This window comes from Chironomus tepperi, unplaced genomic scaffold, assembly GCF_022539635.2.
Source record: "Chironomus tepperi strain 1889 unplaced genomic scaffold, CSIRO-AGI_Ctep_v1 contig_163, whole genome shotgun sequence".
Classification (NCBI taxonomy): Eukaryota; Metazoa; Arthropoda; class Insecta; order Diptera; family Chironomidae; genus Chironomus; species Chironomus tepperi.
In genome coordinates this window covers 1,408,474-1,532,711 of record NW_027226285.1, presented here as the reverse complement: position 1 = coordinate 1,532,711, position 124,238 = coordinate 1,408,474, and the positions used below count along the sequence as shown (strand labels likewise).

General features: G+C 32.6%; 13 protein-coding genes across 16 annotated transcripts in view; 5 read left to right on the top strand and 8 right to left on the bottom strand.

The window, feature by feature from the left end:
- The window catches only part of jdp (DnaJ domain-containing protein), a 19,572-nt gene extending 5,720 nt beyond the window's left edge, over nucleotides 1-13,852 (top strand). Inside the window, exons 2-5 of the mRNA XM_070637824.1 lie at nucleotides 4,914-4,940; nucleotides 6,142-6,327; nucleotides 6,402-6,538; nucleotides 10,831-13,852. Of these exons, the coding sequence (XP_070493925.1) occupies nucleotides 4,914-4,940; nucleotides 6,142-6,327; nucleotides 6,402-6,538; nucleotides 10,831-10,900 (420 nt within the window). The 3' untranslated portion in view covers nucleotides 10,901-13,852. The remainder of the gene's footprint in view (nucleotides 1-4,913; nucleotides 4,941-6,141; nucleotides 6,328-6,401; nucleotides 6,539-10,830) is intronic.
- A 7,244-nt stretch (nucleotides 13,853-21,096) lies between these two features.
- On the bottom strand, nucleotides 21,097-28,008 carry LOC139088475 (prolyl 4-hydroxylase subunit alpha-1-like). The gene is made up of 6 exons (XM_070637717.1): nucleotides 27,888-28,008; nucleotides 26,048-26,224; nucleotides 24,137-25,378; nucleotides 23,778-23,855; nucleotides 23,435-23,570; nucleotides 21,097-22,553 (listed from the first exon to the last, which is right to left on the bottom strand). Exons 2-6 carry the CDS (start codon nucleotides 26,114-26,116, stop codon nucleotides 22,441-22,443), a joined length of 1,638 nt encoding a protein of 545 aa, XP_070493818.1. The 5' UTR covers nucleotides 26,117-26,224; nucleotides 27,888-28,008; the 3' UTR covers nucleotides 21,097-22,440.
- A 33,043-nt stretch (nucleotides 28,009-61,051) lies between these two features.
- On the bottom strand, nucleotides 61,052-62,034 carry LOC139088498 (chymotrypsin-1-like). The gene is made up of 4 exons (XM_070637749.1): nucleotides 61,980-62,034; nucleotides 61,636-61,921; nucleotides 61,223-61,577; nucleotides 61,052-61,161 (listed from the first exon to the last, which is right to left on the bottom strand). Exons 1-4 carry the CDS (start codon nucleotides 62,032-62,034, stop codon nucleotides 61,108-61,110), a joined length of 750 nt encoding a protein of 249 aa, XP_070493850.1. The 3' UTR covers nucleotides 61,052-61,107.
- A 2,057-nt stretch (nucleotides 62,035-64,091) lies between these two features.
- On the bottom strand, nucleotides 64,092-65,124 carry LOC139088507 (chymotrypsin-1-like). Its single transcript, XM_070637761.1, has 4 exons — nucleotides 65,036-65,124; nucleotides 64,691-64,976; nucleotides 64,279-64,630; nucleotides 64,092-64,216 (listed from the first exon to the last, which is right to left on the bottom strand). The coding sequence occupies exons 1-4, from the start codon at nucleotides 65,088-65,090 to the stop codon at nucleotides 64,163-64,165; spliced, it is 747 nt and encodes a 248-aa protein (XP_070493862.1). The 5' UTR covers nucleotides 65,091-65,124; the 3' UTR covers nucleotides 64,092-64,162.
- Nucleotides 65,125-70,040: 4,916 nt separating this feature from the next.
- ash2 (Set1/Ash2 histone methyltransferase complex subunit ash2) lies at nucleotides 70,041-72,707 on the bottom strand. The gene is made up of 7 exons (XM_070637641.1): nucleotides 72,532-72,707; nucleotides 72,395-72,471; nucleotides 71,927-72,334; nucleotides 70,892-71,281; nucleotides 70,657-70,835; nucleotides 70,237-70,599; nucleotides 70,041-70,179 (listed from the first exon to the last, which is right to left on the bottom strand). Exons 1-7 carry the CDS (start codon nucleotides 72,594-72,596, stop codon nucleotides 70,090-70,092), a joined length of 1,572 nt encoding a protein of 523 aa, XP_070493742.1. The 5' UTR covers nucleotides 72,597-72,707; the 3' UTR covers nucleotides 70,041-70,089.
- Nucleotides 72,708-72,839: 132 nt separating this feature from the next.
- On the bottom strand, nucleotides 72,840-74,986 carry LOC139088526 (coiled-coil domain-containing protein 186-like). The gene is made up of 3 exons (XM_070637784.1): nucleotides 74,740-74,986; nucleotides 74,486-74,677; nucleotides 72,840-74,374 (listed from the first exon to the last, which is right to left on the bottom strand). Exons 1-3 carry the CDS (start codon nucleotides 74,968-74,970, stop codon nucleotides 72,914-72,916), a joined length of 1,884 nt encoding a protein of 627 aa, XP_070493885.1. The 5' UTR covers nucleotides 74,971-74,986; the 3' UTR covers nucleotides 72,840-72,913.
- Nucleotides 74,987-75,008: 22 nt separating this feature from the next.
- Nucleotides 75,009-75,843, top strand: mRpL11 (mitochondrial ribosomal protein L11). The gene is made up of 3 exons (XM_070637787.1): nucleotides 75,009-75,170; nucleotides 75,239-75,354; nucleotides 75,411-75,843. The coding sequence occupies exons 1-3, from the start codon at nucleotides 75,074-75,076 to the stop codon at nucleotides 75,780-75,782; spliced, it is 585 nt and encodes a 194-aa protein (XP_070493888.1). The 5' UTR covers nucleotides 75,009-75,073; the 3' UTR covers nucleotides 75,783-75,843.
- LOC139088527 (ribosomal RNA processing protein 36 homolog) lies at nucleotides 75,780-76,558 on the bottom strand. Its single transcript, XM_070637785.1, has one exon. The coding sequence runs from the start codon at nucleotides 76,486-76,488 to the stop codon at nucleotides 75,841-75,843; it is 648 nt and encodes a 215-aa protein (XP_070493886.1). The 5' UTR covers nucleotides 76,489-76,558; the 3' UTR covers nucleotides 75,780-75,840.
- A 112-nt stretch (nucleotides 76,559-76,670) lies between these two features.
- LOC139088398 (splicing regulator SDE2) lies at nucleotides 76,671-77,878 on the top strand. The gene is made up of 2 exons (XM_070637613.1): nucleotides 76,671-76,857; nucleotides 76,990-77,878. Exons 1-2 carry the CDS (start codon nucleotides 76,765-76,767, stop codon nucleotides 77,635-77,637), a joined length of 741 nt encoding a protein of 246 aa, XP_070493714.1. The 5' UTR covers nucleotides 76,671-76,764; the 3' UTR covers nucleotides 77,638-77,878.
- Nucleotides 77,879-80,637: 2,759 nt separating this feature from the next.
- On the top strand, nucleotides 80,638-81,191 carry Ctr1B (Copper transporter 1B). The gene is made up of 2 exons (XM_070637855.1): nucleotides 80,638-80,925; nucleotides 80,988-81,191. The coding sequence occupies exons 1-2, from the start codon at nucleotides 80,638-80,640 to the stop codon at nucleotides 81,189-81,191; spliced, it is 492 nt and encodes a 163-aa protein (XP_070493956.1).
- A 1,504-nt stretch (nucleotides 81,192-82,695) lies between these two features.
- Poxm (Pox meso) lies at nucleotides 82,696-99,934 on the bottom strand. The gene is made up of 5 exons (XM_070637670.1): nucleotides 98,877-99,934; nucleotides 84,927-84,988; nucleotides 84,721-84,859; nucleotides 84,529-84,624; nucleotides 82,696-84,469 (listed from the first exon to the last, which is right to left on the bottom strand). The coding sequence occupies exons 1-5, from the start codon at nucleotides 98,887-98,889 to the stop codon at nucleotides 83,934-83,936; spliced, it is 846 nt and encodes a 281-aa protein (XP_070493771.1). The 5' UTR covers nucleotides 98,890-99,934; the 3' UTR covers nucleotides 82,696-83,933.
- A 3,766-nt stretch (nucleotides 99,935-103,700) lies between these two features.
- Nucleotides 103,701-104,925, bottom strand: Arl2 (ADP ribosylation factor-like 2). Its single transcript, XM_070637751.1, has 4 exons — nucleotides 104,785-104,925; nucleotides 104,609-104,718; nucleotides 104,299-104,543; nucleotides 103,701-104,082 (listed from the first exon to the last, which is right to left on the bottom strand). The coding sequence occupies exons 1-4, from the start codon at nucleotides 104,847-104,849 to the stop codon at nucleotides 103,948-103,950; spliced, it is 555 nt and encodes a 184-aa protein (XP_070493852.1). The 5' UTR covers nucleotides 104,850-104,925; the 3' UTR covers nucleotides 103,701-103,947.
- A 291-nt stretch (nucleotides 104,926-105,216) lies between these two features.
- yem (yemanuclein) lies at nucleotides 105,217-111,297 on the top strand. Of its 4 annotated transcripts, none has more exons than XM_070637653.1 (8): nucleotides 105,217-105,641; nucleotides 105,953-106,066; nucleotides 106,363-106,458; nucleotides 106,578-108,548; nucleotides 108,813-108,897; nucleotides 109,055-109,208; nucleotides 109,320-109,489; nucleotides 110,689-111,297. In XM_070637653.1, the coding sequence occupies exons 1-7, from the start codon at nucleotides 105,450-105,452 to the stop codon at nucleotides 109,471-109,473; spliced, it is 2,766 nt and encodes a 921-aa protein (XP_070493754.1). In that variant the 5' UTR covers nucleotides 105,217-105,449; the 3' UTR covers nucleotides 109,474-109,489; nucleotides 110,689-111,297. The 4 variants fall into 4 exon arrangements, 3 of the variants coding, with proteins under 3 accessions (XP_070493754.1, XP_070493755.1, XP_070493756.1); XM_070637654.1 differs by lacking the exon at nucleotides 110,689-111,297 and adding an exon at nucleotides 110,061-110,198; XR_011544224.1 differs by lacking the exons at nucleotides 109,055-109,208; nucleotides 109,320-109,489 and adding an exon at nucleotides 110,061-110,250.
- Nucleotides 111,298-124,238: the final 12,941 nt, after the last annotated feature.

Sequence of the window (124,238 nt, the reverse complement as noted above, 5' to 3'; positions counted from 1 at the left end):
TGTTTAATTGGATTTTAGAAGCCTCAATTTCGGAAAACATCCTTCGGCATCATTAACGTGAGACTTTAATTATAGGCAATTGTGTGTTCTGAAAAACTAGAAGCAATTAGGCAAATCCGATAAAATTTGATACTGTATAGTCGTTTATGTAAAGGTCAGCTGATATTTGAGACGAAAACTAGCAAAATGGTATTTTATATTTCTATAGGAATCTATATACCTCACAGCTATTCAGCGAGGTTGTGCTGAAAAAAATTTCAAGACTCATCGTGAACTTTTGACATGCTTTTCGCATTCTGCAATTCAATAAGCATCGCTGCAGCTTCAGCATTGTTCCTATTGAAAAGAAAGAGAAAAATCATCCACAATGCCTGGGAAAAAAAGTTTTATTGATTTAAAGCTCAGAACACGCCAACATAATTTTTATTGTGTCATTGCTGCGGATATTTTTCTTGAAATGTGCAGCATAACAAAGTTGTACTAACTAGGACAATGATACATAGTATTAAGGATAGAACGAAAAGTCTTATAATCATTTCTGTGACTATATGTTTGTTAAATCCACCCATAAAGCTATCGCAGATTAAAATATAGAGAAGAATGATGATGATGCTTTGATGCGTCGGAAATTGCTGCCTAAGTATATATAGATGCATAAATCAAACGTTATATATTAAAACGATTCCTTTTGATCTTTTATGCATGCGAAGCAATTATTGTGAAGGAGTAATGAACTTTATAATCACTTGGAATAGAAAGAATTTATAATATCTGGTAGGATGCTGGGTAAATTGCATGATGGTGGGATATGAATAATCAGTTCTCCTGTTTGGTAGTCAGAGGCGTAGATAAATTTGAGTTTTGGGGGAGGGGGATCCATATACCCTCGTATTTGAGATCGAAGTCCAAGGATCATTTCTAGCTAAATCTGTACTAAATCTAAACTAACTTACTTACCTACTTCGATGGCCGTACAGATCAACTGTGATCCATTGCCTCCCTCAGATGTCGCCTAAAGTTAGTTCTATCGCCGGTTTCCTCCTCGAACAGCACAAATCGATTAATTGATCAAAAATCCCGTTCGAGACCAGAATAACTCTTACTTGAGACAGGGTATGCAAGCAGAGTCACATCTCACTGGTGCCGGATCTTCTATCGATTAACCAACATGTGCTATTCGGGTTGCTTCGTTGATTTGACAATTAAATTTGATCAATAGCATTTCCTGGTCATTTGTAGTCAAGTTGTCCACTCGGATTTTGATTGCTAGAAATTGAATTTCTATTCCAGCAGCTATATATATCAACGTTTATCTGCCATACCCTCTTAACTACGCCAATGACTACGCCTATCTCCTTAGCTACATCTCTGCGATATTCAGTTGAATAAACTAGAATAAACATCCAATTTTAGTACCACCAGATATATTTATCCATTCTTATCATTAAAGCTGGAGATAAAATTATCAATAAATTTCCGTAAACTTCAAAAACATGAATTGAACATTTCGCAAAACCTAATTAAATTAAATTGCAACCTCCAACTGAGTAAACAAAAGATAAATCAATGAAAATTAAGCAACTAAGTTCTGCAAAACTCGTACTCAGCGTAAAATTTCCAATAGATTCCTCCATGTGCAAGTTTTATTTCATTAAAAACTTTTTTTTTTCCTTCAACTTGTTCCTCTTTCAAGCTTCTCATATTCGAGAATATCTGCTAATAATTCACATTTTCAACTCGCAATGTGAATGGAATTTTTTTATATTTTTATTAATAATTTATTGTATTATTTGCAACAGAATGCATTTAATTCATAATACCTCGGATATAAATCCTTCAATGATATTGGATTCAAGTGTTGAAACTGAAACTAGAGCACACAACTCGTGCATGTCATGATTTATATTTAACTTGTCATACATTATCGTAATAAGGGAGAAGAAATATGACAAGTGAAACTGCAAAATGCCAATAATCTTATTGGAACTGAGCTTACTACTATGTAAGTTCATTCAGGTATGATTTGCTGTAACGAATAGCATGTTGAGAATCATGATCTGAACATTTTATGTCATTTCACTGTAAGCTTGCTTAAGTTGATTGAATTTGTTGGAATTCATTAATGAACATCCAGAACTTAAGGATCTAAGGCAGTGGTGAGCAACCTTTGTGCCTTGGCACATATTAGTACAGATGTGGGCAACTTGTGTGCTGCGACACACTTCGGTATCCCTTACCACACTAGTGTTCCGAATCACGCAGGTTGCCCACCACTGACTCTAAGAACCACATTGATGCTCATATTCCTAAGGAAACAATTATCTAAAAATTAAAGACTAAGCATGAGATATTATAAGAGTCATATGAGAATATAATATGAAAGATTAATGTCTATTACATTATTAATGTCTATATCAGTATCATTTGGTACGCAAAACTTTGAGTGCTTAAGGGAATCCGCGTGTATACCGTAAATAAAGATAAGGAAAAGGAAAAAAGTGTGACTGACATTTGTGTAAACAAACATTCGTACACACGCAAAGCTCCTTCTTAAATTCACCACAGAATGGATCATTAACTATACCCATAAATTGGCTCGGAGGAGATTTTCTTTATCATATTGGTATGCTCAAGATCGATTGTTGTATTAAATATAATTGAATTTTTATGCTCAAGAGACGATGCTATCAGCTTTTTAATCTATAGATTCAAGTGTGCTGTACAATTTTATTCCAATTGTGTGCTTCTCGCATACAATTTAAATCCTTATGGATGTGAGAAAATGGATAAAAATTGTATCATTTCATACAGTTACGAGTAAGGGGAGTTGCGAAATGAGGAAATAAAGGAAATAAGTGACGATGAGAAATTCTTTTTTGATGATGTAGATGAAGTTATGTGAATGAGTATGTTGGATATATGCTTAATAAAAATGTCATAAATTTACTTGTGGGAAGATTGCTGGATGACTTTGATTTGATGATAATATTGCTTTTCTGGATGTTTGTTTGAGTTTGCATAAGGAACAGGTAGATCAGTTTAGTTATGTTTACAGTCAAACTGAGTTTGTGCTGTGGGCTATAGCAACGTTAATAGCTGTGTAATGAGCATTGGATAGAGAAAGAAAGTTTAAGTGTGCTTTGTGTCATGCTCCATAATAACCCCCGGTAGCTCATTGGTAGGAGCATGTGAACGGAAATCAAAGGATGTGGGTTCGAGTCTCATACGGTCTATGTTGTGTGGGAGTGAGCTTGTGTCATTTTAAAACCTTAGAAGTTGTAAGGGACCGAACTGATCTATGCTCATCAATATTATAACTATCACGTCCAAAGCTATGTTCAAAGCTATGTCTAAGGCTAGTCTCAATCATCAAATATTGATGAACCTGACTTCTAACACATACACTACCTGTTTAAACACCACAAAGGCGACTCGAGTAAACAAAAACAGTATTGACTTCGTGTTCTGTCTATTCTATTTCATAAAGGATTACAGCATTAAGTAACTTCCTTCCAGAAGCATCTGTTCTAGCAAAAAACAAAGCCTTTTCGAACTAGTTTCACCCCAAAGCATTTTATTCTTTTCCATTTACTTTCTGCTACTTGAGCACTTTGTTATTATTCATTTACATTTTGTATTTTTGTATTTTCCTAAAGCATCTTGTAGATGTAGACTTTTATATCATCATCATTATTTTTATTTCTTGTTACCTTCAAGGATATGACAACATGGTTATTATGATGATAATATTTTTCTGAATGAAAATACGTGTCCTATGAAACTAGGCTGTTGAATAATTAAAAAATGTACATGCTGCTCTCATGTATGACTCCTATCCAATATTTACTAGCATTTTTAACATCCAATGGCTTATAGCCATGCCATATTTTATGTTAAATGATACATAGAGTTGAGAACTTGTTATGTACATATACATAGATAATCCTGCAGTCATTCTATGATGTGCAGGGTGCTTCATCTTTTTACATAAAGCACCATGGGAAACATAAAATGCGAAATAGATGAAAAAAAGGCAACAAAAAATCGATAAAATGTTACATATTAAAAGCTATATTTAAATCCAATTCGCAAGATGATTCTATGTGCCATAATGATTTATCAATTGATGAATATTTTGCAGACTGGACATAAAAATGAAAAATGTAATTTCCTCGTTCATTGACAGACAATCGACCCAAAAAAAAAGTATCTGTATATGTATTTGATAAATTCATTGAATATTGAGCATTGTGCCAACATAATCTCAATTCAATTAATCAATCGATACTTTTTTTTGATGTTGATGTTGAGGGATTATTCAATTGGATAATTGTGCGGCAGCTCTAATTTTGAGAGGGGTTGTAAAATCAATATATGTAAATTAGATAGAAATTTTGGGATATGAAATGATTTTAATGAGCTTTAAGAGGGTTTAAAGCACTTTCAATTGGTCGTTCAATTGTGACAGTGATGGGCAACCTCTCGTTCAATTGTGACAGTGATGGGTGCCGCGGTACATTTTGGTAATTAGTCAAAATCGAAACTGCTCTTGACATGCGATTCATAGCATTTCTAAGTAGCGCACAGGTTGCCCACCACTGACTTTTGACATCAACCAAAAATGCGCTTTATGTCCATGCAACAGATTGTGACTTTCCAACTTGCGAATATTTTTGTGTCCGCATTCAAATTCTAGCATTCAAATTGGAGTTGTTAATCATTTGTTCGGTCCGCAGTTCCGCACATCAATATCATTCGATGCCAGCTTGCTTATTTGCTAATACATTTTTCAACTTATGACATTCATCAGCAGCAGCAGCATCTCATATTTTTTCATATATATTCTTTTTTTGTCAGCTCTGTACATTTTTAATTTATTTTTATCTCCTTGTTTCTCTCAATTTTTTTTGTAGGTCGATCAAATTAATGCAGAGTATAAGGTAAGTTGGATGGAAGAGCATGGGCTGACAATACAGCAAATAAAAGGGACATAAATTTGATTCTCACGTTTCAATTGTCGTCCTAAAATAGAACTTCATTTTCCTTCAATTTACGACCAAAAACTTTTGATGACGAATTTTAATCATAAAATAGCAAAACCGGATGGAATAATTGGGTTTTTGATGAGATTTCTCGCGGAATTTTATTACTGTTGGGCGAATTACGATGAATCTTGTGTTAAGGGTTGGCAATTAACAGTCTTTTTATTAAAATAATTAACTTCATCGTCATATTTATAGACTGTTGGTAACTGTTGAGAATTAAGAGCTGTCATAAAAATATTTTGATTACTTAGATCAGTGGTGGACAACTTCTGTGTCACGACACATAAGTCTGCTGCATGTCATGTACCGCATGTCATTTGAAGGTTTGGTCGTGGCTTACCAGCAAGTTGTGTCGAGGCACACAGATTGGACAACACTGAATTAGATTATCATAACATTTTGATAGATACAGGCTTGATTATCGAGTAGAATTTGAGATTTGTCTCGAGGGGAAATTAGAACAATTCAAAGAATTTACAGAAAAATTCATTCAATTGAGGGGTGGTTCATCTATTACGTAACGCTCTTATAGGTAGGGTTGTGGGTTGTGGTTGAGATTTTTTTTAGGGAAGAGGAAGATGAAAAGAAAAATCGATTTTTGGCTTACGTCATAAGTGAATGAACCCCCAAAGCAGCATGTCAATAATGATAATAAAGAATCAATACCCCTCAAGGTTTTAAAGAATTTTCTGTAAATGACAAAACAAATGTGATAAACAAAGTTACCTTTGAGATTTTAATTGAAATAAAATCCGATTGTTTTTGAGTATCAACAATTGTCTGTTGATTGAAACTTTTTGAACTGATTTTGCTTGATCCCACGCGTGAAATCTTCAATATCATTTGAACATTCTCGAATATCTGAAAGTTCAAGATGAAAAAAAAAACAATAAATCAGAAAAATATTAAAAAAAATTTGCGCATTTCCAAAAAAATTCCGAGTAGCACAAAAGTAAGTGAATACTTTGAATTCCACTTGGCTTCTTAATTGCTGTCAAGTAGACCAACTCGGTTCATTCTAGATACTTATCTCAAATTACATATCAGTACTTCTACTTACTGGATCCCACACATACTTTTCATCCATTCTCGAAAGGTATTGGCCATGAAATATCATCCTGACAAGAATGCCGGTGACAAAGATGCTGAAAAATATTTCCAACAACTTCAAGAGGCAAAAGAAATTCTTTGCAATCCTGAAAAGCGACAGATGTATGACAAATGGAGAAATTCGGGCCTACAAATCAGCTATAAAAATTGGATTGGAATGAAGGAGCATGTTGTAAGTTGATACTTTATTATTTCGACTAAGCCAAGAAATTGGATAAAATATTTTATTGTATTTTATGTCTATAGCAACAATCAATGCATTGGGCAAATCCAAAGACCAAAGATCGAATGTTACCCGAGACTGGTGGATCAAGTTTACAACCACAAGGGGCCAACCCGGCAATGAGACGAGCGAGTGAAGGCGGTGCTGCTTTATATTATGGGTAAATATTGTTCTAAATTCTATTTGAAGTTTTCCTTTTTCATTCTTATTATTCATGAAGTCAAAAAAAAGTATCAAAGTCTTCTTTATTGAGGCATGACTTTGCTCTTATTACTGTGGTTGTATGTTGATTAAATTTTGGCATGAATAAAATGCTAAATTGGTTCAATTTTGAGGTAAATGAGTATTAACATTGTAAATTGAATGAATATTTTGACAATGGACGTAGGCATATCTGTAGCTTGATGCTTCATTTAATTGGATATAAGATTCTAATCCAGTGGTGGGCAACCTTTGTGCCGCGGCCCGAGGTACATCTTGGTGAGAAGCTTCGACTGAAACCGGCCTCGGCATGTAGTTCATTGCGGCATATTAAAGTGCCGCAGAACAAAGGTTGTCCACCACTGTTCAAAACTCAATGATATTGAGATAAAAATCAAATTTTCTTGGTTGCTATAATGGCTTATAAGACTCATCATTATAATGGAATTTTGAGGGAATTCCGAAAATTCTATATCCAAGTACCGACATGTTAACACATTTGCTATATTGCCTTATTAAACAAAACATAAATTTCTTCAGAAATTCATAAATATTTGAAAAACTTTTGCTTACAACATTGTAAGCCATAATTTTTTTGTGTTATTATTGCGATGCACACGTTAAGAGTTCTATTTTTATAATGGCAAACTCAATGTATACAAATACCTACACTGTACTGTAAATCTAATAATTTGCAGAGCAAAGAAATCGCACAAACAATTTTTTATTTCATTTCCAACTTCAAAAATTTCTGAGTTTTTGTGAAATTTGTGAAAACATAAAAGTTTTATTTCCAAAAAAATTTTCAAACTTTTCTTTTCATTTTTGATTAATTTACTCAAACAAATTTCCAAAAATTAATTTTCTAAAAAATTTCTCATTCTATTGCTTTTCCTGGGAAAATTTGCATTCGTTTTTATTGAAGACAGCTTAAAACTTGTTGAAAACATTTCAACGGTTTTTTAAAATTCAAATTTTAGTTGCGACTGCAATTGAGTAGTTGATTTTCCCCACTTTATGGTTGATAGTCCCCTTTTTATAATTTTTAAGTCCCCTCTATTCATAGTTGTAAGTCTTCTCCCTTCGTAGTTCTTAGTCTCCTGGCTTCATGGTTGGTAGTCCCCTCTTTATAGCTGTTAGTCCCCTCTTTTTATAATTGTTAGTTCCCTCACTTCATGTTTGTTAGTCCCCTCTCTTCATAGTTGTTAGTTCCCTTTCTCTATAGTTGTTAGTTCCTCCCATTATTGCCATTAGTCCCACTTTTTTACAGTTGTTAGCCCCCTATTTATGGTTGATTTTCCCCTCTTTACAGTTGTTAGCCCCTCCCTCTTGTTCTTATAAAGCCTTCTAAGATCTTACAATTATGCATTAGTGATAGAAGTGGTTCCAACAATATTAAATTGATCAAAAAGATTAAGCAGCACTCTAAAAATTGCGTTGGCAATTCTCGCATCTTAATTAAAATTAACAATGCAACATTGCGGTCTTTCTGTTGTCACAAGAAGAATAGACAAACTTACTCAGAATTTCATTATTTAAAGTTGATGAAAAAAGCTTCAGGCAAACAACAAAGACCAATGATATTGTTGTCATTTCTCGAGACTCGTCTAACTATTGTACATTATAAAATTTAATTAAGCTTTTTTCATTATATATCTTCCATCTCTAACCCAGTTTCCCACTACTACCTCATTTTGTTATCATAATCCCTTCCTGTTTCTATTAGAAACATAAAGTTTTTTCTAGTTTGTGTATTTAAAAAAGCAGAAATAAATTGAATGTGAGTTAATTAGTTATCGTAGGTGGGTGAGTTAAGAGCATTTATGTTGGAATCTCATGCCTTATTCATGTAGAATCAACTGGCCAATTATAAATCGAGTAATACTGGGCAATGATAATGCTGTAGAGAGGAAAACACATTTATTTTTATGCTATATAAAATAAATTTTTATTCAGTCAGCCCGAGTGAGGTATGTTGAGGGTGCTTGGTCGCTGTTTATAGCAGTGATGGGCAACCTGTGGGTCGTGGCACTCTAGTGTGTCTTCAAAAATTGTTGGAAATGCCATGAACCGCATGTAGTATGCGGTTTCGGTCTAGGCTTACCACCACAGCGTGCCGCGTCATTCAGGTTGTCCAACACTGGCTTAGACAATGCTATGTCACTGAATTGCACAGTACCAACTGTCACAGAGAAGATTGAAATTTCCTTCCATCTACTGCTCGGGCCAACTGCTTTATGAAGGATAAAAAAGCATTCTAGAATGAAAAAAAAAGGGAACATCATCAAGCTACATAAAACTATCAAGTCATTGAAGCTTTATTTTGTTATTCTAAATATTTTTTTTTGTACTTGCTCTTATTTCCAAATTAAATTTTCATAGTCTTAATATTTTATTTAGAACGAATGAATTCATGTACGAGAAATTGAATTTAACTTTTGAACATTTTCAGCACAGATGAAGGCATACGTGATGAATGTAAACGTGAATAATTAAAGAAAATAATTTTTTGGCAGTAATTTAAAGAGTTACTTTATATGGTTTCAGTAAATTGTGAGCATTTAAATGGGAAATTGTGTCACATGCTGGGTGAGGTGATGGGGTGTATGTGTTCAGGCATCAGGGGGATATTCAGAAGGTAGATTTTGGTTTCTGGTTACGACTTGTCAGGCATTATCCTGAAGATGCATACCAAATGTCAAGTGCATATCCTCTCGGAGTATTCGATTAAAATATTAAAGACACCAAGCCATGAACCAAATTTCGACATCCTCAATTTCCCAAACCCTGCAATTTACCCAATTACAATGCATGTGCGCAAGATTTGACAAATGTTGCACAAAATACAGCACGACATTTCATTTGAAACAGTTTAAAAATATCCATTCCAACAATGTTGTTTCTGAGTATTAACATGAACTTTTGTCATATCCATCCATAATAGCATTGGAACTAAATACCTATCAGATTTAAAATATGTATCAAAATCCTTTTTTGATTTAGTAATCATTTGCGTACGTTGGCACGAATTTTCATTCAGCATTAATTCACTTTGATCCACAAACAAAACTTTTTTTTTTTCTCCTGTTAAAATGCTGTGACAAACTTTTTCTGTGCTAAAACACTTTTCAGCATTTTTCCGGGAAAAACTCACGCAGCTTTTAAAAGCTTTTATGTCATTCTTTTCAAATGTTTTTTGTGTGTATCAAAGGCAAACATGCGTAGGACTTTAATTTTAAAGATCTAAACGTGCTTTATAGAGATATTTATGGAATTTATTCAAAATTGGATAATAAAGTGGAAAAGTTGGTGTTTAGAGAGGGTTGATGGATGTGTTGGTTGACTAAGGTTATGCTGGAGTCAATCACTAGTTTCTGATCTTGAGTTATACAGCCAAGTTCAAGGAGAGAGTTTGGGGATCCTTCCTAACACCCTCACCTGAATACACCCCTGTACACATGTGTGATATCTTCATCAAACAGATTGCATTGTACGAAGACTTCAGCCACCTTTAAGAGTGCTGGTTCAATGACTAAATTTCATGATAATATTCATTTAAAATGAAGCAATAACAAGAATTTACAAACATAAATATTATTTTTAGCAGAAAAAAGAGAAAAATTCTTAGTATTCAAACTCAGTGCTGTCCAAACTATGCTTCACGACACTCTAGTGTAGTTTTGAGCAATCTTTTGTTTTGTAGATACACCTTGGTGGTCAGCTGACACCATAAAGGGATACGACGTTGCAAACTAATAAAATGTGCCGCGACACACAGGCTGCCCGCCACTGCACTAGCTTGTACCAATTTTTTTTTTGGAAATGCCATAAACCCTATGTCGTGGGCTTATTTGATAATGGCTTACCATTAAAGTGTGCCGCAGCACAAAGTTTGAGCAGCACTGTCTTTAATTGAATGATTTCTCATCTTTGAACAACATTAAAAAAAGACGAGAAAATTCAAAGGAAAATATATAAAAAGATGTGACAGAATTCTCATCTCTTGAGAAATCATCAGTAAAAGGAAGCAAAAAAGCTCTTTAAATGTGAAGAAAAAAGAAATTAATTAAAATAAGAGCAAAGCCAGAAAAAGAAATTCTTTGTGTGGTTGGAAAGGTCTTTATGAGATAACTAAGCCCTCAACAATTTCAAAAAAAAAGAAGTGAATTTCTCATAATTCTTTTATCTCAAACATTAAAATCACATCCTTTGATCAGTAATTTACCTTTTTTTTATTCTTATTCTTTACAGCTCTAGAAAGGAATGGGGAGCTGAGAATCCGAGTGAGGTTGTTAACAAATTTAGAAATTATGAGATTTAAATATCTTGAAGATGTCATGTGCATGATGAAGATGAAGAAGGAGTATGTGGATAGAGACGGATAAAGGTTTTTGGTATGAAAAGGAATTCTTATTTACATTTTTTTTATGGCTTGGAATTTTTGCTTTTTGGTTAATTCTTCTTTTGTCAACCAAAATATTTCAAAAATTATTTAGAGTATCCAAGCAGAATCAGAGATAAAAAGTAGCTTAGTACCCGTCAGTAGCTTAGTGATGTAAATTAATCAGAACATTCTTTTTTAATCATTTGCTGCTGACTGGTTACCTCGGAAATTAAATTTTTGTTATTCGGGATTCTTTGCGGTTGTTTATAAATGACAGATATTAAGCATAGGATATTTGGTATCTGTTTGATCCTAAATTGTCATAAAATATCAGTTTCGATACTCAGATTTTGACTCAATTCTCGTTGGGTTCGTGGTTTGTTCACTTATTACAAAACGCACTTCATGTCCTTCCATTGATGTCGCCTGAAACTGGCTCTATCGCTGGCTTCCACTTGGCATCACTAGCCCATCCCCTCCTCCCCAAAAGAGCGTTACGTAACAAGTGAACAACTGTCTTAACTTAACATCACGAACCCCAACCTTCTCAAATCTTGTAATCTTGAATGTCATTTGTAAACAGCCTCTGTTCATCATAAAGTATTGTATTACTTTATTTTGTGTATTTAAATAAGCAAAATTGCTTCTTTTTTCCACACATTAAACAGTTCATGAAATATAAGAATATCTTTGAAATATTCTTCCAAAAATTCAGCACACGAGTTTTTTATATGATCGATATACAGCATAATGCTTAATTTATACGAGACACACAAAACCCAGTTTCATTCCTTCATTTTTTATTCTTCCTTAAACGAGAGAGCTCTTTGATATTAAATATGATTCCCAAAAATTAATAAAAATGATGATATATAACACATGCCCCTAACGACATAGTTCCATATGTGTAGAAGGAATTAAAAATAAAAAAAGTTTAATTTGATATCGTTCTGCAGCAGGATAGGTTGATAACATCAAAAAATGAAATGTTCTATTTTTAGAATGACAGTTGTTGTAGCTTGATGGAATGTGTCAGAAATGCACCAAATTTTGTGCTAGTTAGTTGCTACTCTGCAGAACAATTGTTGAATTTTAAAATGCTTCTGAATTTTCCTGATTTTCTTAGCGAGTGATGGGGTCGTTAATTTGTGGGGTTTGTCTAAAACTGCAGGACTGCAAACTAAAAATTCATGTCTGCAGCCTTGGACGAATTATAAGGTACAGCCGAAAATTGCAGGTCTGTGTATCTAGCAAGCTTGTGATTCTTGGCAGAGCCCTATTCATTTGTTACGTAACGCTATAAAGTGACTTCTTGAACCACCCTACCTCCCTCCCTTCCTGAATAGGGAACCGACTCCCTCTCATCAAATAGCGTTACGTCATAAACAAACGACCCTTACCTCAAAAACTGTCCTTTTACTTCAAATTGTCCTAATTTAAGGCTGACCTCAAGAAATAAAGAATATTATCCAAGATAGTCAGCCTGTCCCAATTGATATGAAATAATTTCCAAAAAAAGAAGCTTTTCCGCTTCTTTTACCATCTCTAAATTAATTGATGTTACGTAGTGGATTAATTATTAATTAGTGACACTCACAAGCTACATGTTATATTGATATAGAGGACATAAAATTCATTTTTAATGTTAAATGTGCAACAAATTAGAGCCAAAAAAATATATAAATATAGTTTAATAATGTTTATTGATTAAATGTTCAATAATTTTATGTGTGCAAAAAATTAAGCATGACTATGTACACACTTAATATGCGATAATCTATCAAATATTTGATTAAATGCGTCAATTTTCATAATAAAATCGTAGAACATGACAAAAAAAAGAGTAATAATTTTTCCATATGATGATGATGGACGCGCATTCACGTGAAATAATTAATATATTATATAAATAATTCGTGTATCATTGAGGATATAAAGCTACGGTGAATGTATATCTATTTGTTATCAGATATGTATTGCCAAAATTAATGTTTAATGACTACATAAGTACGTCCGCATATCCAATGATTTATTGAATATCCCCTTCCACACTATGAATGAGAATTCCTTAATATGAAGGATCATCATTTTTTTATCATTTCTTCTTGAGCTCTCCAATAATTAAATGAAGGATTTATACAAATTAATTATATAAATACATAAATAAATTTAATGGCATATAGAGTTTCATTTCAATATACGAGATAAAAAAATGTTGAAATAATATTAACATGTTGATGGTATTTGTAAAGTGATAGATATTAATCCTTAAGCATAACTTTATACTTTCTTAGATTTTTAATAATCCTTTTCTTATAAAGTGTCTCATGATGTCAACCACATTTCAAATTTCATCACATAAATCCATTCATACTTGATACCTTGTGATGCCAAAAAATCCGATCGATGCATGTTATTCATGGCTGTCAAGTTGCTGTCATGTAGCGTCCAAGTGATTGTCATGTGGCATCCAAGTGGCTGTCATATGGCATCCAAGTGGTTGTCATGTGACATCCAAGTGGTTGTCATGTGGCGTTCATGTGGCATCCAAGTGGTTGTCATGTGACATCCATGTGGCTGTCATGAAAAACTTGTGTCAATCGCAAATAAAAATTTAGACTTTTTGATCCTCAACAATGTTGTTACCTAGCATAGCCCATTATTTTTTGATAAAAAAATTCTTTTTACACACACAAAACAAAAAAAAATTAAAATTAGGACAGAAATGGCATATTGAGGAAATTTCAAATACATGAAACAGCATGAAATTTATCCTATGAACTGTGAACGATAAGCCTCTGGTAGAGATATTTCACCATGAATGGATATGAAGGCATGCAATGGTTTGAAAAATTTATGTTTGAAATAAAAACTGTTAAGGATAGGAAAGGAGAAAATATAAGGTAGTTGCATGCAGTAAGTAGAGCGTGAGTTTATTCAATTCATTCTCAAGAGGGTATGCTTTAATGTGGTTTTTAAAAACAAGCATGTTACGAAACTACCTACGTGAAATATTTGGAAATGTCAGAAAAATTGATTTAAAGTATTTCCAAATGTTATTTTAAAAATAGCATTTCCATGTGCATGCATGTTACGCAGTCATACAGTAGCGTAACGAGAAAGTATTCATCTAAGACTGTTGTTCTTAAAGCTTGTCGGCAGTCGTCATAATCTAATGAATTAAAAATGTTTCAATACACCGAATTCTTAGCAAAGTAGATGACATGCTGGATGTTTAGTGCCAAACTCTCAGATTTAGTCACATTAGGTAGCACATACCAGAACAGAAATTGAAGAACGTGGGTTCGAGCACCACTCGGGCTAAATTTCTAACAATTAGGCTGTCTTAAGCTCGAAAAGGCAGAGAAACAACAGAACCGCCGATGTTTGCTGGCATACTCTTAGAGAAATTTCAGCTCCACCACTGACATTCTCCCTGACAAAGCTAATATGCTCTAAATTTTCAATATTTTTCCATGTCATACCAAGACATTTCAATGAGCACACAGCAAAGACATCTCAATCTTATTGATTGAAGTCTAGAAAAATCAATAAAACTAAGAACTATAAAGGCACACACAGCATTGTCGTAAAAACAAATGTTTAGTCACATCTACTAGAAAAAAGAAGTATTGAAACTTTTCCACACCATTAATCATGAAATTAACACACGACTGCCGGAAGTTTTGCTACTGACAAAAATGATAAAATTTAATTTAATTTATCAACATCAAATGAACTTTGTATACCAATATAGGAACTATATATACACATAAATTGTCAGTAAGATCATTACAAAGAGCTTTTTTTTATGTATTTCTATCATGATAGAGAGAGACATGACAATCCTTGAGAAAAATTTTTGTAAGCTAAGTTAGTACATAAACTGATGTCATAGACTTTCATTCTCAGACATGCTAAATGACTAGGGTTGGATTGAAAAAACATGAAGAAAAATCTCTGATTTGAAAATAAATTTTTTTTTTCTTTCGCTTGTCATTCAATAAATTACAAGATTCAGTTGATAAGAAGATGATTCGCTTCCAGCAAGGCTGAAAAAATTTTCCACCAACTTTTTTTTATATTTTCGTACCGAAAATCAAAACAAGCGGAAGCTAACAATGATTTTAAATCAGGGGACGTTCACTTATTACGTAACGAGATGAATTGACATTTTGAACCTCAAACTCCAGACCCATTAGAGGGGTAGCCCAGGAGAGGGGTAATCAAATCTCAACATCCACCCCTTTCCTCCTTTCCATGTGGTACCATGTGTACCAGATGTATGAGGCGTACCCAAATCTCAACATCCTAACCTCCTCCCTCATACGGGGGAGAAGGAAGGGGGTTGATCTCGCTGGTGTAACGTAATAAGTGAATGACCCCACCATCCCGAATCTTAATTATATTCCTAAAATAAATAGTGAGTTACAAAGTTTTGTTGTAAAATTGTTGAGTGGAAGTGGAAAATTAGAGCAGAAAAGAGGATGAACTTGAGAAACTTATTTAACATTATTGACAGTTGCTTGTTGAGAATTGTAAAGAGCTTATTTAGAGTCTTCTGGGAATTTCGAATCATTTGTAATTAAGAAACAAAACTAATGAAAGCAAAATTTTTGTGCTCACTTTTTTGGATTGAGGAACTGCAGACTACGCAGTATGGGTTGTGAATTAAGCGATTAGATCAAAAATAATCTGAAGTAGATTTCCGAGAAGTTCCTAAAATAAATCATAAATCAAGGAAAACTTGTGAATGCTTATCAAAACGTTTCATTTATGAAGGAAGTAAAACAAGGCACAAGATGTTCATGAAAATATTTTATTGGAAATGTGAACGAACATAAATTTCATACTGACAGCTTACAATTGTGCTTTAAAATGTTGTTGCTGTATATAAATGAAATGAAAACAATTTTAAATACATAAAGCTCTTGTCAGGGGTGCAATAAAGGGATGATTGTGGACATCATCGTCAAGCACGTCCGATTGGTAAACATTGACATGTCTAGACTAAGAAAACAGGAAAGCAAACAAGTTCAAGATGAAAGATGCTGTCGTTAGGGCATCGCATTGATGACATTTGTTCCTTTTATCAGGAAGTTTACCGTATCATGATACTTGGAGAGCGGAGTCTGTTTCTAAATTGAACTCCGGAGGCTATCAATTAGCTGCTATTTCCAAGTGAATGTTACTTAATGATAATTATTGACTGAATATTTTGCTCTTGTGAAGTATATAATTTCAAGCAAAAATTTCAAAAATTATGTTTCTCACCCCTGGCATGCATATTCATCTCTTCATTGGAAGTTTCATGTTCCTTATCATAACAGAATTTTCAAAAAGGTATAAAAAGTTATGAAGAATTCCTTTTTTTTCAAAAAGGGTTTTCAAACCCATGTCCACTCAGTATGAATACATTGTAAGCTTTAACAGAGAGAGTAAATGTTCATTTACCCTTAAATTTATGCTAAAAACTCATTCATTTGTGAGTTAATTTGAATATTTCATCATCGATTTAAGCTTACAACTTCATTTCTAGTAATAATAATTGAAACGTATTTCCCAGGATACAAAAACAATTTTTTTGATGAATAGGAAAGCATTCTCAAGTGAGTCCTCTCAAGAACAATTATTGCTACATCCTGTGCTTGTGCTACAATCATTATTTTTGCACACCCACATCCAAACAATATTTTTATATATTGCTGGTTGAAATGTACAATTTTCCAAACAAAAGTCGAGGAGCTTAATAATTTCCAATGCTATTTATGGGATTTTCTCATGTTCTGCATTAATATTCAATTTACATAATATTTTGACAGGCTGGTGGGAGTCGTCACTTGTGAAATTCACATTAATACCAATAAATATGATTTGTGTAGGATGCTGAAAATTTGTTGATGTTTAAACATACATTTTTTGTGCCGAATACTTATCGGTAATATAGCAACATATTGACGATTCTAATGTTGAAAAATTTATGACAAGTGGAAGTAGCGATAACAGATTAAGCATTCATCATTTCCTATATATTTGTGTAACTCAATGGAACCTGTAACGATATGTGAGATATGAGTAGAATCGTGCTAAGGAAATGCTTCAAAATGAATAAAAGTTTTATGATTTCATCATATAAGTTGCATCATAAAAAGGAAATCCCACGAGATGGGTTCGTTCACTTATTACGGGACATAACGTAAAATCTACTTTTTGACCTAACCCCCAAAGGGGGCCCCATCTTAAGTTCTGTTTACATTCTGTTGCTTTCTTTGAACATGTTGTGCATGTTGGAGATAGGAGGTTGTAAACCTTGTGGGGCTGCCTTATTTCAGGCAGGGTTGGGATAAACAAAGAGCTCAAGCATTAACAGTTCATTTGGTGACAACAGGGAATTTCAGGACAAGGCAAAAACTTGTCATTTATTCAGCTTTGGAGTCAGACTTGAGCTACACCAACCCCCTTACCCGAGAAAGTAACATAATAAGCTAACGAACCCCGCAATATAAAATCTGAAATTTAATGCATATCTCGGTTACCAAGAGAATTAAAAGCTTTATCATTTCTACGAGTGATGCATGGCAAATTAAATTTCCCACCACAAAATAAAATTGCAGCATAAAAGTTGAAAGATAAAGAATAACACTTTTTTTGTTGTTGTTGTAATGTTGATGCAGCCACAACCTGAAAGCTTTTAGCATGATGAGTATTGAAATTCAATGACATTGTGAGAATATCAATCCATTTGACCTATATTTTGTATATGTATACTTTCTGAATATGAATGAAAAAAGCTATGGACTGGATTAAGATGAATTTATTGTAAGAATATAAGTGAAAAATAGAGCTTCAAAGCAGGAAGATATACCCTAATAGCAAAGAGCATGTTGTCAAGAGTTAAGCATGCTCGCGAGTGTGCTCACCCTGCTCTTGAGAACATGCTCTGTGCCTGTTACGGATTGTTAAGACCAGAGTTGTTGTTTGATATTGATAGGGCAGTGGTGGACAACTTAGAGGCTAACAACCAAGCTATTCCGCGAGAATAAAGTTGCCCACCACTGAGATAAGGGTTGACATCTCTTAAAAATTCAATTTTTAAGATCTATATCCTAGATTGTGGATTTTTTCTTTGATCCCACACGTCTATCGGCTTAGAGTTCATCCCCCAGGACACTCTGTGTTAGACACACAAAAATAGAATGAACAAAGAGAAAATTTATACACATCCAAAAGACTTTATAACCTTTTTGCGATCAATCAAGTACCTTACTCTTTCAAATCCCCCCCTTCCTCTTTATATACACACATACTTAATATATAGATATATATTTAAGAAGTTTTATTCTTTTGTTGTGTCTTGAAACTTTTTAACAATTGTATGTCTCCTTGTTTACTCGCTTGAAGAAGACGTGACCAAATGAAAAGAATGATAAAAAATGAGAATTTGATACCCTTGTTATTTCCATACACAAAAATCTTCTATATTTGATGATATAAAGGTATTATAAAAAAATTATATTCCATTTGTGAATTCCTATAATGATGTTAAAATACAAAAATAAATTTTCAATGAGCAGAACTCAATATTGTATTAATTAAAAATAATAATTTTATTGATGTATGTGATTGTAGTTGTTGTTTCAATGACTAAAAACTTATTATATTATTATACAAATTAATTAAAAAATGATGATTAAAAAATTTGACAAAATAAAGTGAAAGAGGAACACAAACAATATAAAATTTGAACTTTTTCTTTATGGACGTGGACTTTCAGGTGGATGGAAACTTAAAACTTTATATAATGTTGGGGGTCGTTCACTAATTACGTCATACGATAAATCGATTTTTGGATACCCCCCCCTACCATCCCCTCTACTTTGTGAAAAATCCGTATGGACATATCAAAATCACGACCACCCCTTCTACCTACCCCCAACAGCGTTACATAATAAGCAAACGGCCCCTTGACGTACTTGCTTCATATATTTACCATGACAATCTTTTTAACCGTATCCTTGTTGCACAGGTTCTATAAATATTACTATGTAAAGGTCGTATTTCTCCCTCAAGTGTTCGAATTGAATAAAGTTCAGGGACACGAAATAAGACACAAAATTTATTATTGCTTTTTGACTTTTAACAAAAAACTTTTGAATTCAACATGCTTCTACCTTTATCAAGGAATTTTATGAAATTGGAAATATTGTTTTATTATTGATAAGATGGCTTGTTGGTCCATTTGTTGGAGAAATATGTGGTTTGGGATAGATTCATGAGTTTGATACACCGGTTAATGACAACCAGGAATTCCAAAAGCTACTTGATACAGAAAATTGATGAAAGAACGTCAGCCTAGCATGTGGATAGACAGTTTCCACAAAATAGGGGACAGGTGCAGCAACAGAGTCAGATGGCTAAGCTCCTCGTTGAACATTGTTACAGTAAGTGATGTAAGTGATGTTATTGAAGATGTTCGTCAGTAATGATCATCAAAAAATTACTTAAATGCCATAAGACACATCCAAACTTCTTTAATTCCAAAAAGTGCTGAACATCACAAATGAACATTCCCGATTGAGTTCAATGATTGTCTTAATTTACTACGAAGGAAATGTCAGACAACCGCAAAACAAAAAAAGTGGTCAGATATTCCGAGAAAATTCATCCCTTCTTGAAACTTTTGTAATTTGATGAAGCATTAAAAGGATGGCAATTTCCTTTGTTAATTATTAATGATTCAAGGAATTCGAAGAGACTAAAAAGTGAAAAAGGAAACCCAGAAACGAAACTACTTACGTGTCCAGGAAGTAATTAGAGCCAATTTTGTGAATGAACTAAGGTATTTATGTCTGATAAAGCTATAAAAATTCTAGTAAGTACAGCAAGGAGACTATTTTTAACAATATATTTCCGACATTTGTTGACAAATAAATAAAGAATGTTCAGATAAATCGATCGGAATAAAGACCTGAGTTGTTGTTTCCCAAGAGCTCTCAACTGACACATGAAACTGCTTACAGCACAAGCTGTTTCTGAGAAAACCAAATTCAACATTTTTTCACATCAAATGTTTTTAAAATTTAATCAATTTCAGCATGCTATGGCAATAATGCGTCAACTTGTCTATTCAGTCAACCGTAACTCATAACTTGCTTCAAATTTGTTCCATCAAAATGTTCAAACAAGCACAAATTTTATGAAATTTTCATTACTCTTTCCGTTTCTCTATTTGATGGAAAATTAGACGAGCTGTGGAGGAAGCAGACACAAAATAAAAGAACGATTAATAAGGTAAAAGAAAATTTCCTTCTTCCTTGATATGAAATAAGTAAGGAAATTAAAAAATGTGAGTTTAAAAAGTCGTTGGAAGTCTTTTGTTGACATTAAGCTATGCTCAGTCTGACAAGGTTGAGATTGAATGTTGAAAATATCACAAAAAGTGAAAAACTCGTCAAAAGCATTGAAACAGAAAGAACTTTCATTTTTGTTCATCAGAAGTAATAAGAAGACTCAGCAATAAAACTTTTGCGTTTTCGGCATCAATAAACGAAAAACCTTGTAATTTCTTTTTTTTTTACAGAAATATGGTCTAGAAATTAGGAGTCGTTTGAGGGTGATGCTCATCAAAAAGGTGAGTTTCAGTTACTTACCTATTAGGAAGAAGAATATAGAATCAAATCTTGAAGATAAACGGAAAGCAGAAATGAATAAAATCCAGACTTGCCCAGTTGCACCTGGAAGTTCAGCAAAAAACTGTTTTTCCTGCATTCTAGATGCACAGCTTGTAAACCTCCCATTTTTTTCTAGCAGATCTGCAATTCTGGGCCCATTATTAACCCATTTCTATCCCGTCAAAGTCCTGAGCCTTGACCTTAGACCGGAGTGACTCTGATTTCGTGCCTGATTCGATTTAGGTCCGACACCATGCAGGAGTTACGCCGACTTGATGCTGGGATCTGGATTGATTAAGCAATTTGTGCTATTCGGGTCAGTTGCTCAAGTATTGCAACTCAATATCACTCTGCGTCATGAAATCAGTTATCATCCTTAAGTATACACTTCATCTGAAAATTCAAAGAATCGCCAGCACAAGGAAAAATTTTGAGTATATTTTTTCATAAAATCCTTTTATTATTTATTATATTATTTCTAGGGTTGTCAATTACAAATACCAATATTTGGGTATTTGGTCCATTTTGAAACTATTTGGGTCACCAAATAATTTGTAATTTCAAACCAAATAATTTGTATCTACCAATATAAGAGTTAAATGTAAAGCAAGTATGAAATTTTTCATGAAAATCTTCAAATATAAAATTTTTTTTAAAAAATTTATGTAATTTTTCAGAATTTTTGAGCATTGTTTTGATTAAATATCTAATAAATACATAAATTTAACTCATATTGTGGTTTTGAAAGTCAGGACGAAAAGATAGAAAATCGCATTTCATGTCCTTCATGATTAGAATGGCTGTATTCATGAATAGACTTAGATCAAGACATTAAATAATTCAAAAATACTAAAAGCAGGACTGAGAAGTTAGATGCGCTGTAATTTTCATTGAAGTCCATTCAAGCTACGTTAACAAGTGTTGAACGAACCTTCTCTGCATAGAATGTTTTAAGTCGAAATTTCCTAATCATATGACTGAAGAGAAGTTAATATTTTAGTTATTTTTCATTATTATTCTTTAGAAAACAATTAATTTCATTACTTTTAAGTTGATTGTTATTACTAATTATACAATAAGTGTGAATATACAGGCAAATTTTTGAAAATTCAGATGTTTTTAGGGTCATATCCATACTTTCGAAAATATTTGGTATTTGTACAATATTTGGGGGTCTCGATATTTGGGTATTTGGTATTTGTACAAATAGTAAAAACCCAAATAATTGACAACTCTAATTATTTCATCTTCTTATCAAATAAAATCAGTATCTTTTTGGTAATGTTACAAAAAATGTCACATGGCATATGAGACATTGGCATTGATTGCGCAAAATCTCATCCTGTATAAAATTCTTAAAATTATTAAAATTTCGAGTGACATAAAGTTTAATTTCTTAATATTCAGGCAGACTTTAGTATTTTTCTATTATCTATAGCAAGTTCAGGAACTGATTCAGCAAGTCATTACGTACATTTTAGTCTTAGTAGCTTGTTCTGACTATAACCTACTCATATGGCAATATTTTACTTTTTCTAAATTTTGACACAAATCAAGACTCATTTTTGAAGAATATCCAATAATCGATAAGATTACTGCCTCAAAATCTTACATCACTCGAAATTTGATCAACCTCAAATTATTTTGCTGATATCAAATATAAGAATTAAATTTTCTATCTATAATCTATTTATAAATCATCATCGTCAGTTGTGTTCAATCAGGTTGTTTTTATGGGGTTTATAGAAAAGTTTTACATCCCATCCCTCTTACCATACTTTCTTCTTTGAGTTGCTCTTTGCCTGTCTAAAATTCCATTTCATGGTCCGGCTCAAGAGCACATGGACGTAAAAATTCTTGGCCACGTTCGTGTATCCATTTATTTGATACCCATTTTGATCCAACAATAACAGGGCACGCTATCGAGTAATGTTGAGAAAGAAGGAAGAGAAGAAAGATAAATAAATAAAATAAATCGAGCATTTTTTTACGTTCCAGTTCCTTTATGGGAATTTTGGAAGATTTTTCTGAGCTAGAGTTGATTTCTCTGGTGGTATGATACTGTATAAAAAGGTATTATGCTATAGGGACACCACTGGTACGATACAATGGTTCACCTGCTATGGCAAAGTGACATACTTGTACCGTTCCAATTATGCACATGTAATGGACCAATTATACATCTATGGTACGGAAAGATAGCATGGGATGTGTTTTGACCCCCTTTGGGCCCTCCTAAGCTAAGCTTGTGATTCCTTCATTATACGAGTATACAGCATACCGAAATGTCTAATTCTCAAGTTCAACAATTCTGCCAAAATCATCTCAAGACAGAACATTCTTCACGTTTCATGAAATCATTTATTGGTGGGATGCGTTTCAATGACTTCAATAAGTTAGAAAAAGGTTCAGGTAGAAAATAAGAAGGATCACAAATTAGCTGTTGATTTGTAAAGAAGTTTGTAGTTCGCAAGTCATTTTCTAACTAAAAATAGTAACAACTTTCCAGTCAGTAGTAAATACCAAGTATTTCATGTTTGACTTGTAATTTAAGTTCAAAGTCATTTGTCAAAGGAGGTCCAACAAAGGCAAAGCAGCAACAATTTGTTTAGCGGAAGAATGTGTCGGAAATTATTTTCCCACTCTTATTGTGTGTATCAGATCCTTCACATCATACGCATACCTCACACTCATTCATCCGCAAGACCATATCTACTTCTAGCCCAAACAAATGTCTCATGATAAATTGATATTAATGGAACGTGAAGTATAAAAACATCAGATAAATCAATCTATTTACCTGCATGTCGTGTCTTATAATCTCCTTGCCCTGATCGTCGCAAATTATACCAAAAACCAGCTGCACCTTTCTCAGGCCATAATGATGTACGTAGTGCTGGAAAAACTGTTGCACCACCCAACGTAACGTCACTCATCTATGTAATTATGGAAATAAGTTCGAAAAAATATCCATTAATAATTCACGGGAGGATATAGAGCAGTGATGGACAACCTGTGTGCTGCGGTACACCTTGGTCATTCGCCTTGACTTTAACTACACATGGTATAAGGTTAATGGCATTTGGTACTAGTGTACCGCGTCACAAAGGTCGTCCACCACTGGCATAGACTGAATTACTTACGTAAAATATCACTGTTGCGATTCTGTTACCACCTTCATGATTTTTAAATGCATTTGTTTCCTCTTTTCGAGCAAAATCCTATAAAAAATAAATAATAAAAGTATGAGAGCATGTAAAATAGAATGACGAGCTAATGGAAGGAAAGGATTATGAAAGTTTAATGACTGCGACAGGTGTGTAAAATTGTACTTGTATATCGTTCATGCAGAACAAACTACATTGTCGCCATTGTGTCGATTTGATTAGAGACATGACATTTTATAGCCACAATGTGGTACTTTTGGGTACTGTATTAAATGAAAATATTCCAAAAGCGCTCAAGTCATCAATCCTTCTTGAAATTGTATATGTCTACTTACATAGTGTGGCTCATAATGCCCTCCAATGCCATAATTTACAACTTGAAGCTCTTCAGCTGTATCCATCGAGAGACCCGTCATGTCCTTTACTCGTTGTACTACAGTTGCAATAACTTTATGTTCAGAGTCTTTCAGCCATGCTGATTTACTGATACGATAATGGGCTGTTTCCAATTCACCTGTCTTGTGATTTTGTACTGTTGCTCGTCTAAATCTCGGCTTTGCCATCTGCTTAATCAACTCAATTTCACTGTCATACATGACTTGGTGATAGATGACGATGTATGGATCGAGGGAAATTTGTTCGAGTTTTAATGGAGCAATTTTTAAAAATGGAACTCCATTGTCTACATATCTACATGTGAGTTCCTTTATAACACTCTCGGATGGACGCAATTCACCACGGCAGGCAAGTTCATACATCTTTCGCTCAGGTATATCATAATTATATGGATTGTTGATGTAATGGAACTCGACAGAGTCATCAACTGGTACATCCTCAGTTCCATCATCACCTCGAAGCTCTGACTTCTGATTTAATTTCATCAATTCTTTCTCATAATAGAACTTATTTCCTTTAGCACGTCTATGGTCTGGCGCTAATTCAAGTAGCTCATTCGTCATCTCTAACGCATCTCTTACTTTACCCTCTCGAAAAGTTGAAAATGCTAGATACTCAAGTACATCAGCTTTATTTAGATTAGAATCATTATTGAGACGATTTAATGCTTCATTCATCCATAAAATCGTATGACGAAAATCACTATTAATGTACGATTGTCTGCCAATTTCAAAGCAATCTTCACTTGACATCTCTATGCTGAATTGAACTCCATTCAATTTACCACGAGCAATTTCTTCCGTTTTCATACCATATGTATCTTGAAGACGAATCAATGCACTTGCTGCACCTGCCAGATCCTCATCAGTTGGAAATTTCATTATGTTTCTATAGTCTGAGACATTTTGAACAAATTGAGATCCAACATCAAGTGTCATTACACGTTCTACTTCCCGCCAATCTGTTGTCAATCTTTTTGTTAATAAGTATGCATTGATTGGATTAAGTAGATATTCTGATACATCATTAGCTGCTGTATCATGCTCTCTTTGGTATTCTTGCATTTTCTTCCTTAAAAATTCTAATTTCTCTTCTTGAGCTTTAATGTAGCCTTCTAAATTATTTATCAATACACTTTCAGTCTCTAGTACTCCTTCCATATCAGTTACTGCTGTGAACATCTAAAATGATAAGTAATGAGTTAATTAATGACTAATGACTAATGATGGTAAGCATAAAGTTCAAATGGATGAGGTTAGTGTGAATTCATTGGCTATAAATTTATAATCTCAATCTGCTGCAGAGCTTCAAATTTACATCCCTTGGGAGCAATGAATCATGAGAGGAACTTTCTTATTTGACACCATACAATGATCGTTGTGTAGTTGTTTCCTCAAAAGTGGGTAGATAAGCATGAAATGTCCAATTGTGATTGTTGCTTCAATGCATAGTCTGGATGGGATTCGAACCCATGTCCTAGAATTTTTGGTTGCATGCTTTTACCACTGAGCTACCGGGGATCATTAAGGAGCTCGACACAAAGCACAATCGAACCGTCTTCCTATATCCACTGCTCATTATACAGCTCTTATCGTTGTATTGGACCACAACACAAATAGCATGCATAGTCTTGAATAAGAATATTCTTATGGAATTCATAAGCACTTGACATTAAAGCTAATCGCGATGAAGTGATCACAATGAACACACATTATGCGTTACTGTCTGCTATTTTTGCCGGTCTCACATGAAAAAATACTTCTTTCCTCATCATAAAGTGTCTCATATCAGTACATGACTGTGTGATTCACAAAAAAAAATCTTACATGCATGAATTTAAGATTACTTACTTCACATCCAACATTCCATGTTGTCGTTGTAATGATTATGAATATTGAGAGTATTTTCAAGTGCTTCATCTTTTTTATGTGAAATTTTAGCTATATCTTATGTCTAAATCTCTAAATTTTGATCTGACTATAATATTACGTCCTCACGGAGACTCCTATAGTTGCTGATTAAAAAATCTGCGAACGAAATAATGTAAGAAGAACGAGTGTAAGTTTGTCAATGAAAATGATTTCGAGTGAAACAAATATTATGTACAGATTGAATAAACAGATGCTGATAATTTAACTACCACATATGATCATTTCCATAGTAATAATTAATACAGTAGTGATCTTCTATCGACTTCCTCGTGCAGACGATTTGTTTTTGACATATTCTTTACAAATTTATTACAGTTTGAATTTCTTTTGTCTTTCTGTCCGGTCGTTTCTCTTTTTGTGCGAAATTTTATTAGCGGAAGGTCAGAAATCTGCGGATCTGACCACTGAATGTGTGACATTGAAACTCATTTGGCGTTATTTTGGCAATGAAATTTTGTTGATTTATAAAGGTTCAGTCGGATATGAATAACGGATATGAGAGATACATGGTGATAGGAAACGTATGTGGTAATTAGTGATGCAACAATGCCTTGCGACTAGATGACACAGGAAAAATATCACAAAATTGAAAACTTGTTGAAGAGAAATTGTTAAAGATGTTCCAATTGAGCTTATGCAGCAAAGAATTTGCAACGATACTATATCATATGTTCTAAAGGGCTGTATACAAAAGGTAATTTCGGGAGGCTGTCGATCAGATTCGGTTGTTCCACTAAGAACACCGATCAAAACCAAATCTGTGTCGGAGAAACACTTTCAGATTAAAAGCCTATTCAAAATCCACGTCTGTAGGTTGGCAGGCTACGTATACTAGGCTTTCAACCTGCTATATCCGAAATCAAATAATTAGGATATCCAGGCTAGTGTCAAACCCAATAATCCCTAAATTTGTGTTTACGTCTCTAGTGTGCAATTATCACGTTCATGCTTGACCCTTGATATCGAGATCTATGAAAAGAATACCAAAAGCGGACCAAACGTTTGCTGGCACATAGTCATGCATGGGTATGAAGGAATAAAAAAATACAAATTCCATCACAGACATCATTTATGTACATCCGATCATAAAAATCAAGTACAAAATTTCACTTCACTTTCTCAATTCACTGTATTACAGGAATCAGCGTCAATCATGCTAATAAAGTTCTTATCAGTAATATAGATAGATCTAGAATGATTCGCACATCTCGTCAATTTAGTAAAAAAATATTTAATCAACGCACTAAATATGCGCTCGTGTCAAAACTTTCTAGAACTAATTTAAATTTGCCGAAGATCTCATCTAATTTCAAGACATAAGGAATACATGAATGATTTAGTATTTAAAAATATGAAACAAAACTATAAACACCCGCATACATACATGTGTACGGCACTTGTTCCTTTTATATGTGTATGAAGTCACGTACTTTTAGAGCATAAGAACTTTTCACTTACTCGATATATGAGAGAATCAGATGTTATTTTTAATAAAATGCTGTATTTATTATATTTACATACATTTAACTGCGTTTGCTAAAGCATGTCAAAAACATTCCTCATTAACTGCTGATAAATGCAAAAAATGTCACCGAACTCAAAAATGTATTCCGAATCTATTATCTTGACTGTACACTGTATTAAATTACATTTTATTTATATGCTACGGAAATGAACAATTTTTAAATATTATTCTAATATATTTGAATTTTCCATTCATTAAGCACCAATTTTGACCGCAAAATTAGGAGCCACTTACCATTGATATTGTTTTATTTACAACTAGCACTCCTTTTTTGTTGTTCTTTCTCGTGTTGTTCAACTTGAAATGTTTATCATTTTTATTTTTGTTATTTTATACGCAATAATCGTCGATGTGCCGCGGATTTATACGAATCTGGTTCCTATGTAATTTTTCAAAAATACATCACTAACATGGATTGAGCTGTTAATTGTGTCTTGGCTTAAATGATATGTTTGTGTCTTGGATAGATTAGAGCTTTAAGTTTGTAAGCTTAATTATTGAGGGTGGACATGGATGAGCTTTAATTTGTCTACACTAAGTGGGGTGCTGTTGAAGCTTTTGCGAGAGGATGTCAACTGACAAGCTACTACTGCCATCTGTTGCCAAGAATAAACCCCTTATCCACCCATCATAAGGCGTCTGTGGGTGGCGTAAGGCGGATTTCATGCACAATTTTAGTTCACAACTCCCTCGAATATCGTCCATCTCTTTCACTCAATACTTTCCTACATAAAACGTGTATGAAGCGTTTCCAAAACCAATCTAAATTTCAAATTAGCTACGATGAAATAACCAGAAAATACAAAGTTATTACAACTTATTACCATGTACAGCAAAAAATTGGTGAAATTTACATGTTTAATCCTTTTCAATGCCTTCAACCTTTCACATTACAGTAACGCATGCAGCACATAGAAAAAAAAAATCCATCTTATATATGGTAAGTAAAAATGGGGATCAAATTGTTATAATAATTATATTCCTCAGGATGTTTGTTGGAAGTAGAAAAAAAAGTGAAAAGTTGAAAAGTCCCTATTTTATGGGAATTCTGACAAGTGTATTGAATAATTTATGCTTAATTATCAACAAATGAATCATAAAGTAAACTTTTGTTCATGTCGTCCTTGTGTCTGATGAAAATTTTATTTTTAGAGATTCCTTTCAAGGCAACAATTTATACAGATTTAGCAACAAAAAGTGATAAATTATTTTTGATAATGTGAAGCTTTGAAATTTTTTGAATGCTCTCGTGGGATGGAGGATTTTTGTGTAGAAAGTTTTTGGTACTTTTGGCTTTAATGCTGTTTAATAATTTAACTTAATGTTCAAATCTTTAGAAAATACTTGAGCAGTAAACTGTAAATTGTAGGTCACGAGTTACGACTGGTTTGCCGTACTTATAGTACTTTGACAGCTCGTGGAGGACTCTTGAAAGGAGCTGTTGATAGAGCTAGCTTATGGTGCATTCTATGGAAGGCCGCAGCCAAGTATAGTGACTGTGGATGCATTCTGAAGAGACTTCAATGCAAAATCATTTTGGCAGTAATGCATAGAATAGAGAGTCGGCCAAACGACTCTAAAGATCCGGATTTGATCCCATGGAATCTAGTTGCATCGGTATACTCTGGGTCAACATGAAACAAGTAGCTATCACAACTATGGTTTTAGGATTCCTTACTAACCCAATCAGCACAAATTATTCATAACAGCTAACTAGCTATCAAGTAGCGACCAAGGGGATGACATATGTCCAGCATCTGGCTGCCATATTTAGCTTATGCAAATTGATTTAGGATCCCCAATGCCTCGACTTCATCAAGTTTCTTTAAATCAAGTCTATCTCCAACATTTCTCATTCCCAATTCCATCATGAGTCATGACCCATCCTTACACCTCCATCCAAGTGTAACTCAACATATGGTCTCTCATAAACTCTCCTTAATTCACTAATCCCCCTAAAGCAACAAAACTGTAAATTCTCTCCCTACAACTAGTTGAACGTAAAGGTACTCAAAGGAAGTAAAATCAGAGCACAGAAATGTAAATTTTTCTTCAAGTTAATTTTTTTTGTATTCATTCAGTTCCACAACCAACCATCATCATGCATACGTACACCTTTTTGTGTACATTCTGTTCTTCTTTTCCGCATAATTGACTTTACTGTTGTTGATCATTGTAATTTATTTGCATGAAAAGAAAAGTTGCTGGCTGGTATTTTTTACTTCTGTTGCTGTTATGTACATGGGTAAGAGAAAGAGAGAGTGTTGAGGGCAAAAATTGTTCTTTATACAACAGCAGTAAGTTATTCATTCACATTCTCAACTCAACTGCTGGTTCTTCTTCTCTTATACTTTTTGCTATCATCATCCTTATTCTAGTTTAAATATGATGATATACTGTACATGTAAACCTCATACCTCGAGGGGTAAAAAAAAGCATGGCTTTTTCATTCAACATACGTATATACTTTTAATTTTATATTGTAGCTGAAAGGTATGTTGGAATTATTTTCTAGCACAACAGCAGCAGTAGCATACTCATACACGAAAAATATGTTTTTTTTTGTATACTTAATATTTACTCATCTTCTCGTTTTCTTTCGTCTTTTTCCCTTCCATGCAACTCTATAGGGAGCACTTTAAGCATGAAAGTAAGTAATAGAATATTTCTTCATTCATGACAATTTTTTGAGGTGAAGAATTTATGATTTTTTACTCACTTTGGGTTTGGTATATGAAATTGTTTATGGCACTCAGTAGCTTGATTTGATGGCTTTTGAAGACTGTCAAGTCTAGAGACATCGGGGAAATAATAAAGCGGGGGGATGCGGTATGACGGGAGGCGTTGAACTTCTTTGAAGCTGTTGAAAGTTGAGAAATTTTGGAGGAATTATACTGTTAAGGAGGATGCTTAACTCAAGTATCTAAAGTCGGTTCCAAAATCCGGCAACAAACCAGTGAAACTCTGCTATGACACATCGATGTCTGCCTTATGTCCAGATTTTAACCAATCAATTCAAACCATCTTCTAAAATGCTTTACATGCCCTCCCACATGAGAATACCTAACTCGTACCCAAATAAATACTAGAACCCAAAAAAACTTGAATATGAAAATTATACGGAAGATTTCATACATAACACTATGGGTAAGTAAATGGTGGATGTTATTATACTTTTTTTATGGCACTGTAAATACATAAATACAAGCATGAAAGGAAGTAAAAACCCTTCAAAACGTAATGATGCTCCACAGAAATAAACATTTACAATTGATTTTCTTTCCATCTCGACAAAATATACTTCTGCATGCCTTTGTACTTTTTTTCATCTTCATATGAAAGTATAGAGTATAGAGTATATATGTCATATCCATGAAAATACCATTAAAAATGATTTATATTTGGAAATCCATTAAACAATTCTCTTCTGTCGCTTTTTTGCCAGAAGGAATTTTTCTTTCAATGAATTTCTAATATTAAGTCTGCTGTTAGACTCCAAAAGTACCAAAGTGGTTGTCGCATATTTTTTTCATCCTTTCAACTGCTTATTTTACTGATTTTTTATGTTTTTTCAGCATCGAACGATTTTTTGACGACTAATTTTCCATTCCGAGTTCCATATGTGAACTTTTTGGTTATGAGTCGAACAGCATACGGATTGGTGAGGGAGTACGAGAAGTAAAAAATATGTTTCATGTGCGGTTCATAACCAAATCAGACCACATAAAATGAATTTTCTATATAGATATTTTCCGCAATATTTTCTACACATTTATGTTCAAGTGAATGGAATCCAAGAAGTCTTGGATGAGGAGAGGGGTGAGGAAAGTAAGGAATAAGGTTGATTGAGGAGAAACGCATTTTTGGATGGTCTTTAGGAATAAAATGGAATGAATTTTGTACTGACGGCATCATGATGGCTATTTCGACCTGTTATGGCAGTCAAAATTGAATTTGCCACAACATACTACTCGGGCTGACACTCTAACATGTACCAATCTCACCTTCTTGAAGTGGAGACAGTCAATCCAAGTTACATGATATCAAGGAGTCAAATGCGACTCTGGTTTATACAAGATTGGTTGGCCTATCAAGCCGCCATTCTTAAATACTAGGTATGAGGGATCAGCTGGAACTAAACTTAAGAAGTCATACCTTAAGAATCATTTAGGAGCAACACAGAGGTGATAATTGTGCATCCAGCATAAATTCCATCTAGTTTACTTCACCGACCTTATGTCACTCAGGTATTGACACCTCACATTTAAATCTCCTATAATTCCATGAGTAGACATAAGAAACTATAAAATTTCCAGCATTAAAATCTCTTGAGCATCAACAAATAATCCAGAAAAAGTGACTACATAATCTCATTTTCTCCATGCCAAAAAAAAAAGAAAGGAAAAAGTTTTTGGTGAAAATAAAAATGTTAATGCACAAAGCATAATTTGCTATACAGACTCATTTTTTATATACATTTTGCGTAGACAACAGAAATTTCAGAAGCGAATGGCAGTGCCTCTTGTGTTTGTTTCAAATATTCATATTCTCATCCTATCGTCTCCTCTTTTTTTCCATTTCCCTCTATATCTTTCTAGCTCTTTTTTCTCGGTTTTATGTTATTTCCATTTCCTAGCTTTGTGAATAGGAGAAAAAAAAAATATTTTACTCAGTGCACCAAGCACATACTCAACATCCAAAAAATACAAAAAAATATTCTTCCTCGTTTTTTATATGTGCTATACATATTGCCATTCAACTTTATGTATTGCTGTATTGCAATATATGCCACAGTGATCCCATTGCTGAAGTTATGAATAAATCATTCGACAACATTTGTGATTATTTTTTTATTCAATTTTTGTGATTTCCGCTTCAGTCAATTGTCGTTTTTTTATATCTATCGATATATACATTTCTAGAACACATTTCGGATCTCTCAATTTTTATGAGCTTAGTTTTTGGAGATGATGAGGCTCTGTTTCAGTTATGACTGAAAGTTTTGAAGGTATGAGAGTTTTTGGAGGTGATGTGATGGATGGTATGGACACAAGTCTGAAAAATGGTCATTAAGTCCCGTACACATATGAATACGTACCCGGGAAGGACATAGCGTCGAAATGATCGATAAACCGGGCCAAGGCTGACTTGACTTTAGCCTAAAGTCGAATTTCATCAAATCTGGCCTGTAGAAATAGAGACACACTGGCATGGTTCCGGATTTTTGGTCATTCTTCGCTGTTTGCTTTTCAGTACCAGATTACCAGTTAATTTCCATGACTTATTGGCATCTAGTCATCTAACGATGATGAACTCTCAAAATATGAAGCACCATACTGCACATAGTGCTACCTGCTAGCGTCGGAGGCCACTGAATCCGAACTAAATAAGAACTTGCCACTAAATAGGCATGATGCAGTCCAAGGCCGCACTTTTAGCATTTCTGGGTATCATGTTCCATTCAAATACCATCCAAAAAATGTCCATCTACACTGACTGTACAAGATTTCCAATATCCAACCCAACAATCAGCTTCCAGTGACTTCATTACTTATCATTTGTACGCTAAATAACTATCGTGAATTTGTGGCAGTGACAGTGGGTAACAAAAGTCAAAACGGAAAGGAAATTGAGCGAGATAGATGAAAAAAGAAATTGTTCCCGAATGTTGTCAATGGATGTTAAATGCTAATCATTCAGTTGTTCAATAAAAAAAAATGAAAATGAAAAAAATGTCAATTGAAATACATTAAAGATGAGCAAGGGAAAAGCAAGCGTGGGGTGTATAGATAGATAGGAAAATTGCTGCAAAAAAAGTATAAAATAATCAATTCAATGTTGGAAGTTTATGTCGCTGTTGGGACAAGTCGTAGAACAATGTTATCAAATTAATATTAATGAATTCTTAATTTACTTTAGGTCCTGCAGAGTTTTGAATTTTGATTGTAGTAAAAGATGCTGCGACTTTTTTAGGGTATTGAAATTGGAAATAGATTCTGTGAGGATTCTCATGACATCTGAGATCTTCAAGTTTATAACATATTCAAGATTCTGCCTGTATTCAGCATCTAATCCTGAATTTTAAATTGAAAATTTTAAGCAACAAATGCGTTCGATTTTCTTGGAATTTTTTGACTTTTGATGCCTTGAATCTTAAAATTCGACAATGTGTGTAGCCAAAAAATTATCAGCTCGTGTAGAGTTTTTATGGATGTTATGCAATGCCATATATTGTCATTTTCACACGCTTTATCTAATCTGTAACCCGAAATTGTAGGAAGCATAACGATTTCCTACTTCCGCTCTTGGTTTTACGTTCTATTCCCGAGCGACACAAATGAAGAAGCAGCCATAGAGAAGCCAAACGGAGGCAGCTTCCATTTGGTGTTAATAAGAGGTTTAGACAAGCCTTTAAAGTTCTGTAGCGGAGTCTTCTTCAAATGAAGATCGGGAATGTATTACTCGGGGTAGCATTCAAACGACAAAGCTTGGTTCCCATATATCAAAAATTCTAAACTTGTAAGACGCTGTAAATTATTCATAGCTGTTGTGTAGATAAAAAAATTCTTATTGTTAATCTTATAACTTATTCGAATTCAACCAGCATATTACCATGAAAATCCAATTTTAATCCTACAGTAATATACATATTCCATCGATTTCATCCATGCACAATGAATGTAAAAATGATAAAGGATACATGAAAATAAAATAAAAATAAACAAAACAACCCGAAAAAGTAGCGGCAAATAAGAATATATAAAAATAAATCAGTAGTAAAAAATGAGATTCGTGCAGGAGTATTGTGCTGGTAGCAAAAGAGAAGAACAAACATCACAATAATAAATATAACTGCGAGATTGGATTTTTTTTACATCTAGTTCCATAAAAATTTCTTATTCCTTTCGTCTTGGTAGATTTATTTAAAACAAATACATGCTTCATGCTTGAGGTGTATTAAAGGGGATTTACTGCGTGTTTTTGAAGCTATCAGAGGGGTATTCAGGTGGGATAGAGGAGGAGAGAGGGGAGGGCAGTGGGTGGGCGATAGAGTGGGTTTGGAAGTCAATCGTCATTTTTGGAGGTCAAGAAGTCCTCAACCGTCAAGGTGCATTAGCCTAGCAAGCTCCAGCGCGAGAAATTCAGCTACATTTGGTATTGACATCTGAGGAAGTCCATGGATCACAACTAATTCGTCCGGGTAACGAAGTAAGTAAGTCAGCAACCGTTCCAAATTTCCCAAATAAATCGCGTGTCTAACAAGTGAACAACCCCTGTAAGCAGCACATAAGCGAGTTTCCACATAAATATCCCTAAAATACGCTTCATTCTTCATTTCCAAACGACTAAGTCCACTTCCAAAAAACTAAATAACCTTAACTTTCTTCACAGTTGTCGCCGACTATTGAATCCACACAAAGTCTTTTCGTGTGCGAGTTTAGCTGGGTGAATAAATTAATAAATTAAACAAAGAATAATAAAAAAAAATCACATTACTTCCTAAATGAGCACCAAAAATTTCCTTCCTCGACTTTATATTAATCCCAACCTCATTTGCATTCAAAATGCCAGAATTTTTTTTTTATTCATTTTCGTGTGCTTGTAAAAAAATTTTCCAGTCGAGATAAAATGAGAATTAAAAGATAGAGTGGAGTTGGGGGACAAAAGGGAGCAGCAGCATTAATGCTATTATATGTCCATTGCATAAGACAACATTTACACATAATGTGAGTGAGCATGAAAAGAACATTAATTAAGAGTGCCTTAATATTCTTTGAAATCAATGCGAAATAAATCTGAGAATAGGAATTTTTATGAGCAGTTCCTGTGGAATGTTAAGTTTATGAGTTCAGTTTGGGTAAATTATTGGAACCATTAGTTGGAGATTCTTAATGCATACAAATATAATCTGATTTATAATCGGACAAGGAATTGTGAATACAATGTCCAAAGTCAAGGAAATGCATTGCAGCTTTAAAGCTGGACATAGAATCAAATGCTCTTTAATAATCCTCTTATCCTTACCAAAATATCATCTCTAACTTGCCTGTGCGTTTAATCGAAAAACAATATTTCATTTTCTAATTGATTGCATTTTCCCTTTTGCTGCTTTATATGTCGTTATGGATTATTCCAACGGAATACATTCATATCCATTTTGTGTTTTATTGCGAGTCAGAAAAGATTCAACCACAAATCACCAACCACCAAGTAACTCATGCCACACACGTAAAATTTCTTCACTCACTTTCTCTCCCCCATCCATTCCTGTACGCAAAATATTCTATCTATTGCATGCAGTATGTGTATGTTCATACTATTGAGTATATCCGGAAATTTTCATTTCAATTTAAATTCTTTTTTTTTCACTCCTCTATTCACAAATTAATGCTCACATATATCTTCAGTCAACCCTCTGTTTTGTCCCCCAACCACCTCAAGCTTGATGTGTATATCAACATGCACTGCATACATCTACAATAAAGCAAATAGTTTTCTCTATCTTTCCACATATAAACGACAATCTGATCTGAAATATTGCGACAGCGATAATTAATAGAAGTGATTTGGAATTCATGAGAAAAAATAGTAATGGGAGAAGCAAGAATGCGAGCAGTCATGAGAAGAAATGTGGGATCTATGGACAAGGAGATTGAACACATTAGATTAATAATTAAAATGTCGTAAAACGAAGAAAACATTTATTTTACTTGAGGAATGAAGGAATGGTATTTAACAAATAAGGGTGATTGGAAGTGATGGTCAGCTTGAAGAAGGAATTGATATTCAGCAATATGTAAGAATTTAGGAAGTCTCATCTATAGAAGAAAAGACCGAGACCAAGTCTTCTCATACCGAGACCAAGTCTTCTCAGACCGAGACCAAGTCTTCTCAGTCTGAGACCAAGTCATTTCTGTCACTATTTCAATATGATTGATTCCCTTTTAGTCCCGGCCTCGTCCTCGTTCCCGAGAATTTGTCAAAATCACCAATTGGCTGCCACTTCGTTACAAGCATGCCTCCTCAGTACGTTGTAGCAAAATTTCAACATCTGATGTATATTCGTAACTTGCCTTCAACTTTGTGTACAGTCGACTAATGACAGCATGTTCCATTCATGAGATATCATTTGTTAACAACCCCAAATGGACTGTTAAGGTTCATAAAGGAATATCAAGTAGATATTATATGAGAGGAGTTGCAAGTTGAAGACAAACGACGCGCATTTCCTTTTATAAATTTCTCAACAACAAGAACTGCTTGTTTCACAGTTAAATTTCCTGTAGTTTACAAAGTTTTCATGATGGATATCCAACAATAATCTTAATACACCTAGAGATATAAAGAAGAATCAGAAGCAATTCTAAGATCATCTAAAGTTTTATTGACTAGCCTATAATGTTAAGCTTGAACATTTATGTAGCAATTTCAATTAATGTTCATGGAAGCAGGCCTTAATTAAAAGACAAAAGGCAAACAAAAAAGTACTATTATCATAAAGAAAACTGTTTACATTTAAAAAGGAAGGAAGTCACATAAAGTCGGAAAATAAGAAAAATTATTTTTCCTTCTTTGAAACAAAACAAGTATTGGGGGTAAAATGAATAAGGGAATAAGACGGTAAGAAATGAACTTTTACATTATTCAAGAAAATGAGATTTTTGCTCCATCCTGAATTTCCTTTCACTCGGTGCTTACAGCATTCGGCACGACCTGTGGAATTATTCAACATGTGATTTCGCGAAGCAAATAAAGCAATTTAATTTCTTTCCATCCGTCTTTACTTCTTTCATCCATGCCTTGTTATTTACTGTTATTCATGGACTTTCGCACAAATGAAAATCATTTTTTATGCCATCATCATTCACCTAGATGTAAACAATATATAAGTTTTTTGATAGCTTTAGGTTCCTACAATACATTCACATAAGATCCAGTCAGAAAAAGTTAAACTTTTTATGGACGATACAATTTATAGACGCATAAAAATTCTAAAATTATACAGCATCACAGGTTGTTTAATATGAGAAAGCCACAAAAAGCTCTTAAAGTAAAATGATATGGCACAACAAGGCTTTTAAATTGTTATTAAATTTCTGTTTATATCCACAAGAGATTGGTTGTTATTTTAAAGGTAAGAGAATATCTGTTACGAAGTGTTCAGAGAATCGATATTCGTTCACTTGTGACTATCATGTAGCTCTTACTTAAGGGCATTCAGGTGGGCATTCAGGGAAGCATTAAGGGTGCATTCAGGTACATTCAGGGAAGGGGACAAGGGGATCATACCCCATAAAAGAGGGTCAAATGAGGTCATGTAAAAAATGCTTCATCAATTTGCTAAAATTGCTAACCCCAATCCCAAAACCCTCCTAAATTTCCAACCTTCCTTCCCCCCATAGAACCCCAGACCACGACCCTGACTTAAGAAAATTGTTGCCTTAATTGCCTTTATTCGTATGTTGCTGCTTGGAAATTTTAAATTTTATTACACATGGCAACGTATTAATTTACTTAAGGACTTATGTAGCTTCCTTGAGGTGTACAAAGGTATCAAATTTTGGATCTTATCGAACTGTATTGTTAAATTGCAAAAGGAAATACACAATAACTCTTAAATTATAACAAAGAATTTCCCAATAATTTTAAGCTATCCACAAACACACATCATTAATCTCACAGAACATAATTTAATTTGTAGCATTTTGTGACAATTCCGATCTACAGAAACTATTTATGGCTGCTATGTGGCGTCCAAGTTGCTTTCAAATGACGTACAAGTGACTTTCAGTTGGCTTCCAAATGTCTGTCATATGGCTTCCAATTGACAATTTCGATGTTAACTCCTAACAATACCAATTGGATGACATGTGGTCGCCTTTTGACTGCCATATGAACTTGTGCTAATCGGACGTGATATAAAATGAAATAGGAAACATAAATAACAGCAAACTTTAATACAGCACAGCACATATTTCCTTTAACCAAAATGCATCTCTTTAACTTCATTTCCTATTCATTTATCTATGTAGTAACAGCAGGAGTGAGAATAAAGAATGAAGGAAATTCCGAGAAAATTATGAAAACAAAAAGGAAGAAGCAACAAAAAAAAAAAGAAATGATGATGAAAAAAGTAAGCAGACACAAAATGTGTGGATATATATCAAAATGTAATATTGCGTTCAAATGATTTATTATTCGATTAGCTTGCAATGATGGTGGAGGCAAAAGGCAAGAGCAACATACAAAACAACCGCAAGGCGAACACATAATAAATGTGATGGTATGAAAGGCTCTGTGATGTTTTGCACTCTTGCCTTACTCCAGGGACGTAGCTAGTACAAGTTTTGTATGGACTGCAAGAATTTAAAGGGAATTTTGGGATCTGTTCAGAAAAAACACTAGTAAATTGGATGACTTGACCTTAACCAGCACTTCCGACCCCTCAACTGCCCTCCGTCCATCAATTCATCCCTGCCCCACTCTCAATCTCTCAGCTTTATTTATCATCTTATTATTACTTTAATAACATAACACGCTCGAAGCAATGAATAAAAAAAAAGTATATGAGCTTCTTTCTCTTTACCGAAAATGAGGTTGAAGTAAATGATAGACGCAAAAATTAGCCTAAAATCACTTTGACATCATATTTTTTTATGACATTGCCCTTTTATGTGGTATAGCATTTATATACAGAATATCTCTTTTTTGTCATTCATAATGCAATGCTTTAAGCGTAAATATATAATTTATGTCAACGAGTCGGTGTATGTGCTTGCTGAGTGTATGATGATAAGAGAAAGATGTATGCTTCAAAAAAAATAAAAAGAATTCTGTTCATCCACCCATGTCATTTATTATTCTATTCTACGCACTTTTATAAATTGGTGTAAATTTATCCCTGCAAGGCAGATTTGTGTGTGTCTGGCTGGCCATAAAATAGTCTTTATTCTCTATGGATGTGATTTTTTTGGATTTATCATATCAGAGATTCTACTGGAATCAATGCTGTTGCTGGATATAAAGTATTTATTTAGTAATTATTTAGTAACAGGTTAGGTAGTGATTATGAAGCTATGATCGATTGTCTATTGCTCTGACACGTCATGTGGGATTCGAACCACTAGTTTGATGACAATACTACCTGTACCCTACAAAGTGCGGCTGTGAATCTGGTTTTCAGTGTGTTAAAAAATTTATAATTGCTGACACAGAGGTTTCAACATGTCACCTGATGAGAACCAATGAGGTAAAGGATTAATAGCAGTAGTCTTGCAATCGATCGATCATTTTTACTTATATCCATCAAACAGACACAGTCCGATCGCATCTCAGGCTTGTCATCATCGCAAATAATGCCTATCTACCTCAGGATATCCTCAATCCCTACACAGGTCTCTACATCTTTGAATTCATAACTAGTATGTCAGTAAATGCGCCTAAATTCATTCCACATTAACTTCGATTCCATTTTTCACGTTCCTCACACATGTTCTTCTTATTATTTTAGATCAACAAGAGTAGACACTTTACACACAACCAACCAGAAATATCATCACATAATGTGCTACGGGATAGAAGAAAAATTGTATTATGAGTAATGCAAATTACAATAAAACCCTCTCATAATCCACCGAAATGACTTTGTGCTTTTTCTCCTCGTCAAGGAATATGACATAGTAAAAAAAAAGCGAGTAAAGTATGCCATTGAGGATGCCATGAAATGATTTTGTTTAATGTTAGATATATAAAATAAATACATATGAATATGTGCCTCGTTCATAGAAAACACTTCCGATGTGCGTACTACACACAAATGATTTCCTCGATTTGTTCCGGTTAATAAAAAAATTTTCTTCTCTGTTTATTTTCACTCCTGCTTTTTTTTAAAACTGGGTTGTAAAGTAGTTTCCTGTTTTTGACATGTTTTGTGGCTTACAGGTAATAACAAGGAACATAAATAGTTTGGATGTAAGATTGAATTTCCTTCCACAAAACATATCAGGATGTGTGTATACATACGGTCATAGACACGTGGAATGAGACTAAAATTTTGGGGTTTTCTATGGATTTTAAGGTAGTGCTGATTGATAGCGCAGTTTTGAGATTATAGGATTGGGTACAGTCAGATAGCGAAGTCGATTTTGCTGGCCGTACAGATCAATTGTGATTCATGATTTCACTTAGACGTCTCCTAAAACTGGTTCTATCGTTGATCGTTCTGTGAGCCAATTACCGATATCAAATGCAATTCTGCCTCTATTGACAGTATCCCTCTATGATGGCCTTGAAGCAGACATGAAATCTGAGTTGAAAAATTCAAATAGAGACGACTCGATGTGACATAGGCTCTTGACTTGACATACCCTCTTGTCTCTAATAGTATTCATCCTCAGGCAAGGAAGTATGCAAGGGAATTGTGACTAGGGTCAACAATAACACCTCTCTTTAGGAATCAACCCTACCAACAGAAGAGGGTTTGTCCAAAACTGCAGACTTGTACATCTAAAACGCAGTGAATGTAGACTTGCAGCTATTGTCCGAACCCTACAAGAGAACCACAGAAGCACATACAATTTGTAAGAAATAACATCAAAATGAATCAAGTTTCTATGATTTTGACAATCAAGGATTATGGAAATAATCCTCAAATGTCACCCTAATTTAAGCTTAAATCACATCAATAAAATCATATCATTCAGCACAAAAAGAAGACAGACTGAAAAGTGATGATGTATGTTTTCCCATAAGAAAGACACAACCAAACAAAGATAAATGTGTAAACTAAAAGTTTTTGGAAAAGGATGTGGCACATCATTATGAGGCAATTTAAGGATAGAGAGTGAAAATGTTTACACATATTTATCAAATACAAAACGAAGTCCTAAATCATAGAGAAGGGACGAATGTAAAATTTATGAAAAATTTTCTGTTTGGTCATCGGAAAATTCTTGTTTGTCTTTTCCATCTCTTGCTACCATACAAGAGGGGAAACTGGCAGTAAATTAATGATATCAGATGTAAGGTATGCAAATTTTCATTGGAATAATTAAAGACGAGCCAAGATAGTCCTATGCTATAAAGAATTTGATATGCAAAGCAATAAAAAATACTTTTTTTGAGACAAATTGGTAGAATTTAATTTGAGAATCTAAAGTTTAGCATTTACCTTACCAAAAAGAAAATTTTCATTTTAATTGAGTTTTCAAATATATTTCTATTTTTGGAATATTTTTGTGCCTTGTTGATGCAAATTAAGGTAAATTTTCTCAAATTGAGATAAGATTTTTGTGGATTAATTGAGAATTCATATATTTTTCTAGGTATGGTCGTTATCTAATGGAATTTACTGTTTGGGATTAGCTACAGCAGCTTAGGGAGGATGTCATGATGTTAAACAGCAGGGACGTATCGAGATGTTCAGGAGGGGGATGGGGTTGATTTGAGGTTTCTTTTTCCATTGATCGGCAAAATTTAGGAGCTTTTTGGAATTTTCTGCAAAAAGTCTTAGTAGATTGGAAGGAGGAGTTGGTTCAACCACTAACCCCTTCCCCTCTTACCCCTTCCACACTTCATTGAATGCAGCACTGTGGTGTTCACAATTACATGAAATTTCATATCGAATTGTTGGGCAAGAGGGTGAGGGGGAGGGGGAGGTGAGAAGACCCACTACCCTTTGAGTACCCACATGCATCACAGTTCACTCTCATTCCGCCAAAAATCTACAAATTTTCATATCGAATTTTTCCATTACAAAACTTAAAGCCTTTCACTATTTTTTTCACTCTCCTTCTCATGATATGCAGCCATTCCTCATTGCATTGTCACAGTAAATGAGCTAGCAGAAAAAAATGTAGACTATAATTACCTACAAATTACTCACAATTTTACAGTATTTTATTTATCTACAAATTTACAAGAGAATAATTACAGCAAGTAGAGCTAAAAAAAACTATGCTGATGTTTCGTGACTTGAGGCAATACTTTAACTGTAGAAAAAAGCAAAACAACCCAGAGATTATCCGATTTTAATCCTGGTCAGTAGTTTAATAATTAACAAGAACTTGCCAGGTGATACATTCTCGTTGTGGTTTCTATTTTCCCCTAGCTGAACTAGCTGTTCTATTCTCATTTTGATTCCATGTCAATATCCTTGATAACACAATATCTGTTTATTTAGAATCATACAAATGGATATTTGTTATTTCCTTTGGGTTATGTGTATTGTCATAAACACAGACATCATACATACATATATTAATTGAAACTTATTTATGAAAGCTTTTGGATATTTTTTTTGTGAGAGCTAAAAGGTAATTTTTTGTTGAAAATTATTTTTTCGATGGGGGTCATTCAGAGGGTGGGGTACAATATGGGTTTTCTTCTTATTTTTGAAAAAGAGTACTTCTAGCTCCTGGCAGTGGTATCTAAAATTCAGGGAATGCAGGTCTGCGTTATTTGACGAAACACTAGTAATATGCCATTCAAGCAAGACTTCAGACATTATTTGCGAACAACTCCAAATGAACTTTTTTCATCAAAAGAATAAAATGTATTTTTGTGATTTTTTTTTCAACGAAATTGAACAAAAATTACTTTTTCCTGATCAGTAAAGCTTCTAAGTGGCAATTTCCATATTAATTGCCGTAAAATCAACTGCAAAACTTCCAAGTAGCAATTTTTATGGCAGTTAGCTTGAACACCATGTGACAGCCACATGGCTTCCATAAATATTTAGTGCCGATCGGAATTTTAAGAAATTTTGAGGCTATTTTGAGTCAAAGGCTTTTGATTTTCCCTCAAAAATGTCACACGACAAGTTTTCAATTCACACATTCAGCATTTTTCTACAGCTTTTTTAATGGAATGAAAATGCATCAAGGCTTCACATCAATTAAAATTTCCTCCAGCCATGAATAGAGATTTTTGCTACATTCCAATTATTTCACCATAATGTGAAATATTTAATGTCCAAAAAAGAAGATTCTATTTACATTTCACATATGCTGGTTTTTGTTTTTTTTTATGAGAACGAAATATTTTCATAGAATATATGCTGGATGTTGGTTTTTCCTTTAAAACATAATTATGAATAAACAAAACATCCATTGGATACAATCATGATGATGTTTATGCATACATTTATCGTCTCATTTTGAGCCTATCTGATGTATGTCTGATAAAAATAGAGAACATAAAGTATTTTCAAATTCTACAATGGAAATAAAAGTGAGGGTAGAAAATTAAATATTGGCATACACAAAAAGGAATAGTATGTGGACTTTCCATGTGTTGATAGTTCTTGCTACTTTTCTTTATGGTCCTTGAAAGGATTTTGTGTGAATTTTTGGCGATATTGCATGAATTTCGTCTGTTTTGTTGTTTGAATGGACTTTTTCTAGAGTCAGGACATTGAGTTCAGCATATAGAGTTGTAATTAGCTGAGTTGGGGTAAGGGCATGATAGAAAGGATGATTCGGGATTTATCACGAAAAACTATATTTAATTGAAGAATTTACCCAAAAGGGGGGAAGGAGGATGGTTGGTCCATAACCCTATCCACATCCTACCCCCACCCATTCCCCTTGACTTCAACCAAATTAAAAACACAGCATAGAATCATGAATTCAGCACTTTTGATGCCAATAAATCAAAAAACTGAAGAATTCAGCACATTCTTCACAAGGATAACATAGCTCTGGGCAAATGGACAATAAATAAACAAGAAAGGCGGTAAAATATTTGCATATATTTGCTTGCACAAGTTTTAATACTCCAAGCTGGTTGCTACTATTGTTTGCTGATGTTTGTGTATATATTCTCACCCTGTTAAAGCCATACTCTCTCATGTTATACCAGCAGAAAACATCTGATGCTCATTCATGCTGCCAAAAATGATTCTTTTTTTTTTGCAATTCGTACCTCCTAGCTATATACTCATGTCTCTCACTCAACCTTTCTCTCATTTCTAGTCACATAAAACGGTAAACATTTCGTGCATACAATAGGGAAAATTAAAAATAAATATATGTGCTGCAATATGTTCACTGATTATCCCTTTTTCTAACATCCTTTCTATCCTTTTACCTCCGCACATTCCACATTTCTGCTTTTTTTTTAACTCGCCATTTTCATTTGATTCAAGCACAAAAAAAAAACAGATTTTTTTGTTCAAACACACGTCTCTCTGCGCTATGTTGTCGCTGATGTCGTTGGCTTGTGTGAAGGTAATAAATTTGAATTTGCATTTTTTAGAAGCACCATATGTTGTATGCCTCACTTCTCTTTTTTTATATATATGTATGTTACGCTATGTGTGCGTTTACTAGCCTTATGAATTTGCACGCCAATAATTCACAATCTTCATCTTTTTTCTATTCATGAACAGTTTTTTTTTTTATTTCATAATATTTCGAACATGTGTATGCAGTCGTGCCTGATGGCTGGTGTGAATGCTTGTTAGAGGAATTGATTGAATGAAATTTTAGGTCGAAATTATATTAAGATAATTGATATTCTCGATATTTCTAATCAATAAAATAGATTTGTGGCTAAATAATCAAGGATATTCAATTCTGTGCATGGTTATGCTAATTGGCATGAGGTAAGTAGCAAATGAGTCAGTTTTAGGTGCAATTTAATAGAGGATTTGGATTAAAATTGATTTAAGTTAATGCAAATTTTTAAAATTGTTGTGAGGTGCAAGGATCGATTCCCAAGTCAAGTACTCAGCGAGGTTCAATATCTGACTCTCAATTGCCTGTCTAGTGCTCAGAGAAGTTCGATTACCGGCTTTTGATTGTCTGTCAAGTGTTCAGTCGAGGTTCGACTGTCGACTCTAGATTGCTGGTAATGTGCTCAGCTAGGTTCGATTCCCGACTCTCAATTCCCAGTCTGTGTGTTCGACCCCCTTAAATCCAAAAGTGCGCATCAGAATCACCCTAAAAATTTGTAAAATTCATGCTAAACAAAAAGAATGAGACAAAAAAGAATTAAATTATCGCGGTATGATGATGACAACAAAACCGTCGACAGTGCTGATGATGAGAATGATCTTGACATATTGAAAAAAAAAATTCAGCACTTTTATGTGTGTTGACATGTGATTTATGTTTTGTATCGTGTAAGCTGAAAAAAAAATACCTTTTGCATATAAGGAGTACACAGGCATCGTCACTTTTTAACTGTGTCTCACTCTCATTCAGTTTTTGTGTTCATGATAAGAAAATATGTTTGTCATTTAGGATTAAGATAAGGCACACAGCAGCTGATCCAGCATAAACGAATAGAAAAAACTGACCGTTAATTTTGTACGGTTTTGCACGAATTTGTAAGGCTTTTAGCACCAATAATTTGAATAATCGAAATTTTAATTGTTAATATTAATTGATATTTACTGAATTAACCATGGATATAGTATAGTTTTTGCAAATTATCAACTAATTAACAGTAAAATTTAAAATTTATGTTTTAAATTCAAGAAAAAGTTATATTTTTGTAATAATTTTTAACGGTTTTCTAAATTTCAAACATAAGTGCTAAAACGAATTCTTGAATGCTAAAACGAATTCTCGATCCGTTTACACTGGCAGCTGATATGTTGAGTTTATATGATGTTTTGCTGTTATCATCATTTTTTCACAGTTGTTGCTGTTTTTTGTTGGGTTGTTCCTCATGTTGTTTTGGAAAAAGGCTATGTCTATATGGAGATATTATGTAAATGTGTAATAGAGACTGACAGTTTGTCAATGATGTATGTAATGTGAGGTAATTGAATGAAACTTTTGACATTGATACTGTCGAATTAGCCTTACTTTCTTGATGCTAATGATGATATACTACGTATAGCTTACAGTAGCTTAAATCATACATCATTGGATGAACCAATTCTTAAAGTAATTCAAATGTCATGATTACATGAAGTTGATAAATTTTAATTTCTTGAAGTTAAAGCATTTTATATGCAAAACTATGGATTTTTATTCAGCAGCAATTTGCATATAAATTGAAAATTTTCAGTCCATGTTACTTGCAGTTTATCGATTTTTGTGACAATTACGGCAATTTTTTATATTATTTTTTCATTTCGGGCAACTTAACGTGGATTTTAATTGAGTGGTATGTACTTCAATGTATGGGAACGTTCACATATGACGCTACAGTTGTGAAAAATTGGAATTTTTAGGTTGATATGCTTTAGAATTTCAAGTAAATTGCTCATTATGTGGTACAAAATTGCTCCAATTTATTATCTGGGCATAGAATCAAGGTTGTCCTAACCCCACTCCCCCAACACATCGCAAAGTGATGCTCCTGGTCAGGCTGCTTAGTATATCAGCTAGGGTACACTCATCAGTCCACCAAACGCGATCAAATGGACGTAATTTGTGAAAATCCCTCTTGTTATTTCTTAATAAGCTATTCCAGAACAGTACAGTGTACTCGCAAATGATGGCAAGTTATAAAGGTGCTCTAATGGTACGGCAACGACGATTACTGGCTCATTTTTATGTCGAAAAATTAAATTAACCGCAATGTGCCGATTTCAATACAGAACTGCACTTAAATATTTACACGTTAAAAACCATAATTACTTGATTCAATAATGATTAAATGTCCTGAAGCTGAAATATTCCTGAAATTGAATAATTTTGATTGATGCGCTTTATTCTGCCTAAATAAATTGATTCTTAATTGCATTAAATAAAAGCCATAAAAATTGACTATAAACTCCCCTTTTTCATGTATTGTCAGTAAACAAAACATGAAAATAATAATAAAATTAAATGAATTTTTTTTTTCAGTCATAGGGACACAATATTCTCAAATTTATTGATGTAAACAAGCAAAATCAATTAATTAATACAGAAAAAATATGAAATAAAAAAGCCAAAACCAATTGAGAATTATTTTATCAGCTGCAATTTTTATGTGTGAATTTTATTGTCGTTGTTTAACATGACACTTTTTGTTTGTTAGTTTAGAGATAAACTAGTTTTGGATGCTTGGATTGTGTGAAGGGGGTGTTAAGCGCACCTTATACATGCTGAGATATGGTTTCATACATCTGATTTAAAATGGTTCCCAGAAGGTTTTAAAGAATAGAGACGGCTTTATTATTTCACTCTGTACGGCAAAGAGACAGTCAGTCAAAGAAGTAAGTAAGCAAATTAAGGCTGTTTTCTACATATCTTCACAAATTGAATTCCTTCGCTTAACACTTTAAATCCAGAGACAAACAGACGATCAAAATGACAGACATGAAAATCTATAACACAAAGCAAGATTTACTTTAAAAATAAAAAAATTTAATCTACAAATCGATTTTTATTGATAATTCCTTAAATAAAAGAAGATAATTCAATCTACAGAACCAGAATAGCGAGCACACGAAATATCATTTTTTTCCCTATCACAAAACTCCGCCTTTCGAACACACAGAGATTTTTTTTTTGAAAATACATAAACGCTTCTTTCCTTTTTCCCTCTCTGCTCTAATGAAATATGCTTTTTGTGTCGGATTTTTTCCTTCTTTCCTTTCCTGGAAATATAAAACGCCTCACAGTTCTCTTCACTTTCCTTTCTATAAATGGAAAAATAAAGTTTTTTTTTTTGCTTCCTTTTTTACGTTTTCTTGTTCACTGTCACTTGTGATATTCGTTAGTTCCATTGAGACATTGAAATCGTGAGGGAGTTCTTTGACATTGAATTTTTTTTTTCTGCATTGCGTTTGGCTCGTAAATTAAATGAAAAATTTAAAATTCAATCAGTGCAAAAATGGATGAAAAAAGTTTTGTGTATGGACATAAAAATATATATATAGCCACAGTGAATATTTAACATTCAATTAATTGCGCCATTGTTGTCATGTTGAAGTTTTCGTTTGCTATACAATAGCTGAATATAACCACAAAATCCTGAGGACATTTTCATCAAAATCTGTGAAATCTAAAGCAGTGCTGGGCAACCTATGTGCCACACAAAAACCCCATGAATTGCATCGCTTATTCAATTCCAATCAATGCTCACCACCAATGTGTGCCACAAAAAATAAAAGGTTGCCCACCACTGACATACAGAATATGAAAATTCAGACAAAATCCATCCATGGGTAAATCCCTTCAAGCTATTTTCAAAAAATGAGAAATTTTTTTCATTCCATCAGACCCAAACAAACCATTTTTTTTTTGTGTTTCATGCTTGAACTCATTTCAATTTCCTTCAAACAATGTCCGCTGTTTTTACCTCAGTCTATATTTGAGGTTGTTTTTCGGTTTTATTTCTCCCACGCTGATTATTGTTTAGAAAGGAGACCCCCCACGTATTGATAATGTCGGATAACGAGCGACAAAATAAGAAACATGACAAACAATTAGGAGGACATGATAAAGAAGAGGACATGAAATAAATGGCAATGATGTCAAGTATACAATATTATTAGTATTGATGATGAGTTGTTCCTCAGAATATGCTTTACAGTACAATCCCAGATGTGTCGCAAGAAGTTTAATGACAAAAAATGTAATTTTTTAAATTTTTAAATTCGAAATGTAAAATTTTACATTTAATATGTAATTTTTTTACATTTTTAGACACAAAATGTAAAAATTTCTCATTATTATCAAAATTCTTTCAAAATATTACAAATTAAGTATTTTGCGACGCATTTCCTCAACTTTCAAGTATGTCACGTGCTTAATAATCAACCCACTAATTAATAATCCCATAACTACCAATCCTATCATCCACGTGCATGTCGTAAAAAATCATAAAACAAATTCCCCAAAAAAACTTCCCAAACTTTAATTAAACAGCAGTACATCAAAAATTCATCCACCATTTATTCTCTCATTACAACAACGTTAATTTTGATAACATCTTCCGGCTATATGACAACAACAGAACCTGAAAAAAAAGGTCGAAAGAGAACAATTTTTTGATGTTGTTGGCTTGAGGATCAAAAAATGTACAAAATAAACTTTTTCAAGCTAAAAATCTTTCCAAAACTTTTTTTCGTGAATAAATACTTTTGTAAAGCTTGTTTCAAAGCTTTTTTGAACATGTAGATGAAAATGAAAGTAAAATCAACAATACCTTTTTATTTATGAAGGAATTCATCAGCAAATATGGATGTAAATTTATGGAATGATTTTTATTTGATAAGTTTATAGACAGGCTTGATTATCTACTTTTGTGGAAGTTTAATTCAAATTTTCTAGACATTTATGAGTTTAGTTTTCAGCAGTTATTGCCAAAATTGGCAGGTATTGTCTAATTTATTAATATTTAGATCTGAAATTATGTAATGATATGACTCGAGTACATACCCGAGTGGAACAGGCTACGGTTAGTCAATCATATGACTAGTAACAAACTAGACGTTTGCGGCACACAATATTCACTTCCAACAGGTACTTCTTTAGAACTCCATAAAAATTCAACTCATAAAAAGCAAAATAAACTGCTTACTACTTCCTAATTAAGAAAGTATTAAGTAAAAATGTGCATTTTATCGTTCACGATGATAATAATTTTCACAGCTGAATGTGCCTTTAATTATACTAATGTATTCCATACACAAAATTAACATTCAATTAAGCTTATGAATATAATGAATTAAGTCTTATTACAACTTTGAGACGTTCTGATGACAGTTTCATTATCATTTAAGTTTGTTATGATGATAAGGCATGAAAAGGAAAAAGTTATGATGGAAAAATTAGAGTTCCATAAAAATGCTAAATATATTCCAGTCGCTGTAAATATTTTTATGAATTTGATGATCATTAGTATGGAAATAAGGAGGAATTAGCTATTTACCCGATTGGAACAATGCTTATTTACTGTTCATTACTATAAGAAGAACTTCCTTATGGATTTAATATAATAAATGTGATGTTTATTCTTTGAAATTCTAAATCAAACTAAAATACTCACAATAAGGGGTCAACAACTATGAAAGGGGAAAATCAACTAATTTTTGTTGCAAATATAATTTGAATTTTAAATGGCGGTTAATATTATTCTCAAAATAAACACATTAAAAATGTGTCCGTACGGCTTCAATGTTCATAAAATAATATCAGGAATAACCTTAATCCAACGCCTTCCTAGATCTAATCTTCAAAATTAAAATTCCAGGTTAACTGCCTTAACAAACCCATTTGATCTATTAAATCATGCCTTCTAGAATTATAATATCCCATAAAAAACGACGAGCTTATATTCCCAAGCCATTTGCAGTATTTTTTATGATGTTCACTGTGAATGAACATTAAACAGGTTTTTATTATATTTTAACACGAAAAAAATACCCTTTTTCATTTCATAAATGAACAAATGGCTCTCTTCTCTCCTTTATTTTCACGCAATTCACTTCACACATAACAATATGATGTTGATGATGATGTGAGGCTGGTGATTCAATGAGCAGTTGAAATGAAAATTCAATGGGCTTTTTCTTTTGCTTCAAATGGCAAAACCTGAATGGGATTTCACATGTGTGTGGAGAAATAGAAAGGGAATAGCTGTGGTTTTCATGCTATGGTAAAGGAGATGAGAATCTCTTCCTGCACGGAATATAGAATGGATGTAAATATTGTAAAATAATGGCATAATGGTCTTGTCACTTTACGGCTCCTTTAACACACAAATTGTTTGTGGATGTAGTTATGGATATGCCGTACTTTTACAGATTGAGGGAACAAAAAACAAATGTTTTTCATAAACTACCATAAAGTCATAACATTACAATGTAGAACAATAGACGTATTCATACACTTTTGTGGATGATGAGTTCTTGCTCAGTTCAAGCAAGAAAATCCAATTTTATTAAATCACATTTACATTCAAAAAAGAACCAACCAAAAATCCAGAAAAAAAGAAACAATTTTGAAAATTATATTGAATGGAAAATTAGTTTTTCCTTTTTCTTTATACTGTGCTTGGAATATCTACATCCAACATTTAACATACACATACTTTGAATGTAAGAGAATTAGATTGAGTAAAATTTATGGACTGCTTCAGAATCAGAATTTTTGCTCTGCTTTGCATATGCGATTATATTTTTCATTCTTTTTTGGGTGTACTGATTTTTTGGGTGATATGAAGGGTGAGCTGTTATCTTGACTAGCTGTCTGGATGAGGAAACTTGGAGGAAACAAGGGATTGAAGGAAGGACAATCCAAAGTAGGAGTTTGCGACTGTTAAGTACGGAAGAACGGCTGTTTATCAGATGATCGACTACATAGATCCAGAGGAAGGGGTGATTTCAGAGGGGTTTGGGACTTCAGAGGCTTTCTAGCTGCACCGATCCTTATTTACTTACTTCCTTGACTAGATCGTATAAGGGCCCATTGCCGCTCGTAGGGAATGTCTAAAGACAGCACCGCTTCTTAGATAACACTCTTTGGAGAGATGTGCCGTGGCATGATGGGAAACCTTTTTGATGTCTAGGGACGAAGTGTGCCGTGGCATGAAAAATATTGTTCATCACTGGATGGAACTAATCTTGAACCACTTTGAATCCTCCTAGGTTTCCATTAGATTCCATAGATATAACTTTGAAATAAATCCACATGAGATGCTGCCAATAATCCAAATCAAACTTTTTATCCCTCCATCCTTCCAGAAAAAGAGCTATAAACAGGATCGAAGATAAATAAAATAAAAAGGAAATAAATGCAATAGTTACTGAATGGAGGGAATTTTCCACTTGAATAAAATCTCAATTTAAAAGAGAGCAAAAAAAATGTGTTTAAGGGTTAACATCGAGAGTGAATGGCAGAAGGCACTTTTCCATCTCCACATGATATGTATGTAGAACGATACTTAACATATTGACAAGGAGGAGGGAAAAGTGGCAAAGTTTGTGGCACTTTTTATCCTAAACATTTTAAGTGCAAAAAACATTAAAGTTTATTGTAAATAGAAAAGTTTTTGCATATTTTGTGCCAATTTAAATTTTTTAAAGTTGGATGTGAAGTTTTTGATGGGAATTAAGAAGACTTACGAGATGTTTGGTTGTGGTTGTTGAAGATGTGGCACTCGAATGAAATAAGAGGTATCTCATGAATTTATTTTGGAATTTCAATTATTCAAGCATTAAATCCTTCAATGTCAGTGTCCCGATCAGCACAACTTGTCAGCTAAGTCACTGATATGTCGCCGTATTGACGGTAAGATTCGAAGGTGGCTGAACGGATCCGTAAAAGCTGATTTTGACTCATTTATACAAAGAAAAATGATGCTGCTCGGGAGTTGTTTTGACATGTATCATTATTTTATAAGAACTGCCAACCCCACACACTGAATTTTGATCCAAACAATCTCAACTTAATGCTACTCGTGAACAGATTTCATGTCATTTCGCATGTAAACCTGAAGCGATTCTTTTATTAAAATGTCAAAATTCATCTTCCAAGTTGAAGAAGTAGCCTCAATCCCTACCTTATGTCATTCAAAATTATCATCGATTGCTGTTGTCGTTCTATCAAAACCCATGTACTTTTTTGTTATTAAAAATCAAGAAGACCTTTTGAAACAAAATCAAAATCATCGGAAATGCTCAGGCAAATATCAAAATCATGCAACATTCTATGCCTTGCCAGAAGCTTATAAACTTTTTTTTAAAAAAATGGAAAACTTTTTCATTTTCAATTCTCGATTGTTATTTCAAAAGTTTTCATTGCTTTTTTTGTGTATATTTCTATCCCAAATGCTGTGCATTTATATGATTCGATTTGTATTGTCTGAGTGCTCATAGAAATGTGTGAAAATATTATTTTTTATCAGTAAGTGAGTCTCCGGCTATCAACACAACATTTTCTGTCGCTTTGTGTATATTTTTTTGTATTTGTTTCATTTAGAGCAGTATGTAGGAACAAAGGAGTGACAAGGGAAAATCGAATGTTTGAAAAATATATATGAATTTTCAAAGTATTTTTGAATTTTTTTTAAATTCAGGTATAATATCTGTGATCAGACAGAATCTGAATCAGTTAGAGGTGTCACAGAATTCAACGTGTTTCACTGTCAAACTCATAGCGATATCGAAGGTTATTTTTTCATAAGGACACAACCAGCGACATATTTATCGTAGATTCGCAGACCTACAGTTTCAGCCACATATGTGGCAGGAAGTGGATCCTTTTGGACTTCAAGCCCTCTTCTAGCATCTATGGCACTCAGTCACTGACACTAAACATTAACAGCTCTGTCGCTTTCTATGAATCATATGGACATGTCTGGAATTATTTTTTTCTATTTCAGCATTAATCCTCCAATAATTTTTAATGTCCAATATCTTCAAATGTCTAAGGGCAATTTTCATATTATTATTTTATACAATCTAAATACCAAAGGGTATGATTAAAGTTCGACAAACAGACAATTGTCCTATAAACAGTATCAACTAGAAAGGGATGCGAATAACTCTTGAAATAACATGAGATACGAAAGTGACGGAGACCGATCGGATTAAAAACTCCCTCGACTGTATAATATGAAAATATTTATTTTATATCCTGTTGGAATAATATTGGAAATGCTGTGTTCTGTGAGTAGCAAACAATCGACATCCATTCTATATATCAAATTAAAAATAAAATTGAGATAGAATTCGCAGTTGTGTTATTTGAGGAAAATGCTTGGCATTAACAGAGACATTTTACAGTTGGATATAAAAGCAGTCGCAGCACCAAAGCAATTCAATATGTTGTTTTATTCATATCGATAACAAAATAAAACATTTTTATTCCTCCTTCCAATTTTCATCTTTTCCTTTTTTATGTATTTTTTATCGAATAGATTGCAAATCAACATCTGGTTCCTGATATCTCCATCAAATTTCATGTATCTTCTCCACCCTATAATGTCTCATTCTGGTTGGATGTGATACAATACCTCCCTCAATTTCATAGTCATAATCAATAAAAAAAATTCAATGACGGAAATTGATGTAGACAATTTTCATGGAAATTGAGAAGTGACGAGGGGAAATGACTTAACTTTTAAAATCTTTTGGGAATAATGATAGACGATAAAAATGCCTAGGCTGGTGCTTTGTGGTTCTATATCTTGCAATTTTTGTAATTTTAAACGATGGAACTGATGACAATAATGTTACCATAGGAAATTTGCATTTCATTATCAATCTGCCATCCCTTGAACAATTGAGGAACATGAAGAAAAGAAAACGACACTTTTTACGGATGTTAATGTGCGGGGGCAGCAGATGTGATAAGAATAAAGTCTGTTTCATTTTATATATCGTGAAATCGTTAATGAAATTGTTTTAAATTGGAAGTGAATGGGGAAGGCATATATAATTTTGTGTTAAGCTATTCCGTGTGTTATTTAAGAAAATTCCTTTAAAAGAACAATAAAACAGACATAAAATGAACAAATTTTTGAGGGTTTTGAAATCATTAAAAATGAATTAAATGAAATATTTCAGATGCTGAATGGTTTTGGTTTCGTTAATGTAGGTTTAATTAAGGAAAAGGTAAGGATTTAGAGCAACTTTAATGTGGATTTTAACTTTAATTAAAGATTTCAGTGAGGAGTCGTTTAATAGATTTTACAGCTTACAAAAGAAATTGAAAGAATTTTCTCATATTCGTTGCTTGGAATTTGGTTCCTAATGTTCTTCTGCATCAATCTACACAGATTAAAATGCTGTCTTCATGGTAGTAAAACGAGCAATAAAAGTTAAACCAAATGCATTGACTACCAAATGGCATATAAGCAGCTACTCAACAGAGCACTCCTTTTACTGTCTGCTTGAATTCTTACTTGCTTACTGGAATCATGTTCCGACTTGGAGGCTATAAAATGCTTTCCATCTGACTCTATTGCTGGACTCATCAAATTTTGGCGTTTTTTTTTTGAATAGCATTGTTAATCCAGTCATCTTATAAGTCTCTGTGTTGAATTTGGTTTCGGATAAGGTAGAAGGATTTCCTACTATACCTAGCCTGCTTGTGGAGCTGTTACCCTAAATTCGAAGAAACAAAAAGCATTTAACCCGGCCCAGCGTTGGTTTCCAATGACTTTTCTTATTGAAAACTGGAAGTACTACGTGAAGATGAAACACTGAATGTTTAGTCAGCTGCCTAGTCAGATCGACAGCCTCTCTTACTCCTATGTATACTTGAATACCGTTTGAAGAACACTTCACAGTATGATGCTCAGGTTATGATTGAATAATCCTTACTGTTTTAATATATTCAGCTATTAATAACCACAATATAACAAATTCATTAGGGCTTAGACGAAAAATAAGTTCCATTTACTAAAATCACTCAAAACTTTAAAAAACGACTTCTGTTAAATAATCTGAGTACCACAACACAAAAAGGCAACATAAATACAGCCTCTAGTTCTGTTCCAATTCAATTATTAACAAATTAAGCTATTAATTTTAATTTTTTCAATTTTTGTGAATATTTTTGTTGTTGTAAACACAGAAAAATTTGTATGGAAAAATTCAAAATTTTCTTAACGCTTTTACAAAAAATTGTTAATTTAACTACTTTAAACCAGTTTTTGGTTAACTTTTGATATTTTGCATTGTAGAGCATTGAAAAATGAACAAGTACGACTAATTTTTGTACCTTAGAACTCATTATTCATAAAATTACAAGCATTTTTGTCCAAAAATTCAGATTAAGTAACAAATTTTCAGTGTCAGAAATTGAGTTTGTTTTTCAAATTTCGGCTTATTTATAGTGTTTTATTAAACATATTATACATCAAAATGTTCGTTTTTTAGAACTATACAAGATAGACTATTTAAATATTAACCTAAATATCAGGAAAAGAGAAAAAAGCCAATTCCATCACATTTCTGACACTGAATTTTCGAACGACTAAGCCCATTATTAATAAACAATACAAACCACTTTAAATAACAATCCATAATTATCAAGCATTGATTTTCAACTTTTTTTTACGACTAAATTCATTTCAAATCATCCAAGTTATGAACTTTTCATCATCATAACATCATGAATATTCATTTGCTAATGGCTTGTTTATAGCAAAAAAATTATAAATCATCCCACATGTGGTATAAATATTAATAATATGCTAATTAACACAATAATTTTATGGAAATATATATAAAAGTTTGAAATGCCTCAAAGCATGCTTGAAATTTTTTTTTTCTGCTTCCAAACGAGAACTTTCCATAACAAAAAATTTAATATTTCATTAAGGATACAATAAGTTTGAGTTATGGCCATCAACTTTTCAGCTTAACTTTTTTTCGTTCTTATGAACAAAATCCTTATGAATAAGAAACTAGAAGAAATTCATTAAAAAGGAAACATTGAACCTTTTCAACATAAAAATTCAAAGCTACCTTTGAGCATATAATAAGAAATTAGCTTGAAAAATAGAGGAGAAATTGTTGTGCAATAATTTTCAAAAAAGGAGAAAGGATTCTTATTCATTTATGACGTCTAACAGATAGAATAAGGAGAAATTTGTCTGATTCAGCATACACGAATTTGAAGAGATTTGCTTGATTTTTGTTGTAGCCCAATACAACGATGAGCACTAGATTTGCACTAGATTGAGAAAGAAGGTTTCAGTGTGTTTTGTGTCAGGTTCCCTAGCAGCCCCAAGTTGCTGAGTGTTAGAATCATGTGATCGAAAATCGTTGAACGTGCGTTCGAGTACCACTCGGATTGTACTGTGAGGATCCTTGGAAAAAGGAAGATTTCGATCAAAATCCAGATTTTATAGGTTAGTTCTGGATATATCAGGTCGTATTAAGTGGGAAACTTATGCCTTGATACTGCAAAGCCTCACTGATTTCATTCAATTGACATCACTTATGTTCTACCCAAAGATTCCTGAGATAGAAAAACAACGGTCTTAAATCTACCGCTAAAGAAAAATAATTTTAATATGTTCTGGAAAGACGGTAGAACAGCTCCTTAACAGGTTATAAAGGAAAGGTAATAAAGTATTTCAAACAAATTTTCAGCTTATAATTTGAGTGCTTAAATTCCGTTGCATTTAAAATCCAGTTGATTGATGCACTTTGGGAGATATTTGGGTATTAGTTACCTAGGGTATAGTAATGTTTAGGTAGTGTATAATCAGTCAAATTGTCAGTGGGAACGTCACATTAGTTTTAATCAGCCTTAAGTTTGGATTTTCTATGCTAATTTTCATATTCCTAATCTAATTCATTCTCTAATCCAGCAATGCTCAGACTTCCAATTTTGTCTAAATCTCAAATAAACTCTTAAGAACTGTCATTTGCTAAGTATTCCAAGTCAATCTCAACTTTAATGCCTCCAAAACTCAACACTTTAAAAACTTTATAGCTTCAAAAAGTAATAAAGCAAAAAGGTCATGTAATTGTTCCTATAATGTCTCCATATTGGATTTTAATGCAATCAGCACAAAAAAATTGCTTCCAGTGTATTTGCAACTGTGTACCACGGACACTCTCGTAACAATTTTGTGGTTAAGCAAATTTTTTCCTTCTATCCCTTTTTTTTAAACACTATTCTTGCTGCTGCTCATCATCATAAACGATGAGAGACTTTTCAACCCAACACCGAAACTTTTCATTCCTTTTTCGCTTCCATTGTTTTGGCATTTTTTTTTCAGCTCAAGCGTCGCTTTATAGATTGCTTCATGCCCTCGAGCAAATATCCACATAGAGAAGAGAAACGAAAAGTTTTGTGTATAGAGGAGCTTCTGAAAATTCATTCATTGTTTCTTCTTGTGGAAAATTTTCCATTTGCTTCTTAAATTAATGCAAGAATAAAAAAAAGGGGAAAGGAGCTCAAGGGATGAGGTAGAATAAGAAAATTGCTTCAAACTGGATGAGAATAGAATGGAAGAAGGAGTAAAGGAACTATTAAATATTTAATGAGATTTTGTCAAAGATTTTATATACTTTACATTCACCCTTAGCTGAGTGTGGTAGGTGCTTCTCTTTACATTTCATTACTGATGTCTGTTACGTCTTATGTATCCAGTTTGTGTATATATTGAGACAATTTATAAATGATGCTGTGATTGTACATGCTTGAAGCGCAGCTCTTGATAGTTGGAATTTGATTAGTCTTCCTAAATGCTGGATGTTGGAGGAGCTAGAATCATTTAAGAACTAGCTTCTAAGTTCTACGGAAGGAAATGCATTTCTCCAGAACATAGCCAGAGAGGGACTTTAACCCACGACCTACGACTGCCAGTCGTATGGTCCTTCCACTTAGCTACCACGGGTTGTTAAGAAGCGTAACATAAAGCATACTTAAACCATCTCTCTCTATCCAGTGCCCATTACTAGACATTCCGACAAAAATTCATTTCCGGCATTACATCCCACCAAATACAGCACAACCTTCAAGAAGATATGAAAAGAACTCTAATTAGACAATTTCTGAAAATTCATTAGACATATTTTTCGTTCCTTTTTTTCTTTTGCCATGTGCAGTATCTGTAAACATTTTCATGTTCTGACTGAAGACATTACATGGCACACGACTTGCTTTTTCTTTCCATCCACCTAACCTACCTTCATCGGCGTATCTTTACATTCATATATTCATGAAACCTTCATTGAATGTAACTCCTCTCCTCCGTTCGTACATCCTCATACAACTACAATGTATATTTTTTCTGTAAGATTGCCATCAGCGTTCAACAAGTATAACATTGAAATTTTCGAAAATAATAAGATTCAATTTTTTTTCTCTTCTCTGTCGACAAGCAAACAGTAACAATGAAAGTAAGTCGAGGGTAAGCTAAGCAAAGCCGCACGCGAATGACGTAGATTTTTAGCAGTTTTGTCTAGGCTTGATGTTGAATATGAGATTTGACTGATCTTTTTGAATTTGAAAATTTAAAAACAAATGCCTACTTTATCTGACTGTATTTGATGGTAAGCACTCAAATGCGCTTTATGGAACCTTAAATCTCATTCTCGAGACTTTCCATTCTTGGATGTTGTTAAAATATGATGAATATTTCATGTTTAAGAAAAAAAGATAGCAAAAAAGAAAAAAATCGAGAGTGGATGGAAAGAGAAAAGTAAGCAAAGCAGAAAATTTTGGGGGACAAGACATGCCTGGTGTCTTATTTATCTTTTGAAAGTAAACTTCTCTCGGTTTCTGTTCTTGTTGTTTCAAAAAAGAGATCCCTCTGACAATGCAATGGAAATTTTCTTTTCTTTTTTTTGCAAAAAGTTTCCTTTTTTTTTGCTCGTGATGGAAATAGAAAAAATTGGAATCAGATACAGAACATTTACCGTTTGTTGTTTAAACAAAGCAACAGAAAAAAATGTTTCATATTCACACAATTTTGATGCTTTTTATTCTTCCATCATTCATGAGATATTGTTTATTCAAACATATGGGATAGATGATATTGAGAAGATACTTAAATATATATTACAAAACAGTATCAGAATCGGAATCTGGGCATTTTGTCTATTTACTACTTTTTAGATGCTAATTGATAGATCACTGGATGTGGTGTTAAAACAGAATCGGATCTGGGCCATCAAGCCATATATAAGCAAATCTGCCATTGCGAGAGTAAGGCCCCCGTGGTAGAGTGACCAGACTATGAGTACAGTGGTTCATGGATTCGATTTCCACCAGAGACCGACCTTTCAAGCATTATAAAGAAAGAGTGCTGTTTAATACCAAATCCACACCTGGATATGGAGTCCGTGGGACTTCCTTTGGAACCGCTCGGGTCCAAATGGAGCATACCGAATCAGAGTTCAAAGTCCGAGTCCCCTGAAGTGGACTTGAGTCATCTTAACTAAACCAAACCAGAAATTGAGGTCCACTAGACTCGACATCAAGCTTTGATCTAAATGAAGAATGAATTTTCAAAACAATTTGTTGCTTAACAATGACTTATTCCTCTCATATGCCTTTCATCTTCTCTTAACATCAAGGCACACATAATACAAATGTTCAAAAAGCGCATTAAATTCTCTTAAGCAATTAATCTTCTTACTGAACTGTACAAAACCTTGAGTGAAGATTATAAATTCGAATAGAAGAACTCATAAAAGCTTTTTAAAGTTTTCACCATCCCCAAGAGACTTTCAATTTGATGCTTCGTTATTTTCTTCCATAAGCACACACACACGTATGTTGATGCTCATGTCATAAAATTTCAATGATTTTTCTATATCTTCTATAAATATTTAATGGAATACTGATGAAGTCAAGTTTGGTATACACTTATGATAGTAATGGATCGTACTCATTGGCATATGTGAGGAATTATTTATGGAATAATAACTTTTTGATTTTCAAACTCTAAAAGGTTCATTCTATGATGTATCTCTGCTTTATAGGTATAGAATAGCTGGTTTAAAATAGAGTATTAAGGAACAAAAAAAGACTATATTTTGGTATAGATTACTTTTTATTGAAAATATTGTTTTGGACTATAAAGGAACATATTAAAAATATTGATTGATCCATAAGTAGTAAGTGGAAATACGACTGTATCCATCCTGTAAATGAAAAATATATTCTTAAATATCCTCAATAATACTCAAATATAGTACTGCTTACAAAGTACATTCCACATCCATAATAGTAATGATGAACACCAATTCCTATCAACTGTCCATAAAGCACAAGAGGACCTCCAATATCTGTTGTACAAATACCAGCTAAACTTGTGTTTGATGGTGAACCAGCACAGATGTGTTGAGGTGTGAATGTCATGAATTCTGTATCTTTACATGGACCTGTGACTACATTTGCAATTTTCAAATAGTTGGAAGTTGGGCCTTTATCTTGATCAGTCGCACCCCATCCAGAGATTTGACCGTTCATACCGTCTCTAATAAATGTCGATGATAATGGAATTGGAGAGACTGTTGTTGAAAAGGCAATAACTGTTGCTGAACGAACCATTGCAATGCTGAAAGTCAAATTAGAATTTTGGATTTAATTAATTTAGGCTAATAAGGCTAACTTACTCATTTCTAATAATATTCCCTTCAATAGCAAATTGATCATGGATCACAATATAATCGCTCTGTCTGTTTACAATTCCCGCATCAAGACTGACTGTTCCAAGTACGATGTTAATGGAATTTGCTGCACGTCCTCGTAAATTATAGGCTCCAGTTACAATATAGCGTGTATTAACAAGCACACCTCCACCAAAGTGAAAAGTTGTGCCCCAATAACGCAGTGATGCTTGATATGGGACTTCTCCGAGAAATGCAGTCCTTCCCCCCAAAATTCTACTATCACGATTTGCTAGATCATGGATAGAAGCAATTAATATTTTGAAAATTTCAGTGAATTTGATACTTACGAGCAGCACTGCTGACTGCAATTGCAAAACTAAACACAAGAAGTGATCGGAACATTTTCTGAAACTTGAATATAATTTTTCAAGCAATTCCTTCCCAATTTATACGAAATTTTTATCAGCTTATCAATTGAGTTGAGGACATTCCTTTTATTAATCAGTAGGTATTGAGTATGGATTGAATAATTAAATTCAAGTAGCTTTTATCAACAGAAATTTATCACAGAAATTAAAATTGTGGCACAAACAATGATACGGAGATTGTTTCCATTGAAAAATTTGGACTATCTGAGAATTTAATCTTCAATTTTCAGAAATTTGGCGAGACGTCGTCATTGCACTTAAAATTGAAATGTATTTAAAATTATCTTAATTATTTCTTCAGAAAAACCAATCTCAATCAATTTTCTACTGAAATTCAATTTGTTTGTTTCATGATGCACGTACTACTCTTTGATTATTAACTGAATTAGCTTATTTATAAACGCAGCAATGGTGGACATTAGGTACTGAACTTAATCTCAGAGAACATTTAGCTGAATTTGGACACTTTTTCTTTGTACATGACATGCATCTTGGAATCGGGAAATGATAAAGGTAGCTAGTGATAGAACTGGTTTTAGACGACATCTGAGGAAGGTCATGGATCACAATTGATTTGTACGGCCAGCGAAGTAGTAAGTAAGTGACATGCATCTTGTTTTCTGTGTTCTTAATTCGACATCACATCAATAGACCCTGGAGCATGCTATAGGAATACCACTAAATCTTTTGGGATGGCTAACGACGTAAACCAAAACATACTTAATATCTAATAGTTGTTTGATGTCTTATCTAAAATTTCCAAAAAGGAGCCATTTAAGGAACCTAAGGGCCATTGAATACAATTTATTATGAAGTAAACAAGCAAGACTTTGTCCAAACCATGTGAGAAAATCAGAGGTTGGACTGTTACCGTTTTATTTTTGTATTTCATGATTAACAATTCAATTTTAAGAGACCTAACCAGGGACAATTTAAACTTAATTTTATATTTTTGTTAATTAATAATGATTTCGATGCAATGAATATCATGCAGATTTGATTTTTGTTGCCTTCTTGAATACAATGGGTTTTGTCGTAATGACGGTTTTGTCCCAATAAACGTTTTGCTTTTCTCAATTCTGCAAATTGCATGATCAGAGAGAGATCCCAGGGTTAGGGTTCGGAAAAATACTAACTGATAATCTACAGTTATTAACATGTAGATTATCTACAGAAAATCTACAGTTATCTACAGTTTGCAAACTGTAGATAAATTTTGAAACGAAAAAAATCCGTTAATCAAAATCGAAATTTTTGTAAACAAACAATTTTTTTTATTCTTTTTTCGTGTCAAATTCACTAGTTTGTTGCTGATTTCAATCACTAACAGTGTATTAAGGCTATAAATATGGTTTCATAACCATTTTCTTCTTGATATTAATCAATTTAATTAATTTAAATTTCAAAAATGTTTTTTGTGAATAATTTTTGTGAAAAAGAGAGAATAGTAGCAACAGAAGCTGTTTTAAGGATTGTTTAGCCAGTGTAGAATGATCTCGTGAAAGAACTGCAAGTCACAGGCAATCCAAAAGACTCAGAAACGAAAAAATCATAAAATTCATATCGATTTACGAAAATTCTTCGATTTTTGATGTTTTTGATACCAAAAATTAGATTTGTGATGTGCTTATCTCTATTGATGTTGAAATCAATTCATAAATTGATAAAATTGATATAAATTCGTCAAAATAAATGAATTTTGTACAAAAATTATAACGATTTTTGTTTCGAACAAAAAATCTACAGTTAGTTATCTACAGTTTGTAACTGTAGATAAGTGTAGATAACTGTAGATAACTGTTAATAACTGTAGATGTCCGAACCCTACCCAGGGTATATCAATGCAACGTAACAAGCCATAATGTGTGCTTCGAAACGGATCCGAATTCAGACTTTTCCTTGGATCGAACCTGGGACCTTTGAGCCGACTTTTTGAAATTCATTCAAACTATACCATTACAGCTTTTTCGTTGCTTTAGAAATAAGTAAATAACTGAAAAATATTATAAGGATTTAGAGACACAATAAATATTTTTTTGTTTATAAAATTATTTTTATTAAGATCAAAAATTCATTTTAAGGTAAAAATTACAAAATCTGTTTCAATAATATTGGTTGATCCAAACATAATAGCTTGAAATTCGACTAAATCCATCCTGTAAATGAAAAATATATACTTAAATATCCTCAAAAAAAGGTCAAGTATCATCTTGCTTACAAAATACATGCCACATCCATAATAGTAATGATGAACACCGATTCCTATCAACTGTCCATAAAGCGTAAGAGGACCTCCAATATCTGTTGTGCAAATACCAACAGGAGTTGTTGATGGTGAACCAGCACAGATGTGTTGAGGTGTGAATGTCATGAATTCAGTATCCTTACATGGACCTGTGACTACATTTGCAATTTTCAGATTGTTGGAATCGGGACCTTTATCTGTTTCAGTTGCACCCCATCCAGAGATTTGGCCGTTCATACCATCCCTTACAAATGACGATGATAAAGGAATTGGAGAAACTGTTGTTGAAAAGGTAATAGCATATGCAGCACGAACCATTGCAATGCTTTAAATCAAATAAAAAGGTTGTGGATTGAACTTTTGTAAACATTTTTTAAATACTTACTCATTTTTGATAATATTCCCTTCAATAGCGAATTGATCATGGATCACAATATAATCGCTTTGTCTGTTTACAACTCCTGTATCAAGACTGACTATTCCAAGTACGATGTTAATGGAATTTGCTGCACGTAAACGCAAATTGTAGGCTCCAGTTACAACATAACGTGTATTAATCAAAACACCACCAGCAAAATGGAAGGTTGAACCCCAGTAGCGAAGTGATGCTTGATATGGAACTTCTCCTAGAAATGCATTTCTTCCTCCGAGAATACGACTATCTCGATTGGCTTGATTGTGGAAAGAATTCACTCAAAATTTTGGAAATCTCAATTTATTTGATACTTACGAGCAGCACTGCTGACTGCAATTGCAAAAATAAACACAAGAAGTGATCGGAACATTTTCTTTAACTTGAATATAATTTTTCAAGCAATTCCTTCCCAATTTATACGAAATTTTTATCAGCTTATCAATGGAGTTGAGGACATTCCTTTCATTAATCAGCAGGTATTGAATAATTAATTTCAAGTAGCTTTTTATCAATTGAAATTTATCACAAAAATTAAAATTGTGGCACAAACAATGATACGGAGATTGTTTCCATTGAAAAATTTGGACTATCTGCGAATTTAATCTTCAAATTTCAGAAAATTGATTAAGCATCGTTATTGACTTGATACTGCATTGTGTTATTTAAAGTTATCTTAATTATTTCTTCGGAAAACTCAATCTCAAGCATTTTTCTACTGAAATTCAATTTGTTTGTTTGTTTTGAGACTGAAATGGTTGAATTTATTTTGGATTTATAGTGCATTACCTCTGTCGATCCGCAATAAAATACTCCTTGATCTGTTTTGTAGTTGAGTGTAAATGCAATTAAGAACTTTTTGCGGATTTTGTTTATTCTTTGGAATTTAAAACCAGTTTGAACTTTTGTATGCAAAAGGGGCTTTCAACTATGTTCAATAAATATTATTCGAATCTTAAATGAACGTTATAAACTTTGTAGAATACTTAATGATTTATGCATAAAAAATGAGCTTTGTTACTTCATAAGAGTCGTTATATCCTTAATAATAACAAAAAAGTTAAAAATAGTATCAAATGCGTAGTTACAAAAGCTCATATTAGCATAAACATGTATGCATAATTATCAAAATACTTTGCATGTTTATGAATGAGAAGCAAAAACTGTTGAGCTACCACTTATGAATTTTAAGTATGCTCTCAACTCGAAATTGAATTTCATAATTATACAGACTAATAATTAACTTCAATTATCATAACACTTTATGATAAACATGAGCTAGAGGATGATGAAGATATATGAGAATATTTTACATTTTGAGATGATGAGGGGTATGAAATATGAAGAAGTAGCTAGAGAAGTCATTAAGGTATTTTAGTCACGTTTTCTTAAAAGACCATTAGGGATGAGAATGGGGTACATTAGCAAATTTAAGGGATATTATTTTATTGCTAATTTTCAAGAAATATCAGAAACTATTAAGAATGTAAAAGAACTGATTAAAGTAAGACTAGATACCCGAACCCTAATACATCACATATTAAAAATGAAAGACTGTAACCAAATTAAATATGAGCCATATTAAGTATGCAAAAACAACAGCATCAAGTCTCTCATTTTTATGCCACTTCAAATGAGATGAAAAGTATCTTGTGGGTGCGCGATTGATGTGGCTGTATAAAGTGTCTCTCGATTTTCGCATCATTTAATTATGTATACTCAATGCTGTATATCTTCTCCATCATTCGACTAATTTACATAAATATGGCATCAACTTCGTCAAGTCTTGTCTCACACCATTTTTATTTATTTTTTGGCATAGCTATATAGCATGAATATTAAGAGCGTAATTATTTTATGTTGGAAAATATACAGTTTCACAAAGACATAAGACATGCAAATGAATCTTTATGTGGCAAGTTAGAAAGAAAGTGAATTGAAATTTATGGGGAATTGGAAGTTCTTATTATCATTATAGTAAGGAAGAAGCTTAAAAAAATTTAAATCCAACCATCGAAATAAAATTGACGTATTTCTCTCTTGTTTGTATACATAAAGTGTGACTTGATGTGCGTCTGGATAATTTAAAACCATGGAACAGTCGGAGCGGTTGTGGAACTTTTTCCTCGTCTAAGGAAATTCCTTTTGGGATCTTTAATTTAATAAATGAATTGAAGGAAGGAATGTCAAAAAGTTGAAGATATAAAGTAAATGAAGGGAAGTTAGGAGGTTCTTGAATGAGGTTGTTGTGGAATAAGAAGCATTTTTGGAAGATTTACATCCACATCTGACCTATTTAGGCAGTGCTGTCCAATCGTACCACAATACAACTGGTAACCCCCGATACTTCTTGGAAATGCTTATCACCAATCGTGGCTTATCACCAAAGTGTGCCGTGGATGAATTTGTACAACACTCTATAAAAATGTCCTCAATTTGCCCAAAATTACCCCGCTACAAAACAAAAATAGACGACAAATAGGATATAATGAAAGAGAAAAGGAAATAAAGTTTTAAAATGCGGAAAGACTCGAAGGAATGACTCGAAAAATAAATATAATATACGCATCGTTTATTTCAATTTTTAATTTTCACCCGCTGAAGCGTCACAAAGGATATAAAGAGAGATATACATAAAAAAAGGAGGAATAAGAAGATTGAAGTGAAAATAAATTCGCTTTTGTCATTCCTTAATTTTCTGTCTATTTGTTCTTCTATTGCGCCAGCATGAATATTCCACCCCCTCACTTCCTTCTCTTTTTTTTCTTCTTCAACTTTTCACATTTTTCTTGTTACAAAATTTCAATTTTGAAATGTTTAAACGACTGAATTAATTTCCCATTCCAATAGCTTCATCTCTCGACAGCGTCGAACAAATTTTTGTGTTATGTTTAAGAGGCATTGATTGAATAATTGATTAAGATCTTTAATTGAAAGTCAAAGGCAAAACGAGAAACGGATGTTTGATCAATCGGAAAACAGCAGTTCCATTAAAAAAAAAAAGTTTCTTGTTCTTCCTCTTCAACTCAGGGTTGTTGGACTGTAAGTGGAATTGATGCTGTTGAAATGGATTGAATTGAGTTGTTATGAATTGATGAAATGAAATGAAATTTTTATTTATTGTGCATGACTTTGATTATTGACAAGTAGGTCAGACAGAATGGTACTACATCCATTTGATTTGATTTTTGATGTTTTTGAAGTCAGCATGTGATTGTTTTTAAGCATTAGCTATCATATTTAATAAAATTGTTGATCTTAGTTATGGAGTTTTAGACAATATGCTGATTGATAAATCGAACTTGAGGTAAATGCCTACTTTGTTAGATTACAGAAATTGTGATGATCTCTTTGAAGTGGAGTTTGAACCTGACCACAGCCTATCATTCCCATGGATAATGCTAGCTCTGTCACTCATACATGCCTAAGTTCCAATCATAACCCCAAACATGTCTAATGAATCTCAATTTAATCTGAACATTCATCACTCCACTTGATCTCCAATAATGTTACTTTAATCCACATCTATGAAAACTTTCCATCCATACGCTTAAATAAAGTTTCAAAAAAAAAAGTAATGATAATATGAATGAATGCGGTAAACGACATAATTCTTTTTTATGAGATTTTTGTGTATAGCGGAAAAATAGAGGAAAATTTATGGCACTTAACTTGCAGGTCACGAACATTTTCAACTCTCATTCTCACATGCACTCAATAGACACTCCATTTGCTTCATTCAATCCATATTTCCTTCATTCATATCTCGTCTTTTTTATATTTACGTTTTTGTTTAAAAAATAATACTTTTTTTGGATGAAGGGTGGGACACTGAGTGCACTTGAGATCATTGCTCTTTATGATGAGATTTGGGGATGGATGAATGTGTGCTGCAACACACTTGGCTATATTGTGAGAGATGCTTTAGTGTCTATGGATGCAATCATAACTTCAGACCTTCTACTTCATGTTGTAATTCTATGTGGATGGGTGTAAATGTAATTAAGAACTCTTTACGGATTTTATGTATTCACAATGATGTTTATTCTTCGGAGTTTAAATACAGACTTTAGTCTTTTGTATGAAAAGGGGTGATCAACTATGTATAATAAATATTATTCAAATCTCAAATGAACGTTATAACAACCAAAGCCTACCTAAAGATAAATCAACAATAATTCGAGTATCCAAGTATGAAACAGCTATATGAACAACCTACAGCAATTGCATACAAGAGTCAAGTGAACAAAAAGCAATAATAAAGTTTGTTTCCTGATGCAATAACAATAAAGATGTATATCCACAAAAATATTGATGTAAAACAAAAGCAATGAACCTCAAATTGCAAATGAGAAAGAGTTATAAACAGGTATGAGGGTAGGTTGAGGAATAAACAACGCAAAAACTCACCCCCCTTTGCAAATAGCAAAAGGCAATCAACAAAGTTAGATTCCTCAACTTTGCCAATATTCAATGTGATTCAATCTATTTTTAAGTGATTTTAATGGTGTCAGAGAAAACTTTACTTCCTCCTGCTCATTCTTCCCCATTCGTGTGTATATGCTTCGATTCGATTTCGATAAATGGGATATATCTAAAGTGTTTTATCAAAGTCACGCAATAAAAGGAAAGTAGCGCAATGCATAAAAACAACGAAAAATAGGAATACAGACATATCGAAATCGAGGGAGTCGTGGATTCAAATCGATGTCGAAACGAGGAATGCGTGATGCGCAATCAAATTTGCTCTTTTTAATAATATTTCCGCAATCAGATTTTCTCGCTTCTCTTTTTATTAAAAAAATGTGTTTAAAACTTTCTCATTGCCGTTGCTGCTTTGCTTGTTTGTACTGAAGCGCGACACATAAGAATATTCATGAAAACGTACTGAAAAGTGAAAATTGAATGGTTGGGGATGACGTGGGGGGTTTAAAAAAAAGTTTTCTTTTTCGCTAAATAAAATCATCTCATTTCATTTCATTATGTTTTTTTTACACTAGGACAGCTTCTTGTCATGCATGTCATGCGGGTAGCTTAAGTGAGTTTCTTATTTTCTTTTTGATGGTTTTGTTTATTATTTTTTATTTTTTATGGAAACGCAAATTGAATATCATAATTTTGAGGATGTATGGATGCGGAATGGGAGTTATGTAGAGCTATAAAGCTGAATATTTAATATTGCTGATGTTAAGCTACATGACATTGTTGAGTTATAAAATTGAGTCTAATATATCAGATTAGACCAATGCTGACCAATGTCTACTATGTGTATCATGAAATGCTATGTACTAACCTTAGCCTAAGCTTGTCAACTAAGCATGTATTTTCAGTATTAATTATCTCCACTTTATTAACATTAATATTTTAACTTGTTACAATCTCAATTTGCCATCATTTTCAGTGAAAAAGAAGAGATCTGCCAATGTCTGCTCGCAGATGAAAGCCTCAACGCGTTCATGCATCTATATAAATACAAAGGTTAGTAAAGTCCTTAAGGCCAAAAAAAATTTAAAACTTACAGCTTTGCAGTTGTATTCCTTTAAAATTTCAGGATACTTGAAACTGTCTGCTCCAAAATTTAAGCTTACTGTTGCATTTTTGTGGATTGAAACAGATGGATAATAAGAGCCACTATAAATATTCTCGAATGCTACTCCTTGAGATACTCCATTTTTGAAAAAAGTAATTTTGCTTTTTGGCTGAATTTTCAAATTTTTCAAGGTATCGCTAACTTTGTCTTTATCTTCATAGTAAAGATGGCTCTTAAACTTGACCAATGGTCGATCCTTGTAAGTGTTTGGCAAGTAGCGAAGTCCTTCTTGCTCAGGAAGTTCAATTAAGAAGCCAAGAGTATCTCCTTCTCCATATCCGTCGCTGTAATGCTATATATCGTACTTATTAAGTATGTGCTTATTATAATAGACAATAATAATGCTTACCCTGCCATGTGATTCATGGAATTTAGTTCCTTTACGAGATCTCCACGAGTAGCCGAATTTGTCATATCCTAATGGAGACTGTAAATTTGCATATTCCTGACCCCATCCAATTCGAGTTGCAGAACCATCTGGCATGTCTTCAATTGTCGCTTCATAATAGAATGCACCACGAGAAACGACTGGAAATATTGAATCTTATAGACAATTCTTAAAAGTACATAGAATCATTACTTACAGTGACTACATCTTGTTGTACAGTAGCCCTTGTCGCCAGTTACTGTTAGACGATCCTCAGAAACTTTCATTTGTGGAGCTCGATCGTGAAGAGCAACAAGAACTGCATTAGGTGTCAGCACACGATATAACCAGCCAGGAATCGGTTTTCCAGCCCAATCTGGTGATTCGTCATATTCCTGTCGAAATGGAGCATGTGGATCTGGCTCAGCAAGAATATAACGATATCCCTCTTTATTATATGGATGGTCAAGAGGATATCCGTGTTGAGGAAGTTTCACTGCGACTGATAAATCAGATGCAGCAGGTCTTCCCTTCTTTCCGGTTCCAGTGGTTGGATCAGTTATCTTTCGCTTTGGTTGACGACCAGCTTTGGAGACACTTTGACTGCCTAATTAGATAATAACAATGAATATAAGATTTATGTTTTAAATGTCCATAACTAGGAAATTCAATTTACTTTCATTAATGTCCATTTCATGAGCTTATTTTTATTTTAATTATCACAAAATGTTGCTTTAAAGGCAATTTTATAGAATTTTTTTAATAAAGCACTATGGTGACTTTAGTCAGATATATTTTTTAATGTCAAACATAATTAATTATACGGAATATTAAATAAAATTTTTAAAAGTTTTGAATAAATTGATAAAAAGTGATCTGTTGTATTTGTATTAAATTCAACTCTTTTGTGTCTGTATTGTAAACCCAACAAGTTTCATGTAGCATGTTTTGAAAAGTGTGAGCCGTGAGAAGCACTTTGGGTCATATAATATTAAATGAATTTTTTTGTCCGTTATTTTCAAATTTTTAGCATAAATTTTAAATTTAATTTAACCGTTAATTTTATGTATGCATAAAAAAAATGCGCTTTCACTGTATAGGAACTGCAACATCCATACTAGTATGTAATGAGGCAGTGTATTTAATAGCATTCTCACCACACTTATCATGCAATCAACTAATAAAATCCCAAAAATGACCGTTTTAACTAATTAACTAATTTTCATATTTTAAGTATAATATTATTTCATACCATCCTCTTTTGAAAGTTTTGAATCATACTGCGGCTTAATGACTGTCAAATCGTTATTGATCAAGCCGAAAAATGTTTCGCCATCATTATCCTGACATGCAAACAGATTTTGATGAGATTGAAGAGTTTTGATTATATTAAAGTGCCATGCGTTTGTCTGCTTCCTCGGCAATGTTGTTATAGATTCCCAATACATGTCAATAAACGTAACAATATCGTCTTTATTGAAGAAATACTTTGGACTTCCATCTTTTTCGGTTTTTCGCTGCAAATTTGCAATTGCCGTTATGCACATTTGAACAATAGTTGCAGAAGTTCTACGATAAGTTTCAAGTCCGGTCGGTGAACATAACTTACAGGTAAAGATGTAGTTCATAGAAAAACTCAGGATTTTCCCGATTTGATATCCTAGAGAGGAAGGAACAAAAAATTAACATCAGACAAGCTTTGCTAAATAATTCAACTTACCTATGCATGATTCATGAAAGAAGCGATTACAGCTTGAGCAAGCTACTTCGACAATACTTAAATTCCTTTCCTTTCCACTGTTTGAAATTAGAATAAGGCTTTAAATTAATAAATTATTGCGTAAAATATTGACTTACCAATAACAAATTTTCTTTGACGCTGCCTTTTCATTACTTTGAGTGTTTTCCTGATTTGACTCCATTGTATTTGCGTTTATTAGTGGAAAATCAATCAATGTTAAGTCATTAAAACAATTAAAAGCTTAAATTTAATGTAAATTAATTAATCGAAATAATTTGGAGGTTTTTGTATGTAAACAACTTTGTGGTGAATTACATGGTGAATTTTCCAATAATTTAAAATTTTTAAAAGTCGTTAGTCTGTGGTGAGTTTTTTTGGTCCAAGTCTTGCACAAAGGTAATAAAATGCCATTATTTAAACATAATATAGGTACATATAAATAATTTATTTAAATACGGAATGACAAGCTTATCAACAGTTTAATTATAATTTGTCCATTTACTTCTTCATTGATGTTGCAGCAGCAATTCTCTTCATGTGATCCATTTCTAGTGACAATTGATCTAAGTTCTCCTTAAGCGTAATATTTTTAAGTATCGTGTCTTCAAGTGTATTTTGAAGCTTTCTATTTACTTCAATGGCAAGCTCAAAAGTCATATTAGTCGTGTCGGGTACTTTTCGAGATTTAAGTAACTGACCTGCTTGCTCACGCAATAAATAATGATGAAGAAGTTTTGACTTTTTCTTTAATTCTTCGACTAGTTGTGCCTGATGATTTTCAAGAAAATCAATTTTCTCACTCTTTCTTACGATCTCATTCTGAAGCCTTACAATTCGATCAATAAGTGATTTTTGTGATGGCTCAAAAGATATTGTTGGATACTCGTTATTTTGTGACTCCGTCGATGACTCACTTTCACTTGCTGTCGATGGCGTTGGGCTTTTCTTCTCACTTCGATGAGAATTTGATTCCAATTTTTTAGTCAATTGAGCTATTTCTCTCGTCAGTTCCTTTACTGTATGTGAATTTTTCTTTCCCTGAGCTTCAAGCTCTCCACTTAGTTCCTCAATCTTTCTTTGAAGATTCTCAATAGTTTTTGTCTTTTCGGAAATATGTTTAGCCATTAATTGACAGTCAGAGTTCCGTTTCTTTACATCTTCGTCCAGTTGATTTTTTAAGTCACTGATGATGTTCTCATAGTAGCTCTTATCCTTCTTAATCATTTCATTTTCGACACTCATTGCTAGTGCCTTTGAATTACTTGTTGAACATTCATTCTTTAATTTTACAACCGTTTCTGTCAGCTCCTTATTTAATTGAAGCAGTTCCATTTCATTTGCCTTCCATTTTTCAGTCTCTTCATTTTGTTCTTCAATTTGAGCTGTTAATAAACTGATTTCATTCTTAAGCTGTCGATTTGATTCCTTTTCTAAGGAAAATTGAGTTTTAATAATCTCTAGATCATTTTGATTCGATTGAAGTTCAGCAATTTTGAGTGTCTGCTTATCTAGGAGGCATTGACAGTCATCATTTTGTTGTTTAAGTGATAAAATTTCTTTAATTGTCTCATCATGCTCCTTCGTTAAGCTTGAATATTTGGAACTTAAGTTATCTAATTCAGCCTCAAGATGATGGCACTTCCGCTCAAGCCCTTCAATTTTCTTCGTCTTTTCCTCATTGTCATGTTTTATGAGAATCATATTGGCATTGACTTCAATCAACTGCTTCTCTGCCAACATATTTCTCTCAATTTCAACTTCTTCTTTGGCTCGATTAATTTCACTAAGTTTTATTTGATTTATTTCTGCGGTGAGCTCTTCTATCCTCTTCTCTGCCTTCATACGAGCTTCTGTCTCCAATAATGCCTTCTGTGCATGCCATTTTAGTTTTGAATCTAATCCCGTGTTCTCATATTTCAATTTCTCTATTTCTTTTTGACTAAGCCGCAGCTCATGGCACTAAAATAAACGATAATAAAAATTATGAGACTCAAATAGACATGTATCACGTTCGTAACTGACTAACATATTGTTATCTATTTAAAATGCTTTTATCATTATTAAACTCACTTTATCATCCAAGATTCCACATATTCTCGTTTTATCGTTTGCTCCCTGCTTGATTTTTCCATTGAGAAGCTCAATTTCCCGTTGTAGATCTTTTACCTTTTTCTCGAATGTTTGACCTAAATTTTTAGCATCCAGTAAACTTTTCTCAACAGTCACATATCGAATAACAGCATTCTCACGGTCTTTCTTTACCTACAATCAGTTGCGTGATGTAAAATTACTTTATTCAGAATATGTAAGTCACAACTAATTACCTGAACTAGTTCCTTTTCACAATTGATTTTTTGATGTTCCAATAATTTAATAAAGTCTGTTTTGGAATTTACTGTTTGTTCAAGTTTAGCTATTTTCTCCTCAGATTCTGCCAATTTCTTGATGATCTCGTCATGGTTATTAGTTTCGGCTACCGGTTCCGATAGTCCGTTGCTTTCTTGCGTTTTCGGTTCCTCTTCATTTTTAATAATTTCACAATTTTCACTGTCCATAAATTCCGTTGCCTACTTTTGCTTAATTTTTGTAAACAAATTGTTGCTCAGTTTTTCTCAGATTTGTGCACACATTTTTCACTGATATAAAAATAATTAAATAATGTCAAAAGCGGTGAGGAGAAATGTTAAGAAGATAGTAGAAAAGATCAATCATACGTCTAAGTTACGTACAGATATTCCAGCACAAATGGCAGTTGGTAATTTTGTTGGAAATTTCATAAAATTATTTATGAATTTAATTTCAAATTTGTTTAATTAATTTTAGCTGCTCCACCGCTCGGACCGCAATTAGGTCAACGAGGAATCAATATTGCTGCATTTTGTAAGGATTTCAATGAAAAGACAAAGCATATAAAGGAAGGAACACCATTACCTTGTCGAGTAAGACTTATTTGCAGGATCTTCCGGCTTGATCCTTTAATTCTCTTATATTTTAGGTATGGATGAAGCCAGATAGAACTTATGAACTTGTTATTCACTCTCCGCCAGCGACATTTCTACTAAAACAAGCAGCTGGAATCCAGAGAGGAACAATGTATCCTGGACGCGAAATTGCTGGCAAAGTGACATTAAAGCATATTTTCGAAATCGCAGCAATTAAACTTCAGGATCCACCAAATGCATTATTGACCATGCAGGACATGTGTAATTTATTAATTGGCTCGGCGAGATGCTGTGGAATTGAAGTAGTAAAAGATTTAGATCCAGTTGAATATGGAAAATTTTTGGAGGAACGTAAATTAATTGTCGAGCAACAAAAGAAGGAACTGGAAGAGAAGAAACAGGCAAAGATGTTGAGAACAGGATAAATTTAACAAAAATTTTAGCATTTTATTAGAAACTTAATAATAAAATTTAGTAATTAAATCATTTTTCGATGTTCATCTTCTTCCGTTCCTTTCCAGCAATCTTCTTTCGTCTCTTGTCTAAGTGTTTTTCAAGTTTCCCTGAATTTTTCAGCTCAAGAAATTTATTTACTAGATCTTCTGTTCTTTGAAGCTTCTTGGTCTTGTAGAACTTGGTTCCATCAGACAGCACTTCCACTTTTTTGTTGCTGTTTCTTGCTTTGTTGACAAATTTCTTAGCATTTTCTCTTTTTTGATTTTCTATTCGTTGGATTAAAAATTTCTTCCTTTTATCCGGTTTCTCTTCGTTCTTTTGAGTGGCTTTAAGATCCTCAACTTCCTGATCTCGCATCTTAAATGCAAAATCGTAGTTTTTCTGGAATTTTTCTTCATTGAATGTTCCAATACGATTATCAAATCGTGGATCTCTTGTCCTTGGCTGTGACTGTCTATATGCTGTATTTTTATTCTTTTTAAATGGCTTTTTACTGGATATTTCTAACGGTGCTTCATCATCCTCATTAACTTCATTTTTGGATTTTTTGTTTTTATTTTGTGACTTTTCTGATTTATTCTTAAAAAGCATTTCAGACTCAAATTCCTTGAATGACTTCAATCCTACTTGATCTCTAAGCTTTAAAAGTGCTTCAAATGATACTTCTTCCTCCATTTTATGACTTGTTTTTAATAAAATTCACTAAAAATTGCAAAATACGAAATGTGTTTTTATTTTTATTTTGAATCTCAACTCGATTTAAATTTATTTTGATCGTTGGTGATTGACTTTCTTAAAATATCATAACGGTCGTTTTGGATTTAAAAGTTTTGTATGTTTTTGTTGTTTTTACACAGTATATTGGTGTTAGTGAAAAAAGTTTCTTTTAAATTAATTTTACTTCATTTTTATTAACTTTGATATATTTCGGCATATTTTATCGGTTTCAAAATGGTTAAAGTAGTATTCAAGGAAGCATCGACATCATTCACATCGAATGCACAGACTTTAGATGCATTAAACAGTGAAATATTAGAAAAATATGTAAGTGCGACTTTTGTTTTGTTTACGATTTAAGACAATTCTTGAAATATCTAGAAAACTTAATAAATTAATCATTCAAATATAATCGACTAATTAAAAATGGCACTAATGATAATTTTAATATAATTACAGAACATCCCTCCATCAAATTTCTTCCTATTACAAAATGGAAAAATTCTTCAAAATGAACTTACAGAATCAACAAATGACATCCAGTTGGTGCTCAAAATATTTGGCGGTAAAGGTGGTTTCGGGTCAATGCTTCGAGCGATCGGTGCTCAAATCGAGAAAACAACAAATAGAGAAGCTTGTCGTGATTTGAGTGGACGACGATTGAGAGACATAAATGAGGAAAAAAGGCTAAAGAATTGGCTCGAGAAGAAAAAGAGAGAGGAACAAGAAAATAATAAGGACGAAAAGTTCCAGAGAAAAATTGAAAAACTATTAGCAAAGCCAAAAAAGGAGTTCAAAGATGAAGAATATGACACAGCACGATCAAACCTACTTGAAAATATCAGTGATTCCGTCGAGCAAGGATTCAAAAAGTCAAGAGGCGAATCTTCACAAGCAGAGACACGTACAATTTTGTCATCTGTTGGACTAAAACGTAAAGTACCTGATGCAAACGGCCAAAAAAAGAATGTTAAAAAGATCAAAGGAGCTTTGTGGATTGACGAAGGTATTAGCTCAGGATCTGACGATTCAGACGATGATTCTGGCAGTGAATTTGAGAAAGGAGAGTCATCAGGTAGCAGCAGTAGTGGTGGATCGAAATTATAACTTAAACGTAATCAAATGTAATGGAAGAAATGTAAACTTTAAGACCTCTTTGAATATTAAGCATATATATAAGTTAATAAGTGGAAATATACAGAAAAACATTTATTATATATATTCTTTATATATGTGTTACTTATTATCCTTGTATCCAATATATATATCTACAAAAATTGATACACGACAAGAATCATACCGATAAAATAAAATAAATATGTTAAGGAAACGTGTTTCGGAATTTAAAGTTACGATATTTTCTTTCTTCTATGTCTATTTTGCAGAAAACGAAGAAGAGTAATGTCTTCATAAATTTCATGCTTATGTCATTCATACATTTTTCATTTTGTGGTGTTTTGTTTCAAAGAGGAATTGCTCATCGCTTTCTCAGCTACATAACAGAAATGCCGACGACGATCAATAAAATGAATACAAAATAGGGAGTTAAGAACTCAACGGTTAAGACTTTCATGGAAACGCATAAGCTATGGCATAGATGTTCCATGAGTTGTCCGTTAGAATACGGCGACTAGGAGCTCCAAAAACTACATAACCCTGAACAGTGAAAGAATGTCAGCTTACCGATCTGTCCGAGAACCAAATTGATTGATATTCAGTACATGTCCCAACATAAAAGACTACTTCAAATGACTACGGACAAAATGAACTGAAAACTGATCACGATCAACAGCAAATTGGGAAAACTGTCGATGACGGTGATGATGATGATGAAGTGTATTGTATATGAGCATGAAGAGTCGGAGATACTTTTGCTTTCGTTCAGAAAATAGATCATAAAAGTTAATAAGGCGAAAAGTATTTTTTCATTCTGTCTCTTCCTTTTTTTACACACTTACATCCACTATTTACGAAGAAACATGCTTCATGCATACATTGTGAGCATTGTTTTGTAAATAAACACTTCTTATGTTGCCTTTTGCTTATCGATATATACCCATACACTCTAATTCATGTTGTACATGATCGCATTATGATGTGAAGTGCGTTGTATTGTATTACATTGAAGTAAGTAAGTTAGTCAGTAGAATGAGAGGAAGAAATGATCATGATTTATGCATTTACTTTGAAACATATGTGAGAAAATTATGTTGAATGCAGTAAGAAATTTGAGTAACTTGTGGACAAAGATTTATGGACTTATTCTGCTTTACATAAATATATTTAAAAATCATAAAATGAAATGTAATTTGAAAGAGCTTCATGTGAAGAGAATAAGAACTATTTTTATTAAAAGTCATCCATATGTGGAAATAATTGATGTTCTATTCGGCAATAAAAATCCTTTAAAAGTCATTTTCGATTTTATTGGGCTATATTTGGATGAATTATGCTGTTAGTTTGAACTTTATGATTTTTGGTAAACAAGTTAGTGGTCTATAAATGCATTTATGCTATTATGAAGTCAGTGATCATAATTAGGCTTCATAACTATACAGAACTTAATAACAACGATGTTTATTCTTCGGTGATCAGAAATTGATTCACATGAAGGGGACTAACAACTATAACAGGGGAAAACAACTGATTGTAGCTGCAAATATAATTTGAGTATTAATCGACTGTTCACATATCCTCAACAATTTACTTGCGAAAATCGCATTAAATTATCCATCCGTGTAAAAACTCTTTAAACTCATTTCTTTGCACGGCACCAAAAATTTGCGCACGACACTTAAGCCACACGGTACTAAAAATCAAGATTAATTCAATAAGCAACAAATGAGAACATACTTCTGTTATCAAAACAACAAGCGTATTAGCTCTGTTTGTGAGCTTATCGTGTAAAAAATTATTTTTCAGAAGGAATTCTTCTTCTTTTTAATCGTGCATTAAAATGCATTTTTATCATGTCTGCAAGGTTAAAATGACATCAGATAAGTGATTTGCTATCAATGTGGATTATGCATGCAAAGTTTAAATTGAGGAATCTATAAATTCTTGGAATACTGAAATTAAAGATTGTTTCCAGGCGATTATTCTGTCATGTGGGTCAAAATACCCAAACTTATAACCTTTCAAGTGGGAAATTCAAGATTGATCAACAAAGGATGAATGCGTGTGGATTATAAAAATGTTGAAAAACAATGTCGAGGATGCTTTCTTAAGTTATGTGAATAGAAGTTCAATTTGATGGAAATGTGAGGAAAACCAAAATCCAGTCAGGTGTCGGCTATTCTGAAATGTTATGATCTGTTTAAGTGATGACTAAATGGAATATAAATGAATCCTAGATTGTGTTTTTCTTTCTTAAGCTACAAATCTAATTTGTCTTATTCCCTTAAATGCAGTTTCAAGCACCAGAAACTGAGTTTCATTCAACTCAAACTTCATACTGATGCAAGGGCTTGTGAATGTATTTCTTGCATTGAAGTTGCGTAGGCTTTTTCTTATAGTTTATTCTGGCTGCAGACCTGTAGTTTTTGGACGAATGTAGTTTTAATTCAAATTTGCACAAAAATCAAGAAAATCCCCGATGAGTCAAATAAAGAACAATATCAAAATTATAAGCATCATCAAGGTCGTCGAACTAGAATACAAAATCATTAAATATAGACATCATAAATGAATGCACCTACAAATCTTATCAAATCTCTTATCATAAGAAATAACTTCTACAAACAACTTTCATAAGTGATAATAAAGACATAAGTATTTGTGTCACAACAGTTTTATATATAAAATGTTCAGTTGGAAGTGTCTATTAATTGACAAGTATCGAACAAGCTAATAGATTGCTCAAAAAGTTCCTTAAATATCGCGAAAATTTTAAAATTTAAACTTTTCAAAAATTCTTCCGAAATTTTGGAAAGTTCTTAAAAAACTTTGGAAGATCCTCCAAAGGAAGCTAAAAAGATCTTTAAAAAGAATCAAAAGACATTCAGAATTTTCTGAAAATTCAAAAAAGTTTACAAAAAAACTTAAAAAATCAATTTATTTAATTAAAAGTTTTCAAAAGTTTATCAAGCACATAAAACATAATTCGCAATGGATATGACAACAACTACACCTCCAAATCCTGACAAATGTGATCCAAAAATGAATATGTCATTGCATTGGGGTACATGTGAATGGATTTTAGTGAAAACATGGAAGGCAGATACGACAGGAAAATTTGTCTTTGCTGCTATTCTTGTGTGTTTCATAACAGTAGCTTATGAGGGATTAAAATTCTATCGAGAGTATTTGCTGTACAAAGCACAAAAAGACCGTGCAGAGAAAATGAGACAATCTGATGCTCCTTTAGCAAGAAATGAAGGAAAAAGAAATTACAAGGTAAATTACCGCCCTAAACTGGAATTGCACAAACTAAATCGAGGTCATTTGCTAATTTACAGAAAGATCTCTTCAACCTGCAACATGCTTTGCAAACAATCCTTCATGGACTTCAAATTTTCATTTCCTACATGCTTATGATGATAGTCATGGGTGCAAACATGAATCTTATCATTAGCATTTGTGTTGGTGCTGCTGCTGGTTATTTCTTCTTTGGATGGCTGAAAAAGGCATCATGTGGTGACACCAGTGAGTGCTGTTATTGAAATTTGAGATGAAATTTCAGTAGAGTTTGATATTATTTAGCATAAGTCACAATTAACAAGCTAGCAAGCCCCAATAGACAAAGGGTTTCAATATTGACTGATATTAACATTTACTAGCCATTATGTCAGCAAGTTATACTTTAATTTACTTTAGATGTCGTTCAGCGATGTAAATAATTAGGAAAAGTATCCGACAGCAAGGAATGAAGTTCATCAATGCTGAATTCTGTAAAATTAGTGGATATGAATAAGTTTAAAAAGATAATAAAGTTTATAGTCTATAAAAGTTAAAATACCGAAGTTCTTGTTACTAAAATAGCCGAAATCTACAAAAGTCAACTTTTTGCGATACAAGACCCAAAAAAATTCATGCTAATCAAGAACATATTACAAGAAAAGGACACTCAAAAGTGATACCAAGATATTTAATTTCATCATTTATCTCATCGACTTCTGTGTGTGGTAAATCCCAAAAAAATTCTTTCAAGAACAAGGAAAAAATCTCAAATTACACAGCGGACCGTTCGCACATTTAAAGAATATACTCGTCCATGTGCTACTGTCATCGAATTTTGCTTTGAAAATATTTTCTCAACTTTTTTTTTGCTATATGAAAAAATAGATCTTATGCATATTAAAAAGAGTGTCATTAAGGAAGTGGGTTGTAATCTTGTTTCTTTTTGAAAATTGATGCATTCTACCTAATTTATGTTTCTTGTCTCTGTAACTGAGATACAATATTGTAGGAATTTGTTTTGAAGAGGAATGAATTTAGCATGAAAATGTCAAAGAATATCTCAAGTGGAAGTGGATATTTTTTGAATAATTTTTCATTTAATGCATAATAGATTTTAACTGTTCGGAACCTTACTATTTCTAAGGCTTCCTTCTCCACAACATTGTCCGAGTGGGACTCAGACATACGACCAACGATTTCTAGACGCATGATCCTTCCACTGAACTATGGAACGACACACAAAGCACACTTAAATCTTCTTTCTCTATCCAGTGCCAATCGTCAGCAAAACTTACTTTTTCACACCTTATCGTTAAAATATGTCAAATTTTGATATTAAAAAATCAGTCTGCTCACTGATAAGAGTCAATTGCTTCATTCGGACTATTTACTTTATCAGCATTGACAAAAATCGTCAGTATTTGAAGCTTGCGTCTCTTTATCACAATTATTGAATTTGATTGCCAAATGATAAAATTTGATAAAGATACGTGTGGTGTCTGGGCAGAGTGGAATCTGGGTTATCGAGTCATATATTGATGACTCTCAGTGCGAGAATAATGTTGTGGCCGAATGGATCACTCGTTTGTGAGTATGTAGGTTCGATTTCAACTAGAGATCGATCCCTCTCAACCGTTATATAGAGTCGATTTGGCATGGGTTGAGTGGGTTTAAATACGTTTAAGCTGCGGCATTTGAATTTTGATGCTTGAATTAAGACCTCGTCCCTCCTTTTTCTTTCCCTAAATCAAAACAAACTTCCAATAATTTCATTATCTTATCATAAATTTTATTTACTTATTTACTTATTACTTGTTACATAGATACAATAAAAAGAGAATCAGATTAACATAATAACAAGGAAAAATCAATAAAAATTACATAGATTTAAAGTTAATTCACTAAAAGTATTAATTATTGAGACTTTACACCCGAAATTTATGACAACGACGACTAAATGTCTTTTGTTTCGTGATGATGATGTTCTTTATTTTACTTACAGAGCTACAAAATATTTATAATATTTTAAATTTAGTAATATTATACAGCTTTAAAATTATTATTAGAAAAATGTTTTGTTAGATCTTAAATAATGTAAGAGGCACGTAAAAAAGGCACAAAAGACTAGAAAAAACTCTTTTTTTGTCTGCAAGAATTTTTCTTATTTAAAAATTTATTTGATTAAGAAGAATGAGAAGAACTTGGCTGCTAAATTGCATTCTTAGTATTTAATCCTTCAAAAATTCACAAATTTACAATGAACATTTATTTAAATTTTCTATTAAATTTCATAGATTTTAAACCATTAAAGTATTTTCTTGGAAAAAATTCCAATATACACAATTCCATGAAATTCATTTGGAGATGCAAATTTAACCACAACAAATTCTCTCATTTTTCTTGTTAGTTGACACATTTCACGTTCGTTATTAAGAGTTAAACTTTACATATATAGTTCAATGCTTTGTTTTCGTGTGTAAATAATTCATTATGTTACTTTTATTTAAGGCGCAGTTTTAAGGCACTATTGCACTATGGCACATAGTTTGGACAACTCTGGGTTATTGGGATTTGCGAATAAGTTTAGGCCGTATTCAGGGAGGAACGGGAAAGAAGAGTGTTTGACCAATAAACCCCCTCCCCCAGCCATCCTCAAAAAACTCTGGATATGCCCTCTATTCCATCCTTATCTTCAAATTCTGTCTGGCTCATGACTTTAAGTATCTATATATAATAATTACCAAGTCTCGACACCCATCCAACCTACCATTCCATATACCATCACATCCATACACCTAGAATCCCTTTCAACCCGAAAAAATGCGTCAAAAACACAATACAGCACTTATTATTTTACAGTTCATAGCAACAATAATTCACGGTTATAAAAAAAATTTGCGGAAAAAAATGGAGAAGTGAGAAAAATTCTTAGAAATGTTTATCACAAGAGAAACAGTAAATTAAATAAAAGAGGAGAAAAAAAGTTCTAAACATAAATTTTAATTTTATAAATTTGCACCGGTTGGGATGCCATTGCCGCCACCATGCATGGCCGTATTTTGAAAGTACATATAATAATTATAGTTTTGTGTATGTGAGTTCTGTGACGTATCATGTGTATTCATCATGGGTGATGAAGTTGCTAATTGTGGCGATGTCTGCGGTTGTCCGTATTTTTGATTAAAATTTAATATGTCATTCACAGAGTGTGTAATAGCTGCTGGATGTGATAATGGAGCCCAGTGATGACAATTTCGCGATAATAAATTATTTGGCGGTGATGGACTGCCACACGATGACGATGTGTTTGGCGAATTTTCACTTTTAATTGATGGCGGTGTTGCATATGGATACGTTGGATATATTGAGTTATATAAATGTGGATGCGAATGAGCATGAGTCATTGATGGATTGTGATGGTGATGGTGATTTGTCACTTTGTTTCTTAATATTCTAGATATTGAGCTCACACTAGGAACATTATTTTTATCACATACGCCATCTGCTAGTAACCGGTCTCGTATCTCCCATGCGAAAATGCCTGTGTGGAATTAGCAAATAATTAGAGATATTTCAAAAGATTGATGCTTAATAACTTACCTGGATCCTTCATTTTCAGCTCTCGAATATAATTCACAACTTTTGGTGTTGTCACACGGGGTTTTGATCCACCAATAGCACCAGGTAAAATAGATCCTGTAATTAACCACATTTAAATTAAAATCACACATCATAAGCAAGCATTTTACAGTAAATTTCTAGTCACAAACAGACCATAGAATGCTAAATTACCTGTTTCATGATATCTAGCTAAAATTTTTGAAACACATCCATGTGAGACACGTAATTGTCTAGAAATATCACACGGTCGGATGCCCAATCGTGCCAACTCCACAATTCTCATTCGTGTTCCATTTGGCAATGGTCGACCCTGATTTATAAACATTTAAATAGAATTAGAATTTTATAATGTAAGCAACAAGCATAAATTTATTTACATTCACAAAAACTCCTCCTAGTTGATTGACTTCGCCATATTGCTGAACGTGATTATCTGTTACTGTAATAAAAAGAAGAGAAAAAAGGCATTAAAAGAGAATTCATGAAATATTCCATAAAATAACTTGTTTTACAATGAATTTCGCATGAATACATCAACACCAACATCAGGAAAGACATTTTGCTGCATTTTTATAGGCAACAAAAAAAAATAAAATAAAGAGATTTTCTCGTTAGTCAAGAAAGTGGATAAATTATTAGCAAGGAAGAAGTTTGGTTTATAGAAAATGGCGCATTTGAGGAGGTGTTTGATATATATCAGTCCGAAATGTGCTTTATTGTGATTCAAGGTAGAATTTTGGAAGGCATACGGCGCAGTACTGGTGAAAAAACTGACCTCGGGTCAGCGTAACTCTGGCCTTAAGTCAGATTCAATGAATTTCGGTCTCAGGTTAGAGTCATGTCGGGTTAAGTCCGAATTTTCTTCAATTTCTACGCTGCATGTTTTCCGAGAATAAGGCAAAAATTCAATAAGTACACAGTTTGTAAGAATACAGTTGGTTCATCTATCTTGTGTCTCTCAGTATATTGGTATATCGTGAGATGTAATCATACTTGACTACTACTGACTTTTTGGATCAGCTTCTTATATTTCATATAACTTCTAACTGACTAAGTAGAAGAAGAAAAGGTTGAGACATCTTTAAATTAATCTATGAGTAATGAATGCATTAAAATCTGACCTAAAACTGACATACTGCAAGATAAACTTCCCCATTTCCCTTTAAAATACCCGCTTTAGAAGAGAAAAAAAAATCGTTTGAAACTTTGCGAAAAATTAATGAGAAGCGTTGTCGTATTACAAATTGCTTTATGAAGAAAACACATCGTCAGACATTCAAAATCATGTTCAAACATATGCATGAAAATTTATTCTTAATATCTCTTTTTTTTCTTCATTTTAATTATGTACATATGCATAATATCTGTACAACAACAAAAACATCATATATCGTTTGCTTTACGGCAAATGCTTTAATTGTTAATTTGTTCATATTTTTGGAATATAAAAAAAATTAGACGAAGAAATTCTTTTTTATTGTCGAAAATTTTTGGGAAAGAGGAAATTAAATAAAAACATTAATTTTGATTTTATTTAGACATATTTTGATGCTGGAAGAGAGGTTCTGAGAAAGGGGATAGAAATCTTTTTTAAAACGATCGTTGAAGATATTTTTGGGATTTTTTAGATTCTTTTGATGTTTTTCCGAAGATTGAGATTGCAAATTTGATAGATTTTAGTTTTGCTAATGTCTTAGTGTCAGTCGAAGTGAGGAAAGACAATAATTTCATCAAAGGAGTGGTTCTAATCCCATTATAAACTGTAGGTCTGCCAACTACAGAGGTCTGACGTACCCTCACTCTACAAGCAGTTATCAGCCTGAAATCACCCTTGCACATCTCAATAATCTCAAAAGCAAGCCTTGTTAGGATCATCAAATCAAGCCAGCCTTAAAAATTGAGTCACAAATGTCAAATATTGCACGCATATCATCATCATTGTCTTAATGACTGAAGCTATGCCTTGTCAGCCTTCATTAATTTTTCATGGATATGACAGATGTCATCAAAATTCAAATGTAATACATCACATAATGGCTGATATGATCTAGCAGCTAAACAGCTTAAACAAAAACTTTTCGTGATTCTCAAGTGATAAATTAATTGAAAAATTTCTTAGATCGAATATGTTCTGTTCTGCATTATTTAATTAACTGTATGCTAATAATTTTTAATTTCCTTCTGAATCATCTTCATTCGGCCATTTCTATATGCATAGTTACATACACAATTTGAAATAGATTTCCATTGAATTGTTTTGTTTTGCGTTATGCAAATTAATGCTAATCATTTCACACATTATAACAATTTTAGCTTCAGAGACTTTTTATTGAGTAAGGAAACAGTGTTGTGTTCATTTTGTGTGACTGGATTGTTAGGGCTTACTGTTATTTAATATGAAATTGAAGGAATTAGGATATTAAAATCTGATATTAAGTTTTTTCATCCAATCAGAATACAATCTTGTTTCTTTTGATCACCAATGATCACTGACTTATTCAGTATCCATTGAGAATTTGAAAATCATTCAAAAAATCTAAGAGTCATCACTTAAGAACCATTCATACTTTTTCTACTTGATATATCAACCATTTGATTCTTCGACATTGAACAATGAAACTGGAAACTTCGTAATGGCTAACTAACTTCCACCTTTTCTTTCTTCCACCCTTAATTAATAAAATTAATTGTACACCTCATGTTTATTTGTTTCTTATTCACATGTCGACCACATGCCAATTGACTTGCATATGACATACAATTTACACTTTCAATTGCGAAAGTAAATGAATCAAAGACTGAAAACTTGATGATGTATGAAATGAATGTGTGAGGAAGATGGAAAGACAAGAGAAAAAAAAAGTCAGAAAAATTTATGACAAATTCTTCCAAATGGATTTTTGATGATCCTCAGTTATTTGATGTTTGAGTGTCAAGCGCAGTAATTTATGAGGTCAATTTGTGTTCTTAAATAAGGCACGATGAACTACGTACTCGGGGATGTGTCTGCGGAAACTATAGAAAATTATTTTCTTTAAGGAAAATTCATTATCGAATAAATTAATTAATTTTTTTTCTTGTAGTCATTTTCTTGTCTCTTTCTCCCCTATTCATCATGATCCTCATCATTCATTTCCACTTGCCTTGGGTTCACCTCATTAATCTTTGAAATGAATGCGTTCACCGAAAAAATGAAATGAGAGAAAAAATATTTCAAAAAAAAAAAGTTGGTAACAAGTTGTTAAAAATAATCAACAGAAAACAACCGCCGCTGAGGCTCGAAACAATAAATATCCAATACAATAAATTAATTATGTCGTAAGGAGCACTTGTGCGTAGCGTAGCACTTTTACGGAAACAATCAAGTGAGGCAGAACGATGCACGAGACTCAAAATTTCTCTTTTGTTGCTGCATAGCCTCCCACTTATGAAATGCATTGCTGTTGAGATTGATATATGAATACATTGAAATATTTTGTCTGTTTAAAGTGCATCGAGAGAATTATTTGTTCTGATGCGATACGATTGTTGGTGATATGTCTGGTGGTTTACTTAAGACTATATATTGCTGATTAAATTAACAATTTTCCGTCGGCACATAATTTCTTTTGAGAATATGCTAACTGTCGTTTAAAATTCAAATTATATTTGCAACTACAATTAGTTGATTTTCCCCTTTTATAGTTGTTGACCCCTTGTTGCGAATATTTTTGTTTGATTTAGAACTTTGAAGAATAAACATCGTTGATATTAAATTAAATCCGTAAAGTTTTTAATTAAATTAAGTAATAAAAAGCCATTGTTCATTTACACTCTAACAGTATCACTAGACTGATCAAAGGACATTTTTATATTCAAAAACTAATCTTTAAAGCGCTACCGCATCTAATTTTCAACCTGCATTTTCAACCAGCAATATTTCACATTCTACATCTGATTTTTCAATTATATTCTGTGATTTAATTAAATGCCATCTCTCATAGCTTTCAGCTGCAATTACATTATAGAGAAATATTTCTTTATGAGATTTTCACCTGTTCATCATCGCTCTGCTCAGTACTTCGTCGTCGAGAATTAAATTGTCCTTTAAATAAAATAGTCTCTAATGGCGGCTCGATATTAATTTTAATGTGCAATTGCACATTTGTTCGTTTTTTATATATACACAAATTTAAATTAATTTACTACAAGACGCAATGCAGGGATAGAGGAATAAGAAGTTAAAGTAAGAAGATTTATATAATTTCTTTAGTATGTCTAGTTTCTTGCATCATATGCAATACATTGTAATTATAAGTTATAGATGCGTGTAATTTAGTAATGTTGTGCACGTTTCATTCCTTTTTGAAAGTGAAATTTCATTTTTTTAATTAAATTTTCATTTTCGCAACAACAACAAATAAAGAATAGAAAGCACCGACGATGAAAAAAGAAGTGAAATGATATGTTTTATGAGACTTCGTCATAGAAGAGAAAGCCAGGATTAAATTGAGTAAGAAATTGTATTCGTTTTGTGTGATGGCAAAAATTACGATAAAGTTCTACTTCTTCCCAACATTCTTATTCTGCTCTGCCTGCTTAATAAACTGCTACAATCATAGACGTGATCATCGTCTTATAAAATGTTCTTTTATGCTAGCTACATACAAAAGAAAAGAATTTTTATGACGCATTTATGCGATTTATTTCAACAAATAATTACAAAATGAAAAAAAGTTTGCAGAGTCTCATTAAATGCATGACTAAGGTGCGTCCTAAATTATGGTGTGGCATAGAAATCTTATGAAATTCTTGAGAAATTATGCATGAATTTTTGGTAACAACTAGTAACAACTGTTAAGATAAAATATTGGTAGCAAAAGGACCTCCTGGTTGTATAGTTTCTGGTAATTAAGATAAAGTATGTTGCTGTGCATTTAGGGGGATGAAGGGAAGGGGAAATTAAATTGTGAACTTGTGATAATTAAGTGGTATTTATAGAGTCGTTCATTTTTCAAGTCTAATAATAGTGAGTTGCTTAGTCTAAGTTATGAGGACGGCTGAAGTGCTCTGTCTGAGGGACTGTCAATCTAACTAGCTTCAGCTGACATTCTAAGGGAAGATTTGGATTACAACTGATCTCTAAAGTCAACGACAACTGAGCAGAGTTCAAAGTCAACCCGAATTTTATATGAAATCGAGTTGACTTGTTGCCACAATTCCCAAATCGGAATCAAGCTCTGCTATATTCTCATAAATCGCAAAGAGTAGATAAGACCAATATTATCATACAAAACCTCAAAACAATCTCAAACCAAGAAGAGTAATCTCTCCTGTAGCTAATTTTAAAGCAAATCCAATAAGAAATCACACACCAGATTTATTTCATTTTGCAGGAATAAAAATGTGTGCAATGAAAAAAGAGCTCATGATATTCATGTTGAATAAAAAGGAAAGTGCATATGAGATGGATGACAAAAAGTGTCTTCTTCTTCATTTTGAAGAAATAAAAAATATGGAAATCTGCCAAAAAAGAATCTTTTTTCATATGAAACATAAAACAAAATCTTGATTTTCATGGCGAAATGTGAATTTGTATTTTTAGTGTTTCTTAAAAGTTTCTTCTTATTTTTCTCTTTCCTGATTGCATTTCATACATTTTCTTGTTGGCTTCACCTTAATAGAGAAAAAAAAGAGTTTAGAAATTACAATATAATTCACTAGAAATAAAAAAATGTCGCATGATTCATTTCAGTTTTAATTTATTTTCAATGTAATTGCTACTAAACTTCATGTTAATAATTTATTTTGGTTGATGAATTAGTTAGTTCAAGTATTTAAATTTATCAAGATGTTGAGACGTAAACTTCAAATAAAACAAAAATTAAATTAAGTAATTTAAATGGGAATTTTTGTAGCTGAAGGTTGTAAAAAAATTTTCATTGCTTTATGATTAATTTTGAAATCAAAATGAGAAGGTTTAATGTGAAATATAAAAGGAAATTTAATTTTCAAAAGTATTTTGAGGAGATCATAAAGTTGTTTTATGTATGCCGAACTTTGAAGATCTTGTAGGAACTTATGACGAATTACTGGCGACATGAAGACATGAAAGTTAAACAAATATTCAATTTTAATGACAGCTTATGACAAGGTTTAACATTAGTATCCATAAATCAATGATGAAGCTTTAACCGTAAGGATTTAACTGGTTTGGTGTTATGAAGCGACGTAGCCATGACTTTAAGATACTCAAACCTGAAGTTAAACGATCCTGAAGATTAGTAATGGTTTGCAAATTTTAGAAAGGCTTCTCTAATACTTTCAAAAAACCTTTCATAACAAATTTATTACATCACGCACTAATCTCTTAATTAAATTTATAAAATATCGCAAAATAATGCTTATATAAGTCACCAGGCGCTAACTCATCGAGCATCAAATTTTTAATTATTTAACTAATTAAAATTTTGCCTCTATTGTCATGAAAATCGCCGAAAAAACTTGCTAAAAGCCATTTCAATGTTGATAGCTTATAAGCACTGCCGTGTCTCAATAGACCGTTGCATTTGTTTGAGTTAAATCTATTGATTTATCTTTTTAAGTTAATTGGTCGTGGAATTTTTAATTACTTTATGATATTGTCAAGATAGTGGTTATCAAAGATGGTATCAGTTAGATTTGATGACTTGATCTTGTGAGCATTGAGATTGTTGAATGAATTTTAAACTTTCAGTCACGAGAAATTCAGAATTAAATGTATGATTTTCATTAAAATCGTAAAATAATCACAAAAGTACCATGACTGTTTTGTATCAATTTACAAAGCAATCCACTACAAAGAGAACCGTATGTGTTTCCAATTTATCACATTAATTAAATAGCATAGTGTATATTAAGCCACAAAGAATCTCACAAAAGTGATTTATTGCACTAAAGGACTGAAACTAACAAAATTAAATAAATTCTAAACTAATTTCTGAGTAACACGACAAGAAAATCTGTGACTTAACAAAATAGACACGTGTCTCACAACCCAATAGCATCGCACATGAAGATGAGCTACAAAAAGTAATTTTAATGTCATTTAAATTGCCTACCGATCAAAGATCGCTAATTATGTTAAAGTTGGAAGTAGATGTTAAAGTTTCTAACTTGAATCATTAATTAGTTGTAGCAACCAATTTATCTAACCATAACATGACACTTCAAACAACTCAACTTGATATTCTTCCTTCTCATTTTCATTTTTTTCTGCTGTTTATTTTGAAAAAACTTTTTGACTTCTTTTTGGATTGATTTGTATGCATGAAGGAAATGAATATAGTTTGGGAAAAAGAGTTAAATATATGTGGGGTTAATTGTTATATTTAGAGACCTTTTGAGAATAATGTCAACTGTCGTTTAATATTCAAATTTTATTTGCAAATTGTAACTTGTAGATTCTCCCCTTTACCCTGAATTTACGTTATAAGCCACTACCCGTTACTAAGCCACTGGCTTAGTAAAGAAATTTGACTGAAAAAAATTTTTGGATTCGTTAATAAGCCACTACCAAAATGCCATTAATTAAACTAGATAAAATAATTTAATTGTTTTTAAATGACATATTTGGACATTGACTATCAGCTAGGACTAGAAAACATTAATAATTTTTGAGATTTCCATGAAAATTTTCAATTTTTCTTCATTTGTTTACATATTTTACTAAGCCATTCGTTAAGCCTTTTTTTGAGATTTAGAAAACTTTTTCTTCCAATCATACTTATAACGTAAATAAATAGTTGTTGATTGTGAATATTTTAGTCTGATTTAAAATTTCAAAGAAAAAACAACTCATTTATCAAATCCGTAAGGAAGTTCTTCTTATTATACTTATCAATAAATAAGGATTGTGATTTACACTGAATTGGCTCTCTAACTACTATAAAGTGTGGCAATAATTGAATACAAGAGATTCAATTTCACATGAAAGCTTGAATTTTAATTTTAAATGGTGATCAAAAACTATTTAGGATTAAAATTGCAAAATTTCATTGTGAAATGTAACGATTAACAAAAATGTCAAAACATTAGCCAAAATGACTATAAAATTGCCCACATTTTCTCACAGAAAAATTGCATAAATGAAAAATTTTCATTTTTAAGTTGATTGTTTGTGTAGCCAACAGCAATTGCACTTTGCGATTTTTGAGAAGGAAGTTTACTTTGATTCATGCGCGTACACAAGAAAGAAACAGCAACAAGAAGATGAAAAATAATGAAAAACTGACATCGAGAAAGAAGATTGTGAATCAAATGAGATAAATCCTTTCATGGAATCATTTACCATATCGCAAAGCATGAAATCTAAATTAATAGCTGACAAAAGCATTAAATTTAATTAACCACATTCAGCATGCATTTTGTATGCAAAACATTTTCTTTTTTCCTTTTTTTTCTAAGAATGAAACTTGATTTAATCTTCATGGCTGGTTTTCTTTAGAAAACTTTTTTTTTGCATGCATTAAATTGCGCCATCATTAACCCGATTTTTTTTCCTTTAGTTTGGCATCTTAAATTTCATGTAAATTCTTTTGTTTGCCTTAAAAAATTCCCTGTAAGTATCGCTTTAATATTTATTTTGTGTTTATTTTTCAATTCCGCATTCGGAATAAAAAGAAGAAGTAATTTTTTGTGAATATGTTTATGACTGAGAGGAGGTTATCGGTCATGGATGAGGAACAAAAATTTCATTTTTTGTGATTTGCTGTTTGTAAATAATTGTAGCTTTAAAAGTTATCAATTCAGTCAGTCATTGAAGTCGTTCATAAATGATGTTTCAAAATTTGTTCGGCTTAGGAAGTCATACGATTGTTAGTAATGACGATTTTGGGACTAGTATCATACAAACTTCTAATACATGATCTTGGATCGATATTTCTGATACAAAGGATTGTTAGCAAAGATCCAAGTACCGTGAAAAATGAGATATCACTTATACACGATTCCACATGCAGAACAAGAAGACAAAATTTATTAGTTCAGCTTGTGTAATTTTTTAATTAATTCTGTACAAAATAGATTTGTGGCATAATCTAATCATCCATCCTCATTTTTAATTAAAAACTACGTAACCAAATGTCCAATAATTCAAAATTTATTTCCCTAAATTCTTTCTGACTTGTAGAGTAGCGACATACATAGTTGCAAATATTAATCAAAGTGAGGACAGAACAAAAGTGTCAAATAAATTAATCGAAATGATAACCCGAGACTGTCAATATGCTTTTTAATAAAACCGATGACTGCGATTTTCTTATTTATTCTGAAGAATATAGAGCAAAGATCGTTCTCATTAATTTTTTGTGGATTTTTAGGATAGATTTAATTGAATTTATTCTAAACTAATCTTTGGAATGTCACCCAAACTGACAACAATTCCCAAAACTGATCCATTAAATATTGATTCACTTTTGCATACGACGTACATTTGTTGGTGCTTAAAAAGTTGCCAATGCAAATGTTCGAACCAAAAATTGCAACTAAAGATGGCATAACTCAACAAGTGCACTCAATGCTTAATGCTATCATCTCCAAAAAGTCGATAAATTTCCATCACATTACTCTCAGATGAAAGGTACACAATAAAGCCTTTTCTTGTTGTTCAACACTTGAATATGAAAAAGTTAAACAGTAGAAGAAATAAATGCACCGCTTTTTCCACTGTGCTGCATCAAATACTGATAATGCGTGAATACAAAAAAGATGGGTTCTTCAACGTTACAAAAGATATAAAGGAGAAGAAAGGTACAAAAAAAAAAGATAAAAAAGTGGCGGTGCGACATGAAACGCATGAAGAAGCATCAGAAGAGAGAGAAGTAAAAAAGCAGTAGCCTATTTGAAGAGCTTTGTATTTACTTTACAATTCAATCTTTTTTTTTCTTTCATTCCTACATTAAAGGCATTCAAATATTATTTATATAAACATAAAAATGCATTTAGCATGATCCGTTGATGATGGTAATATAGTGCTTCAATGTATTGTATAAATAAATATTTATGGAGTCGTCGCTAAATATATTAATGATGATGATCATCATGATGAGTAAAATTCCCCATACATATTCGAATAATATCCTATGAAGAATGTTGTCTGTGTGTATTCAGGAAGCAGAAGATTTGTTCCAGTACAAATGACTTTATGGATTGTTTGGCTAAGTATCCTTTTACCATAACATGTTTTTATCGGTACGAATTCTTTTATTTCATTCAGTTTGTCGAGTTCTGTTTGTTTGAATGCTTCCGGATTATTTGAATAGGTTGCTTAGTCAAATTAGTGTCGGAATGTTTAGAAAGGATAATTTTAAGTCAATTAGGATGCTAATAGTCATCTACTTGTTTATTGTACAGATCAATTGCGATCCATGCCCTCCCTTAGACGTCTCTTTAAGGCTTCCATCTATCAATTACCGATACTAAATGCAATCCAGTCATAATATTAGTAAATCCATCAAAATCAAAAAGCGTCACATTCACTACCAAAAGGATCCCACCCACATTCCAACTTGATTTCCTTTTTACCACGCACGTTGAACATTAAGTGGCATTAATCTGCGGCATCATACTTTAATAATCTCATTCACAAAAAAGAAGACCGACATGAATTATGTGCCGATTGTGCATAAACCGAAATATTTGAATTAATTTTCATCATTTTATTTTCAAGGCAATTGCAATCATGTACAACAGAACATGTGAGTGTATGTATTGCAAACAAATCATCCAAATAAATAAATTAAAACATCCATGAAATGATAAGAAATGAATCTTGAATTTCTTTCCCCATCTTGCTCACTCTCTTAATTCTCGCGTTGTATATAAGCGGCAAGTAAACGGCCATCAATTTGACCCGTAACCCATTTATCGCTACATTGAGAATTTGTGATAATTTTTTTGTGTGTTTCGGTTGTATTATCTCGTGATTAATACGCAGAATATGAGAGCGAGTTGGATCGAGTTTTTAATGAATGTAGAACTTTTTTGTTTATTTATTTATTGTGTGTCAAAAACATTTTTCAAATTATTGTTGGATTTATTTGTTTCTTTTTTTGAATAGGCTAGAATGAGTCGAGATGCAAGTGTGACAAAATGTGATTAACGGTTTTAGTGACTGTTGGGATTGGTAGAGGTTTGGTTGGAATTATTGAGCTTAGGAGCATATATCAATGCAATACATAATGTCCTAACAGACCAGGGACCTTTGGGGGTCAACCTCCCTCGCCAAAATACGCTCCTGTTACAGACAACGATTACACGTCACCGAACGAGTCACAAGACACAGTGATCGCATCATTGTCATTCCGCATTTAAAGTCCATTTATTTAAATCCATCCTTATTATCGCATCAAAATTAAAAGATTTAAAGCAAAAAGTCCGAAAATTATTCAATATTCAAAAGTCCGTTAAAATCAATTAAATCACTTAGCAATCCATTCATTCGAGGCTCCATTCATCTATGCTTTTAATGCTTTATTATTAATCCAATTGACAAAAATTAAAAATTGTAGATCTCAAAACTAAAAAAAAATCTTTTATTTGATCAAGAGTCGATTTTTTTTATTTCAATAAGCCCGCAATATTATTTTTTGACTGCGACGTTACGCTCTTATCAATTTCGTACAGTAATTATTATGTAAACACTTACGGCTAATGGAAATCAAATCATTCAAAGCCGTTCAAAGATTTGATTATTAATTCTGTATGTTTCATGCAGAGTTGGACATTCCAGTCAATGGAATTGATGTTCAATATTTGTGTCATGCTTAATGATCATTATGTAAGGATTTATGGCCATTTATGGACAAAGTGAGATAAAAATAGATTTTTCTCAATATTGAGTTTTGGAAGTCTACTCGAATTCCAACCCTGTCCACATCATCATCATCTATTGTGTATATTGCCAGCTACTGCCTTATTGCCTGGACATACAAAGTGTAAATGGTTATTGATTAAATAAATTTTATTTGTTTTAAAATCTTTGCTGCTTCTTTTTTTTATTATTGATGTGTATTTTGCTACCGGTTTTTTTGGTTTTCTAATCTATGGAACATGCATAATAAATACAAGAAGAAGATAAGTAAGCAGTACAAGATACGCTTTTAAGGCTCACAAGCAATTATCGAAGCAAGAACAACGAAATAAGAGAAGAAAACACCATTAAAATATTAAAACTTATTTGTGCACACATTACTTCTCTTTTTGGGTAAGAAAATATGAGATTTTTGTGTCTTGTCGGCTCTACTTTGCATCTCGATCTTGAAATAAGAGATGAAATGTGTGTATATACTGTGTATAAATGAAAGAGATGAGTTTTAAGTATTTAATGGAGAAATCTTTTGAGTACAAAAAATTATTTTTAGCAGACTTTATGGAGGAACAAGACGGAAGTGTCCGATTCGTCGATGGGCATCAGTTCTGTCTTGATTAGTGAAGGGGATGATGATCGAAACTTATTGGCGTGTCACTAAGTATTATTGCTTAATTGCATGGATTGTTGTTTGATGGAATAAGGAAGTATATGATGATGATCTGGTTGTTCCTTAAATGTAATGAACCCCTTGCTGTGTACGATTTCAGTCGAGGCACAGCAAAATTTGGACAGAATTGATATAAAGCATTAAAATTCGCAAAAATATGCGCTTCAATTTAGCAAACCCCAAAATCACTCAAACCATCCATTGTCATTGCTACTTCTCCTTCCTTTTTAGTGAATAAATTTTCAAACCAGACAACGAAGAATTAAACAAAATGATAATGGCGCAAACAGAGTATAATCAAACATTATCATTCAAATATTTCATCTTTTTTTTTGTACATCAAATTTATTTGCATATCTACCGTCCATTAGTGCGATGAATGTACGTGTACTTTTTTTAGGTACGATCGGCGTGTGCTATATGCAGAGAGCTTCTTTTGTTTCATTACGAAATAAAAGGCAGAATGCTATTTGAGGAATTTTCAATAATTCATTGAATGGAAGCAAATGGGAAAGAAAAGAAATGAGAAAAAAATTATCACTAGCAGCATGAAAGTAATACGTGTATGGCTCTGTTTTGTTTGATTATTAATTCCTTTGACTCGTGTTTAAATAATTAGACAAAAAGCTATAAAAATATATTAGACTTTGGTGGTCAGTCATTGTTTTAACTCATTTTTTTGGATACTAACTGCTCAGTTTCATGTCTTTAACATGCTTAATAGATATTTTGTGTGTCCACAAACAATTTAACTTCTGGGCGGTACGTGTGATGAGATATTATGAGGAAATCATTATGCAAGAATTTGTTAAGGAATTTTTTGGTCAAATGGGTTGCTGTTTTGGAGATGTGACTTGCAAAAATTATTTAAGCTTTATTTTTAGACCTGTGTTGTCCAAACTTTTTGTGCCATGACACACCTTGGTTGCAAGTCCCGACCGAAACCATACATCGCATGCGGATCACGGAATTTTAAAATCCGCGACAAACTATGACGCTGGACTTAGTAATAATGAGGATACCTAGAAGGATTTATTTAGAGGATTAAGACGGATTTGAAGTTGCGTGTCACTAGTTGAGGCCTCTATCTATCCACGAGCTTTAATATTGATCATAATCTATTGATTAAAATTTCCAAATTTCCAGTCTTAACCCATAATTAGCATCCATCAAAATTCTTGCGAACCAAAAAAGACATTAAGGTGCTTTTTATGACTTAATCTTATTTCTCATTAAATGGGTTTTATATCATCTAGTTTCTTTTAAGCTTTGCTAATTGTATACGACACGGATGCTAATTTTGGCATGCAAATATGGTCCGTTTTACTGTTAAAATTGATTCTTAGAATCTTAAGTCGATTGTCGATGAATATTTAATTAATATTTAATTCATCAAAGAGAAAAAACATTAATTAAGATTGAATACAAAAGAATTTCATCTTTTGAAAAAGGGAGCTGATAAGACACGGCAAATTTAATTATGTATGTGATTATAATGTGCCTATGCTAATGCATTTGAACTCTTATCTATGATCCATGAAATTATAATTATCTCAACTTCTCTTTGCAATTTGATTGAGTCTTATCATGAAATGATTACATGTTGTCTTAATTAAACAAGTCGTGTAATTAATTTCAGGGATGATGGACAGAAGGTGGATTTTGTGCATTTAATGAGAAAAACAATATTTTTTAAAAATTAGCATAGAAAATTCAAGAATTTTTGGAAGTGTTAATAAAATTCATTGTCAATTAGACATCGATTTAAGACGCTAATATACCATAAAGTGCAATGTATTCATGAAAATATATAAAAGACATCCTATTTACCTGACGGATCCATCGTTTCGTGTTATCAGATGCTTGCCTTGTTATGCAATTTTAAAAGCTTTGATTAAACAAAAAACTTCCTTTTATTTTGCCAAAAATTCTCTTAAAAGATATCCAATGATGCAGAAAGGCACCAATCAAATAAATTTTGTGCACATTTACAGTAACAAAGCTGATTGTTTCTCTCGAAAAATTATTTTCATTAAATTTTTTTTTAATATTTCACACTTCAGTCAAGCGACGTAACAAATTTTCGACAGTTTTCTCCTCTTTTTGCTAAATTCCTTTGTTTCACTTTGTCGGCAAATTTTATTTTTTCTTTTTCCAATAATATTTAATTCCACTTTTGTGTTTTTCGCGAATTTAATACCGCAAATAATTTCAAAGTTTGCTGAGAAAAATTTGTACAAATGTATTAAGTTTCATGGGAAAAACTTTGATATTTTGTGTAAAAATAAGCATCAAGTGTATCCAAAATGAAAAGCAAATTTTCTCGTACAAAGAAAAATTAGTAATTAACTTGAATTCGTTCCGATTGGCTGGTTATTATTAAATATCAAATTAGTGGTGTTGTTTCACACAGCTAAGGTATTTCGATTCAGATTTGTAAGAATTTTAGTGATGACTTTTCGTCAAAGTAGGCTTTTTTCTGTTAAATGTTCAACAATTAGATGAGATCATCAATTAATTTGCTAGAATTCAAAGATTCAAACTGTTTGTTATCACCAAATTTCTTTTAAAAACAATCACTGTCCTAAATTTGATTTAATTTTTAAAACATCCAGTCAATGTCACTTAATTCTCACTTTTCAAAATTCATTAGTTTTTTGGTCAATAGTTCAAAATTTCACAATATTCATTTAGTTCTGCAGTAACTAATACCATCCATTCCCGTCACAAAACAAGATTAATTCCGTAAGAATCCGAATCTTAATAAAGTTCAATAATTCACGAGAAAACAACAAAACTTAAATCAAAAAGATTCCGATTATACTACAGTCCCAAAAATAATAATCAGTAAAAAAAATTCGGGAGCTCGATGACAAAACCTTTCTAAATGCTTCAATGCTCAAATAGAACTGAAATGCGGGGCATAATTATTTTGTACAATATGAGAAGCTGAGTGATATTTGTGATCGACGACAAACAAGAAGAATAAGAAAGAAAAAAAAATTTTAAACCACTCAAAACTCTCAAGTGAGATCATACACAAACTTACTGTGCTATACAAACGAATGTAAATGTACAGGGCTGTAAGCTGTGATATTTTGTGTGCGATCGTATATCCAAATGACATTTTAAGTCGATATCTCTGCTTAGTGGGTGTGGTTTGAGAATCTCAAGCACACTTTTGCATTTAATTTTAAATGCTTTGTTGAAAAAGAGGCGTATCCATGTGAAAAATGGAAGATCGAGTAATAAAAAATTATTATTTTTTGGAGAGGAAGTGGAAAATTTTCCTTTCAAGTGTCAACTAACTTCCTCGTTATTATTATTATCTAATTTTTTTATTTCTGCACGAGATCGCGACGATCAGCATCTATTATTATTATCACCATCATCTGTGTTCACATCATCATATATGCATGGATCAATTAGCTAGCGTTAATAATTTTTTAAGCAAATTCATTTCTGAATGCTGATTTCACAATTCATTTAGAATGACGATGTTTCGTTTTATGTTTAAATCTACGCTCAATTTAAATTGATTTTCTTTTCTTCAAAAAATAAAGTATCTTTCTGCTTACTTTGAATGTTTTTCTTTACAGCCAGAAAAATCAACACAACTGTTGGTGTTGATTAAATAAATCATAAAACAGAAATGAAAATTGTTGACTTTATATTAAAATTTAGTATCAAACATGTGCAATATTTACGAAAGAAGTGCAAAAAATATTCGTTTGGAAGCTTCATATTTAGATTCATGAAAGTGAAACGAATCAAGTCATGTGAATCCCAGCTTCATATTTAGGCTAACATTATTTAGGATGATTAGGTATAAAATTATATTGGATTTTTAATGCATTTATTCGTAATTAATTAATTAAATTCGAAAGCTTCAGGATCGGATGTTTTCCAGATTGGAGTGAGAATCTAATTAGATCTCGAGATTGAATAGATCTTTAAGTAAAATTTTGGTCATGGCAAAATAACACGAAGAATGTCCAACAACTCATGGAGAGAGTCAAGACAGGAAAGCTAAAAGATCTACAAGGTACCTTCTATTCCTGCTCATCTTGCACCTCCATTTCTAATTATTTATTATTTTTATTAAACTCATAAATTAGATTTTTCTTTTTTTATTTCATCTTATTTCCTTTCATTAACTACACATTAGTGTTTATTTACCTTTTAATCAGCATCTAAGCATGAATCCTCCACCAAATGTCTCGCTAATATTTTTATTCCTTGTGTAAATAAGTATTACAAATCGTTTTAAGAATTAAAGAGGATGTAAATGCAAACATAAACCCTTCATTCCTAATATAGACACTGTTGTCTGGTGCGTTTTGTTGACATTAGAACCCAGTGAGAATTTGTTTTCGAGGAACAGATTGGTAATTTGATGTTTTAATTTAATATATCGAGTTTTACCACACTTAGTAGCTAGGTTGTTACCTTGGTTTCTACCAATGCCTATTAGTTGGATTTATCAATGCAATGAGTGTAAATCACTGATATATGAGATGTTTATTCTTTGAAATTCTAAATCAGACTAAAATAGTCACATGAAGGGGTCAACAACTATAAAAGAGGAAAATCAACTAATTTCAAATAAAATATAATTTGAATCATGAACGACAGTTGATGTATTCTCAACACAAGACAATCTGGGTAATCTAAATTTTAAGAAGATGGATATCCAAACAGAACAGCTTAAAAACACAAAACATTTTGTCATTTCATTTCTCCACATTTTAATCAAGACCATATTTTCATCTCATCCCATATTCCAAACAAAATGACACAAGATGAATATGAATGAAAATCTCAAGATCGCGACTCGAGAATTTTTATTCCTTAAATTCTTTCCATATCGCATTTCATGTATTTGTTTTACAAATTATCGTGACATTAAATCATCCTTATTTCCCCACTCATATTTACTTATGTCTTCAACCAGATTTTGTATGTTTGATATTTGCCTACTCAACATAGTGTTGCTACTGCCAATGTCACTGACTGCCATATGATTTGAATTAAATTACATCCACAAAAATATGAAATATGATGAAAGAAAAGATCACAAAAATTTGTGACAGTTCATGGGAATTTGGAGTTTAATTTTGATTCACCGAAAGGATATACAGCATCGAATGGCGGAAAGAAAGAGTTGGAAATCATGTGGCACAGACGTACCATTTTTATGACAATAATGACTATGCAGTATACAACATAGAACTGAATGAATGGACAGGCTTTCTTTCGATACATTGAGCAAATATTTGAAATGTCTTGACAATTGTAGGAGACCACATGTTAAGTTATATTGTTTTTCGGCAAATTAACAAAGACATGCTTAATATGATTTGATTCTTGGAATGGATTGTTGAAGATTTTGGGCGACTTTGTTGAATTTTTAATGGATTTTATGAGGATTTTGGGTTTTATCGTGTCTTTTGTTTTGGGGACATCAATTAATTGAGAGATGGATTGTGCTGAATATGTGCACTGCCATAGATTTGTGAATGAGTTATCCTTAAACAGTTCATTTAAAGCAGTCAATCGAAAAATTCAATAAAATTCAATTTTTCATGAACAGTCAAAAGATAATAATTGCTTTAAAGCCACACAAATCCCCACACACAGTATTGTTTCAGAGGATTATAATAAATCCCAAGCAATTTTAATGGCATTAATTTTTCGTGGTCGTTTTATTTATTTAATTTATTTTTTACGAGATTTAATTTCTTTCAATTTTTTTCGGACAATTAAAATTGAATATGAACATGAACAAGTTAAAAAAAAGGCTAAAAAAGAAGGAGAGAGAGTGAAAATTTAATTACAGAAAAAATAAGCATACACATGAGAAATCATACTCATGTGACGTTATTGTATGTCTGGTTGACATTTTGCTGCATTTTCGGAGAAAAGTGATGTTGACGATTATTGTGGCAGACAATCAAATTTTCAGTGGAAGATTGACAATTACTTGCAGGAAGTGAAGGAGACAACGATGGTTTGAGATGGATTTTTCAGAAATTCTTGAATTTAGACTGCTTTTTGATACCAAAAAAGTAAAGCTTTAAAAGAATCTAATCATCATTCCTCTTAAATTGAGCGACAATGTTTCTGGAATAACTCCGAGCAGACACAGATCGACATGACTCTTATTAAGTTCAGATCGCAGACCATGACAGCGCCACGCCAGCCTCATGCCGATCGATTAACCGACTTGTGCATGTGTTCATGTTAGTTCCCGTTCTAACCATTCAGTACTAAATCCAGTTACTAAATTCCAATTCCAAGCTTCTTAATGCGCCCCATAAAAAGTCTCAGACCAACATTTCTGCTCGAGTCTTTATTCTATACATGTAAAATACTCAAACGGCGACATAATTTAAAGCATATACGTAAATGTAAAATACGCACAGTAATTCAACAGCATTTTTATAATATTAAGTATTGTTACGGTTAAGAAAATTCGTTTAATTGAAAAAATGCATCACTTAATTCTTAAATTAAGCAACTCGAGTGAAAGGCAAGTTGTCATCAAATTTTTCAAATTTTACGTTTTACTCATTTCATCTATTTGCCTGTAAAGTAAATATTATACACGAAAAAATGATGAGTATTTTTAATTAAAACACAAAAAATGCGAAATTAGAAAAAATAATTGAATTTTAAATTTTTATAAATTAGTAGAAAATTATGTCTCTCAATTCGATTAAGTGCTGACAAGAAATATATTCACTTTTATTAATTTTGAAGACGACTGTAAGGTGATCAAATGAGATTTTGAATTATTGTGCGAGCATAATAAATAAGCAAATAAATTATGTACGCTATGACTTGACATAAATGCATTCTGAAGACAAAATTAATGCATTTCACATGCTATTGCGCTGCCTTAATCCAATGTGAAAATTCTCTTTGCTATGTCACCTATTAGCCAATCAATTGCATTTAGTAATTTATCGCCTGTTACTGCACTTACGCCAACTACGGACCAATGGTGTGTTGTGATCTTGTCAAGTTCAAGAATCTGTTGAAAAATTAGAATATGAGTTGATTAATTGGATTAAGTTAATAAAATTAAATGAGACATATCATTTTAATTAAAATTTACAAGCATTCCTACTCGTATGACGCACACGGTTTTGTGCAACAACCGATACAATGTACGATAAATATCAGTGGTACTCAATAATCGTGTCGAGGACACGACTATGGTGCAATTGACCAGCAGTTCAATACTTACGTCTTTAATTTCTTGTGCTGACAATGCACCTGGAAGATCCTGCTTATTGGCTAATACTAAAAGTGTTGCGCCTGCTAATCTCTCTTCTTCCAACAATATGTTTAATTCATCCTTACAAGCATCTAATCTCATTCTATCAGCAGCATCTACGACCCAGACAAGACCATCTGTGCTTTCGAAATAATTTCTCCAGTATGATCTGAGAGACTTTTGTCCGCCAACATCCCATAAATTTAATGTGTAACCTGATTACGGAAATTAAATCAAATTTTTATGGATTTTCTAGTCTATGAGTCATGAACTTTTTTACCTCTATGTTCTAATGTCTTTATGTTGAATCCTAATGTCGGTGATATTTGATCGATTGGTTCACCATTAAATCTCTTTAGAATTGTTGTCTTTCCAGCATTATCTAGTCCGCTAATAGAATAATTAGGTAAATTAAATTTCCATTGAACAGATGATCAAAAAATTTTCAATTCTTACAGCAATAAAATTCTCATTTCCTTTTCCTTTTGTCTCATCTTCTTTAATACCGTGAGAAAACCCATTTTGAATGTGTAGATTATTTAATTATAGCGTAAAATATCACAAAAACTTGATTTTGATTTTTTCACAATTTTAAAATAAAAATAAATGAAATGTTTTGAAATAATCAGGTAACCTGGTTTACATTATTAACGGTTTTTGAAAATTCAAATAACAAGGCGTCGAAGTTTCCGGTTTTGTTTACATCTGTAAAATAATGTAATTAATAAACTTTCAAGTCTTTAATTAACTTAATAGCAGTTTATTTGTGAAAACAAAAATAATTGTAATATAAGCAGTAAGATTAGTCAATGAAAATCGGGCAAAAAGTGACATCACATTTACCGGCACCTGAAAATTTGAATAATAGCAAAGATTCCTACCCTTTGTTTGTTTTCTTCACAAAAAAATAAAAGAATTTCCGTAAAAAACAATTTTAATTAAATTCAGTGAATTTCTCAATTAAGTGCTAATCATAATAACGTAAAAAGATGCATAGAGTTCCGGGCTAGCAAGATATCAAAAGGACATTACAAAATCAGTAGATTGAAGTGCTTAAAAAGTGTTAAAATTGTAATCAAAATCAAATTTACTTACTTTCCGCGACTAAAGCAATTGAAAAAATGTCTGCTGAGACAAAACGTGTTTCATTTATGACAATTGATACGTCTAGTGACTTTCTCAAGAAGCCTGAGAAGGACACACCAGCCGGCAATACAAAGAACAAGAGTTTTCGACTTGATTTAGAGATTTTTGAGCCTGATGAATACAAATTTCCCGAATTTAATTACAAAAAACTTATTTACATAGAAAAGGTATGAAAAAAGTTTCATCTGTGTGATGCGGGGACATGATGAAGGAAGAAGAAGAAGGAGAAAAGAATCCATATATACACAAAAGTGTACATTTTATGACATGAATTACGTTCTCTTTTTTTTTTTGTTTTGTGTTCCTTTATACCAATTACGCTATTTCGCGTTATCAATCTAGTCTTTCTTTCTTCTTCCTCCCACTTTCATTAGTTAATATGTTTCGACATTTAATTGCCACGGGTCATTAACTGTGTGAATAATTTTATTTTCTTTATTTCTCTTGTTCCTATGTAAAAAATTTGCATTGATGGCAGAAAAAAGTCAAAAAATTGGCAAAACTTCCGAATGGTACACACAATAACGACGATCCTTTGGCAGCTGATGACGATGATGTTGCACGTATTGCGAGAGAAATGGAGGCAAAATATGTGAGTTGATTTTGGGTTCATAAACATCAAAAGTGCGAAAGAGATAGCAAGATGTGTAAATTTTTATGAATGAATTTACTCTGCAAGTTGATAATTTTCCATTTCCTATCAGTGCTTTTTCAGCTTTAAAACAAAGAATTTAATTAATTATCAACTTATAATTAGCAACAGAACTTTATTTCTATGGAATTTTAGCGAATATTTAATCGGTCACGTTTCCCATATTGCTATCTCTTTCTTGACTTATGTTTCACACATTTATGTTTACTATATTTTGCCGCTATATTTTGTTTTAGGGTACGGGCAGTTCATACAGCAAGTCAAGTCGGATGGAATTTGATCGTGGTGTCGGATATGATGACAATGATTCATTTATAGATAACACAGAAGCTGTAAGTAATTATTTTCTCGTGATCTCGCCGGCTTTATACTGATTACATTTTTTATTGATCAATCACGTTTGGAAATTGTCGCAGCTATTAAAATATATATTGTATTAATTTTATTTCAGTATGACGAACAAATACCTGAAGATATTGAGACAGTTCGTGGTGGATTTTACATTAATAGTGGCCTATTGGAATATAAAAAGTTGCCGAATTTTGAACGTCCTGGTGATGAAATTCGAATGCCAAAAGCAAAGAAACGAGTACTGTCCACGTCTAGTGAATCAAGTGGATCAGATCATGAGAATGATCAGAAAAAGAATAAATCAGTTGTTGTAGAGAAGCCGAAAAAGAAAAAGGTGCATATTGAGAAGAAAATAAAGTCGGCAACTTCGTCATCTGATGAACAAGGCAAGGCTGCAAAAAAATTAAAGAAGGAGAAACAAGAAAAACAGGAAAAGCTGGAGAAACTGCCTGAGAAACCAAAGGAAACTGTACCACCCGTTGTAGCTGTACCAAAAGAAGCAGACAAGAAAAAATTTGTCGAAAAGGAAGCAACGGATGACAGTAAGAAAGTAATTAAAACGACAACGGTTAAAGATATGTTGCGTGCCAAACGCGATAATCTTCGAAAATTGGAGCAAGGAAAATCGAGTGGTGGAACAACAACGACTACAGACAATGATGATGATGATGGAAGTGAGTCTGTTAGTAGTCTTGCCGTATCAGAATCTTCCCATGAAAGTAATCACGAAGAAGTGCCGATTAATGGTTCAGCAGTTGTAACAAAAGAATTGACATTTCCAGCAAATTTCTCGCCTGAACTCATTCAACTCATCACGAATCTTAAGCAATATGCTGAAAGCACTGCCAAGAATAATTCAAATTTCTTTGATAATCATGTGAAAGAACAGTTAATTAATATTGATGGAGTAGCAAAGTCACACAGCACACAAGTACGTGTACAAGTTTATCATCAGCTAGAAACCTTTATACCATGTACGAGAAAAACAATTTTAGCGAAAGTTAGTCGATATCGTACACAGCAAGCAGACTCAAAGGTCAAAACGGAAATAAAAAAATTAAAGACATTAATTAACTCAACTATGCCAGATTTAGTGAGAAAATACGATGAAGATTTGAAGACATATGAGAATCTAAAAAGTATTCAACATGTCGTTGGTGATAGTTCATTAGAGCATAAAGCACCTCGTAAGAAATATCACTGGCATGATAATTCACGACAAATACTATGTGAAATTGTTCAATTAATTCAAGATTTATATAAAATATCAAAGGTAAAAAAGGAAACTATCGATGAGTATACAACAAAATATTTAAAGGATCATTTAGTACCGTTGTGGCCAGAAGGTTGGATAAAATTGGAAGATTTTACAAAGGAGCTTGAACGAAAGAAGAAAAAGGATGCAAAAGTAGCTGTTGTAAATAATTCTTCAACACAGATACTTAATCAATCAATTACTTCAACAAATGGCAAACAGCCAACAGCTCAAACACAGCATCATCTAAAGACTGAAATGAAAATTAAAATAGAAAATGTTGAAAGTATCGCAGTACCAACGGTGAATGGAAAGTCAACAAGTTCAGGAGTTCAATTATCGCCTCAACAAAATTCAATGTCTGTAATAAAGAAAGCGAGTGATCATAGCATAAATAGTATAATGTCATCGTCACCGTCACCACCTATTTATCCCGTTAAATCATCAGCTCCGACTCCAGTAGAAATAAAACCTCGCGTCATTGACCTCGAAAAGCTGTCAAGTCCAAATGATCTACTAAAAGTATCACAAAAGGATTTAAATAGAATTATACCGAAATATTCACAGCATCCAACAGCTGAAATTAGTCCAGATAAAATACGTATATCTGATGGAAGTGATAGCGATTGTGCGATAATTGATAGTCCAATTAAAACAACCATTAAACCTCAACAACAGTACCCTCACCATATTAATAACAATAAACTTAATCATTCGTCAATACAACAGCAACAAATTCAGCAGGGCGAGATGAAAAAGACCAAAAAACACGATGACAATTACAGTAATTTAATTAAAAACATTGCTTCACTAACGGTATGTAAACTAGCGACTTTATGAAAATTTTATGGTCTCATTCAAATGGTTTTTAAGTGCTGATCAATTTCAAGTACAAACTATACATGATGTGTCATACATATTCTTGTGGAAAGTACAAACTCAATTGAGTTTTAATTACTATCAGGATATGTCACTTAATCACTTGCAAGAGACCATACCGCTCATACTTTACATATTCAATCATTTTCATTTGCTATGATTTTATTTTAAATGTCTGTATGTCATTTTTCTTGTTTGTAGGATCCGAAAAAGAATAATCCATCATTTTTAAGTAATCCACTATCAACATCACTAAATGACCAGAGAAAAATGGACACGACACATGGTGAGTAATGAATTGCCATTGCATAAAATTTGCACGATGAATGAAAGTAATGACTGTGTGTGTATCTCTGCTCTTGCTAATTTAATCCATTCGATTTACATGTCTATCTGTGTCAATAAAATGAAAAAAATATATAAAAAAAATTGCAATAAAAAAGGTATGAATGGAACAGCAACAAATGAACATTTTGTGGATTCTCCAAAGACGTTGAAAGGTTACAATAATAATCTCCATTATTCGATAAATGAACTTATTGTAAATACGACAACAAATCGTACCGAGATGGTGAAAGGAAACAGTAGTATGAAGAGGTAGAGGATTACACGATTCTACTTCTAGTGCCTTTATTTGAGCTTTTTTCTCTTCTTTTTTTTCCTTTTTTTTTTTATTTCTGAAAATGTTTTTTGTTTCCTTTTATTAAGTTCTGACTATCAGAAGCAGTATACGAACACAAATAATAATAATAACAACAATACAAATCTCGTCCATAATATTTCAGTCATAACATCAACAAATGATGCAGGAAAGAGCAGTTATGTGATGCCACCTGTTTTGAATTTATCAAATAAAAAATAAAAAGCTTTCGTTTAAGGTTTGTTGTGTCTTGATTTTTCTGTTCGATCGATTTTTTTTTTTGTTGTTCATTTGAGTTTTATTGGGCTTTCTTTCATGCTTTAATTCAGACAAATTCCGAAAACTCTACGTACATGTTTGAGCTACAATTCAAAGCTCAGTTTACGTTCTACGTATACATAAAAGCTCTTTTTGAATTCTACGTATACGTAAAAGGTTACGTTTAAGTTCCACGTATACGTAAAAGCTCTTTTACGTTCTACGTATACGTAAAAGGTTACGTTTAAGTTCTACGTATACGTAAAAGCTCTTTTGAATTCTACGTATACGTAAAAGGTTACGTTTAGATCTACGTATACGTAAAAGCTACGCTTACGTTCTACGTATACGTAAAATATTAACTTTTAACAATTCAAATACCTAATTCCTTCAATTTTGCATCACAAACTTTGTTATAACTCTGTTTTTTTTTTTGTTTTTCTTGAGTGATTATTTTATGACGCATTGAGCATTGTCACAATCAATTCTGTTCTTAACTTAAGTATCATAATTTTTTTAATCCATATAATTTCTTTTCTAAATTTGTTCAGGCTTTGAAGGATCGGAGTCGGAGACTGATTATTTCTTTTCTGAATTTTTAAATAAATACACAAAGCATCAAGAGGAGAACACTTGAGACTTATTATTTTTCGTAGTTGACCTCCTCCTTCTCAATTCTGTAATTTTGTTTATGCGAATTTCGTTTAAAAATCTTGAGTCATGCTTTTTAATTTCCCCAAGGTAATCAACAAATTATTTTTTATTCCTTTATGATTGGGATTATTATTTTTTACTATTAATTATGTTAACAATGCACACAGGGATAATTATTGGTTTTGTCACATATTTTTTACTGTCTAATTTCAATTTAAAGCGCATTTTTGAAACTCTAACACAGCCTAACGATATGAATGAAATTTTGCGGTGTATCCAGATGTTCCTGATTATTCTGCTAAATTAATCCCAAAAATTCCGATTTCCTGTTCCTACATCCTTCCACAAAATCCCTTCTGTAATCAAAATCGTACACCCACACTGGATATACTCCCAAATGAAATGAATTAATACCTGAATGTTATAAAAGTGCGCTCAATTCACCTTTCATTACTGACTTTAATGCTTGCTCTAATTCCTATTCCATTCAATATTCTAATGATGTTCTTAATTTTTCAATTACAGATTAGTGTAACGTAAGAATCTATTGCCTAAAAATAGAAATTAATTGAAGTCTTAAGTCGGATTTTGATTCATAGCAACAGAATGATGAAGAAACTCTCGAGACATCAACAATACCAGCGATATTAAGTTACACGGACACAAGAGAAAACGGAAGTAAAAAATTCAGTTATTTATGCGTGAGTTTGTCTCAAAGTTCTGACATTTGCTGCCAAATATGCTTACAACAGTGTTTTATGGATATATTTATTATTTATGATTTATTTTACTGTCTTAACTTTCAAGTGGAAGCACGAAAGCTATTTTTTCTATTATTTTTACTTTTATTATTTATTTTGACTATAAAATGATGAAATATTTCAATGTTATTGCATTTTTAATCACCTTACTTACTTTTCTTTTTAAACATGGAAGATTCCTTCCACTATGCAGCAGCAAACTAGCCGATCATTTTTAAGTACGACACTAGTTATATGAAACAATTCATTTTGTAATTTCAATACTTATGGATGAAGTTTAAAGTATATTAGACAAGATGAAGGAATTATCGCATTTTTGTATAAATTGTAATATAGTTGAATAGTTATTTATGAGAAATGAAAAATAAATGAAAATGAGAAAATAATTAGAAATATTAAATTTCAATATTTAAAGAGCTTTCAGGATAAGACAGTTGTGGACATTCGTGTGAAAATGCAATAAGCCACAATGAGTTGTTGAAAGTTTTTCGAATCTATTTGCAGATTTACAGCAAAAGTTCAGTTCTTGATCGGAAATGCACAGAATATGAACATGTCAAGACCAATTGTGTCTGTAAAGTTAATATCTCAAGGACAAGCTGAGTGCATGCAAGAGACAAATCAATGTACAGAATCTTGCGGCGAAATTATGAATGACAAAGGATTTATGGAATACAATGAGACAACAAAGGATTTGTCATTGACCTTTAGCAACCTCCAATTGAACATATTAAAAGCAGATCGGAGACGAAAATGTCCAAATTAAAAAGTTTGTTGATGAAAAATTCGCATCGACTGTTCCAATTGGAAATTCCAGTCAAATATACAGTATATGGACATTTTGATTACCGGTTGTTATTACAGTACAAGTCAGCCAAGAGCCTAAAGCATTGGCAACAATATTATGGGATAATGCATTTTCAGATTTCAGTCTTGTCTTGATTGACTTGTTCAATTCGGGATTATAACCAAGTAACGACCGCTGAAAAGTAACAATCACCTTCTACTCATACCTGGTGCATTGACAAAGTTATGCATACATTTTTAATCATATTTTTTTTTTGTCGACAATTTTAAATTAAATTGTAGCATATGCTGCCATTGTAGTGTCATGACAACCAGAATAAGATTAATGTTTTGTGATTACACTTCAACGTACATTTGTCAACGCACAAAAATCACATTTCAATATGTTCGCATTCATTATTTAATTAAAATCGTGTATTTATAAGGATTTTTTTTTGTGAATAAAATAATTGATTTAATTATAATTAATTTGTAGGAATGTGGGAAGGATCCCTTGATGAGAGTTTGTATGATTTTTAAATGATTATGTGCTTTATTAACTCAAAGTAATCCGAGTGGACCTTAACAGGCAGAGGTACCGCTTTTAGGTACCATAGTGGCTTTCTGTACCATTAAAGTCTGCTTTCTGTCTGTTAAGGAGACAGGCAAATAGGTAAAGACTAGACTATGTCATCTAAACTGTTGCCATCGATTCACTAGTGTGCGGTTTTGCAAATGAGGCTTACTATCTAAATATGCTGTGATGCGAAAAAGTTTGGACAACACTTGACTAGACATTGGTTTGCCCATAAATTCCAGTTACTTGCCAATGAACAAGTCATAAGAATTCGAGAAAGGACGACTTGTCATAGAAATGAATGAAATGTTCCAGGACAACTGTCTGGTTATTGTCTAGTTCCCTTGATTGTTAGTATTTGGAAGTCAAATGGTTAGCGACTGTTCGTCTACAATTGGGGGTATCTAGAAGAGGGTTGGTGGTCAACAATGTTTTATTCGCCTTCTTCTGTATTCGTCCCTGCTGTATCCACTCACAAAGGGTAAAAGATATTTGACTGACATTCTCAATTAACGATCCTTGAATGCTAAATTGATGCACATCCTAAAGATCTGCTATCCATGTGTAAAGTAAAGATTCTGAGAATCTGACAATCCATGACACAAGGATCCGCAAATAAATGAGAACTGTCCATTTAACACATGCAAATGTTGTGATTTCTGAAAAATCACCGTTCGCATAAAAATCATTATTGGGCAATTATCAGCGAAACAAACAGAAAAATGTTTTAGTGATTTTCAGTGGCATATACACACATACGTTTAAAAAAAAAGGAAGCATATGCACATCGACGGAAAATTGATGATTTTAAAAAAAAGTTGTTCAGCATGCAAAGTAGCGAGAAAAATGAAAATTAATTTCAATTTATGAGCTTCATTGATTTTTAAATAATTATTGCCATACAATGAGTAGGTTGAGCTGTTATTGAGAGCTTATTTGTTAATTAATTAAATATTTCAATACGTAATTAGAGCAGTGAATGTGTGGATACGTTATGAATAGCGTCAAGTCATTTTCATGAATGCATTATTGCTACCCCGTGATTTATGTTTTTAGCAAGGTAATTAAGAGATTTATTGGGTAAATTAGCAGAACTGCTGGTTGAAAATAATGAGCTTATATGATTATTGGTGTACATTTTGCAGTAATTTAAGGATGAAAAAACCAAAATCATTAAATTATTATCATTTTGAACTGTAAATTTTTCAGGTGTGAGGTTTATAACAATGGTTTTTAAAGTCTAAAATCCTTCAAACATTCACATTTAATATGGCTTCGAATTAAAATTGTTAATATGAAATTGAAACCATGAAAACAATTTTTTGGTTACGTAAATTGAGCTGGGATTTGTGTGCGTTGGAAATGAAATTTTGGAAATAAATTAAATTTCATTACCTAATTAATATCCTTCAAAGATTAAAGGATTTTATATAGGGGCCATTTATGTATAGCTCTTAAGGGGGAAGGGGAAGTACCTCCAAAAATCCAATAATATTTATCCCGACCAGCGGGATAATTTTTTAGTACTTCCAAAAATCCCGACCAGCGGGATAATTTTTTAGTACCCTAAAATATCCAAAAATATTTATCCCGACCAGTCGGATAATTTTTTAGTACTTCCAAAAATCCAAAAATATTTATCCCGACCAGCGGGATAATTTTTTAGTACTTCCAAAAATCCAAAAATATTTATCCCGACCAGCGGGTTATTTCTAGAAAATTAACTAGCAAGCTTTTATATTCATAACTAAAATTATGTATATCCAAAACTTTTCACATAAAATTGAGAATAAAAGCAGCACAAAAAAAAAAATAATTTCCATTTTATGAGAAAAACACAAAAACTTTTCCATCTGTAATAATTCATTTAAGATCATTCATCAACTGCCGGTAACATATTTTTTCAAAAGCCAAATTGCAATAACAACTTTACGGTATGTTTGCATGTTTGTTTCCCTCAAGTGAGATGGACACTGCACCAAAAAAAAAAAAAAAATTTAACATAAACCACTCATACAGAAAAAAAGGCATTTAATGGATGTTGGTGGACATGTGAAAAAAAAGAGAAAATTATCAAAAATTTATTAAAAACTTTACCAATCTGTGACGCTAATTAATGTTCACAACACAAACTGCCTGTTCTTTCAAGCCTCCAACAGTCGAGTACCTTGTAATCACATATTGGACAACATGAAGAGGGGATCCAGCAGTAGAAAAAAAAAATTATATTTTGTCCATAAATGAAAGTTATAATTAATTGCTTTTTGTTGTGTATACATCGAACAAAAAGTAATGAGTATGGGAGTCATTGGATTTGATGGACTTAAGGCGAATCTCATGGAAGTCTGTTGGGAGGAGGAGATTCTTATACGATCGTTCAAGTGACATCAATGTCTTTAAAAGGTTCTGTCATGATCTTTTATCACTAATTAGCCACAGCATCTTGGAAGCCATGTGATGATATGAAGGAACCAGACAGGAGTCGTGATGAAGTCTTTTACAAAGAATTGCTCGAAGCTTTGATACTGCAGACCTATGGACTCTGTATCAAAAATAGAACCATTTAGCTGTATTTTAACAACGAATGGCTGAATACCTGGTCTGCCTAACTAGTGAGCTACGTCAGCTCATCTTTGAGAACCAAATAAATGCAGAGAAACACAGTCGCTAAGGTACATGTATCTTGCAGTATTACATTTTACGGGAAATGAGAAATTGGCAGAGTCATGTCCAGGAGCGTATAAAGGAAGGAAGTGTTGTTGTTGGAGGTGAAAGACTCTCCATCTTTCCTTGAAAAAAAATCTTCAATTTGCTAGGGATTTCGAGAAAAAATCCTAAAACCCCTCATGGGAATTTCGGGGGTCTAGCCACGCTCCTGATCATGATACTCAGAATTACCTTCTCCAGGTTCCGCACGTAACAATTTCAATTTAATTCAAATCATCTACATGTTTTTATTTAAAACTTCATTCAGAGTGAAAAAGCTCAAAACTTTCAAGGCTGAAAAAAGAGAGAAAAACTCACAATATGCATTTTTCCCCAAATACAATTCCATTCACTCGCTAGATAGATAGACAGTCATGCAAACAAAACAAAAAAATCTCAGCATATCTGCTTGAAAATCGCAATAATTCAACCGGAAGAGCATATGTATAAATAGCAAGTGGTATGAATTTTTTTTTTCGCATGAACACATTATGCTGTATGAAAGTATCATTAATTATTTCATACATGATAGATGGATGAATGGAGGATGTGCATGAACAAGAGAGAAATAAGAGGCGAAATGCTTTGTAATTAGATAAACTTTTATTGAAAAGTTTTTTTAGATACTTTTTCGTGTATGATTATGATTATGATGATGATAATAGTATCCTTAGTAATGAGATAGCGCCAGATGAATGAGTGGAATTAATTGATATTTAATTAAAAGTCAGAATATTTTATGAAATGATATAGGAAGTAGAGGAAAAGTGATTATGAAATTTTTTGATGAATTAGGAATTTTTATTGATTGCTCATTGTAGTTTGCAGGAGCACTTCTGGATGTATATACTGCAGTGTTGTCCAAACTGTTTTGTTCTACATCATACCTTTGTGTTAAGCCTCGATCTAAGTCGAGGGAAACGATTCATTGTGTTTACACTAGTTGGTCGTGTCTTAAAGTTTAGACAGCACTGGTATACAGCATAGAATAATTAATTTGTTTTCTTATCTAAAAGTATATAAATAAATGAATCACTGGGGATGCTGACTCTGCATTGTTTGTAAACAATATAGGAATTGTTTACTGAAGAGAATTGAATTCAAAATCATAATAATAATCGGTTCTATCGTGCACTTTCATTGAAGCTTTATATTTCAAATTTAAAGGACTTCTTGCTTGATGTTTGATTTATTTTAGCATGGAATGGCTTCTTAATGAAAGTGTTTGATTGAGTACAGGTTCAGGTTTGCTTACCTGAGCAGTACAATAAAGTCGTTAAGACACCACTACAATGCTTGGAGAATCTTAACTTATGTCGTATAAAGGTCATAACGAAGACCTCAAGAAACAATTTTGACATTTTGCTGTCAGCACGACGAATATGCTTCAATTTTACAACTGTATGGCGTTGTTCGGGCCATTGATTTCTCTAGCTACACTAACATTATAGGCTCTACTATATTAAATACTAGGGTTTGTCCAAAACTGCAAGTCTGCAACCTGAAATTGGCTTATACATCTAAAATGCAGGAAATAAAGGCCTACGATTCTTGATCAAACTCTATTGAATGCTCATAAATTGATCCTAGGTAAGGCCTTGTTAGTATCAATAAAAGTCTCATCAATGGAAGTTCCAACCAAACGGTTATAAAATCCACTTCACTCAATCGAATATCCATACTAAAACTGTAAATGTAAATGTTCATTTTAAAAACCTTCTCAGATTTCCTGAAAAGCGATTATATGAACATTTTAACACATCTAAATCGGATTTCAACATTCTTGTCTATCCAAAGCAATAATCCAATTTGAAAATCTGCCAGAGAATGAAGAAGTAGCACAAAAAAATGTAATTATTTTATTTTTCGCATTAATTTTAATCTTTTTTTTCCTTTTCTTTTCATTTTAAAATAGAGGAATTGAATGTTTGCAACAGGATGAGTTAGTGAAAAGGAGGCAAAAAGAGAAGTTTAAGTTACGGAGGGAAGCAATTTTATCGGAAGGTTTCACAGTCGATTTCACAATTCCATTTTAATCGAATATCTTTAAGCTGTGATTTATTTTAGCTTATTCTTTATTTGTATTGGTGATTTATTGTAGATAAAAAGAAGAAGAATAGGTGGCGGTGGATGGGGAAAGGGATGGAAAGTTTTGATTTATAGATAATGGTAAGTTCTATTAGGAATTTTAAAATTGTTTATTTGGAGTTTTTATTCTGAATCTATAAACTGAGACTGATACAGAGGATTGAGAATCGAGGACTGAGGACTGAGGACTGAGGATTGGGGACTGAGGACTGAGGACTGAGGACTCAAGGGCTGAGGACCGAGGACTGAGGATCGAGGATCGAGGACTGAGGATCGAGGATCGAGGACTGAGGATCGAGGATCGAGGATTGAAGATCGAGAATCGAGGGCAGAGGACTGAATCGAGGACTGAGGATCGAGAATCGAGGATGAGGATCGAAGACCGAGTCTAAGACCGAGAATACATGGGCATGTTCTGAGAAGAGCCTCATAAGCAGTAAAACATTCCATCCCTTGTCGAAACAGCAGTACGAAAAAAAACTCCACAGCAAATCCACTGAATAAATAAATGCATTCCATTTAAAGCTTTGTAAAGCTTCCTTCTTCATCTCATTGCACATTCATATATGAATCAATGTTCCTTGCTCTTTATTTTCATAGTCGTCTTTTTGGCTTCCGCTGTATGTGCAAATAAAGTCACTCAAGTAGAAAAAAGTGCAATTGCAAATATGAGAAATGCTTGTGCGAAATTGAAAAACAAAGTTTTAAAATTAAGTTTTATCTTCAAAGCATAACGAGAGATGAAATGTGGAGGGTAAAAGAGAAGCGAAAATATTAAACTGTCAAAAATTGTTTCGCACTAAAGCATCAAAAAGAGAGCTAGCTGCAGAAAAAAAAAATTTAAAATTAAAAAACTTTTACTATTCATGTGAATGAGATGCGATAAAAATAATGGTTCAATGATTTTTAAAGGGAAATGAAATGTAATCACTAGTCTGACTAGAGCTGAAGAGCTTTGTATGATGAATGAGGAGGGATTTTGATAGTTAAGGGTTAAAATTAAAGGGTAGGTGATAATAGTATAGAAATATAGACCAGCTTTTAGCGCTATTAAAAGCGAATGTATGTGAATATGATAGATGACCGAATTTAAAGCGAGGCTGTATCTAAGTCGGGTAAGAATCGACTATTTAACCATATTCACAACAAAATATCGATGGAACGAATGACATAGTCTAATGAGAAAAAAGTTGATAAAGTCCTCTGAAAAATCATGCAAATAAAAGCGAACCTCCCCTACTCCATTTTTCTTATGCCCCTGCATCCAATCCATAAAATTGGCGTAGTAGACGTCGGATCCGACTCCTTTTTGGTTCACAGATATAGTCATTAACGCTTTGTAGAGTTCGTTTCAGTCTAGCCAGAATATAAATGGAATAGCCGACCTAAGTCGACTTTTCCATACCAAATCCGAATCGAATTCAAGCTCTATTTGTGACTTCCGTTTCAGAGAATGACCGAATCGAGATGAAACTATTCTCGCTTATCCCACTCGAGTAGGAACTCACTTCAACCCTATACAAAGCAGTCTGTCAATTTTTCGCCATTTCAGTCCACAAACCTCAACCATATCATGATTTACGAACCGATCTAGTTTGAATATTCTGATAAATGTTCACTGATAGTGAATAGGATATGAGAAATTTTATGATTGCAGTAAATAAACAACTCTAATTTCCAAGAAGATTGCAAACTTATATTGAATAAGAATCGAAATTTCATTGAGGTATATCCCTGACTTAGTTATGAAAAATGTATTTTTACTTTGAAAAAAATCAATAAGAAAAGCTTAGTTGCTATCTTGTTTACCACAAAAACTTTCTCACATTCTTTATATATATATTTTTTTAATATTTTCTTTTTATTTATTTCACAAGAAAATGAAGCAGCAGATTGCAAAACTTTTCCAATCGATTGAAAATGAAGGCAAAAATAAAGTTTTCTTTAGTAAGTTTGCGCAAAAAAAAAAGCTTAAAAAAGTCAATTTCTCAATACATCTTTTATAAATGTCATCTCACATTTCTTACTTCCTATCCTTCGCCTCGTTGGCTGTGTGTATCTATATTGATGACAAAATTCTTCCACAGCAAATTGAAAAATCATTTGTCAATTGACAATATTGTGTTGAAACTTTTTCTTAAGTTGTAATAAAAATGAATGAAAATAAAGAAGGAAAATGAGATTCTTACATTCATGGTTTGACAGCTTCAAGTTTTCATGATTGCTATATTTGAATTTTTTTTGTCTTTATATATAGGTTGACGTTGGATATTAATATGGTTTGAATTGTGTTTTAGACGCAGTTTGAGGTGTAATTGTAACGCGAAAAAGCTACGCTGGATGTTAAGTGCCTTATACTACTAAATAGCAATTAAGTGCTTTGCTGGTCAAATAGATAAGGTGATTGGGTCAAATTTGAAATGGTAACCCGGAAGTCGTGTTCAAATTCAGCCACATCCTCAATTAATTTAATCCTTTTTCGGAAGTTTTCATACTTTGACAGCTTAATGTACGAGATTAAGCCATGATTGGGCCTCTAAGGTATTGTTGGATTAAGAAACGAGTCTCGAACTTCAATTTTAATGTCTCTCGCTACGGATGAGAGTTACAAGATTTAACCTTAAGATTGGAAAATTGTCTGAATAGACACAAAGTGTGACTTTACGTCCACGAAAGATTAAAACGAGAGCTTCAGTTTATGCAAGAGATAGGCAGCCTTTTATTACTCGCGGCACACCTAGGTGGTCACTTTGACGTCACTTAGCAGCCACTTAGAGGCCGTGAATAATTTACGCCTACCAGGAATGTCAAGTTTATGATTAGTTCTAACGGATTTTTGTCTCCTCATGTAAAATGTGAATAATTTCGGACATTATGTCTAAGTCAAACGCTGCAGATTTAAGGAAGTAAGAATTATGAGAATAAGAACTCATTCTTCATTTGAGACAAAAGTAAAGTTTGAAATCATGCAGACAAAATATGAACAATAACAAAATTTCACATCTAAAACCGCAAAATCAAAAGACTAACAATAAGAAAAAGAGAAGATATTGGAACTGAAAATAGAAAATGTTTTTACAATTGTTTCTTTTTTGCATTATATTCTGTCGATAAAGTTTGTTTTCATGTTCATTTTTGTCCCGTGACTTTTATTGAGGTGTATACATGATTCTTATTGCATTTTGAAAAAGTTTTCATTCAAGTGCTGAAAGTTGGATGTCGTTTAAAGAAAGTGCTGAAGTTTTGGTTCTTAAATATTAAATTCTTTTATGGCTGAATATTCAATTTGTTCACATAAAGCATCAAAATTATGTCTTACTGCTGTATGTTTTTTATTGTTCGTGCATCAGAAGGATTCACCATACCTAATCATATCACACATCACGTACATACTCAATGAACATTTATACATCTTATATCACATCATTCACTCTCATTTTACATCTGTACCATAAAAATAAAAATTATGATTAAGCTTATGTGTATGTAAATACACGTCAAGTGAATGCTAACGTCACGTAGAATGTGGATGATAGATTCACAGCTGCTTCATTACACTAATTTTCATCATGTACATTTATACGACATAATAATGCATTTTATTTGATTAAATTAAGGCAAGAATGGAAATAAAAATAAATCTCTATGATATGCTGACTGACTATCTCTTAAGTCATCATATCTTTTTTAAATGATGGCGTTTATTTTTATAAATTCCACTAGCATACATCTTATGATTTAGTAATAACATATGCAGTTTTATATCCACATCCATTTACCTGATTGCATCAAATTGCTTTTTGATGGATTTTTTGCTTGCATTTGTGATGCATAATAATTTACAAATGTACGTTGAGATTTTTTTTTTCTGTGTGAAATATGGAAGTTCTAATGGGAATTTTATTTTTTGACGGCACCGCTATTCCATTATTTATTCATCAAAGCTTCTATGGCTTCATAAGGGGTCGTTTGCTTATTACGTTTGGTTTTTAAGTGGGGGATAAGGCCGGAGTAAGCATAGAACGTGATCTCAAAGCAGTTTAAGCTGAGAGCAACACTTCCCAGCATCGACCCAAGAGGGAGGATTTGGGTCTATACATTCGTTGTTTTTGCGTTACTTAATAAGTGAATGGCTCTTAACAGTTCATAAAGAATTTTAAATGATTTTTATGGAATTGAATTATACATTAAAATCATAAGGACTGAAAAGGATATGTTCAAATAAAAATTGAGTCGTGATACTGTGAATTTTGGGAATTTTAGTCAAGTATGATTAATGATCGATGAAGGCTAGGATGCAATCCCGAGTGTCATAAATGATGATGGACTTTTAGGGTTTCGATGCCATAAGGCAACCATTTAAATCACAAATGGATGCGGCTACCATTTGGTGTCACTCGGGATACAGCTCCTCCCTGAATACACCCCTGAGACTGTTCGTTTAAACCACAAAAATCGAAGCATTCCACAAAACATTTTTTTAAACCCAAAATTCCAACTATTAATAATTGAAATTTACATTTATATCCATTGTAAAGGCTTGATTTCAAATATGTATGTAATAATCATGTGAAAATTTGTTCAGCAATGACAATATTTGTAATCGGATTATGTAATTTTACAGAAGATAGCCGCATTCATTTACATTTTATTTTATCATGATAATTCCATTTATTTTTAAAGCATTAATCACTTCATTATCAGAGGTATTTGATTCCATATATTGTTCCAAAATGACAATATTGTAATTAATTTTGAGAATGGTTTCACCAGACATTACCATTATATAAATGTCAATAACATTAGCAGTCCATGAAGGACGAATGTAATAACATCATAAGAATAAAAAGGAATGTGTAAGTAAAATGAGTTTTGAGATTAATGTCTACAATACAGAACAACAATATTGTTGACTTAAATGCAACATTTCATTTGACATATATTGAGACAAATGTTTATGGCTGGTTGCAACAAAAGGAATAGAATCAGAATAGAAAGTAGAAAAGAGTAAGGTAAACAGTGGCTAGATCACTGAATGGTGCATTTCCACCCATTCATTCGATTAGTAGCCGAAAGTCGGTTAATTGATCCAAAATACAGCACTTCGCTGAAATGGCTCCGGTATTAAAAATGTTGGATTTAAATCGAATCCAGAATATTAAACAAGGTTACCATGACTCTGACAATTTAGATGCTGCAATTAAACCGAATCCAGTACCACGTAAGAGCCAGGCCAGATTTTTGACACCAGACCGGCATGACAGTGAAATGTTGCCTGATTCTGGAAATTTGGTGCTGAATTTAATCTAAATCTTGCGCCAATTCAGAACCGCACCAGTCACACGTGACACTGACTTGATCCCAAATTTGAACGAATCCAGCACCAAGTCAGAATGACGCCATTCGACAGAGAAAACCATAAGATCCAGAAGACTGACAAAAAGACAAAACAGCAAGCTAAAGCTGAATTCATAAAAATCCATGTTAACAAAAGTAGAAGAAGAGCGGTAAGGAGAAAGTCAAATACAATAGAGACAGAATTTATTGCATATCGTTTTAATATCATTACATAGTTGAATGTCACCATACACTAATGGAAAAATGTTTGCCTTTGTGCTTTCCCTTCTTCTCACACAAATAACATTTGCAAGTACAACTACAAAAGTATTGTTATAGCTATTGCCGTGAAATGAACAGCTAGTAGACTCAATTTTAGATGCTGCAAATTTTCTACTTTTACTCGACATTCACATGATAAACGTGCGATAAAGCATTATTGCATCTTCTATTTTTTGCTGAATATGAAGATGAAGTAGCAAATATGCAGTAGTATCTGAAAAAAATAACAGAATAAAGAAAATAATGCAAATTTATGTGAGACGATTGCAATGTCGTTGTCGTCTTCCTTACCATTTTATGAAGATTGACTTCTCTTTTTTCCAGATTATTTTTTATTACAATTTTTTCATCTTCATTCAATTGATATTTATTTGCAGCATGAAAAGGGATTTGTTGCAATTGCAATAACTGAACAAATATAAGTGACATGACAATAATACAGCTGGGGATATACATATTTATGTTTTGTACATTACATCTCAAATGCATTATGGAATAATAAATATTTTATGTATTTTCATTATAGACTCTGTAGCTGAAATGATATAGATTTAATCCATCAAATTAAATTTACTTGCTTTAATTTTTTTTGGAATTAATCCTCTTAGGGGATGTTCGTAAATGATGTTCACTAGTGGTGCAATGCGGCAAATCTCATTTTTCGCTGAATAAATGAGTCGAAATCTGTTGTAATATTACGTCACCAGCTGTCAAGGTATCGGAAGAGCAACTTTGCTATCGGTCAGACACTCCAACACTACAGTAAAAACAGTAATTACAGTAAGTACAGTACGTACAGTAAGTACAGTAAGTACATTAAGTACAGTAAGTCCATTATGTACAGTAAGTACAGCAAGTACAACAAGTACAATAAGTACATTAAGTACAGTAAGAGTTTGTTCCTCCTGGAACTTCAAATCTTACGGTTACTATTGCGACTTAGCAATTCAACGGCGAGCGAACATGGGGATATAATGGAGAGGAGGTGGGTGGATAGTGTTCCAAAAATCCAATTTCCTGATATACGTCATTTTTGAACTGTCCCTTAATTATGAAAACTCCAGAACTAAAATGACTAAATTGACGATTCATTCAATTCCTTAATTGCATTTTTTCATCAAGTAACAAAAAAGTCCATTAAACACTTAATAATAATCATGCCAAGACATGCACTTAATTTATAAGTGATAATATATGCTGCAGATTTATATGATTAATTTTCATAAAACTAATTTACTACCCGCATAACAGGAAGCAAATTATTTGCGCATTAAAAATGCATACAAATAAGATTTCCATAACAAGATTATTCCACAGAAATGGGCATCAGAAGGAAGTAAACTAAAAATAAATAAAAAACAATGAATGTTGGAGATGAAAAAGTACCTTAATTTATAGTTGACAAGCTTGGGAGATTTTATATTACAGGAAGAATGAGAGAAGTAAAAAAAAAGTACAATTTTTCATGTTCTTTTACTTCCTCCAATCTACTTCTCGTTTCATTTGCCTTTTCCTTCTTGTATGCTTTTATTGAAACA

Excerpts from the sequence above, each read along its gene's own strand:
- yem (XM_070637653.1), top strand. The coding sequence starts at position 105,450 with ATGTCTGCTGAGACAAAACGTGTTTCATTTATGACAATTGATACGTCT. Across the intron at positions 106,067-106,362 it reads GAGAAATGGAGGCAAAATAT|GGTACGGGCAGTTCATACAG; the intron begins GTGAGTTGATTT and ends ATTTTGTTTTAG. Across the intron at positions 106,459-106,577 it reads TTATAGATAACACAGAAGCT|TATGACGAACAAATACCTGA; the intron begins GTAAGTAATTAT and ends ATTTTATTTCAG.
- LOC139088507 (XM_070637761.1), bottom strand. The coding sequence starts at position 65,090 with ATGTTCCGATCACTTCTTGTGTTTATTTTTGCAATTGCAGTCAGCAGT. Across the intron at positions 64,977-65,035 it reads TGCAGTCAGCAGTGCTGCTC|CCAATCGAGATAGTCGTATT; the intron begins GTAAGTATCAAA and ends TCCACAATCAAG. Across the intron at positions 64,217-64,278 it reads ATGGATGTGGCATGTATTTT|GATGGATTTAGTCGAATTTC; the intron begins GTAAGCAAGATG and ends TTTCATTTACAG.
- Ctr1B (XM_070637855.1), top strand. The coding sequence starts at position 80,638 with ATGGATATGACAACAACTACACCTCCAAATCCTGACAAATGTGATCCA. Across the intron at positions 80,926-80,987 it reads AAGGAAAAAGAAATTACAAG|AAAGATCTCTTCAACCTGCA; the intron begins GTAAATTACCGC and ends GCTAATTTACAG.
- LOC139088398 (XM_070637613.1), top strand. The coding sequence starts at position 76,765 with ATGGTTAAAGTAGTATTCAAGGAAGCATCGACATCATTCACATCGAAT. Across the intron at positions 76,858-76,989 it reads GTGAAATATTAGAAAAATAT|AACATCCCTCCATCAAATTT; the intron begins GTAAGTGCGACT and ends ATATAATTACAG.
- LOC139088526 (XM_070637784.1), bottom strand. The coding sequence starts at position 74,970 with ATGGACAGTGAAAATTGTGAAATTATTAAAAATGAAGAGGAACCGAAA. Across the intron at positions 74,678-74,739 it reads GTGAAAAGGAACTAGTTCAG|GTAAAGAAAGACCGTGAGAA; the intron begins GTAATTAGTTGT and ends AACTGATTGTAG. Across the intron at positions 74,375-74,485 it reads GTGGAATCTTGGATGATAAA|TGCCATGAGCTGCGGCTTAG; the intron begins GTGAGTTTAATA and ends CGTTTATTTTAG.
- ash2 (XM_070637641.1), bottom strand. The coding sequence starts at position 72,596 with ATGGAGTCAAATCAGGAAAACACTCAAAGTAATGAAAAGGCAGCGTCA. Across the intron at positions 71,282-71,926 it reads AAAACTTTCAAAAGAGGATG|GCAGTCAAAGTGTCTCCAAA; the intron begins GTATGAAATAAT and ends TTATCTAATTAG. Across the intron at positions 70,836-70,891 it reads TACAACAAGATGTAGTCACT|TCGTTTCTCGTGGTGCATTC; the intron begins GTAAGTAATGAT and ends CAATATTTCCAG.
- LOC139088475 (XM_070637717.1), bottom strand. The coding sequence starts at position 26,116 with ATGAAGCACTTGAAAATACTCTCAATATTCATAATCATTACAACGACA. Across the intron at positions 23,856-24,136 it reads GGCATTATGAGCCACACTAT|GATTTTGCTCGAAAAGAGGA; the intron begins GTAAGTAGACAT and ends TATTTTTTATAG. Across the intron at positions 23,571-23,777 it reads TCGCAACAGTGATATTTTAC|ATGAGTGACGTTACGTTGGG; the intron begins GTAAGTAATTCA and ends ATAATTACATAG.
- Arl2 (XM_070637751.1), bottom strand. The coding sequence starts at position 104,849 with ATGGGTTTTCTCACGGTATTAAAGAAGATGAGACAAAAGGAAAAGGAA. Across the intron at positions 104,719-104,784 it reads GAAATGAGAATTTTATTGCT|CGGACTAGATAATGCTGGAA; the intron begins GTAAGAATTGAA and ends TTATTCTATTAG. Across the intron at positions 104,083-104,298 it reads CAGCACAAGAAATTAAAGAC|ATTCTTGAACTTGACAAGAT; the intron begins GTAAGTATTGAA and ends ATTTTTCAACAG.
- LOC139088498 (XM_070637749.1), bottom strand. The coding sequence starts at position 62,034 with ATGTTCCGATCACTTCTTGTGTTTAGTTTTGCAATTGCAGTCAGCAGT. Across the intron at positions 61,578-61,635 it reads GGGAATATTATTAGAAATGA|CATTGCAATGGTTCGTTCAG; the intron begins GTAAGTTAGCCT and ends TTTGACTTTCAG. Across the intron at positions 61,162-61,222 it reads ATGGATGTGGAATGTACTTT|GATGGATACAGTCGTATTTC; the intron begins GTAAGCAGTACT and ends TTTCATTTACAG.
- Poxm (XM_070637670.1), bottom strand. Across the intron at positions 84,860-84,926 it reads TAGGAGGAGTTTTTGTGAAT|GGTCGACCATTGCCAAATGG; the intron begins GTAAATAAATTT and ends TTTATAAATCAG. Across the intron at positions 84,470-84,528 it reads GCTGAAAATGAAGGATCCAG|GCATTTTCGCATGGGAGATA; the intron begins GTAAGTTATTAA and ends AATTCCACACAG.
- mRpL11 (XM_070637787.1), top strand. The coding sequence starts at position 75,074 with ATGTCAAAAGCGGTGAGGAGAAATGTTAAGAAGATAGTAGAAAAGATC. Across the intron at positions 75,171-75,238 it reads TCCAGCACAAATGGCAGTTG|CTGCTCCACCGCTCGGACCG; the intron begins GTAATTTTGTTG and ends AATTAATTTTAG. Across the intron at positions 75,355-75,410 it reads GAACACCATTACCTTGTCGA|GTATGGATGAAGCCAGATAG; the intron begins GTAAGACTTATT and ends CTTATATTTTAG.
- LOC139088527 (XM_070637785.1), bottom strand. The coding sequence starts at position 76,488 with ATGGAGGAAGAAGTATCATTTGAAGCACTTTTAAAGCTTAGAGATCAA.